General features: G+C 37.8%; 3 protein-coding genes across 3 annotated transcripts; 2 read left to right on the top strand and 1 right to left on the bottom strand.

Annotated features, from left to right (window-relative positions):
• Positions 1-39,726: 39,726 nt before the first annotated feature.
• On the bottom strand, positions 39,727-100,691 carry cwc27 (CWC27 spliceosome associated cyclophilin). The gene is made up of 14 exons (XM_048174684.1): positions 100,277-100,691; positions 99,561-99,657; positions 99,332-99,444; positions 99,019-99,162; positions 95,651-95,749; positions 95,456-95,556; positions 93,227-93,296; positions 93,050-93,129; positions 92,083-92,110; positions 91,854-91,996; positions 66,582-66,682; positions 47,688-47,797; positions 46,034-46,146; positions 39,727-40,270 (listed from the first exon to the last, which is right to left on the bottom strand). The coding sequence occupies exons 1-14, from the start codon at positions 100,316-100,318 to the stop codon at positions 40,108-40,110; spliced, it is 1,404 nt and encodes a 467-aa protein (XP_048030641.1). The 5' UTR covers positions 100,319-100,691; the 3' UTR covers positions 39,727-40,107.
• A 352-nt stretch (positions 100,692-101,043) lies between these two features.
• Positions 101,044-104,596, top strand: srek1ip1 (SREK1-interacting protein 1). Its single transcript, XM_048174696.1, has 5 exons — positions 101,044-101,202; positions 101,620-101,667; positions 102,073-102,228; positions 103,685-103,760; positions 104,189-104,596. Exons 1-5 carry the CDS (start codon positions 101,190-101,192, stop codon positions 104,370-104,372), a joined length of 477 nt encoding a protein of 158 aa, XP_048030653.1. The 5' UTR covers positions 101,044-101,189; the 3' UTR covers positions 104,373-104,596.
• A 4,360-nt stretch (positions 104,597-108,956) lies between these two features.
• LOC125257933 (placenta-specific gene 8 protein-like) lies at positions 108,957-110,641 on the top strand. The gene is made up of 4 exons (XM_048174660.1): positions 108,957-109,068; positions 109,557-109,644; positions 109,761-109,885; positions 109,983-110,641. The coding sequence occupies exons 1-4, from the start codon at positions 109,018-109,020 to the stop codon at positions 110,091-110,093; spliced, it is 375 nt and encodes a 124-aa protein (XP_048030617.1). The 5' UTR covers positions 108,957-109,017; the 3' UTR covers positions 110,094-110,641.
• The last annotated feature ends 8,353 nt before the right edge of the window (positions 110,642-118,994 follow it).

The raw sequence follows: 118,994 nt of genomic DNA, 5'->3' as shown, positions 1-118,994 counted from the left end.
TTACATTTCTTAACAGCATGTTAAATTATAAGTCATTTTTAAGGTATGACACATCAAGCCAACAAAGAACTAGCATTGACAAAAGTAGACTGTTGTTGCTTCGCATCGTCTGCATCTAAGTCAAAAAGTTACGCTTGAACACACCGCAAAAACTACAGCCAACGGCCAACTAGCATGTACATTATGTGCCTGAATGAGAGGAAATAGCAGCAGGTGCCAGTAGTTTGTATCTGCCATTCAAAAAGGGAAACCAGACCTAGTGCCAAAGATTCAGTATACACCACAGAAACTAGTCCGACAACAGCTAGACTACTGACTTCTTGTCAGCATGAAATGTATCTGTTTTCTAAATGCATCTTAATGATCTTATTCACTCAACAATCTATCAATGTATCTATTTTTTTTTTAATGTTTTGACCTCAATTTTTAATCAAAATGTCATAATTTGATCCTCCACTGAAACATGCAGGTTTTCTTAAATCAATTATTTTGCTTAAAACTCCACCCTCTCTTACAATTGACCATAGGCATGCATTCAGATTCAGTTTACAACAGATGCATAGAACCAAGACCTCACCTTACATATTTTATGTCACAATACAGAATTCACAATTCTCACAGTTCTCGCAATTTTAAAGCTGTAAACATTTGGACAAGTGAATTTATGTTGTAAAAGTCCCTTCTGTTCAGTTCCATTGTGCTCTATGTAGTTTTCCTTTTTAATGTTATTTTCCCCTTAGAAAGCAGCTGCTATGCTGGAAGAGTAGCGAAGGCAGCTCTCTGGGTTTTGGAACAAGGACATACATCACAAATCTGACTTCAGTTCTATGATTCTAGTGATTCAGCTTTGTCGCCTATTACAGGCAGAGAGAAAATATCAGCACAAGTGCTTTCCAAGAACAGGGGGCTTCACTGAGGTGGGAACTCATTAGCACATCAGAGGCAGTTTTGATAAAAAGGTGTGAAAGGGATGAGTACCAGAAAGTACCAACCCAATGAGGATTCTTCTTTAAATAGACAGTAACAGAAACTGTTAACATATTCATAATGGGATATAAAATGCCATAAAGTTATAAAGTTCACCCAAAAATGAAAACTGTCATCAACTAACCCTCATGTCGTTCCAAACCTGAATTATATATACAGTATAACATGAATTTCTTTCTTCTGTGGAACACAAAAGATCTTTTTTGTCCAAACCATTAATGAAAGTCAATAGGGTCGAAATGTGTTGTTTTGGACCCCACAGACTTTCATTGTTTAGACAAAAATAGTTGTAACAAATAACTTCAAAATAACTTTGTCATACAACATGAATCCCATGAGGGTAAATGATGTAAATGATGACAGAATTTTCATTTTTGGGTGAACTATCCCTTTAAGTTCTCCTGTTAATTTTACTTCAACTGGACAGATGCTATCGGCATCATGCCGGTGTCCCGGTGATGTCAATCTAGAAAGATACACAGAGCTGTAACTTCCAGAAATCCAGATCCACATGTGTGCACTTGTAAGCACTATGGCACACAGGAACATGTCTGGGACCCTTTTACAGAATTCATGATGTGCTTCAAAGAATTTTGGCTCTACTTGAACAACTGTTTTCCAGATAAATCACACAGGGCTGGTTTTGATCTGTGGCACCAAAAAGCCCAGAGCTCATGTACTCTGCTTCTGTAAAGAGATACAGGAGCAGATATGCTGACTATAGCTTAACAGACTACAGCTTCACGATCTACAAGGCTTCAGCTGTTAATGAATCAGATGTACTAGAAGCTGATATGATGAGGTGTGGGAAATAACAGCCAAATGAAAAACAGCTCTTCGCCAGGAACAAGAATCGCCACCCAGTTTTCCCAGACCCCTTGAGAGCTTCTCAAGTGTTCTGACAGACCTTGGTTTGACCAAACAAGCTTCCACCAACAGCCCAGATGGTGTTGCTGGAAACACTGCACCCACACTGGATGCATGTCATAGAGGAATGTTGCCCTGAGGTTGGAGGGTCATATCATCAGCAACTGCTATCTGCTGAGTGCCTTCCAGAGGCTCTCCCAGGTTCAGATCCCAGCTCTTTTCCCACAGCTGACTGCCATATTGCAACAGTTTAGAGAAGATCAAAGCCAAATGGCTACTGAGCCGACAAGCTGGACAGCATCAGACTTGCTTCAAATTAACAGAGCATGCTCTTACCTTGAGGAGGAGTGAGATGGTTAAGCTTTCTCAAAATACACTGGCAAACTCCATTTCATAAGTGGGACAAAAAAAAAAGTTCAGCAATCTAGTTAAAAAGATAGTTCACCTAAAAATGAAAATTCAGACATCATTTTACTCCTTTCATGCTGTTTCAAAGAACTATGAATAAAAATATGATTAAGAATTCATGGTTATGTCTGTTAAGCTCTAATACAACAAAATTAGTCCACGTGACTATATTCCAAGTCACAAAACGTAATTATTTAATGATAGGCCTTAACAGTCCCATGGTGCAATGGTGCAAAAGCATGCCCCTGTATGAGTGCTTGTATTTGTAACGACACACCAACATGGGAAATGCGAATTTTGAGTTTATTTAACAAAAAACAGAAGAAACATTATCAAGTAGCTTGAGGTGAGTACACAGGCATTAAAACAGTCTTTAGCCAACTTGAATAACATAGGCTTGGAACAATCTAATGATCGCTACTGAAATCCACAGGGAAGTATAATCCGGTAATCAAAGCCAGTTATAGATAACTACAGAACAGTCTTTTCAATAAGCAGGAAACAAAAACTTTAATCCATTCTTCAAACTTGAGACTTTCATAAACAGAAATGCAGGTATTTCCAGATAAACTCAAAATCCATATCCACAGGTAACCTTCAAATCAAACTCAGACAAACTCAGAACATTCCAAAAGCAGGTTAGCGGGCTATTTAGGTAATCACAGGTCACAGAAGAATCCAAGTAGGGCTCGCTGCAGCCTGCAGTGGACATCCAACCCTGCCCACATCCAAGTGTGATGTCAGAAGTCACGCCTGTGCTCAAGTCACCTCGTGAATCCCCACTAAACCACTTCACCAGAAATCCCATCCTCCAGGGAATTTCATTGGTTACAGTTTAGGGATCAGTGTTTGGTAGGCAATCAGTACTGTGATTGATATAACCAATAAAATCTTAAGAATCAGCTGCAGGGCTTCTGATGTCACACTTGGATGTGGGCTGGGTTGGATGTCCACTGCAGACTGCAGTGAGATGCTTCTCGAAGAATCACTTGAACATAGTGAGCAGATCATGGATAAACAGGTAAGTACATTTTCCTTTGAAGCAGAGCTCATAGTAAGTCCCAGAATGTTACAACAAGGTCAGCTGCTGACTGAAAGCGTGGGGTTTAAATGCAAGTCCAAGCCAGGTATTGATGAGTTGCAGGAGAGCAGGTGTTTGTGATTAGGGAGTGTACATGTGAAATAAAAAAAAAAAAATCAGTTGGTTCACTCCAAGCAGAATCAGTATTTTAACGTTTCCGTTCATGTGTTTCTTCTTTAACATTATCGTAAAAAATACCAGTTAATTATGTTGATTTTTTGTATTATTATTATTTTTTTTGGCCTATATTTTACCAGATCTTGAATTGAACTTTATACTAAGAGTTTGTGAATAAACCTCAGGCAACCTAAGGCAAAACCCCATACAGCTCCACTCGCACCTCAATTGTGAATGAAGTCCTGTGTAACCCACATTAAAATATGGTCTAAATGAGTAACTGAATACATAACTACATTGATTCATAATATAACAACAAAGATAATAAATATAATATTTCATGGTTCATAAATAACTGAGTCAAAAGTATACATTTCAATAAAGGGGTAGTTGATTATGATTTCACTTTTTTAACTTTAGTTAGTGTGTAATGTTGCTGTTAGTGCATAAATAACATCTGTAAAGTTACGTCGCTCAAAGTTCAAAGCAAAGGGAGATATTTTCTTTGAAAGAAATCGCTTTTTAAGGACTACAACAAACGATTGATAGGGACTACAACCAGCTTCTTCCCGGGTTAGTGACATCCCTAACCCTAAAATGTACATAAACCCTGCCCCCGAGAACACGCAACAGTCAAATCAAATTTTGACTGTTAAAGTTTTTTCAATTTGACCCAATTGAAAAATTTCACTAGCATTTTTTAAATTCATGATTAATATTGCATTGCATAATGTTTGCTTATACAAACTGACAACCACAAGTGAATGGCATTCAATTATTTAATATGGACTAAAATATTTTTTTTTGTTTGCAATTTGAAGTAGGTTAGGCTATATTTACATACTATGACTAACCTGACAGTCAAGTCGTTATACAGGTTTTGTAATGAAAACTAGTCTAAAATTAAGAAACCCTTAGAATACAGTAAAAACATTGAGTTTACATGTGATTCATTTAAAATATTTAACTTATTATTCCAATATCCAAATAATAATAATAAATCCCACAGAAAAAAAAGGGTTTCTATTTGTAGCGTACTGTCTTTTAATTTGATCATTGCACATTATAAACAAGACAAACATTCGCTGAATAAAGGTTAGCCAATACAAACATATTTATAGAAAACAGTTGACAATGAATAGAAAGGACCAATAAGAAAACATAAAACATATCGAGTATTCAAGAACATCAAGTAGAAGTTAGTCATATAACGAGGGGTTGTGTTAACTAAAGCGTCCGTCATTTAATGAATCTTAAAAACACGAATGGATATTTCAAAATGTTTTCTGACAGAAAAAATAGCACAAGCAAGAACAAATTTAAAACCAAGCACGGCAACTTTCATTTTACAATGATCTTCCCTCTCTCTGTGTGCGCATGCGTTTGTGTATGAGAGAGAGCTTGCGCAGCGCTGAGACAATGGTCATTTTAAATTCAATGGAGAGGATTCCAGAAGAGAATACAATGCTGAATAAAGTCGTAGTTTTTGTTATTTTTGGACCAAAATGTATTTTCGATGCTTCAACAAATTCTAACTGACCCTCTGATGTTACATGGACTACTTTGATGATGTTTTTATTACCTTTCTGGACATGGACAATCTACCGTACATACATTTTCAATGGAGGGACTGAAAGCTCTTGGACTAAATCTAAAATATCATAAACTGTGTTCCGAAGATGAACGGAGGTCTTACGGGTTTGGATCGACATGAGGGTGAGTCATTAATGACATAATTTTCATTTTTGGGTGAACTAACCCTTTAAGTAACTAATGTGTTAGTTTTCATACAAAATAAGTAGGCTATGTAACATAATTAGGTACTTTAGTTAGTATTAACACAATAACGCAACACATGTAGGCTATACGTTTCTTAACACTGAGAATAAATAAATAAACGCCTGTTTCTCGAGACTCGCGCTTGTCAGTCAGTCACACGTACACATCACAGCATTTTCATAATCACTAAGCCATATAGCGATTTCAGTTTTATTTAGATTTGTTGTTCAACATTACTTGAGCATTTTATACCCGTTTACCTTAAGGAGTTAAAAGTGTGTGAATGTACTGTCCTTGCATGAGAATTCACCCTGCATTCCATTCGGAAGGGCTCATCCCTATGCCCTAATCCCTTCAAAGAGTTTACCCTCCGGAGTGAGAGCTTCGAAGGGATGAAGGGTGTAGGGGTCAAAAAACTCTTCTTTTGGAATGCACTTCTGCGTCATCTTAACGCGACAATTAAGGAGGAGATTGTGCAAGCTGTGCCATTTGTTTAGCGTTAGTTTATTTATTTATTTATTTTAGGTTTATCGCATGTAGGCTATATTGTGTCTATGCATTTTAAACATTTGAATAGACTGATAAAGGGAGCTGTAAAGTATTTTTGTTGAAGTACAATGTCGTTTTGACCACAATAATGTACCAAATCTAACTCGTATAAATATTACAGTAGTATAGAAAAATACTATATATACATTTATAGGTAAAATCGAACTCCTATAACCTCCTGTACCCATTCCGTGAAGTCAAAGACTTCCCTGTGCAAAGGATCATGGGGTCCCGAAGTGTCCATCAGTTGTACCCTTTGAAATCCTTCATTCCAAAGGGCCCTTTGAAGTGGCCAGTTTTGAGCACTTCGATTTCGGTTTGGAACGACCCTTCAATATGGTGGCCATGATTATTTTCACTCCGAAGTGCCCTTCAGAGGGCGATATATCCCGTTTGGAACGCACCGCCAGTCACTGTCAGATGGCGGGAGTGGAAGGAGGGATTGAGAGGGATTTTGTGTTTGCTGTCGATTTGCAGTCTCTTTTTATTGATAGGCCATCCGCATTTGTCAATCATCCCCTCTTGCTATTTGGGGGGCGCTATGAACCCAGCGCTATGATTGGTCGAACTCTTTCTTTTGCTGGAATTGAGTATGTGTGCACAAAGCCAGGTTTTTGCGTAGTATAGGGTGACAAATCGTATCAGCGTACTTTGAGGTCAAAATGTGTACCCGCTACGCAAAATGCGTACATGTTGGTAGGTCTGCTGATGCATGCACTGGATTGTTGGTAAAGTCACTGTTGACCGATAGGAGTTTCTGGATTTATTTTGAACTAAACAGGACTTTACCCTTTAAAAAAAAAAAAAAAAAAATCTTCTTTCGGAACAATTTTTTTCCTTCAACTTTTCTTCCTTTTGGATGAACTGAATTACACTGCACAACAATTGAACTGAATATGCAACACATTTTTATTGTATTTTGTTTTATTTCATGTTCAGTGTCATGTATAACGTATGATTGTTTCACTTTGCTGATTTTTGGTTTGAACATTCTCTAAAAATAATGATCTCAGAAAAAACTTCTCACTTCATTAGAACTGGTCCAGTAGCATAATTGTTTTGTTGGAGAACGCAAGTGCTACAAATTTGGTGAGCCAGAAGTGGCAAAAACAAATATAGAGTTAGCAACCAAAGACCAGATAACAGCATTTCAGCTAATTCATAATGGAAGTAGTTCAAAAGTAAAGTGTGAAAATCCCTAACTCAGTTATAATTAATGGAATAACTGGCACAGAAGCTGAAGAAGAAATATATGACTTACTTAAGCAATATGATCTATTCATAGGATCATCCCAGAAGATTCCCCTGAGTCAGAGACAGTCAAAGAAGTTATCATAGAATGCACATATGGCACAGCTGTGCAATCCCTTTTACCCATGTTACCATACAAGCTTCACAGATTCCATGCTGAAACTCAAACTGACATTTAACAGACAACTCACATTAGATCCTTAGCCAGCATACACCTGTAGTCAGCAAATCAGTTACACAGACCTACCTCTCTGAGTTGAAAGAGGAAGTAAAACAGACTGGCAGAGATTTGGCGGCTGTCCTCAGAGAAGAACTCTCTGTCATCAGTGAAGCTGTTGACCTGGATAGCACAGAAACCCAAAATGGTGAAATCAGACCAAACACACTTAACAACCCAGAGCAACATGCTCCAGAAGGTTAGTCCTCCATCCAGTACAGTTCGCGAGCCATATGTTCAGCCAGAATGTAATGTCTCCACTACTTGCACCTTTTGAAAGAAAGACACTGCCTCCTTTTGAAACTTTCTGATGTCAATCCACCTGAAGTACAGAGAGTAATAGTTCAGCACATAGTAAGAAATGAAGATTCTGCTATGGAAGTACACACACCCCTGTGACTCCGACCATTCTCTGGGCATTGTCCTTGCCCCAGCAATAAAGTGGATGATGAGACATGGTGTGCCAATGTGGAATTGCTCCTCAAAAACACTATACAGCCAGATTTATACAAGTCTCACAAACATCCAAGTGAACACACACGTGGAGCAGTGGGCGGTCTATTTTTTGCTGCGGCGCCCAGGGAGCAGTTGGGGGTTCGGTGCCTTGTTCAAGGGTCTCACCTCAGTTGTGGTATTGAGGGACTCGAACCCGCAACCTCTGGGTTACAAAACTAGTTCCAGTAACGGTTGGAGAACCAACTGGGACTGAAACGCAAGCAAAATGTCTCAAGAAGAAGTGTCACTCCTCTTACGCACATTACCACACCAGAAAACAATCAGCCACCCTGTCAAAAGGATTGGTTTGGCTAAGTGCACTACACAAGTGTTTGTGTGTGAAAGACATAGTAGCTGTTTGTTAGATGCAGGCTCTCAAGTGACAACAATCCCCAATATTTTTATCAAGAGAACCTGTTCCATTTACCTATCCACTAATTGAACAACTTACCATATGGAAGTTCATTTCTTGTTGTCACTGACAGTAATGTGCTAACATACTTAACTCTACTAAGCTTGATGCAAGAAGCTACAGATGGTTGGCTACTCTGTCAACATTTGATTTCTAACTACAATACAGAGCCGGGAAACAAAATCAGGATGCAGATGGGCTGTCCAGATGGACACACAGCAGATTGACTGATGACACTGTCACGGAAAGAGGTGGAAAGAATACAACAGTTTACAAAGAGACATTTGGGATCCGTACATCAATATGAATGAAAACACTATTAAAGCCATCTGTGATAAGCACCTTCACCTAGTTGTCAATAAACCCAGAGACTTCGCCTAATGACACTTTTGTTGTGTCTCTTGGCCACCATCCAAAGGCTCTTCCAGAAAGAGAGAGTCAGACAAATAGAAGCAGGAGAAACTATTCCACCATCCACCATCCCTCCGTAAAGAACTCCCTGAATTAGGCCTCTTATTAAGCGAGTGGAACAGACTTGAAATCCTGAATGGTATTCTGTATCGAATGTGACAAGTAGGTATACGTTACCACCAACTTGTGCTGCCTGAAACCTTGAGACCCTTAGTTCTGAAAAGACTGCATGATGATATAGGGCACATAGGTGTGGAGCAAACCATAGACTTTGTTCTCAAACATTTTTATTGCATTTTCAATTGCAAATTAATTTTATTGTGTCAGCCGATGTGGAACGTAAGATCAAAACCTGTCACCAATGTGTACGGCGTCTTTGCCTGAGAAAGCTGCACCACTTGTCGATTTCACAGCTACAAGGACACTCAAACTCATATGCATGGATTTCCTCTTAATGGAGCCAGGTTCCAACAATATCAAAGATATTCTCGTCATTACCGGCCACTTAAACAACTATGCAGTGGCCGTCCCAAAAGGCTTGAATGGTAGCCTTGAGAATCAGAAGAGTCAATGGCGAGATCATGTCAAACCGTTAGTACACGCCTATAATTGTACTAAAAATTAAGTGACCGGTTTTACCCCTTAGGAGTTGATGTTCGAGCGACAACCAAGACTGCCTGTTGACTTAGCCTTTGGCTTTCCAGTCAGTCATCAGGCAGGCTCACATTCCCAGTATGTCAACAACCTGAGGTCCCAGTTACAAGAGAGCTACAGAGATTGCAAAGACAGCAGATTGCAACAAAGGAAGATTCGACAAGCATGTTATAAATTCCACCTTGAAGGAAGGTGATCGAGTCTTGGTCAGGAACGTCCGCCTCAGAAGCAAACATAAGTTAGCTGACTGGTGGGAGTCAGATGTGTATGATGTTGTGAAACAATCTGAAGGTGTTCCTGTGTATGTAGTGAGGCCAGAAACTGGAGAAGGCCCACAAAAACCCTTCATCGTGATCTTCTGTTGCTGTGCGGTTTCCTTCCCATGACACAAGTAGAAGATGAAACTGATATGACAAAGGTAGCTAGGCGGCAAAGAGCTTTAATGAAGCTGATGAGAACAATTCCCAATCTGACCTTGAGGAATATTGTTATGATGGTTCAAGAAGCCTGACAGTGGAAATCCTAGGTTCAACCCATACCTCCTCAGCAACTGTTGAGTACTTACCAGGAACCTCCCAAATTGTTGACCACCATTGGGCAAGACACTTCAGATGTAACTCTCTCTGAAAACGATAACTTACCTGATCCCGAAGATAACTTGCCTAATCCAGAGGAGAACAACTCAAATGCTAGGAGACCTGAGAGAGAATAGAACAGTGCCCATTGTCCTACTCAAACTACCCCAGAAAGGAATAGAAGCAGAGATGTCATGGACAAAACTGAACCTGAAATTGAAGATAGATATTTGAGAAGATCCACCAACAACACAGAAACAGAGTAACTAGACAGCTAACTTACCTTAAGTTAGGGAACCTGTTAGTTGCAGTAGTCCAGTCCCTGTTCCAGTCTGAGTGAAGCAGTTGCAGACTCCCTAGTATGATTCAGCTACCCAGAACTTTTATTAGAACCTAGAACTGGTTCGTAATTTTTATTTTGGAGAAAGCAAGTGCTACACCTGCACACATTTTGGAGACCGTCTCTGCTTGTTTGCAGTGCAAGGGAAATAAAAAACTGCTTCTTTGAATAAGTACAACATTTTCTTTATTCAAAACACAATGTAAAGGATAATTTTTCATGTATTTGAAGAGCGGAGAAGAGTGTTTTTGTCTGGTATTTGCTGTCTAGTCATAGCCAATAAAACCTGTGCATAAAACTTTGTCTTTTATAACGCAAGCTTTTGGCCAAATATAATAAACAACAGTAAAAAATGAGTGCCCAAATATAGCTAATACTCATTGGAACCTGTTGATAAAACTTGATGTAATGCACTTACTGCCTCAGATGTGGCCATTCTAATGACAGACAAAACACAAATCTCTGACATTTGCTGGTGAAATACCTCATAACTCCATTTGAGCTCGATTTTGGTGTAACGTCTGGGTGGATCCGTTCAGAGTCAATAAACTTTGGAGTTTTCAGAACGCTTTTAACCTGATGAGCTTTGTTTGTTAATCACTAACTCGGCTCCGGACGACTGTGACTTTCGGCAGGTTTGTGGACCTGTGAGGGTAAACAAAAAAACTGCAACTTCCTCACTTCGGTGACTTCAAAAGGAGCACCCCCCCCCCCCCCAGAGACTGACCAGATCCACATTCCAACACCCCACACACACAGGGACACACAAAAACACACACACAGACACATACAGAAACACACAATCATACATTTTTAACTGTATATGTGAACTACCACTATGCTGGAATATATACATGATATATTTTAGAGCCTATGCATGTTTCCTAGTGTTTAAATGAGTGTATTTGTGCTAGTGTGCATTTTAATAGGGGAATTCTGTCTGTAAACCATAACTTCTTGTCTATGCCTTTGTGATCTGTCGAGTTTGATCTCTCCGTAAAGCTCCGGACACGAGATATTCACTGAGATATGTCACACAGCTGACAAATGCATTTTTCTATGTGTTTGATGATACTGTGAAGAACGCACTCCATTTCGAAATCTGATCTGATAATCATAAATCATGCAGATTAAGTCGTGAGGCCAAACAAAGGGAAAGCTTTCCCGCCAACTTTGCACCCATGTTATTGGCTACCCCACCTCAAGGAGGTGTGTCGGCTTATCTGTCATAAAAGCAAAGACGCACAATTTCTGGTGTTCTCTCCCAATTGTCTCACGAGCATCTCGTGCACGTTTTTCCCGGACATCTCCGGTGACCACGCGCTGCCATCGCGCTCAGCTTCGGGACCACCATCTTCCAGCGAAACTCACTCTCAAGTCCTCAGTTCAAACCTTCCCGCGGAACGGAAGAAGCCAACGAACTGCACCAGCGCTAAACTGAAATTCGACACGCCCAACCAATGCAAGTATACTGCCGTTTCTCAATCTTAGATGATGAAACTGATTTCCGCGCTGGCCTCAAGGACTGTTTTGTAAGTTTGCTACTTGCCTTCTCTCTTTCCTTCTCTACTTCCACTCTTGTACATATGTGTGTATATTCTTGTATATATATTTAGACGTATAACCTCAGTATTCGTAGTTTGCATATATTAAACACTTAATTCATGCTCGATTGTTCTGTTCGTTCTTTCAACTGAAGACCAAGTCACTTTAACGTTTTTCGATCGCTTTATGCTAATAGCAAGTTATTTTCATGGCCAGAGAATAACTCCGTTTATAATATTCGGTAAGGGACTTAGTTTGCTGGACAAACGAACAGTTTCTCTAAATAATTATTAAACCAGAACTAATCATATATGTAATTGATTATAATTCGTTGTAATTGATTCACAATATATGTTTAATTCCCCGTTGGGTCGATATATGAATCATAATTTATTCATAACCTTATGAATTATTATATTCATATTTCATCCATAAATTGATTAATAACTGTACGAACCGCTACATCGTTAAATTTATTTGGTGGAGAATGCGGGCACGTTTTAAACTTGGTTTTCGGTAAAAGAGCAATGTAGAATAATTTTGTATGATTTAATGTGTAACGCGCGCTATTTCAGTGAGCTGACACGCCGTACTCACTCTACGCACCGTTAACAAGCTGCTGTTTGTGTCTAAAAACACTGCAGGCCTAGCCTTGGTTGACCGTGAAATACACTGCAGTCCATTGATATTTCAAGCTCGTATCTGTGAAGGACGACAATCTTTGCAGTAAGTTACAGTTTTGAATATTAATTTCCGCTTGAATAAACAAATTGAATCGTGTTCAGCGAGTTTAGAGGGTCGTGGCAAGATTCCTGCGATCACTCTTTCGAGGCCTCATTATATTTGCCACTATTAATCTGAATTAATTGTGTCGTCCAAATAATTCACAATAGTTGGCGCTCCTGGGTTACGTCGTCTGGCCTAGCTACCCAAACCACGTGATCCCCATTACAGATTTAATCGGAAAAGCAGTCCGTCTGATTTATCGATTGGTGTGTAAGAATTTGGAGCTCATATCAGCATTCTGATCCAATGTTGATTAGTAACAGCGGCGAAGCAATCCCGCAAAGGTTACATATTCGCGTGCATTAAAGTTTGCACCAAAGGGACTGATTCCCAGAGTTGTGTACGCATGAGTAAAACGGTACACATATATTTATGAAAGAATCCGCTGAGGTTCTATAGTTGTAATCGTGACTGTGCAGTTAAAACAGCGTAAGGGTCAGAACCCCACAAGCGCTCGTTTTTATATCACGAATTAAAGAAAGGGGATGCAGTAACTCTGACCAGACGCCAGAGGGCAGTCTGCTCAGGTGTGGCACCCCTTCCTACTTATTGGTTGTGTGGACTCATTGACGCCACCGCATGGACGTTCTGAGTTAAAGCCGCTCCATGCTTTGAACTGAAATTATCTCCAAATTATCTTGTTGCTTCTCTATACTGCGGGGAGTTGTAAAAGTAATTTGCTTTTGGTGGTTATGCTTTCCAATCGTTGTTGGAATGTGGTTTACTGATTTAAATTTAATTTAAAAACGTTTAAATTTTTAATTTAAATTAAGTTTCCCCTCCAACAAGAGAATTCACTTTCTGAGAGTGCGCCCCCTGGTGGACACTGCCAGATAAGTCAATTCTCTTTTCCTTGCATTCTTTTCCTTGCATTCTTTTCCTGTGTTCACAGATCTACTCTATTTTATTTTATTTTAGTTTATGTATTTTATTTTTATTCTACTTTGTTTTATTTCATCTATTCCCTTTTGTCTTTTCTCTCTCTTTCTCTCAAGTTATTTCTTTATTTTTACTTTGGAAATTCATTCCCTTTTATTACTTAATGTTTTATTTTATTCACTCTTAGTTCTGGGTCCTGTTTGTTATTGGCTGGCAATAACATTCACGCACACCCAAGCCTCCCTTATTTCATACACTTATTTTGAATTTAATTAAATAACATTTAATTGAATTTTAAAATTAAGTAGTGTCAATCAGTTGGCATCTTGCTCATCAACAAGCAATCCTCTTTAGGAAAAATCACGAATAGGGAAGGCTTTCTCCTTTCTTTTCCCCATTCTGTTATTCTATGCACTAATTTAAATTTGATTGGAAAAGATTTCATTCAAATTTGAATCAAGTGCTTTCTCTTTTCCCATTCTGCTATTCTGCGCACTCGTTTAACGCAAATTTGAATCAAGTGCATCTGAACTATTTTGTTTTTCTTTACCCCCATTTGCTCATTTCAGTTCTAGTTCAACTAGTTCATTCTGACTGTCATTTTAGGCTCATTTTCTTTCAGCATACACACTTAATTATTTAAATTTGGTTTAAACAAGATTTAAACTGAGATTTAAATTTACAATTAAGTTGTGTTTGTGTGACCACTTGTGTATTTGCAGATAAGGCCCTTTGCTGCCGGGTGGTGAGTTGACGGTCGCCCCAGTGAGTTCCAGTGAGTGGAGCTGCCTGGCCTGGCGGGTCTTACACTAACCGTGTGTGAATCGGGGACATTCTGACCTCGTATCACGGGCAACACGCAAGGACATCAGCGAGTTGTGTATCAGGTACAGGGAGGCAACGAGACCCGGGGTGACAACAAACGGCAATTTTGTTTAATTTCCCTGCTCAGGCTTCTGCACGACAGAACCGCCCGTTTGGAGTAACTGCCCGTAAAGGGGACAGACTCTGAGTTCAGGGAAAACTCAATTTTGACTGGTCACTCGGGCCGTTGGCGCAAATACCTTACCGAAGTGCGCAATTGTGCTGATGTTCCCTGTTTGAGAGGTTGCACCGTGTTACAAAGGGGACAGGTGGCCACGGACACCGCAGTCGAGTGTTTGAGCGTCGAGGAAAGGTTGCCTGCCATTGAGTTCTTGTCTGAGCACCCACAATTCACCCAGGCCTAAATTAGTGACATACAGTCACTTCACCTAATTGAAAGCCGCAGAATATTACATATTCTTCGATTATTCAGGTGCGGGCCAACCCTTATACTCTTGAGCCATACCATCCCTCTAGGTTTTATGACGCAACAGTGCACTCGCCTGGCCCCGTCATAAACCCAGCTGTGATAGGAAGTTTAAGTTCACTTCTCCCCTCTAGCCCTTCCGTTTTATTTTATTGTTTTATCCTCTCTATTTGTTTACCGGTCTATTTCATTTAACTGCATCCATCCGGTTCTGTTCTGTTCTGTTGTGCTTTTCTACTGTGTTTGTTTCTTTCAGTTCATGTAAAAGCAGAGCCTGTGAGAGCCATCACGGAAAACTGAGTAATAGATAGACGACCGAGCAGCGAGAGTCATCAAAGGACTCTTAGGGCTACCGCCTGTCAAATTCTTTGTTTAAATCCGGCACTCACCCACACAAATTGACCCGCGTGGTCCTTTTGGCTATTGACAATTAAGCGTCTAGCCTACATTCCACTAACTGTCTGCACCAGTTAACTGGAACCAAACCAAAGAATTATATAATCATGCATTATTATAAGTCGTTAGTTCTGCGCGTGCTTGCATTGGTTCTGTTTGTGCTGTCTTTCTCTCGCCAACAGCAAGCTAACGTGTTCAGAGCAGCCAGCCCCAGCACCCACGGGGACCGACTCAAGACCGGGTTGGGCTCCCTGACCAGCACGATCCTGCCCAACGACGCTGTGGATCCCCAGCACCTAAGCAACGAGCAGCTGGACGACAACCTGAAACGACTGATGGCCCACGATCCGACGCCGAGCTACAAAGAATGGGCGAAAGTCATCCGAGCCATCGCCCACAACCTCAAGCTCCAGGCGGAGGACGCCTGGAGGAATCAGGCCCAGATTCATCGTCACCACGATCAGCGACTCGTCGAGACCCAGGACCAGCGTTGGACAGCGGATGAATCCAAACCCGAGCTGCAGGAGGAGCTGCAAAGACTTCAAAAAGCCCTTGCAGAGCTCCACCTGGAGGTGGAGCGTAGAGAACTGACTGAAAAACTCCAACACAGCGAAGCTCCCCTAGCCAAAGCATAGACTAAGCCGAAAGACAGACACACTAAATCCCTGACCTGTGAAAATCATCGTAAACAGGCCCAGAAAGGAGTTATGGCTCCGAAACAACAAAGAGACTATGTGAATGAACTTGACACTGGTTACAGAGAGCTGAAAAGTGGCATGGGAGGGGAAACACACATCACCGGGTTTCCCCTAACTAGTCAAGAAGCCCTAATTCCAAATGGGGTTAAAAGTCCACTGCCCAAAACGTCCAGCGGCCAGGAAACTTTGCCAGCAGCTGTCACGTCCAACTGCCAGCACCTGCGACAGGCTCTGATCCAAAAGCTTTCTGACCCTGCATCAGATCAAGGGCTCCCTGCTGCCATGGACCTAAAACGGGGCAGATTGAAAGACCCAGACACTTGCTACAGCCGACTGCAAATGGCCTACGTCAGAGCACGTAACCAGCCAGCAATGGAGGAAGATTTCATCTTCAAAACTCTGTTTCTCCGAGAGCTGCACCCTGCGGTGAGTGATCACCTGGCAGCCTTGGCCTGCTCACGCAGTATGCCTACTCAGCAGCTGCAAAACTTGGTCGATGAAGCTCACTCCAAGCAGAACCCTGCTCCTGAAAAGACTGTAGAAAATCAAACCAGTTACACAGTCTCTGATCACTGCCCAGAAACCTGTCCTTACCTTGTTGAAAGACTGAGAAATGAAGCTGAAAGCCAAAATCAGACTCTCAAGTCACAAAGATGTGAGCTGAATGTGCAGTCGCACAGTCCTAATGAGGTCCACTTTGAACACACAGCTCCCATGTACCACCCCATTGGTCGAGTGAGCCTGGTACCTCCTGTGTGTGTAGCGCAAATGGACACGTTTCCCTGTTTCGTCCACAAAGACCTGCTAGACTGCTTTGAGCCCTTATTGAACGCCAGACCGCTGAAAGTCTGGGCTCAAGTGTGTGAACTTCTGCCTTCCCAGTCACCCAGACCACCTGAGCCAGACGGTCAGGTCACAGAGGTCGCGGGAAATCTCCCAGCTAACCGCGGGAACCCCGTCTCAGAGCACAGTTCAAGTTCGCTACCCGGCACACTTCAACTCACCAGAGACTGTAGCTCCCTCTGCTCCCAGGTCACGACAGACTCACAGCTGGATGATGTAACTACAACAGACATTATTCTCACACTGTGGGCAGACAACTCAGCCTTCAGCCACACGCTGTTAAGTGCTCTCATTGAAGGAACACCGGACCTCCCATTTGTCAACAAGCAAACACACTTTCCACTAGACTTTCGTCTGCCAACCATGATGACTGTCAAGTACATCTGCGTTTTGAACTTCAAATGGAACAACCGGCATTCAACCCATCACTTCCTGGTCCTTCCAGACCTCCTGATGCACTCTAATGCTCATACGGAAAATGCAAATGAGTTGTTGTGGGCCCCAATGACTGTACAGCTTCCTGTTGTTCCTGTCAACACTGCCAACTTCCTGTCAGGCCAGACCACCCAAGAGGTCTGCATCCTGATCCACATACAGGAAACTGTAGTACCACCTTACACCAAAGGGGGTGCTGTTTGGCTCCACACACAGGAAACGGTAGTACCACTTTACACCAAAGGGGGTGCTGTTTGGCTCAACAGGCAATGTGGTCAAACCCTAAGCCACATGCTAGGCTCCTTCACACTCTCACCTGAAGGCGTGGAACTTGGACTCACTCTAAAAGCCACACTGCTAACTGAAGTGTCACCCTACGTAGTTCACAGTTGGCTCAACGAATGCATGGTCACAGACATCAGCATTCCCAAAGCCCACCACCTAGAATGGATAATGGACCACGGCCCCTATGACTTTGAACTCAGGTTAACGGTCATTAACTTAATACCAGCTGCAATGGTCCCAGAAGGAAGCTCAGACAACGCAAGGTTCACAGCATCCATGAAGAGCATCTCCATCACTCCCATCAAACTGGTACCCACAACACAGGTGCGCAGAACGGAGCTGATGGAGGACAAACACCTTGCAGTACCCACAGTCTCTGACCAGCCTGCCTGTGAAACTCAAAAAGGCGCTGCACCTCTGACAGCCAACCTGACAGCTAACACCACAACGACAGAGCCATTCCCAAGGTTTGAGCCTAAAGGCCAACAGATCCAGAAAGAGGCAAGTGCCCTAAACAATGACGCAGACTGTCAAAGACTCAGAAACGTCTTGAACAAATTCAAAGTGACGTATGACAAAGACTTTGTAGGCTGTGGTCTCACTAAACTTCACACAGTGAATAGTGCAACACACCCAAATGCTCCTCCCACCTTCATCAAACAGTACAATGGTCCTATTGCCTCACATGAACCAGTGCAGGAAACTATTCGTTTCATGGAAGAAAAAGGTGTTAGCTGCCCATGCAACATCACCTATTCAGTCTCCAGCTGGTCCATTGTCAAACCAGACAGCAAGTGGCGACCCACCATCGACTTCAGGATGTCAAACCAGCAAGTGCCACTGCCACGACGTGCCAGAAAGCACAAGTCTGCACGGAGCGGAGACTCAGCTGCCTGCCAAAACTGCTATGACAGCCCACCAGCGTTGACACTTAAGGTAAAGGTACCCCAACAACAGCAACCAACCTGTCACAGGTACCTCAAAGAGAATGCGTGCCAAGAAATGCCCATGGCCTACGTCAATGGACGTTTCTACACCCATAAGGGCATCCCACAGGCAAATGCAGGGGTACGATGGTTAAGAAACCAACCATGCCAACCACAGAACAGCAGGTGGGGTCCCCAGTCATGTCAGTATGGTGAAGCAGCAGCTACCCTCAAAACCCTTCACGTCTCCTCAGCTCATAACATCAGAGAACTCATGTGCACAGACTCACACTATGCCAGACCTTGTTTCACATGCCATCCCCTGGGCTGGAAACAAACTGGTTTCAAGACTGAATGCAACAAGCAGGTGAAACGTCAACACATGTTCCAAACACGTGATGACATCACCCAAACACACGACACGGTCGCTTACGGGGAAAAGGTGAAAAGATGCTTAAAGCAACCAGGGCGTGACAAAGGCGTGAACGACCAAACTAATGCCCTTGCCAAGACTGGCACCCTGCATAACAAACTATGGCCACACCCACCCTTAGTGTGGCAACAACAACCCGCAGCCAGCGGACTGTTCCTGCAACATTTCCCACCTTACTGCCACTGCCACTGACAACCAAACTTGCCAACACTTCCATGCGAAATGCTTTGCACCACCACTCATACCCCTCCAACCTCCCGTTCACGGCATCTGGTCCCACGACGGCCCCTGGCCACAAACAACTACATGAGACCAACCACATGCTGCGTGTGGGAGTGAACTTTCTAAAATATGTCCCTGATGCCCTCACAGCGCCAAAGCTTGTACTGCCACAGGGCCAAAAGGGGGGTGAACGGATATACACCCACGACACACCATGTGCCAAACAACATGGCACCAGAACTATTTATGAGACTTTGAAACAAGTGGCGTACTGGCCCAGCATGCAGAAAGATGTGGCAGAGTATGTCAGAGAATGTCAGGTTTGCTGTCAAGTCCAAACTGCAAACCCAAATCACAGAGCTCCACTGCAACGCAGAGGAGTCACGTTTCCATGGTCAGTCAACCAAAAAGACTGGACTGTAAAACCTCCTCTGATGCTCATGGCCATCACAGACACCATACAGGAGTCAACTCAGGTGTTCCCCACGGAACTTCTGAGGGCACGGCAGGTGCCACTGCCGTTGCACCTGTACCAACCAGGAGACTCGAGTCTCATCACAGCCTGCTCCCCTCATCAGCATTGCAGCAAGCTCAGCCTACAACTGAAAGAACCACTCGCAACACAGAGCCAAACCCTGCAAACCATCTGCAAAACCTGGAAAGGTATTGTGGTGGTCCTCTGTACTCACAGTTTCCTGCTGATCCAAACGGCGAACTCAATGCAGCTGTTCACAGTCTTCCAAAATGACTTTGCCCAAAATCAGCCAGTCATAGCTCTGATGACAGACCTGCTGCGAGAAGTCCGCTTCTCAATGGACAGAGTGGCTATGAATAGGATCCCTCAGTATCCTACACAAACTGTGCTGGACTTTGCTACTGGCAGACCCACCAGGACTGTTCCAGCCCACCTCACTGACTCCCTGGGTGCTGCCATCCTACTGCACGTCGACCCTGAGCAGAATGAGTTGGCTGTCCTTCTCAATCTACCCAGCGATGAACGAGATAACATCTCCAGACCCAAAGACAAGGTCAATATCAGGTGGTGGCAATGTAACACCCATGCCAAGAAACACACCTCAGATGTGGTAGCCCACCACAACAGCAACCCACGGCTGTGCCTGGCTCCCCACTTTCGCAGGTGTGGTTTCACCAAAGACTTGCAGTACTTCTGCCCAAACCAGCTCTTCCTCAGAAACCACACTGAAGGAATGGGCTGGTTGCAGCTTATGACCAGCAACACACGCTGCCCTGCTGAGGCCAAGCCTCGCACCCCAGTCAGCAGAGCACAAGCCGAGATTGTGGGTGATCAACTGCTCATCCACACCCCCACTCATGCTGCCACCCTAACCTACAATCAGCACAGCACCGCCACTCGTGTCAACCTGCCCAATCCAAGTAAGTGGATCCAGGTACCCCTGGGTTCCATCCTTCATCGCAGCCATCTGGCAGTGTACTGTCTCTCAAGCAAAGAGGACCAGTCAGAACTGGAAATCCCATCCTCCTCCAGGAATCACCATCACACCTTAGATCCAGGACTGGAACTGAGGATTGACAAAGGGGGGTCCCAGCTAAGTGACAGTACTCCCATCGATGCAGCCCTCCAAGCACTGCCTGTCCTGACCAGCTCACCTAAAGCCCAAGCTTGGACTGCTGCCAACACAATCCGTTGCCTCTCCATGGCAATAAAGTACGCAGTCGCCCTGGGTCTGGCCTTCATCCTATCCAAAGGGACCAAAGGGATGCAAGAATCCATGGACAAGTGCCTATCTGCCCTTCCTCAAGGACCAGTAGGAACCACCTGCTGCGTGACCATCCGGATTCATGTGCCATCAAACTTGGTTAGCGTCCAACGAAGTCCGCACAGGAACTTTGTTGGCCGAAAGGGGGACTGTAACGTCTGGATGGATCCGTTCAGAGTCAATAAACTTTGGAGTTTTCAGAACGCTTTTAACCTGATGAACTTTGTTTGTTAATCACTAACTCGGCTCCGGACGACTGTGACTTTCGGCAGGTTTGTGGACCTGTGAGGGTAAACAGAAAAACTGCAACTTCCTCACTTCTGTGATTTCAAAAGGAGCACCCCCCCCCCAGAGACTGACCAGATCCACATTCCAACACCCCACACACACAGGGACACACAAAAACACACACACAGACACATACAGAAACACACAATCATACATTTTTAACTGTATATGTGAACTACCACTATGCTGGAATATATACATGATATATTTTAGAGCCTATGCATGTTTCCTAGTGTTTAAATGAGTGTATTTGTGCTAGTGTGCATTTTAATAGGGGAATTCTGTCTGTAAACCATAACTTCTTGTCTATGCCTTTCTGATCTGTCGAGTTTGATCTCTCCGTAAAGCTCCGGACACAAGCTATTCACTGAGATATGTCACACAGCTGACAAATGCATTTTTCTATGTGTTTGATGATACTGTGAAGAATGCACTCCATTTCGAAATCTGATCTGATAATCATAAATCATGCAGATTAAGTCGTGAGGCCAAACAAAGGGAAAGCTTTCCCGCCAACTTTGCACCCATGTTATTGGCTACCCCACCTCAAGGAGGTGTGTCGGCTTATCTGTCATAAAAGCAAAGACGCACAATTTCTGGTGTTCTCTCCCGATTGTCTCACGAGCATCTCGTGCACGTTTTTCCCGGACATCTCCGGTGACCACGCGCTGCCATCGCGCTCAGCTTCGGGACCACCATCTTCCAGCGAAACTCACTCTCAAGTCCTCAGTTCAAACCTTCCCGCGGAACGGAAGAAGCCAACGAACTGCACCAGCGCTAAACTGAAATTCGACACGCCCAACCAATGCAAGTATACTGCCGTTTCTCAATCTTAGATGATGAAACTGATTTCCGCGCTGGCCTCAAGGACTGTTTTGTAAGTTTGCTACTTGCCTTCTCTCTTTCCTTCTCTACTTCCACTCTTGTACATATGTGTGTATATTCTTGTATATATATTTAGACGTATAACCTCAGTATTCGTAGTTTGCATATATTAAACACTTAATTCATGCTCGATTGTTCTGTTCGTTCTTTCAACTGAAGACCAAGTCACTTTAACGTTTTTCGATCGCTTTATGCTAATAACAAGTTATTTTCATGGCCAGAGAATAACTCCGTTTATAATATTCGGTGAGGGACTGCTGGACAAACGAACAGTTTCTCTAAATAATTATTAAACCAGAACTAATCATATATGTAATTGATTATAATTCATTGTAATTGATTCACAATATATGTTTAATTCCCCGTTGGGTCGATATATGAATCATAATTTATTCATAACCTTATGAATTATTATATTCATATTTCATCCATAAATTGATTAATAACTGTACGAACCGCTACATCGTTACATTGGTAAAATGCTAATTATATTGACACATGCAAGTGTCTGACCATACATAAAGCCACAATACTTTGACAACAGGGTGTTTTATCATTTAAAAAGAATGATAACTGGGAACAATATTTATTCTAAGCACGCTGCAGTTTTGTCGTCTGCCAACTTTCATCTGCCAAATTCACAAGCTCTTTAAAGCAGGATGGATTCTGATTGGCTGTCAGTTTTTATTGTTCATCAGCTGGAAAAAAAAATTCTGAAAGTGATTCCAACTATATCATTTGTTTGTGCCATTATCATTTTAGTTGTGGTGTAGACTATGCTTTTTTATTAATATTTAGAAAGATTTTCAGAACTATATCTTTATCTTTATCATAATAGCTGTAGTTCTTGGTGTGAACAGGCCTTTTCAGTTTTTTTTTTTTTTACGTACAGCTTTAAGTGCAGCATATTTCAGAATTAGTAAATGAGTCATACAGATATTTTCATAATACAGTTTTTCTCCTTTAGGAGCTTGACATCTGTATTCACAATCCACTTTCATTGCATGGAAAAGATCAGCCTACACATTCTGCTAGCTAACTCCTTTTGTATTTATTTGTGAAATGGGGATGCATAAATAATGACAGAACTATTCAAAACATGGCGACATCCAAAAGTGAACACTTCTGCATTGGAACCATCAGCTGTACAAGCACGGTCACCTTGATGTCTCTCATTTTTGATGATTTGTTTTACTGACTTTGAGAAGAGTGCAGGTAAGTAGATTAACTGTACTGCAAATCAATAACCAATCACTTAGCCTGAAAGACAGCTGGTAAAAAAAGGACAGAAGAGGGTGAAGGACCCTAATGTCTCCCACTCTAAGCACATGCTGCTAATGGAACAGACGGGGACAGTATAAGATGAAGAGGACCTGCTGTCCCGCACCTTCTAAATGCCTTTGCACTATTACTCTAACTCTTCAAACATAGACCAGGGTTTTCTGAAAAACATTTAGGCAACACAATGCCATTCTGTATGTGTTATCACATATGTAGGGTTGATTTCAGGGGTCAGTAAAGAGGATAGAGATGCACCGGTCAACCAGCCATAAACCAGAACTGGACAGTTTTTGTTCCAAACACACAATCAGCAAATGGCCGGTTTTTAGTTTTTATTTTGGCCGATCTCTATTCCGGACTTGCACACAAACTGCATTGCAATAATTTTCCAAAAAGTCTGTAAACAGGACCTTAATACAGGCAGAGACAGAACATACTGAAGACGAAAGCAAAGAAGAAAACACAGATGCGCCAGCAAAGCAACTGCTGCTGTTCCATAAGCGCCACCTACTGACAGAGAGTGAATTTACATTTTCATTTAGTCTGCTGTTTTTGTTTTGTGCAGATGTGTCTTATGTAGCATAATTTCACAAATCTAAAGTCAGACCATTGTGTTTTTTGCGTTATCTTGAAGTTTATACAATCTAATTCAAATTAACTAAAGTATCTTTGTTTGGATCATGATTAAAATGTATCGGTTGCCTCTAATTTAAAATAGCTACAGATATTTTTTAAGGTCAGATTCCCTGTTATAGAACAAATAAGCAACAAATAAATTTGCTTAAAGGAGAAAAAACAGTTTCAGTAAAAATATCAGAATTGAATCGGCCATGAAAAATCATGATCGGTTTGTCACTAAAAGAGGAGAAAGTAAAACAGATCTGGCGTTCACAAACATGAGGCAACTGAAGCATTGAAAACAGTTGACTGAAATCGATGAACTGCTATGTAGCTAAAGCATGTTAACAGGTATGGAGTTCTCTCTTGACACTGTCTGCTCTTCCAATTTCCTTTCGATCTCATCTCATATCTCCTTTGTGGCTAGAAGTAACCTCTGTTCTGCAAAATTCTCGTGTGCGAGATTCATAGTCTTTATTTTCAAGACCCACTGTGGTGAAAATCAAGTTTTAATGTTGTTTACATGTCTAAATAAATGTCTTTAACATGTCTAAATAAATGTTTTTAAAAGGATTAGTTCACTTTCAAATGAAAAGCGCAAGCTTTACTCACCCTCAAGCCATCCAAGGTACTGTATATATGATTTTCTTCTTACTGACGAAGACAATCCTGATGCATCCGAGCTGTATAATGGCAGTATATGTTACCAAACGAGTATGGACTGAAGAAAGAGTCTCCATCCACATCCATCCATCAAAAACATAGTCCACATGGCTCCAGAGAGTTTGCTTCCTTTTGAAATGAAGCAATGCGTTTGTGTAAATAAATAACCACATTTAACAAGTTATGAAGTAAAATATGTAGCTTTCACCAGACCGCCTTCCGTATTCTTCAAAAAGCTTACGCTGTACGTCCTACGCCTTCCCTATTCAACTTACAGAACTTTTTCCGTAATTTGAAAATGGAAGGCGGTCTGGCGGAAGCTACATACTATATTTTACTGGATGTGGATGGAGACACTTTCTTCAGCTCATACTCGTTTGGTAACGTATACTTCCATTATAAAGCTTGGATGCACAAACAAAGGATAACGGTTCAGTTGTGAAGATTAAAATGATGAACAAAATGTGTAAGGATCATTAACGTTTGTTTTTAACAGAGCTTATTTTCTGTAATAAGCCAAAAGCTGAAAAATCCAATTGGGTTTTTGTCAAGGGAAATGTTCATGTCAACTTACAGGGGTGGCCTACAGAACATCATCATTACAGCACTCTATTATTCAGCTACAAACATATTGGCAGTTTTAACTATGCTTGAGAAAAAGAACTACACCACTACTGAATCTATAGTGAAGTCCATTTCCAGAGCAAATGACTCCACTCTTTTTGGTGAATAAGTCTTGAATCAGTGTCATTAGCTGCCTCAAGTCTGAACAAAAGGCTGTTTCTTACCTAACACATTTGACAAGCCACACTTGTTGAGTGTTAGTTTGCAAAACAAACTGATCTTCCATTGAGAGAAAAAGTCGCTGAGAAACCTGTGCTGTTGAGCAGTGGTGCTCATCCCTAGACTAAACAATGAGGATGGACCAGAGAAGACAGTTGAGAAGCACTGCAGGGGGCTGGATGTGCCTAAGTTAACATGAACAAAAATGTGTGGATAGAAGCTAGCAGTGTACAAATTAAGGCGTTTCCTTGACAGCCAATAGCAGATAAGCAGCCAGTTGTTTCCTGACCATCATCCTTTGACCTGGGACTCGGTCCACTGCATACGGGCCATCCAGGTTACATACCACTGAGGCTAATCTGCCAGAGAGAACTATGGGCCAAATGGTTCAAATAAGGGATTGAAACCTTTTGACGGAGATCCGTGCATGATAGTTTCAGAAGTCAAATCAAATTACATTTCTGTTGGAGTGATTTAGTATTTTTTTTTTAAATTACATTTAATAGCCCAATTCCAAGTACTCATAATCTTGAAGAGACATCCACCAATCACAGAAGTCACGTTTACCATGGAAATGTGTATGGCTGCAATAGAGCTCAATTTTGACTGCCCACTCAAGTGCCATATATTGAAAATTTTGCAATAAACTTGTAAAATATCACATTTTATATTTATTTAGCAACAAGGCTATTTTCATGGTGAAAACAGAATAAAGAACAAAATTCATAATTAACAAAAAACTATACAAGACATTTCAGAATAAAGAGTTAGTTCACCCAAAAATGAAAATAATGTCTTTTATTACTCACCCTCATGTCGTTCTACAGCCGTAAGACCTTTGTTCTTCGGAACACAAATTAAGATATTTTTGATGAAATCTGATGGCTCAGTGAATCCTGCATTGCCATCAATGACACTTCCTCTCTCAAGATCCATGTCCTAAAAACATATTTAAATCAGTTAATGTGAGTACAGTGGTTCAATATTAATATTATAAAGCAACGAGAATATTTTTTGTGTGCCAAAAAAACAAAATAACGACTTTTTAACAATAATAGTGATGGCCAATTTCAAAACACTGCTTTATGAAGCTTCGGAGCTTTATGAATCGAATCAGTGGTTCGGAGTGCCAAAGTCACGTGATTTCAGCAGTTTGGCGGTTTGACACGCGATCCGAATCACTGATTCGACAAAAAAAGAGATTTGTAACGCTCCAAAGCAGTGTTTTGAAATCGGCCATCACTAGATATGGTTAAAAAGTCGTTATTTGGGGTTTTTTTTGGTGCACAAAAAATATTCTCGTCGCTTTATAATATTAAGTTTGAACCAACATGTTTGAACCAACATTAAAGCTGGACACACATTTAACAACTAGCTAAAACATTCTAAGACTGTGCTCAACACAGCGATTGTTTCCTGCAAATGAAGCAGATTTAAATACTTACAGGATTTGAACACTGACTGTAATCGCCGACTGGACGCGTTTGAGCGCGATCAGTCATAAGTATCAATATACATTCATAATCGGCCTTACAATCATTAAGTGTGTTCTCCTCGGTTTCACATGAACTGATTTAAATGTTTTTAGTACCTTTATGGATCTTGCTGGCGATGCAGGCCTCACTGAGCCATTGGATTTCAACACAAATATCTTAATTTGTGTTCCGAAGATGAACGGAGGTCTTAGGGGTGTAGAACGACATGAGGGTGAGTAATAAATTACATTATTTTCATTTTTGGGTGAACTAACCCTTAAATACAAGATAGAAATTCTAAAATACATTCAGGTGGTACTTTTTTAAATACATCAGTTAAAAACATCTCTAAATAAAACTGTTGTCTATTTACATTAAAACATTTCAGTCCAGTAAAATGTGTTTAATAGTCATTGTAGTTTGACATGGAAGGCAGGATAGTGGTTCTTCACCTTTTAATAAATAACCATGTGTAAGTCTTGTATGACCTATATGGCATCTAGTAAAAAAAAATACTTGATCATACCTAAACTTGAAATTAGTAAAACAACATTCTTCTTATACCAGGACTTATTTTGTGTAAATTATTTCCTTTGCATGTATCCCATTCCATCTGCCACACATTATTAATATAGGAGTTTATTACTGGTCTGAGATCAGAGGGTGGAATTTGACTGAAATATTCAAGTTAAGAGCCTCCTTTGTCTGCTTTCTCATTACCAGATAAACCAATATGACCTGGAACCCAGCAAAAAAAATAGTGAAATTTTTCTTGGGTAAAAGATCTACTTTAGCTAATTTATTTATAATTATGAGATGATCAGTCTTTACAGATTCCAGGCAAGATTTTGAGTCCTTTCCATTTCCTATATTTTCCAGTAGTAAAGCACAAGCTTGAGCTGTAAATTTAAGAACTTTGTCCTGGGATTTTCATGCCATGACACTGATCTTCAATTATTGCTCCTGCCGATACACAATCTGTAAATACAGGTCTATAGAGAGGAAACGGCATCTTACTGTAAGTCCAAAAACTTCTGTTGATATTCATGATGATATGTTGATGCCTTTTTCTGTTGATTCAAAGTTACAATAACATTTGGCCTTTTCAGATCCCAAGAAGAAATAGAGCAAAATTTAGTCTGAGTTAAGATGTCCAAATTAATATCCAGGTTTTCTAAGTAAGGTTTTGTTCTTAAACCAAAAAGGTCTAATATACCCAGGTCTGGCTTCATATAAAAGAAAATATTCTGGAAAAAAGGCTGGTAAGAAGGCTGAATTACTTTTGTTTGCCTTTAGTTTGACAGCATATTATAAAGCCTGTTTCAGATGTCTGTTCTGGAGTGAGGTTCTCTGACTTCCGTGTAAAGACTCTGAACAGGAGAGGTCCTAAAAGCTCCCAAGGCCAGATGTGTCCCTTGATCACATTTTATCATCAGCAACTAATACCCATTAGTTTGCAAAATAATTTATCATTCACAATGCTTCATGAGATCATTTTTGTTATTGTTACTTAGCATATAGTCACATACATTTGCCTTTCTTTCAAATTTTCAAATACTTTTTTTCAAAATAAAGGTTGTAATGTTGTTATTTATCTCAGAGCCACTTAGTTTGGTTCAAGGGATTTTAAGTCTTAACTGAAGATATTTTTGAAATCCCTATGAAGAAAATTAATTTGGAAAAATTTTTATTTTAAAGGGTTAGTTCACCCAAAAATGAAAATTATGTCATTAATTACTCACTCTCATGCCGTTTCACGCTCGTAAGACCTTCGTTAATCTTCGGAACACAAATTAAGATATTTTAGTTGAAATCCGATAGCTTTGTGAGGCCTCCATAGGGAGCAATGGACACTTCCTCTCTCAAGATCCATAAAGATACTAAAACATATTTAAATCGGTTCATGTGAGTATAGTGGTTCAATATTAATATTATAAAGCAACGAGAATATTTTTGGAGTGCCAAAAAAACAAAATGATGACTTTTTCAAAACGACTGATTTCAAAACACTGCTTCAGGAAGATTCGGAGCACAAATGAATCAGTGTATCGAATCATGATTCAGATCGCATGTCAAACTGCCAACGGCTGAAATCACGTGACTTTGGCGCTCCGAACAGCAGATTCATACTGATTCATAATGCTCCGATGCTTCATGAAGCATTGTTTTGAAATCAGCCATCACTAAATAAGTCGTTATTTTGTTTTTTTGGCGCTCCAAAAATATTCTCGTCGCTTTATAATATTAATATTGAACCACTGTACTCACATGAACCGATTTAAATATGTTTTTAGTACCTTTATGGATCTTGAGAGAGGAAGTGTCCATTGCTCCCTATGGAGGCCTCACGGAGCTATCGGATTTCAACTTAAATATCTTAATTTGTGTTCTGAAGATTAACGAAGGTCTTACGAGTGTGAAACGACATGAGGGTGAGTAATTAATGACAGAATTTTCATTTTTGGGTGAACTAACCCTTTAATACACTGTTGCACTCTATATATAAATCTACAAAAATGACTTTCATAAAGTTTTTAAATGAATTTTGCCATTCTAAACTGCATATTCCAGCTGGCATGCCATGACAAAGGAAAACAATGATAGTCATTAAGGTGACACAATGTGAGAGAAGATAAAGGATCCACACCTTTCACCAGCCTCCAATCCAGACACAACATTAGCAGCTTTGAGTTTGTGTCCATGGTATCCCAGTCAAACATTTGTGTTGACCTCATCTCAACCTAATGACAATAACATGGCAAGAGAACAGCTGAAAAATAGCTCATGCATAGTATTACACAAAAGCAGTTCTCAATAAGCAAGCAATGTTTAATTGCTACCAAACTGCAGTACTGCGCTTATTGATAAACAAAAAAAAACAAAAAAACAAAAAAACTATAAGAGGTCTAGTTGTTTTTAATGATTGACTCCTAGTGCTCATTGGAAAGATGGTTTATGAAGACATCTACAGTCCAGTATTACAAGCAGCAGTCATGGTGCAGTTGTCCATCTGGAGCAACATTTTCAAGACAATGTCAATGTATGCCTTCCTGTCTTCAGCGGAACACAAAACAAGCTATTTTGAAGAACCGTTTCTGTGCAATGAAGGTCAATTGAGTCCAAAAGAACACCAGGTCACACTATGTACTTACAGTACATCAAAGAAAAAATTAACAATGTAATTACTGTGTTCATGTTGTATTGCAAAACACTTGTGCTGCTATTGAGCTGGGATACGGTTAAGTTTAGAGACAGGTTTGGTGGTATGGGTAGGTTTAAGGGTGGGTTAAGGTGTAAAGGACCTGACACACCAAGCCGTTGTTGACCGTCGGCCGGCTTAGTTTTTGCTGTGTGTTCCACACCGTTGGCACTAGTCAGACCTGGGGGGCTTTTTGGGAGAGAGAGAACTCTGATTGGATGTACAGCTTAGAGAACGAGTAGTGCACGAGAATAAAAGTGAAAGTGATGAAAGTGAGCAAAATCAAGACGGTTCAAAGAGAAGTCTGCTCTAATTTTACGTCATCTTACCTGTGCATTCCAATGCGCAAATATTTTTTGTAACAACATGAGCTGCCTGGAATGAAGAAAGTGATCAGCATGATCGATATTCAAAATGGTAAGCAACCGCTGCTTTGTTTACGGTTTGTACATTTGCAGTCCTAATTTCAGTTTCTCTATTTGAATGACAAATATAGACTATTGATACTTGCTGATGTAGACAGTTATTTCCTTACATGCAGGCGCAGAACGCAAGGGCTAGTTGACAGTCGCTTGTAATCATTTTGATGTTGAAGTGCAGCTTTTTGGCTGAAACGCAGCCGACGAGAAGCAACAACACAGCTTTTGTCGCCGCTAGTTCTTTTACGTTGCTTTGGTCACAGCCTTAAGGGAAAGGTTAACAGTGTAATTATAGATGTAATTACAGAAAATAAATATAGGTGTAATTGACTCTTCACAAAGTTACTGTTGCTTTGTCCAACAAGCCATGGTGAAAAATGCATTGCGGAGAAAAAAAGGACACTGACAACGTGCCGACAGACAAGATATGAAACAAAGCCCCAGATTTACTTTTTTTTTTTTTTCTTTTTTTTAAAGAAATTCAAACAATAAATACCATTTTGTGGCTCTTTAATGTGTCGTGACAGATCGCTGTAGCATCTCAGTTCTGAACCGATCATCTCTTCCTACTTGTAAAGAACATGAATTAACATTAGACGGTATGTTGTTTCAACCGCAGAAAGACATCAATATACAAGTCCTCCAACGTTAATTTATTAATTCTCCTGTCCAGTTTGTTGGAAAAAATGGCGGATTTAGCGTCATGATTGGTCAGATCGCCTGTCAATCAAACTCCCGGCGAAGGGTGAATTAGATGAAGGTATTTATTTTTTTTTTAATATAAATACACTGTAAAAATATGTATGTACACAATTAGTGCACTGTATCAAATGATTAATTTAAATGTTAAAGGGATAGTTCACCCAAAAATGAAAATTTGATGTTTATCTGCTTACCCCCAGAGCAGCCAAGATGTAGGTGTCTTTGTTTCTTCAGTAGAACACAACTGATGATTTTTAACTGCAACCGCTGCCGTCTGTCAGTGGTATAATGCAAGTCAGCGGGAACTTGGACTATAAGAGTAAATAAAACACGACAGACAAATCCAAATTAAACCCTGCGGCTCGTGACGACACATTGATGTTCTAAGACACGAAACGATCGGTTTATGCGAGAAACCGAACAGTATTTATATAATTTTTTTCTGACAATGGCAGTGATGTCTCGCGCATATACTGTACTTCAATGAGAGCAAGACATCACTGCCGTTGTCAGAGCGCGATCAGACCTCACGAATCAAGTGATGAATGCCATTGGACATAGTGGTGTATTAGAGGTAAAAAATGATATAAATACTGTTCGGTTTCTCGCACAAACTGATCGTTTCGTGTCTTAAGACATCAATGTGTCGTCACGAGCCGCAGGGTTTAATTTGGATTTGTCTGTCGTGTTTTATTTACTCTTATAGTCTAAGTTCCCGCTGACTTGCATTATACCACTGACAGATGGCAGCGGTTGCAATTAAAAATCATCATTTGTGTGCTACTGAAGAAACAAAGACACCTACATCTTTGATGCTCTGGGGGTAAGCAGATAAACATCAAATTTTCATTTTTGGGTGAACTATCCCTTTAAAGGTGCCCTAGATTCAAAATATGAATTTACCTCGGCATAGTTGAATAACAAGAGTTCAGTACATGGAAAAGACATACATTGAGTTTCAAACTCCATTGCTTTCTCTTTCTTATGTAAATCTCATTTGTTTAAAAGACATCCGGAAAACACGCGGATCTCAACATAACACCGACTGTTACGTAACAGTCGGGGTGTACGCCCCAATATTTGCATATGCCAGCCCATGTTCCCAACATTATGAAAGGCATTAGACAAGGGCAGCCAGTAACATCTGGATCTGCACAGGTGAATCAACAGACTAGGTAAGCAAGTACAACAGCGAAAATGGCAGATGGAGCAATAATAACTGACATGATCCATGATAGCATGATATTTTTAGTGATATTTGTAAATTGTCTATCTAAATGTTTCGTTAGCATGTTGCTAATGTACTGTTAAATGTGGTTAAAGTTACCATCGTTTCTTACTGAATTCACGGAGACAAAAGCCGTCGCTATTTTCATTTTTAAACATTTGCAATCTGTATAATTCATACTTCATTCTTTATAAATCTCTCCAACAGTGTAGCATTAGCCGTTAGCCACGGAGCACAGCCTCAAACTCATAGAGAATCAAATATAAACATCAAAATAAATACTTTACTCACATAATTCGAAGCATGCATACAGCATGCATGACGAACATCTTGTAAAGATCCATTTGAGGGTTATATTAGCTGTGTGAACTTTGTAAATGTGCTGTAATATAATCGAGAGCTCGTGTGGCAGGGAGCACGCAAATTAAAGGGGCGCGCTGAAAAAAAATCAATGCATAGTTAATGATGCCCCAAAATAGGCAGTTAAAAAAATTTATTAAAAAAAATCTATTGGGTATTTTGAGCTGAAACTTCACAGACACATTCAGGGGACACCTTAGACTTATATTACATCTTGTGAAAAAGCATTCTTGGGCACCTTTAATACATAGTAGTTGTGTTTCTGTTGAATTTCATTGTAAAATTCTAATTCAATTAAATAAAAAAACTTTTGTGTTCTGCAGAAGAAAGTTAGTCATACACATGTGAAATGACTTGAGGGTCAGCAAATGATTACATAATTTATTATGACACATTTTTTTAGGTGAACTATTTGTTTAAACTAATGTCTCCAGAATCCCTCACCAGGAACTGGACAATCAAACTAATTGTCTGATGGGTTTAGGTAAGAAAGTTGACACTGATGACACCTTTTCCCCAAGCAACACCATTTCTGTCTTTGGTGAAGCTATGAAGAAAATGTCAACGTTGAATATGTGAATTACTGTGACTGTACTTCAAACATCTCCTCCAAGGCAGCACACTGACATGTTTTTCAAAAAGGTATGAAAATAAGAAGCAGACTAGCCAGTTTCCTCCCCCGGCAGTCTTGCACGCCGCCTGAACGTGGCCTCTTGAATGGTCTCAGAAGTTAAGAGCTTTATCATTACTCCAGAATATCTAAAATTTAAGAGGTTTTCTAATAGAAACTAATGAATAATCCATGAAAGATGTTTATAATTGTGGGTCAAGTCAGATGATCCCAATATTCAACCCATGTTGAAGAGTTAAGATTGCTTCTTTGGTTAATAATTTGTCCAGGATTTTTCCTTGCCCCCAGGTTTCGCTGTATATCTCCCACAGTATACATTCAGGCAGGCCTTAAATGGAAATATTATTCCAGTCGCAGACTGCAAGGTTAGATAACAACCATCCAGGGTGTAATTCAATGCAAAATGTCGTTCAGTCCGAGGTAAAATATTTTTGAGGTTTCCTTTTTAGAGTTTAACCTTGGTCTTGGTTGAAGACTTGGGCGTAATTTATTGTTTTGACTGGTTCCTTTCTATGCTTTAAAATTTTCGGGAAATAATATTCATTCCAGATCGGTCTCGTCAAATTCCTCCAGTACCAAGGTCTTTATGCAGTAGGCCATGGATCCAAAAGTCGGCAAATATAGGAGGGAAAATGAATGTTTTTTTGTTGATGGTTCAGTCATTACACACTATCAGATTTCACAAAATCCTAGGTGGTTGGCACCACCACTGCTACTACTGACATATTTCATTCCATTGACAGATTCTTAATGAGATGCCCACTGGATGTTTTTACCAGTGGCCATCTGAGTGTTTCTCAACAGTTTTTGTCCATTCAATGAAAGTCAATATAGTATATATATGGACATGGAGGAAAAAAAAAAAAAAAAAAAAAACCTTTCAGAAGGTGTGGAATGAAATTATGGCAAAAACTATGCATTTAAAAGTCTTGAAATGGAGAATGGAGAAGAATTTGGATCTGGAATTTAGAGCCATCAACCAACCAACTTTGTCATGACGTCATTTTACTTTACCATTTCAGGGCTCGACAATAAGGACTGCTCGATGGCCCAGGGCCAGTGTGAAAGACTCTCCATCAGGCCAGTGCTGCATCTTCACGGAAGTTGATCATTTGCGCATTTATAAGCCTTGCCAATTTAAATATTCATGCACACATAGACATGAAATAACCCGCGTCTCCCAGTTTGGTACTCGCTGAAAGCCGCATCACACGGCGCGCAAATACTCCTTCACGTCTTTCTGAGCTTGCACGGACATATTTACACAAAATTATGTCAAATTGCCTATCTTGTCGAATATCGTCATTAACATAGTCGGTTATGTATTAAGTGACTGTAAACATGAGATAAGATGCATGTGCAATGGTATATTGGATCTGTGCAGCTCTTAAAGTGACAGCAGCCTAATATTTTCGGCTGCTGTCTGTTTTTATATTAATCAAACAAAAGACATACAAAAGACATACAAAAAAGATAACTGCTCTTGATTGAATAACTTTAATAAGGATTCATCTATATTTATACATTTGATTACTATTTCTAAACCTTAAAATCAAATTTAGACCTACATGAAAACCTGAAAAGAACTGTTTATTTCATTTGTATGTTTGTTCTGTTGTATTTATTTGTGCTATTTCTCGTAATTGATTATTTGTTCTTATTTTATTACTGTCTGTCTGAAACTACATATAATATTTATATGAGATAAGGTTATTACACCAAAAACTACTAGCCCATTTATTAAGGTTACATCAAAAACAACTAAAAGAATAACTAGGACTATTTTATTTTATTCATTTATTTATCACTTTTTTGTGGCAGGGCAGGTAAAAATTTGAACAACAGTAGAAAAAATCCTTAGTGTTGAGCCCTGCCATTTGTAGCTTGGGTTATGTAATGTGACATACAGTATAAAGAGATAAATTTTGCTGGTCAAGTCTACATATTAACAAGACATTTCTCATAATCTCGCATTCATCTATAACAGAATGTAGTCAGGTGGTGGGAGGGAAGTAGTTGAAAATGACATCTCTGTGATTTCAGCCAAAAAAGAAAGTTGTTTCAGAATAAGAGCAAGATATTACATTCTAAATAAGAGATAAGACAAAAATCAATGAATCATGCATAATAGCACCAGAAACCTATATTAAGAAAAAAGAAAAAAAAACAGGGTCTGACTTCATGTTGACTTTAAGCATTGAACAACAGTTCAGTTTGAAACTGTACATTGCTTTATGCTACAGACAGTGAATCTAAAAGGAACAAAACTATAAAAGAGGAGGAACTAAAAGTGAATTCAGCTAGAACAGCATACATTTAAATATGATAAATGTTAATGTGAATTGTGGACTGCAAACACGCTGGATTTGCCAAGATAGTGCTAAATAGTACATGACAGTTTACTTCACACACTGTCTGAAGTTCGGTCAGAAACGTAGGCCTCCTGACATCCACCTCTTGTGCTTGACAGATGAAATCATCTCTCTGAAGCCTCAGTCATGCTCTATAACACAATTAGCGGCCCCTCAGTTGATTGTTATCATACTATGTTGGATGAGAGACACAGACTAGACTGTAGTCCTGTTTAGATTAACATAATTACCGTCAGGAGCAAATGATTCATGGGTAATATCACTCAGGCTTCCACAAGTGAATCCATTCAGTGTCTGTTTTTCTTAGCGCGCTTTCTGCTTCGCGCGCTTTCTACTTCGCAATTTACAGAATTAGATCATTAGATCACCAATCACAGAATTGAAATATGGTTCAGGATGATTAAATGACGACATTTTATAATATACCTACTGTATAATATTTGAAACAGAAATTCTTAAAATCTCTATTATGCTAAAAAAAACTTACATTCCTTCTATCATCTGATTGATAGTTTTTTTTTTTTTTAACAAAATGCCTTTTAGTATCATTGTAAAAAAAAAAAAGTCCTCCTTCAGGATGTGATACATGTGACTTTTTCTGTGAAATCTTTAATGATTTTTATGAAGTAAATGTGAGTCTACTGTAATATTTCAACATCAACACTTACTGAACTGAAACAGTTTACCTGATTATCCATATATCGTATTTTAAACAAATAGTGTTAAAAAGCAAATATCAAATAAGATAAATCAGGTTTTTGAAGAACATTTATGTTCACATCTTTCAATCATAATTTATTTCACTGCATTAGATGTTTTGCCCCCACAAATATTCAGCTTTTAGCATAAAATTAAGCATTTAAATATCATCTTACTAAGACATATTATTGTGAAATATAGAGTGACAACTAATACATTTTAGGTATGTAGGTAGTCTGCTATATTCTTATAAAGATCTAATTGGTTTAAATCAAAAAAATTTATATTTTTGGCTATACAAATATCAGCAACTGCACCAAATTGCATATTTTTACTCTGTTTGGGACTGTGAATAAAACTGGGGTGTTTTTTCCTCTTCGAGTATGAGCTCCATGTTCTCCTATATCATAATATTTGAGCCATAAAAGCCTGATGTATCAAATATGATATAGTTTATATATAACTTTAATTTCATTAAAAAAAAAAAAAAAAAAAAAAAAAAAAATTCATATGTCAGACTTTACAGGGTAAATTGACAGCCCTAATATCAAGCCATGAATATGTGTAGTGATGGAAATCACGCAACATTTCCACCAGATTAGGCCAATGAAGTTGAACTAGGACACGCCCCGTTTTCCAAAACCCCACCGTGTGATCAGAGAGAAAATGACCAGACAATGTAAAATAAAGGACACATCATTGTAGTTAAAGTTTCAAATGAAACCCAACCTGTAATAAGGTCATCTGACAAGTCATTTTCCTGCAGCAGAGAAGCCAAAAAAAAAAATGGGAAAGTGGGAACAGAACGATCTTGGCTTCTCCAGGACTTAAAGGCAGTGAGGATTTCGTCTTGTTCTCGTACAGGGGAAAAAGGATTAAGTGATCTATTTATAGTGCTCATTCACAAGGGCAGAGGCAGATAGTGAGCAAGATAATGACATTACTAGTCCATTTAATCTCCCACAGTCATGTGACCAGCAGTAATGATGGGTATTTGGTATCTTGGCCAGCAACGAGTAAGAATGTTAAGTGTTGCTGCTCAAGAGTGACATTGTCTTGTCTTCTCTCACCTCAAAGTCCACTGTGAGAGCCAATATTCATGTTTCTTGCCAGAGTAAAGGTAAATGAAAAAGGTCAACTCAAACAGGGGCCACATTACAACAACAAAAAAACAAAAAAATTGCTCCTGGTGTGTATTCATCAGCCTCTTATACATCTGACAATTAGAAATACTGCATAAAATTCAAACTGGTGATGTCGATAATTCAGAAAGAATGTACTTGTATTTCTTTACTATAAAGCACACAGTATGTATTCATTTTAAATAACTAAGTATGTGTCATCATAGTAATTTCATCTATATTTATAAAAATTTATTTATGTAAAATATTAAATTACACAGTCTCGCTCAAGACATGCGGGGGTGGGGGTTGGTGGAACAACCACAAATTTAGAAATTGTTCACACAACTTAACTATTATCTTAATTATTGTGGACAAGATTTAATTAAATTAAGACTAGGGAACGAATTAATCAAGTGTGGTCACAATTTAATGATTTGAGTCATGGGAACAAATTCTAGGGATAGTTCAACCAAAAATTAAAATTCTGTCATCATTTACTCTCTCTCAAGCTGTTCCAAACCTGTACAACTTTCGTTCTTCTGTTGAACACAAAAGAAGACATTTTGAAGAATGTTGGTAACCAGACAATTGACGGTAGCCTTTTTTTTTTTATTTTTTTTTTAATGTAAATTAACTATTATATGAAGGATATCGCACTCCACCTACAGTATATAGACAGCAACTCCCAGTCCATACATCTAGCATAATTTATCAGATCAGTCCTTGTTATGTTTAGGAACAACCCTGAATGTGTCCATGGTGTAATGATGTGTTGAAATCGCAGACCCAGTGGTTTTATAAAAGTCTCCCAGTGACAAAAGCACAGTAGAGCGAGTCAGAGCGCTAGAAGCTGCGCTGGCTTTGGTGCGTCTCACCTGGTTTAAATTTGCAGCGGCTTTGGCCACGCGGCTCTTATGGTGTAACATTAACTCTCCTTCCTGTTCCATATGAAAATTTAAGCGTGATCCCAGAGGAGCAGTAAAAGGTTGCACGCTGGCCAAACCGTGCTGCTGGTCGCGCACACTCGTGGTAGATCATTTAGACCAAACCACAGTCAGCCGACATCATGAGGAACGCCAATGGACTCGGCTCTTTGGTAACAAAATACGAGACTGATAGGAACGACAGGAAAAACGATAGGAACTGTTTATTATCTTGCCACCGTTTTAAACAAATGGGAGGTTTTTGGTGGGAGAATCAAGCTATGATTCAGACTGTATTTTCTGGACGTATGGCTGCAGGACGAGACGAGCGTAACTCTGGTTTACTTCACTACGGTCATGTGTGTCTTGCATTACTCCTGTTATTTAATGGACAGGTTGAACTCTGAGGTTCGTACTTGCTCGATTTAGGGCAGATGTGGAGTGGATCTAGTTTTCGCAGGTTTTCACAGCTTCTGCAGAAGAGCTCCTCTTTTTTTTTACGATGGCAGTCATGGCCGGTGATATGAAGTAGAGATAAGAGACGCTGCTACAGCTTCATATGGCTGCATAAGGCTGGTCATTGAACCAATTAGATAAAAAAAAAAAACAGACATTTGTATATGTGTAATAGATTCGCATAGCGTGATATATACTGAAACAAAATATAAATGTATGTCATGCATTTAGGGGCAGAAACTACTAACTATTAAGGATATTCTTAAAATATATAAAAACATGATTATTATTATGGTCAGTTATAGGCAATGTAATCATAAATGATTATTAAATTACGTAATACATGCTAGGTGTAATAATACATCAATATGGATCAGTGCATCAATGAACTGACTAATGACGAAATGTGTATTTTTAACAAAAAATGTATATATGTCAGATTTAAGTTTTTGTAATGAATTATTATTTAACAAAAAACTATTGTATTTAAACTGTATTGTTAGATTCGTTATATTGTATCATGGCATGTTTTGAGGTATCGCAAATATTCTGGCTAAGGTATAATAATGTCGTAATATCATGATGGAACGTCCGATTTAAACCCCTAATGGATACATTGAATTTTTTCAATTCAATTTTTTCAAACCAATCACAGCCCAAAAATTATGTTTAACAAACTAGAACGGTCCCATTATTATCAGTGTAGACACTGTGTGAGAAATTGATTTTGCTTTGCTATAATGAGAGTCTAGAAATAAGTGTGAAAACGGGGTTATAAGTGTAGAATTTAAAATTTTAAATCAGCTAATGGTTACCTTACTCTCTCTGTATTTGCATCAGGTATGTGAATGATTGATTTCCAACCAGTTTTAGGATGAATTGGTCTATGTAGCTTGACAGAGAATTCAATCTACTTACAAACACGTTTTTTTTCCCCCAAATCAATTATGTGCAAGTGAATTCAATGTATTAGTTAGGTCACAAAGTGAACAACAATGCTTAAACATTAGAAATAATGAGTTTTATTGCCGTGATGAAAATGTACACTCATTTTAAAAGGATGACTAAACCTGTTCATGAAAAGTTTTTGAATGAAGATTCATAAAATGCACTATTAGCAGATGGTATTGTTTTTCCTCTATGGGTTAAAAACAATAAACACCTGCCATCTTCACAAGTCTCTCCAGTATAAGTAGGTATAAATGAATGTCTTTTTAATAAAGAGGCTGCAGATATGTCCCATTTACACTGACAGAACATCAGTTAATATGATTCCTCTCAGGAAGAAATGCTTTTGCCCCTTATGTTGGAGCAGGAATCATTCCAGAAGGGCTGTTTGAGGCAGCGGGTGAGAAGTGAACGAGGAGTGTAGCTGTAGTCTCACCTCCTGGCCTTCTTCTCTTTCATGAGTTTTTTGCTCTCCTCACGTCTCCTCTTGTTGACAGGGTTGCGTGGATCATAGATCTCGAATGTGTCTTCGTCCTGCATGTTGGCATCTTTTACCTTTCTGGTTTGTTCATCAAAGTGCAGAACATGGGCCATCCTAAATCACAAAGGGAAACAGAGTTCAGTTCAAAAGAACAGCAAAGCGCATCTCACAGGCAAATAAATCATCAAAATCAGAGAGGGAAGTTCCCGGTGGAACAGAACAGATCAGAGAGGACTTCCAAATCTGACGAGTCCACAAACAGCCTGTTTCACAGCATCTTTAAAAAGGAATAACTCATCCAAAAATGAAAATTCTGTCATTTGCTCCCATTGTGAGTGGTGTCTAGCAAATAAATAAATAAATAATAAATTAAAGGTACTCTAAGTGATCCTGGGTGGAGTAACTTTCTGTTGACGTTCGAAGTGTTGTCAAACAAAACAGAGGCTAGCTAGACCCTCCCTCCCTCCCTCCTCCTCCTCCTCCTCCTCCTCCTCCTCCTCCTCCTCCTCCTCCTCCTCCTCCTCCTCCTCCTCCTCCTCCTCCTCCTCCTCCTCCTCCTCCTCCCCCTTCACTCCGTGCTTCCTGAAACAGTCATGAATGCGCATTTAAAATCATTCTTGTCGTTTATTGGCTGGAGCACGTTTATTATGTTTTGTGGTCCAGGCTGCAACATATTGTTTTAATTGCCGTTTTCGGAGCTTGTGGCGACTACAGAGACTGCGTTTTTTTACGGTGTGTTCAGGGGACAGGCAGCTAGCGCATAGTGAGGAGATGTTTGCTGTATGTGACAAAAAATGTTTTGGCCTAAAAACGTGTGACATCGCTTAGAGCACCTTTAATAAGTATTATAAATATAAAAATATAACAGTTAATAATAAATAATACAAATAACAGCAATATCAAATCAGCTAAATCTGTTTTTCTGTAGTATAGCTAGAACCAACAAGACTGAGTATGCAGAAGCCAAAATTATCAGTCTTACTAAGACGTGTCTTCAACGCAGAAGAATTTGTTCATTTCCAGCCATCATATGTTTTTTTTCCCAAATCAATTAAGCGCAAACATTGCTGCATGGCCAATTCTAAAGATTTCGTTGATCATGTTAATTACACTGAAACAAATACTAACCCCTAATCCTACCATAAACTCTAAACTTAACCTTAGTTTTGCATTGGTGGCACATCCTTTGCTACAATCAGATCCACCCATGATATTTCTGGAACGTGATTGATCTTCAGCTTCTGCCTCTACAGCAACGCCCCTTGTAGGAGGACTCAATAATCCAGCAAAGATGCTCATCTACACTGCATTTCTTCAGTAATGCTCTTTCCCTCTCTCTTCACGTTTCGGCTGGAGAAGTGATTGGCAGGCAGACTAACATTCCACAGAGCATTCCTGAGTGCCAGCATTAGAAAGAAGAGCTCACATCTGGCTAAAGTCACTTCCTGAGGACTCCTGAAGACTGCAGCCCAATCCAAGACACAGTTTACACTAAGCCAACAGGTTTCTGAATACAGAACTTGCAGTTCTGTCATATCTGAGTGGTTCTGCTAACGGCTTCTAAGATTTCAGAAGTCCACGCTGAGATATTTAAAGGAATAGAAAATTCTGTCATCATTATCTCACTCCAAGTCCATAGGCTTTCTTTCTTGTTTGTCTTTACAATCAAAGTTAATGGGGTTCAATGTTGTTTTGGCACCAATTATCTTTCACTTTATGCACAAAAGCAGTTGAATCATTCTTCAAAATATAGAAATAAAGTCATACACTTTTAAAAATGAAGTGTTCTTTTTTGGCATCGATGATTCATGAAGATTTTTTAAATGTCCTTATTATATATATTATTTTTTTAAGAACAGTTCACTGAAAAGTTCTTTGGAGAACTAAAAATAGTTCTTGTATGGCATCACTGCAAAAACCCCCTTTTGGAACATTTATTTTTGAGTGTACAGGTTTGGAACGACATGAGGGTGAGCAGATGATGGCTGAACTTTCATTCTGTGTGAAGTCATATTTAGGGCATTGTTTTTGGAGTAAGGCTAGGATGAGGTGCAGATCCAGACATCTCACCCCTGCTCTGCTGACCTACACTTCATACTGAGATGATGGCTATTGAGGACCTGTCTGAATCAAGACATGGAGAGTACCTCAAAGAAATGTCAAGAAGGGTGAAACAGGTCATTGTTATACATCATGGACATGGCTGAATGGCTCTCTGGGGTCTCATCTTAAAAAAAAAAAAAAAAGATTCTCAAGGAACTGACATTCCACACCTGTTTGAGCTATTCTGGTGAAGGTCAGAATTTCTGGAAAGACTTTATCCTTCAAGAATCCAAATCTGTGGTGCAGGTATCGTAATGAACGCACTCGCCTCCAAAGCCCAGGGCTGGTTTGAAAGAACTTGATGTGACGGGACTTTCAATAATTCAACAACTGCCAGCTGTCATTCAATACGGTGCAACTTTTGGTGGTTTCACAGAAGTGTGTCAGGAAGTAACTGTAGAAGCTGAAGGAAGATTTTTAAATTGAGCTAGTTGTCCAAGTCAAGATGAATACATAAAGGAATGGAGAATGGAAGCGGCCTCCTCTCTAAAATTATGAGCCTTCTCATTGGTAAGTAATCCGCCATGCTTCTATTTTTGAGCAATTGCAGAACCCCTGAATTCGGCCAAAGAGATGCATAAAGAGTCTGCAAGTGAGCCCATTTTTAAGTGTTAAACCGAGTGTGTGCGTGCATGCATGCTTGCATCCATTTGAAGTCCGTAGGAGATGTGACAGCTCATCTAGAATGTCATGGCTATAGTCTGGCAGACCCACAGGACTCCCGTCGCGTAAGGCAGTCGGCACTGATAATTTGTCTAGCAGTCTCGGTGATGACAGCCCGTCGGACTCCTCGCCTAGAGTTATGGCTTGCACAAAAATCCCACCGTTTGATTGGGGCTCTTATCAGGGAGGGGCTCCCGCCATGATGCCGAGGCCCTCGGAAGCCTCTTCCTGAATTTATTTTTCTTTCGCTTTTGCAAAAGAGGGGGAAGCAAGAGAGGAGGCCTGGGCGAAAAGGGGTTTTTGTAGACGCAGACACAGATGGAATAGTTTACAATCTGGCCCAGACTTGACTTCCAGTGTCTGACCTGTTGTAACCCATGTTCCGTTCGTGGGGTGCACCAGGCATTCAGAAAGTGGTACAGACTTCCCATTGCTGTTTTTCTAGCACTGGGGGCCTCTCGTCCCTCCTCCGCCCCAGAATCAGACCTAAGACGTCCCAGCGTCATGGGGGTCCTTAGACAGTAATGACGGTCTATCCAGAGGACGAAGTAACTGATTGGAAACACATAGGAACTCAAGCTCAGACAGCGGCGCCCCTTTTGCACTCACATGTGGTATTTGTTGGAGCATTTGAGTGGATATATTTAGATAAAGACTCAAGGTCTTTGATGAAAAGCAAATACGAGTGAAAAACACACCGTGTCAATTCATTTCCCTGCGGTGGTTTGCAGCGTGAAGAGGGAGGACGACGGTCTGACAGATCTTCTCTTTATCCTCAGCACGTCACCGGTGCGGATGCGGCATGGACTCGCACACCATTAAGACCGATAATTAATCAAGCATAAAGCCATTACTCTGCAGAGGCATGCACTCGACCACATTCTTTACGTTTGATTATGATTTACGGTCTTCCTGCAAATGCGTGAAATATATGCAGTGGATGTCTACCAAACAGTTAAGCAAAGACGCGCCGCAACCAACCCGCAGAGTCACTTCAAACACTTTCGGTGGAAAACTACCCTGGGTATGCAATGAACTGTATCTATGGATTGGGCATACCCAAAAAAATAATACCCAAAAAAAAACAAACCACTGAAGCTATACGTTTTAACTGAGAGCGAAAAAGCAGAATGATTTACCAGTCTGTTTCCCGTAATCCTCAGGAAAACTAGAAGTGCCGTGTGACGCATTGGTCATGGCAGGGCTTCAGAAATAAAGCGCATCTATGAATCACAGTAATGTCCAATCATGTTGAGAGTTCATTAAATAGAAAAACACATCTTTCAAACTGAAAGCCATAAATGTGGATGAGCAAAATCAGTTTTTAAGTACCTACCGCCATCTCAGAGGCCGTACTTACAAACGCATGCATCTTCATCACATATGCTAGGAAGATTATGGAGAAAACAGAATCAAACCGAAACATTTCTAATTGATATTCTATTTGTGTATTTAAGCGCACAATCAGGGCCATAACTTTATGCCTCGCATACAGCATTAAGATTGATGCTCCCTGGAGCCTGATTCATTTTGCAGCATCATAAATGTTATCCTGGCCAAAGAACTCAGCTGTCAATAACACCCTCAGCCCAACATGGAAATGTTCCCATCAGATCAGGACAAAAAATAATAATCTAGAGGATGCCAAAAAGAAAAGCTACGCTGTGTTTAGTCTTCATATTTAAAGGAGTGCAAAAATAAAACCGAACAGACTTAATATTTGCACAGTGAGTGGTGTGTGATTTAGTGATCTAGCACCGATGTGACATGGTAATTATTTCATTTCTGTCTTCATAATCTCGTTGTATGCTGTTGGATTGGAATGTCTCCAGCGACATACAGACAGCTAAGGCAGTTGTTACAGCTCACAATACTGCCAGGAACAGTGCCTGGTTGCGAGTGACAGCATGAAAAAAAAAAATTAGGGGACAGCGGGGTAAGGGGTAAAAATATGAACATAAAATATGAACATTCCTAAGTACTATCGGTTTGCATATGATATGCATTTTCATAAACTGTCCAGAAAAGAAGGTTTAATATTCATGCAGCCACTGGCACAGGTCTGCTTTTGGAAGAATTTTAATAATTCATGGTTAAAAATGTTGCCCAAAAATTACGTGGTTTTAAACACTGGAAATTCACTAACAAACATCATTTATATTTTTTGACCTGGAAAAGTTTTTGCACCAACATAAAATTATAAAATTGGATGGATGGATGGATGGATGGATGGATGGATGGATGGATGGATGGATGGATGGATGGATGGATGGATGGATGGATGGATGGATGGATGGATGGATGGATGGATGGATGGATGGATGGCGAAAAACACCTGCAAAAATCCTGCATTTTCAGAGCTGGCGATCAGAGGACACATGGGCAGATGGTTAGTGCTGGCTTGGTGCTGGTGTAGATGAATCGTGTTGACCATCACAACTAAACCAAAATTGCTCTTGAAAGTGAAGCTAGTTGCCCAAGAAAGTCTTGCTGGTTATGTTGATTAAAAGCCTGGTGGGAACATCAGCATACCCATATCCAAAACATATGCTGGTGTTATGGAAAATTCCAACAATGGTTTATCGCCGAGCGCTCGTTCCGCTGGCGCCCGTAACGAGCGTCTGTTAAAAAGACAGCACGCGTCTCACTGCAGGTTGACGTGCCCTGTCTGGCGTACGGTGGGTGTGACACGTTCCATCTGGGCACTCCGTCTGCTGAAGCAGTTATTTACTCAGTTAAGTCAGCTGAGAAAACTACTTCTCCACAAGTGGCTATTGCAGCGCAGCAAAAACAAACACTGCATACTGTTCTAATGGTGTCAGTGCGCTTGAGAGCCAAACGCATTACTTGGCTGGAGAGCGAGGTGGTTCAGGCACACTTAAGGCAAGCAGCTGTGCCTGATGTGGAGAGAGGTATGAACGTTTTGCTATGTTAGTCCAAATAAATAGCTCTGCTACCTTAATGTGAAACAGTAGCTGTGCATTGGGACAACCAATGAGGCACGAGTTATTGAGAATGTATTTGATCACAGACAACTGCATGTGCATTAGAGCATTAAACCTTTGTAGGAATGGGGAACACAGCATACAGAACTGAGTAAAAGCCACTCACCAGCCCTTATCATCATCGTCGTCTAGTTCCTCGATGTTTTTCTCTGGAACACTAGGAGTCTCCGTGATCGCAGATGATAGTTTGGATTTGAAGCTTTCCAAAAGGGCAAGTGTCTTTAGAGGCAAGAGAAAGTATGTTATTTTGACTTATCAAATTGTATTTAAAAAAAAAAAAAGAAGAAAATTATGTAATCAACTTCATTTTGTTCTAAACCTGTAAGACTTACTTTCTTCTATAAAACAGAAATGTTGAGTAACCGAAATGTTGTGAATAAACAATTTTTGTGATGATGCAAGTCAGTAGAGTAGTGTGCAAGATTTATAATTTTCTAGTTTATATTGGACTTTTATCCTACACACCTAAGTATGATTCATGTGTATGAGGCACTATATTTTCTAAGGTTTCTAAGAAACACAAAAGAAGATGTTTTCAGTACGTCCAAACACAACATTGGACCCCATTGACTGTAACTGTATGGACAAAAACAGCTGGAACGGGCTGTCATTGTTATGACATCCTTAAATCAGACTCTGATATGGACCGCACAAACAACAAAACTTAAAATTTTTTTAATGATCAACCACAAGCAAAACATCTCTGTTTGCAGAAATGAAAGGAATAGTAGAATACAATATGGTGGATGTCTTAAATTGATTTAAATAGCGCTTGTTATTTATGACATGGACCTTTGATCATTTTACACTTCTGTGATTTTTTCTCCTTTAAAAACAAAGACTACATACATGCAGCCAAAGGTAACTTTATTTTAAGAAAAACACAAAAACACATTATTTATCATAGTTTGCATCTGCTGAAAGCATCTGTTACACATTTTTCTTTTGTGATAATGTCAATATTTATGACGTTTATGATTGTTCAACTTTTTGACACTTGATTCATCGATTTCACCATTTTCCAGGCCTCTACTCTTAAATTTATAGTGTTCATATCACAACTTGACATAAAAGCTTTTGCTTTGATGATAAAGATTAATGATAAGATTTAATCATCAGGTACATCAGCGAGCGAACCGACTCGCAACATTTTATTTGATGGACAGAATATCCATAGTAATCGTACAGTCAAAAAGTCAAACAGGTTTGGAAACTGAGTAAATGATGGCAGCATAGTCATTCTTAAAACTAACAGTTCTTTTAAGATGAAACTTGTCACTTAGTTCGAGCAGGAATGAGGCAGCTCTTCCTAAACCCTAAAATCCTTTATTTTTACCATTATAAGAGCAGAAGAATGTCTTAGGCCACATCCGAAATCACATACTTCCCTACTACAGTATATAGTAGAAGAAAAACAGTATGTGGCAAAAGAAATATGTCAGAATTTACAGTAATCATAAAAGAGTAGGTAAAAAGCACCTGGGTGACCTACTACTTCCAGCGAGATTCTGAACTGTGCATCCGATGGACACTTTACTAACCCATGAGGCCACGGGAAAGGAGTTGTGAATGGCACTGAAGTGACACAACTGATGCTGGTACAGTAGGTCACATGATAATGATTCATACCACACACATTCATACTATATAGAACATACTTTTTTAGTGGTCGCAAAGTAATTGCTTATTCAAAATAAGTACCTACATAAAAGAGTATGTGATTTCAGACGCAACCTTAGTGTCTTGAAGCACCGACCCACCTGAGCCTCTCTTCCAGAACCCTTCCTCAGTTTCTGCTTCCTCATTTCTTCATACTTCTTCCTGCTCTCCAGGTACTCTGTCACCGCCTCATTTGTTGGCTTACTGTCACCTTTGAGAGAAAAGAAGAAAGATCACAATCTAGATAAGAGAAATTAACTTACCCTCATCAATCTGTCTATTAGTTTAGATATATATATATATATATATATATATATATATATATATATATATATATATATATATATATATATATATATAGATAGATAGATAGATAGTAGTGTGACCAACTTGAAAGGATTTACATGAAAAGAAAAACAGCTGAATTCCAGAGCAGAACTTATTACTATCATATGGACATAACTATGAAATACATAAAGTTTATACTGCTATAAACTTAGATGAAGATGACAGCTCCTGTGGGCTGATTCCTTCCAAGAATAATCGTATAGCCAATGCCAAAATGTATGTCCTAAGACCCTCATCAGTGCAAAGGCCAAAATTTATGACTTTTGCAGTCCAAATGACTTTCTGTGCTATAAAGAGATGGATTTTATTCAAATTATAAGGAAACACATGTGATATACAGACATATATACTGAAAGGATTACACAAATGAAATGGGAAACATATCAAAATGTGTTTATATAAAGCTGAGGCTCTCCCATCTTTCAAAATAATCACAGCCAACACTACAAAATAAAAAAAGAGAAAAGACACAAAAGAAAAATAGCAAATGTAAGCATGTAAGTATCTAATAAATAAAAGTTTTGTCATTTCCTCCATATTATAACAAAATTTATAGTTCTTCAAAATTTATAATTTAATCAAAAATACAGTGATATTGTGAAATATTAATTACAATTTAAAATAATTGTTTTCTATAAAAAAAAAGCTGGATTTTCAGCATCATTACTCCAGTCTTCAGTGTCACATGATCCTTCAGAAATCATTCAATGATCAAGAAACATTTCTTATTATTATCAATGTTGAAACAGATGTGCTGCTTAACATTAACCTAATATTTGTGGAAATCAGGATTACTTTGATGAATAGAAAGTTCAATGAACAGCATTTATTTGCATTTATTTAATTTATGCATCACATTTATTAAAGCATATTAAATAGAAATCTTATGTAATATTACAAAATGTCTTCACTGTCACTTTTGATCAAATTAATGCAAAAAAGCTGCAAAAAAGAGAGTAAAGTTAATTAACTGATAAATGTTAATATACCAACCTATTGAAGTACTAAAATCTGTTTGTAACATTTATAATACACTGATTCATCATATGGTTCTCATTATCACCTTTGCTTATGTAGTTGTCAAAGATCATCACAAAACACCATCATGTCATAATGACTGACATAATGCCATAAACATTCATTTAACAACATAAGATGTAGCATTAAAACCTATTGTACATAACTGATAACAAAAAAATGAATAAGAAAAACAATTATTTAAATAAAAAGGGGGGGGGAAAACATTAAAGGGTCATGAAACCCCAAAACACTTTTTTTGAGATGTAAACAGATATGTATAGGCTCCACATCATTGAAAACACTAAAGGTACTCATTAAAGGGTTACTTCAGGATTTAGCATTAAGCTTTGTATTAGTAGAATACCACTAGTATTTTCGAATTACCGTGCTTTCCCCCTTCATATCAGCCCGAGATGAGAGATTTATGCATTTTTATTCTGTAAAAAAGCCTCCGATGGCGCAAAAATCGTCATTTTGCGTCATCGGAGGCTTTTTTGGCCAGAGGCTTAAAACTACGGCCAGTAATAGCAGGTAGTTCCGCATTTTTTCACCACGCCCATACATATGCGCGTTTGAGGTTACTCACGGACATAGATCAAAGATTTTATCAAAAGTGGGTGTCAATTATATTTTTAAGCTTACAGTAATTCACTTTATTTTGTCTGCACTACATCAGTGGTTCATCTCGCAAATGTATCGGTCTCTGCAGTCATCTCAACCAATACAGCAACAGGCTTTTGTGGTAACGTTAGCATAAATAGATAAATAAACTCAGTTTTACAGAACAGAGGCTTTACTTTGATAACGGTCAACTTATATGCAACTTATATGTAATTGTCTATCTAACGTTACTTTGCTAAGTTTGCAGTTTTACTGCTACCTACAACACTACATATAGGCTACTGTGTTATCAGTCTAGTATCAGCGAGTCTTACCTCTAGGCGAATACGCTTAGTACCAGATGCCCAGGCTGTTCGTCCTCTGGGAAAGTTAATATCGATGGTATCGCGGTGTCCTTCAGAATGGTTCTCTTCATTGCAAAGATATTTGGTTCGTAGTCCTCGTGCTTGAAATGGAGACGGCCCGCAGCCACTGTTTACATCGCTCCAAATCTTTAACTTAATCGGAAAATGATGGAAACTTACTTGTCCTTTCCTGGTTTTGGGTGTACATCCAGGTACAAAGCAATTTAGCACCATTTCGCTGTAAATGTATGAACTAACTCACGATTTATTTGTTTGAATTTTCCTGAATGCCGCCTGTAACCGATAGGCGTGGTTTGGGCGTGGCATTTTTCAGAGCGATTTCTGTCTTCCGGTTTGAAAAGCTGAGTCGGAGCAACGTCACAAAATCTGACGTCATCGTGTACTTTCGGCCCAAGTATGGGCATGGTCGAATATGCTGACATAGACCGTTTCGAGCGATTCTCGACATATATTCATGACATAAAGCTCATTTAATCCAATCACTGCGCTGTAGTATGCATAAGATTATAATTGCGGTATTATGCATGAGGAAGTATCACTTGTCATGTGTTTTCCTGCGATGCGACCAGAGCAGAGGTTTGTGTGCATGTGGATTGTTTTGCTGTGATCTACCAGCACAAATGAAAAATATGTTTGCATGAGATCGCATTACAGCAGAGAATTCAAATGACACAAAAATGCGGCTCATTCACCTCTGCCTGCTCTAGCTGTGTTCAAACGCGCAAGCCGTATAGGCTATGTTTCCTTCAGCACAGCAGCACGTGTTGTTTGTATTTTGCTCGCGATGTGGTCAGAACTGGAGTTTGAATACGAACACATGAAAAATACAATTTTTATGATATGCACGCGTGGAGCGCGCATATGATCGGTTTCAGTGCGGAGCTCCGCGATGAGTTTAACAACACTAGCCACGTGGCTCATAGCTCATACAGAATAAAGTATCCGTGTTTAAAGTTTTTATTTCACACATTCTCCTGCACCAAACATTAACCAGCATGGTGTAGTTATGCACACATATTTCATCAAGTCTTCTTCAAATTAATTATATGTGCAAACTGGACACTGATACAGTGGTGTAGCCTATCTGAACGCGACGACACGATTATTCTAAAAGACAAAAGACTGATTTTGAGACTGCAGTGCTCATAAACGTAATCAAAGTAGCCTATTATTAGCCCTATTAAATATTCTTTCGCATTTCTCCCTTGTGCTTGGGAGTTTGTTGTCATTTTCTCCGTGCTCATATATTAATATTCATTATTCTGTATAATGAGTGTGTTCTATGTCTGTGTTTCATTGGTTGTTCTCTCCCCTCATCTCCCCCCTCTACACTCCCACTTTTCCAGAGCTTTACACACCCATTTTTACAGACTTTTTGCAGCTCAGAGGTCTGAATAACCAGGCTAAAACAGGGCGGCTTCATGACCCTTTAAATGTGAAATGTTTGTCAATTTACATTGAACCCTGAACCCTACAAGAGCATAAAGACAATGTAATAGTTATTTAAAATTTAAAATGAATGGTTATTAAAAAAAAAATCTCCTAATCGTACCCACCAATTTGAGAACTGCCTAAAAATAAAGTATGTTCTATAAATTCCACGCTAGAATTGCAGGAATTGGAAAAGTCAATAACATCAAGGCTGGACTGTTGACACTGGTGTCTACAGGCATTAATGTGCCACTGCAATTTCCCCCGCTCAGACGGCTGGCACTGATGTCACAGATTGCCCGATGGGTACAGTGCTTCTTTCGACTACACCTGCCCTCATGGCAACTATGACTGAATGCTTCTCCACAACAAGCTCAAGGGGAACAAACTACTTCAGACGGAGCCTCCAACATTTGGGTGATTTATTTCATGTTAGCGCTGTCATGTAACGAAAAATCTTTTTCCCCTCACAAATGGAAAGCTTGTTTATTCTTCGTATTTATGGTGCAGTGAAAACCGCATTGGAGAGAGGCTGGAAATTTGTTTTTCAGCAACCAAGAGAGCGTGCCATGCGTTAGTCTGAGAGCCACTGACTGTGTTTGAAAATGTTTAGTCTGTGGCATGAGCTAATAGAAAACTAGAAAGACAGAAAGAAAGTAATGAGCCAAAGACTATTAAAACACATTAACTGTGTAGAAAACTGAACACTCTACCTCTTTTCAAATCTATAAAAAACAGAGCTGCCAATATGGGCTGAAAGGCATGTTTATCATGGCCGTAGTTTAAACAGTGAAAGATACAGCTTTGATAGGACTGAAATAAACAAGTATTAAAACAAAGTACAAGAACTTTGACATTTTTTGAGTAGTTTGTGTATGCTATGCATACAGGCCTATAAATCAGAAATATATATATATATATATATATATATATATATATATATATATATATATATATATATATATATATATATATATATATATATATATATATATATATATATTGCTGCAATAGTTTTAATGTTTCTTTGTAAGGACTGTTATATATTATATTATATTATATTATATTATATTATATTATATTATATTATATTATATTATATTATATATACACTATCTTTCAAATGTTTCCTGAAAAAAAAACACTTTTATTTAGCTAGGATGAATTAAATTAATCAAAAATCACAGTAAAGACATTAATGTTACAAAAGATTTCTATTTCAAATAAATGCTGTTCTTTTTAAATTTCTATTCATCAAAGACTCCTGAAAAAAGTATCATGATTTCCACAAATATTAAGCAGCACAACTTTTTTTCATCATTGATAATAATAATAAATGTTTCTTGAGCAACAACTCAGCATATTAGAATAATTTCTGAAGGATCATGTGACACTGAAGATGATACTGAAGATTCAGCTTTAACATCACAGGATTAAATGACATTTTACAATATATTCACATTGAAAACAGCCGTTTTAAACTGTAATAATATTTTATAATAATAGTGTTTTTACTATATTTTGATGCCTTGATGAACATAAGAGACTTCTTGATGTCAACAAGCACTTATTTTTTTTACTTTTCCCCTCCAATCAAAAAAAGATTAATACCTGTCCTGGATGGCAGTTACCCAGATATTCAAAGTGATTCAATGAATGTGATTCAGTAAATATACTACCTGATTCAGAAATAACATTTTGAAAGTAAAAGGGGTTGTGAATAGGACTGAAACCGAAACAGGGTTAAATAGGGCCAAATAGTCAACATTATCAAAAATAATAATAATAATAATCATAAAAAAGATATTGTTAGTGTGTTAATGTTTGTTGTTGTTTAATAGTCTTTTGATCTCACAAGATGTAACATGACATATTATTGCAGCCCGAGCAACTGTAGCCCAAGACCAACGTGTGACAGAAAAGAAAGATCAATCTGTCGTAATCTGACATTTTTTCTGTATGCATCAATTACTATAAGTTTAATTATTAATAAAATTGGTCATTTAAAAAGAATTATGGAGGTAACTGTCAATATCCAACCCAACGAAAAAGCCCAAACAAAAAAGGTGAGAGCAGGTAGGTCCATTAAATGTTAACTGAATTAAAATTTTGTACAAGTATTTTTTTTACCTGTGATTCAGTGACGGTAATTAATTGCTGTTTTTAAAAGCACAACTCTAATACTCTTAAATTAAGACAAAAGTGGAATTATTGTAGAGATCTTGAATAACTACAGCTTTAATCCCCAGAACAGTTGAATAATCATTGGAATATCTGTTAGATTCGTTGACTATTCAAAATTATCGTTAGTTGCGAGTGATGTTTCATTTGACTTTAGGCAAGACCCACTTTTTATCAGGAAGAAAGAACCTGATAAAAACCCCTCGACACACCTTGAATTGGATCCCCTATAAATATAAACATAACATCTCGTTCTTCAGCTGAAAACATTTCTGTACAGACTGGGGCACACTTACCTGAGGTGTAACGTTCAGGTAGAGTGGAACTTAATTGAGTAACTAAAGTTTGAGTGAAACAGGTTATTTGAATGGCTGTCATTAGCTACTCAAACCATGCAATTACTCATTTACAGAGGTATTCAACGCATGAATGCCACAAATTCAGAGCCGTGATCGAAATAACCTTTCTGAAAAGTCAGCGCCGGTAACAACCCTTTTCTTTTTGATTTATGTGAGCAAAAAGTGATGCCTTCCACTCGGCTTGCTCAATGCTCGCGCTTCGGCCCAGCTGCAGACCGCGACTTGCAGGATTGCTGAATGATGGCACCCTTAGGGCCTACAACAGCAGCACACTCCATCTACTCCAGCTGGTGTTGCTAAGTACTGTCTTTGAGTTTGACGGCTATTCTAACAACATTCCATCCCTCTCCTGTCACTCGGGCCAAAAAGAGCTACAAATCAAGCAACAGGCAACAGGGGGTTGATGGGGACGACAAACACCTCATCATTTGGGAGGTGGATTATTTCCCTTTTGCTGGTCAAGAACAAGGGGATGAATTCAAAGATTCTCGAAGCTAACTGTGGTCTATCAGTCAACGCCAGCATCTTCAGCAGCCCAGAAAGTGAGGATGTGAGTTTCTGCAGAGAATTACACTGTATAATTCAATGCTAAGGGTTTGAACTTAATCAGAAGAAACACACAAAATGGAATTAGTTAATCTAGTGAGCAAGACATCATTTGACACAATCATCATTTACAATTATTTTTTGTAGCCTTCATTTTATGAAGGCAGTGTTTCTCAACCAGCCTCTGTAAAAAAAAGTCAAAACTTGAAGGTCCCTCTAAACAGGTTGCAATATTCTGATTAAATAACAGTTTGCTTCTGATTAAATAACTTGTTGCTTTCTAAATTATTATTAATAGAAATTGTGCCACTCAATACACCCCTTTTCTATAAAAAAATGTTTGGGGATTATGATAAGGCACTTACGACAATTGGGCCAATTTTTGCAGCATTTAATATGTGAAACGTGAAGGTTAAAATTTTATAAAACCACTTCATTCATTCTTCTGCTGAAACTTTATTGGAACTGTGAAGTTTTTTCAATACTTTTTACATTTGTTTTAGGGTTTTAGTATTGCATTCTCATGGTAACATGTAAAACTGGATAGAACTTTACAATGAAAAGGTTAGCAAGTAATTTTTGCACACTATAATCAAGTTAACATACATTTAGTTTACGTCTTGTGGCTGTACTATTAAAACAGTCATTTATGCTTATGAAATGGTCCCCTTTATTTCCACTGTAAGTGCCTCACTGTAACCCAAATTTTTTGCTTTTTCTACAGAAAAGAAGAGATAAGTTGAAATGAATTTGTCGTAATTAACATTATGCCACAAATTCTGTTTATTGAGCTTAATTTGTAATGAAGTCTGAATATTATCTACCCTGATATTCTATAATCTACCCTGATATTCTATATCTTATATAGATAGATAATATTCTACCTGAATCTATTTGTACATATTATATATATATATATATATATATATATATATATATATATATATATATATATATATATATATATATATATATATATATATATATATATATATATATATATATATATACACACACACACACACACACACACACACACACACACACACACACACACAGTGGCATGAAAAAGTATGAGGGATAGTAAAAAATGGAAACACGATGCATTAAGAGCCGAGGGGTGAAAACTTTTGAATTCAAATATCAAGGTAAATTGTACTTAATTTTTCTGCCGGGAAACATGCAAGTATCTTCTGTTGGTTCAAAAGGGCAGTACTAAATGAAAAACAATGATATTTAAACAAAATAAGAAAAATTGTGACGTCTTCATCCTGTTCAAAAGTTTTCACACCCCGACTCTTAATGCATCGTGTTTCCTTCTGGAGCATCAGTGAATGTTTGAACCTTTTTTAATAGTTTGGTTTGAGTCCCTCAGTTGTCCTCAGTATGAAAACACAGATCTCAAAATCCTACAGTCACTGCTGGAAAGGGTTCAAATATGCAAAAATGCTTGAAAACTGATGAATCTGCAGGAGCTGGAGGAATTTTCTGAAGAACAGAGCTCAGTTTAACTGCTCAGGACAAACAAGAGACTCATGAACAACCATCACAAAACAAAAAAAACAGTCGTGGATCATCAGGTAACCACACACAGTATTGAGAATCAATGGTTCACATACTTATGAATGGGGTTATTTTAATAAATTCAGCTATTGTTTTGTCTTGTGAACTAAATGCAAACATCTTTTCAGTTCTGTACAGACTGTACATTTTCGGAGAGGCTAGCAATAGCGAGCTAGCTTTGAAAGCATAATATCCCACACTCCCTTCAGAGAGTTTCCAAAGCCACGCCTCCTTCAAAACACATGAACGCAAAAGCATCATGAGAGATACCATTAAATTACCTCACGTCTCAAAGCACATAACATTACAATAATGATGAACATAAACAACTTATATTATATATAGCTCTGACCTGTACCACTGCTGCAGATTCATAAATTCAAGTCACAAACCGCTCCTAGTATAACGTCATGGGTTGCCATCGCTTGGTGCTGACTCGACCGTCATAGTGACAACAGCCAATCACATTACTTTCCAGTTATGCATGAATGCAATTGGCTAGCGTCTGTGCTAGGGTATTTGCATAAGACGATCTGATTGGCTGACACTTGCGCTGGCACTTGAAAACTTCTGCCACGAGCAACACGAGTGAAGCGACCCACAATTCAGTTCGGCAATGCATGACGTCACCCATTCAAAGTAAATGAGAAGCGTTAGCGCCGACGCCCCGTGTGAATGCAGCGTAAAAGGCGGCTGCTGTTTCAATTGCAAAGCTCGTGACCGACTTCTGTCTTACTTTGCATAGCAAGGTCAGAAGCAGGTAAAGAAGATGCTTTTGTGCTCAATCAAACTTCCTTAAGGTAAAAGTATATAGTAAAAAATACTATCAGATATTAGTGTCTCTACAGGACAGAAGGTTAACGCAAATGGCTAGAACTTGTGAACTGACTTGCTAGCTAAAGCATGACGTGTGCCGTCTTATGATGCCCAGATCACAGTTACATCCACGGACGAGTTGGTCAAAAAATAAAAAAATAACATTGATTAATTGTGGGTGAAAACACAGTCAGTCCTGTCTTAAATTAATGTAACCATAAGTATATTCGGTCTGTGCGTTCGTTCTTAAAGTGAGAGAAGCCTAATAAACTTGCTGCTGTCTGTCATTAATGTTAATCAAGCAACTAAAGAAAAAGACAAAATCAATCACTGCTCCTGACTGAATAACTTCAGTATCTTTATAAGGATCATCAATATATATTTAATTGTTACAATGAGGACTGTGCAGTGTAATTTCTTACTTTAATGCTACCATTAAATAGTTGTTAGAGCTTTTTAAATGCTTTGGCTATACATACAACTGAGAACAACTCTCTCTTACGTGTATCTAACTCCACTGTTACTCACGCACTTCAAATGATTGCGTGTCAATTTTGTTTGTATTGTATTTTTAAATGACAAATTACTTGTATTTTAATTAAATACATTTTTTTACAGCAGTATTTTGTATTTTATTTAAATACATTTGATGATTAAGTATTTGTAACTAAATACTTTTTGATGTATTTGTGCTCATCTCTGACACTGCGCAGACTTCACACGGACGAACGCTTCAATCTATCGCTTAACGATTTCGTGGAGACTCTAATCGTTCCGGGGAAATCACAACAAAAAAAGCACATAAACGTGTCCCTGCTCTTGATATACAATCACTGATGAACAACTTTGGTTTCAATGACAAAAAAATAAAATATATTTTACGAGAGCGGATTAGAACCCAGAACTTCTGGCACGCTTAGCAAAAATTCTACCGCTAATCCATCCGGACAATCTAATATTAAGTGCGGATCCACGCATTTATTGACTAATGTAAATACTCTCGAGACTAACAATATAGTAGTATAGTAGATACAAGAATGAAACTATCATATTAAATGAGCCCTATGTCAATAAATTGTTAATTTTTTTTTGTTAATTACAATACACCCTCCCCCAACCACACACATTCCTCCTGTATATTATATACTCCATATATTATATACTGTATATATTATTCCACTGTATATTATATTATATATATATATATAATATATAGTCAACATTTGATCCACTTCAAATGTTGACTACTATATATATATATATATATATATATATATATATATATATATATATATATATATATATATATATATATATATATATATATATATATATATATATATATATATGCTGAATTTTCAGCATTATTACTCCAGTCTTCAGTGTCACAAGATCCTGCATCTAGTGCAAGGAAACAAATGCACTGAAATGCTTTGATAGAAAGTAATTTGCTAACGTGTCTCTTTATACGATTATGCTCTGACAATTTCTCTTACACATCAACATGTTTGACTGACAAGGCTCCATTGAAATAAAACACCCTGTGCACACATGCATAACCTGTATAAATAACTCAGAGTAGTAGAAAGAATGTTGCCACATCATTTAGGGTGGGTAGAAAACGGACAGTGTTTTTAGCATGTCTCTCTTATTTTTGGCTCTTACAAATGACAGCTATGCCAAGAAAGAGAAAACCAGACTAGACGAACATGCTATAATTTATGTCTTGAAAACTAAAGTGATGCCTGTCGAAAATAATAATTCAAAAAGGTACAAATGTCTTCTAGTTTGCTTGGTAAATTGCGGAGGAGACAATTGGTTTTTTCCTAAAATAAGATACCAGATGCCAAGTGAGCGGGTTGCTGTTATTAGAGAGAGAGGAGGAATGTGTTTGCTTTTGGGACTGAATACAAAGCTGGAAGTAGCCTCTGTGGACATATGAATACTAGAGAACAGGACTCAAACCCAAACATTGAGATTCGGTGGTGGGACCAGACAACTAGATGGTAAGAGAGGCAACTTCTGGATATTGACAGAGAAGGAAGCAGAACATCGGTGAAGCTAGTTTAAAATGCAATAATCGTTCAGTTTTAGACACGGCTTTGAATTTTTATTCTTGCATTTTTTTTTTTCTTTCCAGAATGAACAGAACAACCATGTTGCAGAAAACTGATGTAGGAAAAGCCTTAAAGGCCCACTGAAGTGTCTTGTAACACAGCATTATTCAATGTGTTGACGTAATTTCAACTGAAACTTGAAGACAGGGCAGGATATATTGAACAGCCCCGCCCCTTTCTTTTTTTAAAATAGCCAATAGCGTTTCGTTTATATATATCAGCTCGGCCAGAGCCGCTGAGCTCGGTAAAGCTTTGATTTCCTTCTAATCTCTAATCGTTTCTCCTCCTAATCTCCTCTATATCGCTTTAAAATAGCATTCTGTGCAGAATATAAATGGGTCCAATACGTTTTGTGGTCTGCGCCGACTCGTGCATATGATCCTCTCCGTGCTCTTGTGTCTCTGGACTGGAGCAGACTGTTTGCACTGCAACGGTCCATGTGACACTAAGGGCCCTATTTTAATTATCTAAGCGCATGGTCTAAAGTGCACAGCGCAGGTGCACTAATCCACTTTTGCTAGTTTAACAATGGAAATAATGGTCAGCGCGCCCGGCACATGGTCTAAAAGGGTTGGCCCTATTCTCTTAAAGGTGCCATCGAACGTTTTTTTTTTACAAGATGTAATATAAGTCTAAGGTGTCCCCTGAATGTATCTGTGAAGTTTCAGCTCAAAATACCCCATAGATTTTTTTTTATTAATTTTTTTTAACTGCCTACTTTGGGGCATCATTAAATATGAGCCGATTCATGCTGCGGCCCCTTTAAATCTAGCGCTCCCCCGCCCAGAGAGCTCACGCTTGCCTTTAACAGCATAAACAAAGTTCACACAGCTAATATAACCCTCAAATGGATCATTACAAGATGTTCATCATTCATGCTGCATGCATGTGTCGGATCATGTGAGTATTGTATTTATTTGGATGTTTACATTTGATTCTGAATGAGTTTGAGGCTGTCCTCCGTGGCTAACGGCTAATGCTACACTGTTGGAGAGATTTATAAAGAATGAAGTTGTGTTTATGAATTATACAGACAAGTGTTTAATAATGAAAATAACGATGGCTCTTGTCTCCGTGAACAGTAAGAAACGATGGTAACTTTAACCACATTTAACAGTACATTAGCAACATGCTAACGAAACATTTAGAAAGACAGTTTACAAATATCACTAAAAATATCATGTTATCATGGATCACGTCAGTTATTATTGCTCCATCTGCCATTTTTCGCTATTGTTCTTGCTTGCTTACCTAGTCTGATGATTCAGCTGTGCACAGATCCAGACGTTAATACTGCCTGCCCTTGTGTAATGCCTTGAACATGAGCTGGCATATGCAAATATTGGGGGCGTACATATTAATGAGCCCGACTGTTACATAACAGTCGGTGTTATGTTGAGATTCACCTGTTCTTCGGAGGTCTTTTAAACAAATGAGATTTATATAAGGAGGAGGAAACAATGGTGTTTGAGACTCACTGTATGTCATTTCCATTTACTGAACTCTTGTTATTCAACTATGCCAAGATAAATTCAATTTTTAATTCTAGGGCAGGGATGGACAACTTCAGTCCTGGAGGGTCACTGCCCAGCAGAGTTTAGCTCCAACCCTAATCAAACATACCTGAACCAGCTAATCAAGGTCTTTAGGATTAGTAGAAAGTTATAGGGAAGTGAGTTTTTATCAGGGATGGAGATAAACTCTGCAGGACACTGGCCCTCCAGGACCGGAGTTGCCCATCCCTGTTCTAGGGCACCTTTAATGAGTAATGAGTGTATTTTGGGTGTAACGTGCAATAAACCAATCAGAGTCTCATCTCCCATTCCCTATAAAAGCCAGTTGCGCTCGCTCCATGGCGGATTCGCTTTTTACAAGGCGGAATTGCAAGTGGAAATGCTGAACGCTTCTCTAGTGAAGAAACGGATATGCTCGTGTGTGAGGTTAAAGCACGCGAGCAGACCATCTACGGGAAAAGCCGGATTCCACCAAAGAATTTTTATGTTTATGCACACAATAATAATCTTTTACATTGTTTATTTTAAATATTTGGCATGTTTGTGTGCTGATGCGATTCCCTGTGTGTGTAATAAGCACAATGTACGCGTGTTGTGCACCCACACATAGGCGCATATTACTAACGTGCTCTTTAAATAATAAAACATATTGCGCCATTGACTTTAGACCAATTTTCAGTTGGTCAATGCGCAGTCTATTTCAGTTGCCTCAAAATAGTAACGCATTAACAATGTGCCTGAACACACCTTGTTTTCAGACCAGCATGACCATGGGTGTAGGGCGCACGTCAATGTGGCGCAGGATGTGAAAATGATAACTAGCAAAAAACACTTGTGTCGTACCTGGCGACAGGACCCTAACATGAACACGAAAATGGACTTCATTTGCGTCAATGGAAAGCATATTTACACTGTCTGAATCGTTCCCTATCCTCTATATAGTGCACTGTGTGCCATTCACCATATAGAAACTAGTAAATGTGTGAACAAATGACCGATTTCAACTGCAGCTTCAGCGTCTGTTTATAGTGTGGGAGGGGGCGGGCATTTGATTGGACATAAGATTTTATGAGAAGCTGAAGTGCGCGGTGATGTCATGAAAATCTGTGATCCATTTTGAGAGAATGTAAGTTTTGAATGCTTATATCTCCTAAATGCAAATTGTGTCATTGTTTTGGAACACACCAGCTTATTCATAACCTTAAAAGGTGCAATATGTAATATTTTTGCAGTAAAATATCTAAAAACCACTAGGCCAGTGTTATATATTTTGTTCACTTGAGTACTTAAAATATCCCAAATGTTTCCAACTATTTGTAAATCGTGAGAAAATTGCAATTTTAACCAAGGCTCCAGGACGTGTGAGGAGTCACCTGTCAATTGCGTCATACCCATGTTACCCTCCGTTTCCGGTTTTATTTTGTAGAAACCATGGAAACACCAAAGACGCTTTAAAATGTTACATGTTTTAATAGACAAGGGAACATCTGTTAAAATTAAAGTTAATAAATTAATGTTCAGACAAACAATTAAAAAAAAAGTTCATTATAGAAAGTGTGTGTGTGTGTGTGTGTGTGTGTGTGTGTAGAACAGAACTAAACTGCTTAAAATGCATTCACATGTATTTTTTTATTTGTTTTTTAATAGAGCAGTCAAATAAACGTTAAAATTAAATTACAATATTTAAAAAGTTTTATTATTATAGAAATAGAAGTTCAACATATAAGTAGTAAAAGTGTACTGAGTTAATATAATTTGAGATTATATATATATATATATATATATATATATATATATATATATATATATATATATATATATATATATATATATATATATATATATATATATATATATATATAGAGAGAGAGAGAGAGAGAGATTGATTTGATTTTATATATTTAGAAATAAATATATATAGTGCGCTAGGTGTTGTGCTTCTTTCTGTTGCACAGTCTAATGTGAACTGCCCTCAAACATACCTCTGACAGAGTGACAGATGGGTCGCCGTTAGCAGACATGCATGTCTGCCACTAATTTTCTTCTGGTAAAAAATAAAATCAATACATAAATATCTGCATATTTTTTCAAAAGTGACTTGGGAATTTCACGTGTCTATCACGTGTCTAACAGTTTATCAGTGAAATTTGTCTTTCACAGTCATTACGAAAGCCCTTCGAAATAAAACTGACAGTCTTAAAAATATAATATACCTCTGTCAGCATGATTTGTAACACTTACTTTTTCATTTATTTTTTTTTAATTCCATTGCATAAGCAAAGGCTGGTCACTCCACATTACCCACAAAAATGTGGATAATGTCAACACCATACTGGCACAAGTGACTGTTTAAGCGTTTTGTCAAGAAACTGTCATAGCGCCAAATGAAGAGCCAATGAGAGAATGTTTAAGTTCTTCTATTGTACATTTGCACGTGCAATAGAACAAACGAGATTTTTACACATGACAAGTTCTAAATCTAAGTATAAACGAATGGTTTTCTGGGTGTATATAGTTTTACTGGTGATTTGAAATTCATTCCTATTTCACTGGAACATCCTATTACACAAACTCTCCAAGACAGTTCTTTGTAATTCTTCTTATAATAAATACTGACCTGCTTGCTAAAGCAAGTATGCCTCAAACACAAACTGGCTGCTAAGTGTAAATAGCACATTCCAGACCAAACGTTAAAAGACACTGACAACGACAAGGGTGAGGGGACACACCTTTGCCCCCTGAGAACACACAATGTGAAGACAGTGATATACAACAGGGCGATTGCAAAGCTCTGCAGAGGTCAAAGGTTTGCCTGCGCAAATCTCAAGCATGCAGTAATCCTCACAGGAAGTACAGCGAAAAACCTAGAGCCAGAAGTGCTTTCTAGATCTGACATACAGAAAAAGGCTCCATTCCTTGTCTGCGTGAGCCCTGTGTGCACTTTGTGCGGTGAAATGAAATGAAATGTTCTTAGTCTTTTTACCAATGGATGTTAGATTGAATGGATCCTCTAAGAGAAAACAAGTTCACTCTTCTAATCAGATACATCTCCATCTCAAGTCCTGTGAGGATTACATCTTTGGTATTAAGAAACTTCAAATAACTCCTTTCTCTTGCCTGATTTGGCCAACATATCAATTTTGCAGACATTAAAGTGTTAGTTCACCCAAAAATGAAAATTCAGTTATTTATTACTCACCCTCATGTCGTTTCTCACCCATAAGACCTTCGTTCATCTTCAGAACACAAATTTATATTTTTGATAAAATCCGATGGCTCAGCGAGGCCTGCATTGCCAGCAAGATCATTTCCTTTTTCAATGCCCAAAGAATACTTTTTGTGTAGTAGCTTTATTTGCTTTCTGGGCACTGAAAAAGGAAATGATCTTGCTGTCAATGGAGGCCTCACTGAGCCATCGGATTTCATCAAAAATATCTTAAATTGTGTTCTGAAGATGAATGAAGGTCTTAAGGGTATGGAACAACATGAGGGTTAGTAATAAATTACATAATTTTCATTTTTGGAGATGGAGTCCCTTTAAGGAGATGGAGTTTAAAAGGCAGTTTTGGGGGTAGTAATGCAAGTTACATAATAAGCTTCAAGGGCTTTAAACGATACCAGATGAGTAATAAGGGTCTTATCTAGGGAATCGATCGGTCATTTTCGAAAAAAAATACAACCGTTTATGCTTTATAAACAAAATATCGCCTTGAACGTACTTTCCGCTACCGCATTCTTCATAACGCTTACGCTGTCCTACGCCTTCCCTATTCAAGTTACGGAAAAAAACGAAACTGGCGCCGCGCTCGTTCCATAAGTAGAATAGGGAAGGCGTAGGACATTCAGCGTAAGCGTTATGAAGAATGCGGAAGCGGAAAGTACGTTCAAGGCGATATTTTGTTTATAAAGCATAAACGGTTGTATTTTTTTGGAAAATGACCGATCGATTCGCTAGATAAGACCCTTATTACTCATCTGGTATCATTTAAAGCCCTTGAAGCTGCAATGAAACTGTAATTTTGACCTTCAATCTGTTGGAAGCCATTGAAATCCACTGTAAGGAGAAAAATCCTGGAATGTTTTCCTTAAAAACCTTCATTTCTTTTCGACTGACGAAAGAAAGACATGAACATCTTGGATGACATGGGGGTGAGTAAATTTATCAGGAAAAGTGTATTTAAAAGTGGACTAATCCTTTAACTCTCTCAGTTGCACAAAAGCACATCCAGTATTTCTCAACACTGTGAAAAGCAAACTCAGAATATTCTGCAAACTTGCAATAATTAAATGTTAAATTAATCAAATATACTTTTTGTATTTAAATCTCACTTTATTAACCTGTTAGCATTCCACTGCCCGCAGCACACATACCTTTCAAAAAGAGACCAAAACCATGCATATACTCCAAATGGTTCAAGAACAGCATGCAATTTACTTTGGGTATGCCTTTTTTTTTTTTTAGGCATTTTAGGCAAATTATACAGGAATGCTAAAGGGTTAACTAATGTATTTGCTGCTGAACTTAATTAGTTACTTTTTAGTTAGTAAAGCAATACTGTAATGAATCACTTTTAAAAGCAACTTTCCCCAACACTGGAAACAGGACAAAAATTAAAAAAAAAAAAATAGAGAGGCACATTTCTATGGTTATGATAAATATTAGAAAGGAATGTTGTCAGACCACAGAAAGACTTGACTTTGCAAACAAGAGAATATTAGAAACTAGACTTAACTAAAATGTATTGTAATAACTTGACCCAGAAATGTCTTAATAACTCACACTGTTCCTTCAAATGAACTTGAGAGTTCTATTACTTTTGCTACAATCATACCAGTAAATGAGTGAATCGCACAAAAATGTGTTCAGATCACATTTCACTGCAAAGAAAAGAGAAAATATATTTTGCATAATGAAAATAAAGCATTAATTTTAAACCATTATTTTTTGCATTGTGATTATTTATATTTTATTAGATTATTTATTTTAATATTAAGCAATTATTCATTCTTTCCACCACATTTTCATTATCACAAAGAATGTAAGTGACATTCTCAATAATCACTGATTCAATAAATGTAATCCAAATATCTTAATATTTTAAAGCACTATGAATTCATTAAATACTACCATGATGTATAAATACCTAAATGTATTATTAATTCATTAATTTATTGTAATTGTCTTTAAGCAAAATTTCTCTCTTTTGATTTTGGGGTGAAATATGACACGGTTATGTACATGTTTAGATTAAAAAAGGTTTTAAAATAAGAAAAGAAAATAAGAAAATATTACTTAAATGAATGATCATTTTGAAATTTTTAGTGAACAACTTAAATCTAGTCTGCTCCTCACACAAAGGTATTGTATGGCTTCAAAAAAAAAAAAAAATATAATGCACAAGTCATATGGACCATTTCATTGGGGCTTTTTCCATTTTTAGAGCTTGACAGCCCCCGGTCCCTGCTGCTTTCATTGGGGATATTTAAACTTGGTCATTTTGTGTGTTTTTACTAATCAAAAATAGCTATGGGAAACCCAAGTAAACAGCAGTCCAATCAACACTATGAAATGATGTAAATGGGCCCATTTTTAGAACATTCTGCAAAAACTCTCCTTTTGTAATCCAAACATTACACAGATTTGGAATGATATGGGGTTGAGTAAATGATTACCAAATGATGACTGAAAAAAAGTTTAATTTCTCACTTCAAAAATGCTCACAAAAGGTAAGCAATCAACTAGGCATGTCCCAAAAAAAAAAAAAAAAAAAAAAAAAAAATTGACTACATAACAGCTAGCAATGCCAAACGTTTAATGTTATCCACACACTCACTGACAGCCAACACTCAGGCTTTCAAAACACACATAAAAACAGCAGCTTCAGATATATAGATAAACTGAACAATTCAGTTGTTTGTTGGAACTCAGTACATGCTGACTTGATTTTGGGAGAGGTTGAAATGCTTTCATTACACCATGAGTGAGAAATAAATTACACTTTCACTGTTAAAACAGTACAAAACATGACATTTTAAAGAATAATTTTACAGAGCTTTTTTAAATTCTGTCAATAAAAAGACAAACAGCTGTGATTTTGTGGCACAGACACTCACCCTCAGTGACATTCTCTTCTTTCTTCACACTATCTTCTTTTCGCTGTTTGATTGCGAGTAATTCTTTCTTCAGCTGGCGAGCTTCTTTTCGCAATTCATCACTGTGGAAAGACATTCAACCGAGAGCTGGAATTAATTTCCAGTCTTGGAAGGAACACTTTCCCAATAAGTCTTGCAAAATGCAGAAGGGAAAAACATGTTACGGAAGGAAAAACATGTAGCACAATTTTTGTATGCATAGCAAATTGAAGATATTTTCCTGCTATCCGAGATAAATCATCCAAATAATAAATAAATGTTTTAACAAGTTGACGTGACATGGAAATGTACCAAATCTTAAATATACTCAAAAGACCTAATGTTCAAGAACAAATTGAAATTTAAAAATGCTTTGAATCTACGACAAAAAGCCATAGAATGTAGCAAACTCATCACAGACACAAAATGTTTTAAAAGTGAAATGTTTAAAATATGAGCAACTATTCATCTGGTGTGCACATTTAGCAAAAGAGCAACAATCTCATGAACTTCAATGAATTTTTTCTAATATTATTCAACTAATAATATTATATGTTTATTTCTTGGAAACGCACATCTGACAGCAAAGCACTGAGCTTGAGTTGAGATGCAGACAAAATTTACTTTTATTAACAACAGTAACATAAAAACCTAATTTTTATAGGGATTTTTTTTTTTGTCATCACATTAAAAATAACATTTAAATTGGATAATATTTAGAGCTTAAGTGCTGGAAAAAGTGTGAAGCATTTTAAAGTCCTTGAAAAAGTGTGTTTGAATTTCACTCTAAAAAGACTGCAAGAGCCCTGAAAAGAATAATGTAAAATCATTCAACTATTTCTGCCACAATACCATGGTTACAGTTAGGCCCAATCCCACTTCTATTTTATACCCCTTCGCCCTTCCCCTTGCCCCTTGAAACAGAGTGGCAAGGTGTAGGGGTGAAAATATTCCCCTTAGAAATGGGACACCACTACTACACCATTACACACGTCATCATACCTAGTTTCTTTTAGTGTCCTGTAACATTTATCCAGTATGAACAGCAATGAAGTGCGCATATCAACAGAAATCAGGCGCGAGCACGTTTAACAGATTACTCACTCCCAACGTTGTTTTGCGCTGTATTTTGGACGGTGCTCGGTTTTAGTTCGAAAACGTATGAGCCTTCGAGTTTCCCCAAGACTGGTGAAGCCGCTTTTCCATCGGGCCAAGCTGTTTGTTTAACCATTCCATTCCATGCCAAGCCGGCCGATACGGATATGGTTTCATTTTCTACTGTGGTGCTGTTCTTTGCAAAGTAATACAAACAAGTCAGTTGTTGCCTTGGTAACGCAAGAGTTTACATACGATACGAGAGGTAAATAGCAACTGCGCTATGAAGGATGACAGGACATTTCTTTTAACTGTATTACATATTTGTGTTCACATTCATATAGCGTGTTTAGCAAGCTACGGAGAAACTGGCAGCCGGGTAACACATAAGTGATCGATCCTGAGTGGAAATATCACTACCATGATCACTACACGCATTCTAGCAGCACAGTAGTCTGTGTATGCAGGGAAATTTCTCATACACCTTTGTTCGAAGTGTGGTCCCGAAAAATATTAGTTTGAGGGGCTATCTGTCCCTTCCCCTTACCCCAACCACTCCAGCCAAAAGAGAATTGAGACACCCCTACCCCTTCATGTGAATGCGCAGGGAAAGTGTAAGGGGTAAGGGGTAGAAATGGGATTGGGCCTTAGTGTTACTACATTAAATCCATGGTAAATATTGTTGATTTGTGGACTGAAAAGCCTTCTATAACTTGTTCATGACACAATGTTTCTCCTGGTTTCCACGTCAGCGCTATTTGATCTGATATCTATGGTTTATAACAGAATTCTGCGCTGAAGTTGAATGCTTCTCATTAGATCTCGCAGCGATGTTATTAATACTGCAGCGAATTCAAATGCTTTCTCACTGGATCTCACAGTGCTGTGTAGTAACGGTGTCACATGATCAAGATCGGTTAATAAACCTGTTCTTAGCTGGAGCTGCGCTGTCTAATATTGGTCCAAGCTGATAAACTGTCCACGCTGCGCATCTCAAACAAGAAGCGTGGTTTCTTTCCACTTTCTTTTTGTTTGCCATTTGATGTTTTTTATTTGTAACAGAAATGGTGGCTCTTGTCAGCTAGGCAACATGGTGGTCGCACCAGTGCAACCTCTAACAAAGTTTAGTCAAACTGGCAAGAAATAAAGTAACAAAATGCAACCATTTGGTTGTGGTTTAGAGCCCTGAAATGTGTGCAAAAACTTCCACAAGCTTTTCTTTAAGTTTTGAGTTGGCATGCTGTCACAAATACAATCAAGTTTCTGTATCCATGAGATTTTGTATCCAAGAGCGAATTTCAGAATTGTAACTATAGTCAAGAAGGAAAAAAAAAAAAGAATGTCTGCAGGGTGCTGGTCTTCATTCTTTTGAAATGGTTGATATGAAAATACAATCACCAGAACAGAATACAGGATATGAACATCTCCTTAGCTCTGGGGTTTCCAAATGATTAAGCTTCTCATTCCACAATTAACAAGGGGATTGTGTGTGTTCACATAAAACTAACAATTATCTTAGGCATAGTGTTCCAACATGTGTCAGAAACAAATATGTGCATTAGAAGTATAAAAATCTCTAATAAATCGTGTGGCGCCTTGTTAGATCAAGAGTTCAGCACGGTGTCCAGACAGTCCAGGGTTCTGGCACCTCAAGAAGGGATGTTGTGGCTGAACCGATACACCTCAACTCCAGAGAACTCCAACAGTGAGCTCTTATTATGGTCTTTAGCATGGCTGTGAACCTAATCTGTGCTCTCAATTTGACAACAGAGAGCTACGGCATTAAAGTAGCAAGTCCGCTTGAAAAATGGATATTCATTTTTGGGTGAACTAACCCTTTAAGAGATTATTTAAGATGATTTTTGAGAACATTAAGAACATTTTTAAGAAAAGCTTTGTTTTTAGAAAAAGAACATTCCGAAGACATGCTTTTGTAAACAAAATATTCTCAATGTTATTCTTAAGTTAGAAAATAAGAAGTTAATAGCAGTTAAGAAGTTTGTGAATCCAACGTGGTGGAACTGAACTATGGTTCAAAAGTTCAACCTCAAGACTGCACACGATGTGCTACTTTGAACAGGAGTAAGTGCTAATGAGATATGAAGTGGTGGGGAAGACAGTCAGTGAATGATGACTTTTTGATGTCACAGAATGAAACATCTTTTATGTTGAGTAACTTGAGTAGTTGATCAAACTATTTCTTTAAAAGATCTTGGCATACGTATTAAATATAAGGTGGCACACCACACAGGGGCAATCAATGAACTAAAATTTGTCATTGAGCAAATCACTATACCTCTAGTTGCTCCATGAGGATTGAAGGTTTGAATCCAAAATGGAGAAACTACTACTACTACATGACATCCTCTGCCTCATGCTCCATGGTAGCTTACATGAAAAAAAACAAAAACATTGTCACTACTGTCCAACCAAGCATGTGGTTATCAAATTTGCTTGAACTGGTCTGAACATCTGAGGTAATTTAACCCCCCAAAAAATGGTTCTTGCAGCCAGTGCTCTTGTTCAAACAATAGATGCAGATGTCACAGGACAGCTGATAAGGACAGGCCCAGGCAGACACACACTTCCAAGGTGTGAGGTCCTCGTAGATAAACTGCTAAGCTTGACTCAATGAGAGGAAGTTGCTTCCATGTACAAACACTGCCCCCACCCACAGCTGCCTTCTAGAGAACTGAATCTTCTGGCAGCTCCCAAGACAGCATCTTCTATTGGGGTATAATAATATTTTCATAGGACTTGACAGCTAAGTTTTGATGCCAGATTCTTACATGGCTACAAAGCACAGGTAAGCTGCAGAGCCTGGGCCTCCAGCCCAGAAACACGTGAGCCATTCAAACCCGTAACAATGACTGCCTTTGTTCCATCCATCTGCTCCTCTCAGCTGACAAACATTCTCTCTGGCAGCTCTCTTCTGTTACTTCTGTTGAACCTCAGGTCCCCAATCTCCAGGTTCCTAATTTCTAGGTTCTCAAAGAACAAGCACATGGCATTGTGGACGTTTTAAAGGTTGACTTTGTAGAGGACCTCTTCTAGTGTCTGGGAGTTCAGGTAAAAGGTAACCCCATAGACAGTGGTATTCTCTTTAGGTCCCCAATCCTGAAAAACCATACTATAGTATAGTGCTACTGTGGATTCACAAAGGCTGCAATTCAATTAAGTAAATATATGCCCTGCATGTTTAATATTTCTCAGAGCTGCTATATTTCTCAGCATCTCAGAGTGGCTCCATTCACAGTAAATGCTGCTCCACATGAGCTGTTATCATTTACATGATGGGAGCGTCTCAAACTCCATCTCTGAATATGTTGTGAGTTTTGGGTTTATAACGTTCATCTGGATCACAATATGTGCCATTTCATCAGACTTGTAAGGTAAATCATTTTTAACCTATGCCAATACAAGAGAATACATCAATATCTTTGAAATATGTGAAGTGTTCATCACGATTTCAAAATAAATGTTTAATCTCTGAGTTGAGTTTGCATGTTTTGATGTCCATATTCTTGTTCAAGAAATAACAGTGGCTGTAGCATTACCTGTAGCGGAGGCACTCAACAGCGTTCCACAGCTGGAGATCTTGATAGCCAGATTATTACAAAGCCCTCGGACTTGGTTAAAGCTGACATTCTCATTTCCTGCACATGTTTTGTTAGTTCATAGAAGGACCATTAAGGTGACAGAGAGTTAGAGTACAGGTCAGGTCATCTCAGTTGGATCAGGTGCTTAACAATTAACTGAAATCAAACCTGGCTAGGGTGGATTTTGGTCGCTCACACAAAGCTCTCATACGGCTTCACAAGATCTGGAATATAGTGCACAACTCTGATCACAATTATGGTGTTTTATGGTGGGTTTTTTTCCTTTTTGAAGCTCTGGTAACTTGCATGACTAGTCAATTAATTTTACCACATGTGCTGGTTATGTCCTGACTAGTCATGTATAGGTTTCAGAAACAGGACTAATAGTTGTCCTACTGCTCAAATGTGCTTTAATTGTACAGAAAGGAAAATTCACTTTAGCATTTCGGAAAGAAAAGATGTGAAGATTCAACAAGGGTAAAGAGTTATCTATTAGAGGTCTACATTGACCCTTGGTCGGAAATGAGCAAGCCTTGTGGGGAAACACCTCAAACTAAGTGATAATTTTGCTTGCCTGGACATGCTACCATTTACTAAACAAGAGAAGCATATCCTAGGCAACAGCAACACAATGGGCCCCTCAGCCAGATTGCCAGTGGAGAAAGCTGAGAAAAATGCAAAGAGAGTGGAACACCTGCTAATTTACTCCTCAGGGCTCAACAAATTCCTCAGAATATCTTTTTGTTCTGCAGGTGGAGTCCACATTCATTTAATAAGCAAAGTGACCATGTTTGTGATGATATCACATAAGATGTGTTATTATTCAGGTAGACATTAATTTTAACTGTCTCAGAAAGATTATTTTAAAACTGTAAGCTCTGCCATGATAGTAGAAAACAGTGTTGTGAAATTGAGCTTGCAAAGCTAAAAGCGTTTGCATTCATGTACTTGTGTAGAGTATGTTTTGAACCAAACTCACTAACTGAACGTATACTTAAGAAAACTAGCAGGCAAACAATGAAAATTCTTCTGTGCATCAAGTAAATGTCCTCAACCGACAAGTACAAAAAAAAGGAAAATCAAGTAGTGTCAATGTACTAAATCAAGTAAAAAGACACAAAACAAGCTGCAGAAAGCCATTTGTATAAACAAAGAAATTGTGATCCTGACATTTAGAAAATTAGGCAATTTGACTGAAATAGCGCAGCTATTAATAATAGCTGTGCTATTTCGCTGAAGTGTGATGGGCTGTTTAAAATAGCAGAGCTGTGAGATATGCCCTTGTTAGACAGCAGAGCAAGATAAAAAGGTATTTGTTAACTCAAGAAAAGAAAAGAACAGTGTGATAAAGTGTCCTTGTGATAAAAGGAGGAGGGGATGAGAGTTTATTAACGAGTGAGCTCTTTGAAGAGGAGCCAAAGTGTGCCCACTGTCTTGCAGCCTCATCAGCCAGAGGGCACAGACATCCCCCCTCAGCCAGCACAATGACAGCCATTCACCAAACCCTCTCAGCCCGCCAGCAGGGAAGAGACCGTCATTTCACAAATCAGACGGGAGAGAGGGTTTGGTGATGAAGTGCTGGACGAGACTTGACGCACACATTTAAAGTCTGAGGAGTGGAGGAAAGACTTTGTCGTCACTCACGGCTCTCCAGACCAGCCAGCGATTGTCGCTCATTCAGACAATTCAAATAAGCGAAACCCGGGGAGCTCTGGATGATTTACTTTTCATAAAGAAAGCACACAAAGTGACTGGCCACCGACCAATCTTTCTCATGAATCGAGACTTCAACATTTAACCCTCGCCCCTCCACCAGTTTGCCGTCGCAGTCCAAAAACTTCTTGTGAGAGGGTCGTTTTTGATCTGTTTTTCTAAAACGGATGCAGAGAGGCTCCTCACGCTTTGCAGGAGTGGAAATACTGTTCCTCGAGCTCCACTCTCTACTGACTTTGACTTTTACGCACGGATCAGAGTTTTATAATCAAGCAGTATAATCTCAGTGTTGCGAAGAGAGGGCAAACGTTTTCAAGGTCTTGAAGCAGATTGTTAAAGCAGAGGGGGTGTATAATAATCATACGATATCACATTTCAAGGAGGATATTTAAGAATATTAGTTTTCCAGGTCTCCCTCTGACTCAAATGTAAAGTCTACCTACGGTTTTAGAAAGGAGACTGAATAATTGAAGAACCGAGTTCCATAATAAATATTAATGATGGAGTTGATGAGTCAAGTGGTGGCCAAACACATGACATAAGCGGCAGAGTGCAGAAATTGTAACCATAACACAGAGACTGCGTATATACTGCATCCTACCACCACTAGTTTGCTCACAAATTAACAAATTTTACCACAACTAATGCCGAGTTCAGACTGCACGATTTTCAATGTAGTCGGGTCACTGTTCTTTTCACACTGCATGACTATCTTGGCCAGCATTCAGTCACTGCTGTGTTCATACTGCACGATGGATCGGCGACAGAAGGTTTCACACTGCATGACTTTACAATAGGAAGAATCGCCGACAACTCTGTCTGGCACGCAAACTACATTTCACAACCAAACACACACGAGACATGACAAGTAAACAACGCGATATCACGCGTTCAAGACCGGAGTTCTCACGTGAGACTGATCCTGCGTCTCAATCAGCTCCCTAGCTCCCTAGGTCGTGAATCAGTATATAATGAAAGTGAATGAGGCTAATACCCTGATCAGTGCCCTGATTACTGAACTAGGGAGCTGATTGAGACACACGGTGGGATTATTATTTAAAATAGTAGCCCGCAAGAAGCTTGAAATACGAATTGCCTGTGTGCTGATTTGCAGCGAAAACAACATAAAGAAAAGAATATGGAGGAGGAAATGTTTGGGGAGACGCGAAGAACAAGGATTGTGTGTTCTGCAACGAGAGCTGGAGCTAAATACATAACTTTTCAATGTGCTGCTGTTGCAGATGTTCAAGCAAATGTTTGTGCTTTGGTTCTGTTTGATAGACTTGTAATGTTTATGTGTACGAAGCCATGCTTGCTGATATTGTGATATATCCTCCCCGAACTCCCCGCTGCTCTGTATCTTGCTCTCTCATTGGCTGTCGGTCATCGCCGATGTATTTTTCAGTCAGAACACTTTTCACACAGCAGGATTTTGAATCGCCGACAGGTCCAGATATTTAGCATGCCAAATATCTCACGGGCGTCGGCGACTCGTCGGCGATTCTCTCAGATCACGTCTTTGCTCATTCACACTGCGTGATTGTCACTCGCGTGAACGAGCACCGATTTGCCTGTGATTTCGGGCATTTGTCGGCGATTTCTCAAAACCTGTCGGCGAGCCAAAATCGGGGCTAAAATCGTGCAGTCTGAACTCAGCTTAAAGCTCCAAACTGCAACAATGTGTGTATCATCACAAGTAAAGCTAGCAAACGTTGAGTACTTGCTGGAAGTGAAATTATAGTTCAATAGTAAGCATTTGGGATTCTAAAACACACTCAATTAATGGAGAAAAGACAGAACTCTATGGCCGGTTTCACAGACAGGGTTTAGCCTAAACCAGGATTAGGCCTTAGTTCAATTAGGGCATTTAAATCCTTTTTATAAACATTCACAAGAAAAATACATTACCGGTGTGCATATTGAAACAAAATAATGGCAGTGACATTTTACGATATGTTTGTGCAAGTTACTTTCAGTTAAAACGGCTCAAACACGCATTTTAGTCTAGGACTAGCTTAAGACTTGTCTATGAAACAGGGGGAATATTCTATATTCTCCTACTGGACATATACTTTCTAATAAAATGTCTCTAAATGTCATAAGATGTTAAAACAAACAAACAAACAAAAAAATCTATTTTTTCAGGTGCAACATTTTTTCTAACCCAAAGCGTAGGCAAACAGAAAATTATTAAAACATTCTACTTAAACATTGTAAATGTGTCACTCTAAGTGTTAAGATCAGACTGAAATAATCAGAAAAAATGTTAAAATATTGCAGATTCCTTGGGATTCTTCAAAAGGAACTGCAAAGCGGCAGATACTACACACTAAAATTGTACGAGATCTGGTTAACTTTCCAACGTATTTTTCCTGCTCGTTACCTCAGCATATCTAGCCAAAATTTCTGAGCTAACTGATGCGTAAATATGTACGGTAATGTGTTCATATATTTGTATTATTGTAATTGTGGAAGTCCAGAACGAGTCATTTTTGAAGCTTAGTTTCAATAAATGCTATTACACATAATTCCCATAGCATATTGAGATATTTTAAACTCAAAATGTCAAGGAAAAAATTAGTTTCATGAGCCTTTAAAAAAAAGACTGTGATTGTGTCATATGAAGGAAAAACTTTTACAAAACTTGATTAAGTAATAAACAAAACATGGTTATTTCTGGTTCGTTAATTTACAATGGTGAACAAATACAGAGATGCTCCGTCACTTCTTAGCTCTGCTCTGCTGAACATCAATAGAGCCTCACATGCTGAAGTCTGGAGCCGTTCTGTCAGACTGCCCTTAAACAGGGCACACATGCTCAGCGGGCTGGAGATCCATGAACCTGCAGATCCGCGGCACAGCTGCCAAGAATTAGATGATCCCTTTTGGCCTACACACAATAAGGGCCAGTGCTTTACTGATCCGGGTGACCTTTTACTGAGAGGCTGATAGAGCATCGGATTACGATGGATGACAACTGACAGGTGTCACTTCAAACAAAAGTCATCATCTTTGGTGCATAATTGTGGTTCGGACTCTCTTGACAGAGATTTTTCGATTGTGTAGACGTTTAACCTCAACAAACCCAGTAAAATCTTGTTTGCTTGAAAGGCAGATAATGACATGAGTCCACATAATATTATCCAGTGGTTTGGAGGATTCATATCATAATTATTATTATTATTATCATTTTTTTTATACATACAGTATTATATATATAATAGTGTAGGTACGGAAAGTATTCAGACCCCCTTAAATTTTTCACTCTTTGTTATATTGCAGCCATTTGCTAAAATCATTTAAGTTCATTTTTTTTCTCATTAATGTACACACAGCACCTCATATTGACAGAAAAACACAGAATTGTTGACATTTTTGCAGATTTATTAAAAAAGAAAAACTGAAATATCACATGGTCCTAAGTATTCAGACCCTTTGCTGTGACACTCATATATTTAACTCAGGTGCTGTCCATTTCTTCTGATCATCCTTGAGATGGTTCTGCACCTTCATTTGAGTCCAGCTGTGTTTGATTATACTGACTGGACTTGATTAGGAAAGCCACACACCTGTCTATATAAGACCTTATAGCTCACAGTGCATGTCAGAGCAAATGAGAATCATGAGGTCAAATGAACTGCCTGAAGAGCTCAGAGACAGAATTGTGGCAAGGCACAGATCTGGCCAAGGTTACAAAAAAAATTCTGCTGCACTTAAGGTTCCTAAGAGCACAGTGGCCTCCATAATCCTTAAATGGAAGACGTTTGGAATGACCAGAACCCTTCCTAGAGCTGGCCGTCCGGCCAAACTGAGCTATCGGGAGAAGAGCCTTGGTGAGAGAGGTAAAGAAGAACCCAAAGATCACTGTGGCTGAGCTCCAGAGATGCAGTCGGGAGATGGGAGAAAGTTGTATAAAGTCAACCATCACTGCAGCCCTCCACCAGTCGGGGCTTTATGGCAGAGTGGCCCGACGGAAGCCTCTCATCGGTGCAAGACACATGAAAGCCCGCATGGAGTTTGCTAAAAAAAAAAAAAACACCTGAAGGACTCCAAGATGGTGAGTAATAAGATTCTCCGGTCTTGATGAGACCAAGATAGAACATTTTTGGCCTTAATTCTAAGCGGTATCTGTGGAGAAAACCAGGCACTGCTCATCACCTGTCCAATACAGTCCCAACAGTGAAGCATGGTGGTGACAGCATCATGCTGTGGGGGTGTTTTTCAGCTGCATGGACAGGATGACTGGTTGCAATTGAGGGAAAGATGAATGCGGCCAAGTACAGGGATATCCTGGACGAAAACCTTCTCCAGAGTGCTCAGGACCTCAGACTGGGCCGAAGGTTTACCTTCCAACAAGACAATGACCCTAAGTACACAGCTAAAATAACGAAGGAGTGGCTTCACAACAACTCTGTGACTGTTCTTGAATGGCCCAGCCAGAGCCCTGACTTAAACCCAATTGAGCATCTCTGGACAGACCTAAAAATGGCTGTCCACCAACGTTTACTATCCAACCTGACAAACTGGAGAGGATCTGCAAGGAGGAATGGCAGAGGATCGCCAAATCCAGATGTGAAAAACTTGTTGCATCTTTCCAAAAAGACTCATGGCTGTATTAGATCAAAAGGGTGATTCTACTAAATACTGAGCAAAGTGTCTGAATACTTAGGACCATGTGATATTTCAGTTTTTCTTTTTTAATAAATCTGCAAAAATGTCAACAATTCTGAGTTTTTCTGTCAATATGGGGTGCTGTGTGTACATTAATGAGGAAAAAAAAAAATAAATAAATAAAATAAAATAATATATATATATATATATATATATATATATATATATATATATATATATATATATATATATATATATATATATATATATATATATATACACACACACACACATACATTTAATAAATGCATACAAAATGTTAGCTAGATAACTTTGTAAAAAAAAGTCTGTAACTTGTTTGCTTATTATTTTGCCCAAGGTTTCATAGTTTTCTCTCTTGAATTGTGGCTGTGGTATATCACTCGGGTTTAAATGAAAATATGAAGGGTGTATGGCTATATCCAATGGAAGCCATATGGAAGCACTTTTTTTTGTCCTTAGTTATGCCTTGTCGGGTTTAGTGCAAGTGGTGGCTACCATATGTCGTGATGTCGGGACTCCCATAAGCATAACCAGAAGTTTTATTCATCAATGCTACTTTAAGCCAATGATATGGACAGTGGTAAGTGTTTACATTTTTTTCTTTCTAAATGTAATAAATATCAGAGAAAAAAAATGGTTTGATTGTAGCACCCCAAAAAAATATTACGATTTTCATTAGCAAGAATACCAGAAGCGTTCTTTTAAACCATGCTGAAGCAAGCCAAAAAACACAGATAGCCAACCAGGAAATGAAATACTATCTAAAGCAGTATACATGGATCCAGAGGAGCTAGATTTCAGCTCGAGCCTCATAGACTTATTCCAACCAACATCAGATCCTTCCTACAGCCTGTGCTTCCTTCCAGGTGACTGGCAACCAAAGCTTCTCTCTTCACCTAAAAGCTCCTGTAAGCCTGAGTGGGAAAGAGCTCTGGGCTGCAACAATGCTCCCTTTGTCTTGCACCAACACTCTACCTACCAGCCAACTCTTTGATTGCAAGCCAAGACAAACCACTGTGTTGGGTTACAGTTCTTGTAGCCAAACACCACGCTTGTGTTTAATATACTACAGTCTTTCTGCATTTTGCTTCCTGTCAATCAAAACTGTGAGACTCGGTGGGTTTGGCCATTACTTCATTATGTAGAAAAAGAAAAGAGCATGTTTATTATGATCGGAAAATTATCCAGACACATAACGACCGATGGTGAGATAAGGCAGGTGTGCTTCCAGAAAAGAGGGCGTGCGGGGAAGGGTTCTCCATCTTTTGCGCCTCAGTCAGTGAGGTTATGAATCCTTTAATCCCCCATTTTCAAAGGTCACACGCTGATTTCAAGGATCACATGAAAGAGATGCAACTGTGACAATGGGTCTGGTGTGAGAGGCTTTGAAAAATGGGTTTTAAAGACAAAAATGAGATAAAGATCTTTCTTCAAATAGGTTTTGCACCTTCTAATTTGACACTATAAGCTCCCACAAAACTAAGGCATTTCTGAGAGTTTCAGCAGCATTATAATATATTAACTTTTGGTCAAGCTCTGGGATTCAATCCAAACTCCTTGCCTAAAATAGTAAACTTTGCCACGTAACTTGTCCTGCACAGGGACAAGTATTAGCTCTATTACTTACTGAGATCATAATTATACTCAATTTTCAACAAATGCATTTTACATAGCAATTTACAACATAACTGTACCATACTGATTAGTGGCAAGATCTCAGATTTAAACTGTGTCAGAAAACAAATTAATATGAATTATGTCAGATAACACTTAAGCAAAACATGGTCAGGTCAAAGTGTCTGAATAATTTTTGGTGCCAAATTTGTATCAATTTTACTGGTAGTCCACTGTCCACTGTATGAAGAATTTTTGGGTATAATATGTCACAGTTTACTTTATTTTGCTATCCTCACTTACATAAATGAACTATAGTGTCCAGCACACACTAGTAAAAAAAAATATAAAAAATGATATCTAGTGTCTGAATAATTTTTGGTTTGACTGTATCTTAAAATGTTATTTATTTCTGTGATGCAAGGCTAAATTTTCAGCATCATTACTCCAGTCTTCACTGTAGTGTTAATTTTGTCAGCTATTTTTTTTTTATTTAGTCTTATTCTTAAAGGGGTACTTCACCCCTGGAAAGATGAATGTGTATTTAAAATTGGTCATTTATGTAGTAGAAATGTGAAATTATTTTTGAATTTGGAGCTTTCTAGACTGAGAAAAGGCAGAAAATGTATTTTTGACTAATGTGGATGAAAGACAACAACTCCCAGAATGCACTTGTTTTGCTGCCCTTGCGAGGCCACGCCCAAACCACGCCTATCGGTTACAGGCGGCATTCAGGAAAATTCAAACAAATAAATCGTGAGTTTTACAGCGAAATGGTGCTAAATTGCTTTGTACCTGGATGTACACCCAAAACCAGGAAAGGACAAGTAAGTTTCCATCATTTTCCGATTAAGTTAAAGATTTGGAGCGATGTAAACAGTGGCTGCGGGCCGTCTCCATTTCAAGCACGAGGACTACGAACCAAATATCTTTGCAATGAAGAGAACCATTCTGAAGGACACCGCGATACCATCGATATTAACTTTCCCAGAGGACGAACAGCCTGGGCATCTGGTACTAAGCGTATTCGCCTAGAGGTAAGACTCGCTGATACTAGACTGATAACACAGTAGCCTATATGTAGTGTTGTAGGTAGCAGTAAAACTGCAAACTTAGCAAAGTAACGTTAGATAGACAATTACATATAAGTTGCATATAAGTTGACCGTTATCAAAGTAAAGCCTCTGTTCTGTAAAACTGAGTTTATTTATCTATTTATGCTAACGTTACCACAAAAGCCTGTTGCTGTATTGGTTGAGATGACTGCAGAGACCGATACATTTGCGAGATGAACCACTGATGTAGTGCAGACAAAATAAAGTGAATTACTGTAAGCTTAAAAATATAATTGACACCCACTTTTGATAAAATCTTTGATCTATGTCCGTGAGTAACCTCAAACGCGCATATGTATGGGCGTGGTGAAAAAATGCGGAACTACCTGCTATTACTGGCTGTAGTTTTAAGCCTCTGGCCAAAAAAGCCTCCGATGACGCAAAATGACGATTTTTGCGCCATCGGAGGCTTTTTTACAGAATAAAAATGCATAAATCTCTCATCTCGGGCTGATATGTAGGGGGAAAGCACGGTAATTCGAAAATACTAGTGGTATTCTACTAATACAAAGCTTAATGCTAAATCCTGAAGTAACCCTTTAAGTTCTGTGTCAAATGTACTTTTTAGTTTTATTTTATTTAGTCAACCTTGTCCTGTTTTTGTTTGGTCAAGATTTAGTCAACAAAATGTCTGGGAATTTTAGTCTAGTTTTAGTCAATAAAAACGTCATAATGCTCCACAATGGCTAAATTGATAATCATAATTATTTTGCTTAAAATTAAACAACGATTGTTGTCATTCGACAAATGTATTTTTACATTTCAGAGTTATTGCACTTTCACCTTAAAGCACTATCAATTCTCCGATCGATCGTCCAATCACATTCTATGACTCAATCGGGAGTCACTAAAATAGGCAGATCTCACCAACCGCTCACAAATTGATGACGTCAGACTTTAGCGCTGCAGTCGTCATCACCAGTGTGGAGTTATTATGCAGTTTCAAGAAACAATGTGTTTTTAAGCCTTGCTTTGAAACTGCTCATGAGCAGCAAGCAGCGAAACAGTGCTCATTCGATACGTGCGAGAGACAGTCTGAGAGACGGATTCTGAGCGCAGTCAGTGCAAACACCTGGAATACACGCACATAAAGCTGCTGCTCATACAGCGCCTGAGTACTTATCTTACTGGGCCTGAACGGTCAAATACACACACTTATGTGTCAAAATGCCTGTCTTTGCGAGTATCTTCGTAAACACAGTCGTTTATGTCTAAAAGGTGCAATATGACATTATCGGAGAGGATAGCAATAGACATATGATGTCTGCATGAACAGGGTGTGCGAGGGTATGGAAAAACACGTTGACAGGCAGTTAAGACATTGTATTATTTCATTCAGACCGAATATAATGATTGGATGAACATTTTATGACCCTACACCTTCCACAAATGATATATATTTATAAAAATACATTAGGCCATGTAACATAGTGATTGCTATCAGGATATGAGGAGACTTTCAACCAGTACAACAAAAAAGGTTTCTGTAGAGAATCACCTATTGCACCTTTAAGAATGAACAATGCATTCAGTGTTAAACGGAAAGCAGGCTAATAAAGCTGCTGCTGTCCTTGCCATTCATGTTAATCAAAGTCTTTCTTTGCTCTTAACTAAATCACTTTTGTGAAGATTATGCACTGTTTTCGTATATTTGATTACTTTATACTCTTTTTTTTATTTCTATTTTTAGTGCTTAAAATTTAGCACTCGAGTGTTGATGGTGAGCGACTATTCAGTACAGCCGCATATGTTTTGGATGAAAAGAGGAAAAGACTCCCCAAAATGCAGAAAAGCTCAAATTTATAAGGAAAATCCTGCTTTACCTACTAAAGTAGGATGTAAGAAGGAAGGACACAAATACTCAGCACTTGCTGAATAATATTCCTGATCATTTTTGTATCAGACTGCTCATTTTGTTCATTTAGGAATTGCATTGTTTATTTGTTTTTGTCCTCAGTCACATATTGGACAATGTTTAATTACACCTTACGGGCTGTAATTATGTTCAGTTTGACATCAAGTCTTGTAGGCTCTTTAATATGCCAGAGTATCCTATTATGGACAGTGTTCTGCATAGGCCCTGTTTTTAAAAGGCTTTATTAAAGTCGTGAAGGTAATTTATTACAGTTCATTTAAAGGTAATTTATTACAGTTCATCACTGAGAAGTTTTACCTGATTTAGACGCAGCAAACAACACAAGCGGCTCCAGACAGAACGCAGACTGAATGAATCATTTAAGCAGAATATCTCAAATGGAGATTGCAGAACTCTAGCTTGGTAGCCAGATGGTAAATATTAAATAACTGTATCTTTGTAAATGTATCTTTAAAGGTCCCGTTCTTCGTGATCCCATGTTTCAAACTTTAGTTAGTGTGTAATGTTGTTGTTAGAGTACAAATAAAATCTGTAAAATTTTAAAGCTCAAGGTTCAATGCCAAGCGAGATATTTTATTTAACAGAAGTCGCCTACATCGAACGGCCAGTTTGGACTACATCCCTCTACTTCCTTCTTTAATGACGTCACTAAAACAGTTTTTTGACTAACCTCCGCCCACAGGAATACACAAGAGTTGCGTTTGTAGAGTGTGTTTGTCGCCATGTCGTCGAAACGCTGTTATTTTCATCCCGCAGTCCAATCACCGGGTCTGATTCCGGCTCATATTGATAGGGTAAAATTAAAGACATGTTTACAATAACACTGAGCTCGTGCATCTCCACGTTATGGTAAGAGGCGTGACCTTTCCGGGCAAGATGCGCTAAACTGCTGTCGAATCACAACACAGGAACCGCTGGCACAATCAGAACTCGTTACGTATTTCTGAAGGAGGGACTTCATAGAACAAGGAAGTCATCAGCCCGTTTTTATGACAGTGGAAACAGCGGTATACAGATAAGTAAATTATGTGAAAAATACTGTTTTTTTTACACGCGAAACATGAACACATGTTATATTGCACACTATAAACACAATCAAAGCTTCAAAAAAAAAAACACGAAAAACGGGACCTTTAATAGAAAAGCTCTGATTGGGGGATTTAAAATCTTGACATCTGGCAACCAAAAGTATAAAAGCATGTAGAGCATGCAACGTCAACTGGCGGCCCGCGGGCCAAATCCGGCCCGCCAGAGATTTCCATCCGGCCCCCAGAATAATACTGAATTCAGGAATAGCCTTGTAAGAGGAAAAAAGTTTAGGGCTGGTCCGAATACCATTTTTTGAGCTTCGAAGCTTCGGTAGTAATGAACATCGACTCTTCGGAGAGAGGGGCTGAACATATTTTTCTCTCTAATAAAGGCAGGAATCTGTGTCTGTATGTCCGTTTGCATTTTTATTATTTCGAGAACCGTTCATCCAATCGACTTCACAAGGCAGTGCAGTGTCGCATTTGGTGCAATATAGATGGACACGCGAGACGCGACACATTCAGAATTAATAAACTTTTAGTAAACTACAGTCAGAACAGCGCGAGCGGGAAGCGGCGCACCTCATGCGGGCAGGGCTTATGCTCCGAGAACGGACACTGCACTAGTGATATAAAACGCACACACACAGGTCTGTTAAATTAAGCAATACTTTTAAGGTAGTCTAATATTTTTCTGACTAACAAATTGGCACAGTAAGGGTAGATTTAAATAAAGAAAAACGAAATTTAAATAAAGAAAAAACGAAATTTAAATAAAGAAAAAACGAAATTTGTATAAACAAAAACGAAATTTAAATAAAGAAAAAACGAAATTTAAATAAAGAAAAATGAAATTTAAATAAAGAAAAACGAAATTAAGTTAAATTAAAAACGAGATTAATTTAGATTGATAATAACGGGTAAAAATGCTAATACATTTTGTTTCTATTATTGTATTTTCCACAATGTCAAAGCAACAAAACAAGCTGAGACATGCACTTCGGTCCATACAAACTCCGCTGTTCTGAACACTCCCGTTGCTGGAACACGCGTCGGTTCTATTTCTAGCATGCATGCGTTTTCCGCGTGGCTCGAGCGCGCCTGAGACGCGTGTCTCAGTGTGCAAACTCCAACCTGTTAAATATGGGAGCCGAAATAAAAACGGACACGCCACGCAGCTGAGACGCTCACGCAGCCAGTGTGTCGCCGGCCTTATTCAAGGGGGAATGAGAATCGTTTCGCGGGGGATCCCAGGTGTGCAAAAAATAAAAATAAAAAAATATTCGAATGTCAAATTTTCAAATCGAATACCAACCCACCGAACGAATATTTGAATATTCGGGTCCGTTCCATATTTATTTATTTTTAAATCTAACGAAAAAAAAAAACCCTTCTGAAAAGTAGCTTGTGCCATAGCCTGCCTTCAGTCAAGAATGACGATAAACGCGTTCTCTCATTGAACATCTTTTATTGTTTCACGTGCTCATTTTTTCACAAATGTCAAAATTTTCCTTGCCTGGGATTAGCGCACAATTGCGTGACAGTGATGGACAGCTTGACAGCCTCACAAATATGAAGCCTAAAATATCGCTATCGCCCCCTGGTGGCTTGCTGCAGTACAGGTAATATGTAAAAAATAAAATAAATTTGGAATTAGAATTAGTATATCAAATAATAACATATTAGGATACAATTCGAATTTTATTTTATATTACGAGTATCTGGCCCTTACAGTGTCTGCAGAGAAAAATTCTGGCCCTTGGACAAATATAGTTGATGACCCCTGATGTAGAGGCTTATACAGTAGTCTGTAACGTTTTGTATCCTCTTTTTATTCGACAAAAACAGAGTGATTTTGGTAAAGTTTTTTTTTTTAACTAGATTTTAGTCTCAGCTTTTTTGTCTATGATATTCCCTGCTGATTTAGTCACAGTTATTGTTTAATGATGTCAGCGTCGTCTCGTCTTCGTCTAAATAGTCTTAGTAAAAGGCCGCCGACAGACATTTTTCGTCATAGATTTCGTTAACGAAATTAACACTACTTTAGTGTCATATGATCCTTCAGAAATGATTCTTATATGCTGATTTGCTGCTCAAGAAACTTCTGTGATTATCATCAATGTTGAAAACAGTTACACTGCTTCATATTTTTGTGGATGTTTTCTAGATTCTTTGATGAATAGAAAGTTCAGCATTTATTTCAAATAGAAATCTTTTGTTACATTATAACTGTTAATTTTGATAAATTTAATGCATCCTTGCTGAAAAAATATTTTGCTTACCCCAGACTTTTGGCAGAGTACATGCTCATACCTATTTTTACATTTTATTTACATTTGCTGTGATCTAACGCACACATAAAATTAATATAACACTGTTAAACAATCTTTTGCAAAACTCAAAATAAATAATTACATTATAATATTGTGATGCATGACTTTTAGCTTTTTTTTTTTTTTTTTTTTTTTTTTTTTAGATAAAATAGTATAGAATTTAAGGTACTGTTTACATGACACAGTTTTCGAAAACTGAAAACTTTTTATGCGTTTTGGCCGTTCATTTACATGACAACAGCATTTTGGGGGCCTGAAAACGCAAACACTTTGACAATGTTGTAGTCTGTTCATAAACGAAAAGAAAAAACTTTTACATTTTTAGTGCATTGTTGTCGTGTAAATGTCCACTGAAATAAAGATGATTTGTCGGTTATCAGCCACAAGATGAAAATTAATTATTAGCTTAACAAGCACGTCAAATGGGGACTTGGAGGTGGACTTTTTTTTTTATATATATATATATATATATATATATATAAGTAACAACATAGCAACTACCCAGAATACCCTAGTAACTTCATACCAACGTCCTAACAATGATGCACAACACCCTAAACACAGGGGTGTCCAATCCTGCTCCTGGAGGGCCACTGTCCTGCAGAGTTTAGCTCCAACCCCAATTAAACACACCTGAACCAGCTAATCAAGGTTTTTAGGCATACAGGAAAGGTTGTGGTAAGCTGGAGCTAAGCTCTGCAGGACAGTGGCCCTCCAGGACCGAGTTTGGACACCCCTGCCCTAACATCATTGCAGCCAGTTTTGAACAGGCAAACAATAATCTCAGCCAGTTCTACTTTGCACATTATTAAATTTGAAAAAAGAACTGGCCCTTCACAGAATTAGACAGCTTAAACCTTTAAGCTATTATTTGTGGTACCATAGAAATATGCTACTCTTTTTCAGGGATTCATCAACCTCATTTGCTTCAGAATTTTCCAACCAACCCTGAGCAGGGTCTCTGTTTTTGTAATTGAGCAAAATAAATGCAAGGATGAAATGAAGCATCTTTGGGCAGAGAGCAAAGTCAACAACAGCTCTCTAAGGAAGTGCTGCATCGACAGAGACGTTCAAACAATTTTCAAATTAAAAAAAAAAATATTCCAGAAGCATGTTTACAATTCATTTCTCTAATGTAAGAGAGAAAATGACACGGTCTCAGGAGTAGCAGTGCCGGGGTTGCCAGGTTGGCAAGAGGGAGCCTTTTTCCCCTGCTGTGGCAGAGTCATTTGATTTGTGAGTCAGAAATCTCCTTCACCTTGAGGGACCTGGCTGTGTCCACTGAAGCGGATCCACTGAGGATGAGGAGCAACTGTGCCACGGTTCTGGTTGACTGCAGGTGTCACTAGTCTTTAGCACCTTAGGAATCAGACGTCTGGTCAACCAGCAACACGCTGAGATCACAAAGAGCTGACTGACAAAAAAAAACCTCAGTGTATTCAACTATTATTGTCGGCTGAGGCACCTGTGGTTTTTAGCCGAAATTTAGCGGCAAAAATAAATTTGTAGTTACCAGTACTCGTTATAGCCATTTAGAAAGCTAAAACATGCTGCAAGAAGTTTCACTCCCTTTAAAACACTAAAACATTTTCTGTTGCATTTACTAAACCGCCTTCAATAACAAATTAAGAAAACTACGATAGTTTTGTGCAATAAAAGGTCATTTTGCCCGTTTATTTACTGAATATATATCTGTGAAAATACTGCTCATTCTTGGATTCAGTCTTCACAAATTTATTTTAAATGATGCTTATGTATAAATGCAGACAGGTGTCTGTATAAAAAAAAAAAAAAAAAAAAAAAAAAAAAAAAAAAAAATCTGCAAAAAGATCTTCTTACAAATGTGAAGCAAAGATGTTTTTAGTAAGAGGAGTCAGTTTATTATTTTGTGCTAACTGAATAAGAATACACTAAACATGTTTCCTACAAAAGTTGTTTTGTTCGATTCTGGCCACGATTTGGCCATCTGAGATGAATTTTGTGAATCCTAAAAGATTCCTCTGATCAGGGTTCTTACACATTTTCCATTTCAAAATTCCATACTTTTCCACTCTGTAGTCTTTTCAGATCATATTTAAAGTCCCTGTAAAGTCATTTTAAAGTATGTGTTTTGAGTTTGTCACACCACAGAAAAATGTGTTATTAACCACCCAGCCAAATTTGAATGATTAAAAAAATCTGCAAGTAAATAAAATAAGTTATCAAAATCTCGAAAAAATAGGCAGCGCTCTCTGCTCTCAAACGCTGGGGGCGTGTCCGCTGTCGGCGCTGAAACCACACCCACTCGCGAGAGCTGCAGCCTCAACTTACTTGTCTAATGAGTCAAACATACTGATGCATATAAACAAAAGAATCACGTTAGAGGGTTGCACATTTTAGTAGAGTTACTGTGGACTACACTCATTGGTGGGCACGAACTGCCGAACTGTTGTCGAGTCGACAAATGACGGTGCCACGAGACGGGAGGATGAAGGCCGGGACGGGAGAGACTCTGTCCGGCCCCATATATCATCGGTTATCGTCGGGACGGTAAGAAGGCCGAGGCGGGAGGGGGGCCGAGGTCTGTTCAGTCACATTCACCAAAAACAGCGGATTATCTGTGAATCCCAGCTGTCTGATGAAAGTTTTTAAATAGGGAGACCGAGCATATTGTATATTTTAACAACCATGTAATATGCATTTGCGTGACGAAGGCATTACTAGCTAAATGTGCAAAGGGCTGTATGACTGTAATGACACTCGAGATTGAGCGAGTGAACCGCTGTAGAGTTAGAGGCGGCGCCACACTCGGTGCGTCATCGACAGTTATATAGTGTTAGGGGAGGGGCTATGCTCGGGGGACGATGTGCGTCATTAGACCCCCGTTTTAGCTCCGCCCAAAAAATCCTGAGCAGAGACTTGGTGAAAAACTGTTTAACGCTCTAACTTCACAATTAAGCATTACACAATTCACAGTCTTTGTAATGTGTTTCAGCAATACATTTGTAACATTTATAAAGTGTTTAGAAAGAATTCTCAGAATTGACTTTACAGGGACTTTAACATAAATGGTTCTTACATTATTATTTTCAGTGTTATTTTTGGAATATAATATGGTCATCTCTAAATATTTTATTTCCTGTTTTTTTTTTTAATTTATTTTTTTTTTTTTATATAGGTTCTCTCCAAAGTGATAACATGCTTAAATGTTAAGAAACCTTAAACGCTTTAAAACCTGAGTATAGTCATCTCTGACACATCGGTATGATGCTGTAGTCATGGATCGGGCCCGGGTTTCTTTTGAGGTCTGGTACAAATATGACTAACAAAAATACATAGGCTTATAGGCTCATTTGTACGCACGAATAATCGTTAAAAGATCACAATCTCGATTCAAACAAACACACTATCTTATTACTATATGACAATGATTCTGCTATTTCTATTAAACTTTTGAAATTACGATCACACCAGAATATTTAAACCTGTTTTCGCTCTGAGGCTGATCAGCAGCAGCAATCGTGTAGGCTTCATGTTTGAAACAGCTGCACTAACAGTATTTTCAACAACACAGCAGTCTATATTTCTGTGTTGCAAATATTAAATAATAACTAAAGTATTGGGATAAATGTTACAGTCTGGATATAAACTCTGATGTTGCGCCAGCTATGATCAAAATGAGCAACTGACCTTTGAAACTAATGTTACGCTTCAAATAAAGATTGTATGTTAGATTCTGCCAGTAGGTGGCGAACAGTGACTGTTAAAATGTATTTGATGAGATTCGATCAAAAACAATGGACGAAACAATTAATTTCAAATGATTTTTTACATAATTCATTAAGTTAATAAAAAATTTCAATCCTGCAGGTAATGCAGCTCACCGTCACTGAACATGATGATGTAAAACTCCGGACGATTCTTCTTGCGTGTATCCGTATCTAATGAGTCTTGACTGCCGTATACAGTCTGACGTTAATGACAACTGAGATATTACATTGTAACATGGCTTACAACGGGGATGATGTTCATACAGTCTGACAAGCAACAATCATAAAGGACTAATTTAAATCCAAGAGTGTGCACCCAGCTTTAGTTAGATACAAGTATTTGTTCAAAACATGTCCAAAGGTTGTCTCAACCTTACCTGAACAAACAATTTTACATGGCACAATGTTGTGTAAATTTCTAGCATGCATTGCAGCTTAAAAAATATGGTAATATTATTAAAAAACATATTTTTTTTATACTGCTGCAGCTGTCGCTGTTAGTTAGCTGTCATGTGGTTCAGAGTTCATATTTTTACTAAACTAACAATTGTTGATCATCACCACTTTTGAGATTTCTGTGGTGAAGTATGTGCATCTATCTCACTGAAACTGTTGGATTTGATATATCTGCCAACCAGGGTAATATGTTTGCCTCCAGTTTTACAAAATTTTTATTTTTTAAAATAGATAGACTGCTTGTTACTAATTAAATTAACATTTTAACATTTAACAAGTTGTTTTTAAGTTGTTTTTTTAGTTTAATTTAACAAATTGATATTACTTAAGGTTAATACCTTTTTTTAAAGTTAGGTCAACTTTTTTAACAGCATTGATCATGTCTCTATTTATTCTCGCAGGAGCTTTTAGTTCTTAAGACGATGTGTTAAAATAGTTAAACTTTTAGAAGAGTGACTCAAGACTCCGAATCTGCACTTCCTTAAAACTTGTCGACAAACCGTTCAGATGTTCAAACGTTCTAATCAATTCTGTAAATAAAAAAGTCATTTTGCACATAAGTTGTTTTGGTAAAAAGGCATTTAAAATCATTATACTAGAGTCATTTGTAATACAACTAAAGTATCAACTCTTTCTCACTTTTCTTGCAATTAACTGTCCATTTTAAGTTCAAAAGTCTCTTTCAGGTTGCCAGACACAATGCTGACTGGAAATAGACTATGCATTTCAAAGAAGGGATTGATAATGAGAGTTTAAAAAAAAAATCTGTATCAACCAATCAATATCTTATTTACTGGCCATGTTGAAACTTATAAAATATCAATAAGGGTTCAATTCATAAAAAATAAGTAGAAATATTAAAGTGTTAGATAACTTTAATAGATAATAGATAACTAAAGTTGTCATCTTATCCTGGAATAGGAAAAACTATTAAAAAAAGACAGAGGTACAGGGCTGCAGCCCAGTTTAGAAGAACACAAAGAACACATAAAGCATTTTGTGACACTAATTACAAAGGAACTCATCCACATCCCTGGAGAGAATGTGCGTCTGATCTTTACAGACCAACAGTGCCTTCTGCTGGACACACTTTAAATGCTCTATCCACAGTACGTTCAGCAGCACTGACCAATCCTGCTGCTGGAGGATCAAAATCCTGCAGAGTTTAGCTCAAACACAACTTCCTGATAGTTTTTATTGATCCTGAAGACCTTGGCTGCTTCCAGGAGCTTAAAAATGCTGCCTTCGGAGGATGCATTCCAAGATAGGAAGGCATCAAGGTACATCCGAATCCAATGTTAGCTTTACTTCCTGTCTCCTGAGATACCTTCATCGATTTTTGAAGGTAGCATAAATATCTCTTTTGGTGCCTTTGATATCCCACAATCCTGTGCTTTCCACTCCGTGACAGTTGAGCTAAAAACTAAAGGTGGCATCTGAAAATGCAGCACCTCTCTTCCCAGTCTGTCAGTAACGCTCTTTTTAGTTTCTGTCTCTATAAATCACCTCCTTCTGAAAAGAACACTGTGCTCTGATTGGTCAGCTGGACCAGTGTGTTGTGATTGGACAACCACTTCGAGCACATTTCAGAAATGCCCCTTACAATAAAAGCGAGTTTCAACCAGGCCCCGCCCTTTATTTTGTGTACGCCTTGGGCAGGAATTATTTAAATGAGGAATATTGTGACGTTCGTTCCTGGAAGAAAACTCAAGACTACAATGGAGGCTTTTTAAGCAGTTCAGAAACAGTGCTTAATGATATAGAGAATAACTTTTTCATGCTCAGACAGCAACATTACACACTAAAGAAACATAATAACATAACATAATAACTTCTATTTGTAATCACCACATGACATTTCTCATTTGCTGTCAACCTGACTCACCAACTCTCACTGGAAACAAATGATTCCAGTTGTGTGAATGTCGTTTCAGAAGCACAATACATAAGCATTATTAAATACTGAATGTCAATTGTGTAATAAAAGGAAATGACACCATTAGAGGAGAAGCGAATGGCATACCTGCGAGAGGTCTTTTTCACCACGTCTTGATTGGTCTTCTCCTCATCAGTCTTGTCTTTCTTCAGTTTCTTTGCAATGTTCTCTCGGACCTTCTCTCTCTCCGATTCACGATCGCTGTCGTCCTCCACATCATCGTCTGCATCCTGTAGTGGATAACGGACACGCACTTACACCACAGTATGACATCATCAGAAATCACTGAATGGAAAACAAATCAAACATTACGTACCTCAAAATCATCCCCAGCACTTTGGTTCCTTTACAAACAAAAAACAACAAAACAAAAATAGCATTTACACCAGGGTTATTATTAGCTAAAGCTAAAACTATTTTAAAAAATATGTTAAATGAAATAACGCTGAAATAAAATTAAATATTAGCTGAAAAACTTAAAGCGGAACTCAGTAAGATTTGCGAAGCTCCCCCTACAGGTTCCTTCAGTGAATCACGCTGTCGTAAATACTCCAAGTGCAGCTCTGGACTACAAGGACTACAACGCTCACCAGTGCAATAGTTTTGCAAATACAGTACAAGAAATCTCGATGGAGGTGGGTAATTTTCGAAATTGTCTTATAAAGTCATAATATATACATTGTTTTTAAATTACCGTAAAGCATTTTGTCACTCTCGCGTGAATGTAAACATGAGGCAAGATTGTGTCGGGTCGGCGCAGCTCAACTTGCAAGTGCCATTTTCTGGTGTAGACGTGCCAGAGGGGGTTAGTGCTCGCCTCAAACACACCACAAGTCAATTAACCATCGTAAGGACTTAGAAAACTATTTATGAAGGTAAAAAAAGTTACTTAGTTCTGCTTTAAACTAAATGAAAATTAGAAATGTTGCCTTGGTAATAAACTGAAAAAGCACTAAAATTATTAAATGGAAATAAATAAAAACCTATACTAACTAAAACTGAAATAAAAATAAATTAAACCCAAATATTAATGTAAAAAAAAAAAAAAAAAAAACTTTAAAAATGACAAAAACATAACGAAATGACAAAATTAAACTAAAAATATAAAAATAAAATGTAATTCAATATATTAAATAATAAAACAATTTAATGAAACTTTTTTGCATAAATATGGAATTATGGATTACATCTGCATGCTTAAGCTATTGTATCATCAATATATCATGACATTACAATAGAAATAGGAACTATTCATGTGAAGACGGAAAGATTTTTTTCCTGACCTGTCAATGACTGGAACAGAGCTTAACTTGGGATCATCCTTCAGCAGGTCATGACTGCTTTTGCTTTTCCCTTTCATGGTCTGCAAGAAAAGACATGTTGAAAGCACCTACTGCTCGTTTTCCCAAACATGAATAATCACCTCCTTAGACGAATATTGTAATTGGACACAAAGCTACCTGGCTGACTTGATTGACCATCTCCTCCTCTTCCTCAGCCTCCTCTCCAAACGACAACAAACTGAAGTTCCTATAATAAAACTTCCCTGGTTAACACTAAATTGTGGAAACATCTTTGTACAGCATCAAAATACAAGATTAAACAAAAACAAATCTGATCACAAGTTTAAAAATTTAAAAATAATAATAATATAAAGATAAACCCTTTATTTTCTGCAATATTGGATTTTTTAACATCCTTAAAGGTGCTAAAGAGGATGTTTTGTTTTATACATTTTTGCAATATTACTTGAAACTGTCTTTACTAACTGATAAAAGACTATTTATTAGGTGCACTGAAAGGAATAATATTAATATACATCATCTGTGCACGAGGTAGGGCCTCAAAAACATCAGCCAATCGTTTACGCGATCATCGCGTAAACGATTGGCCCGCTGGCTTGTCAATCACTGCCATGACGTTCCTTGTGCAAGATGTGCGTGGCTGCGCGCTCCAGTAACTTTCCACACTCTACAGGCGCCGCATGCAATGTTTTTGTCAGGAGACAGGAGTAACAACTGCAGATTATGAGTTACCTGCGGATGAGTCCGACATAATGAATCCACTAACACAACACAGGGAATGCCGGTGGTAAACACTCATGTTCCAATACTCGTGCACGAGTTTTGGGAGGCGTTCCCTCGAAATGAGCTGTGAAGGAGGGGGGTTATTCTTACGCATGCACTCATTTCAAAAACTCACTAACAGTCTTTGGTTTCTCAGTCGACGAAAAGATCATCTTTAGCACCTTTAAGTTTGACTGCTTTTGATAAGATTGGCAATCTACATGATTTGATGTATTATTCATGTCTGCGGTCCAAAGTGCAGAATGATTTCCAGAAGTTTAATGTTTAGAGTATGAGCAATAGTTATAGGGGTGCTTGCAAGAATCATAACGTCACAGCTGACTTTCCACAATCCAATCAATGCTAATGGATAAAATCAAATATCAACATTATTTTTAGTTATATTCATCTGAGATTACATCAGCGGTTCTCAACAAGGTGAGATAGGAAGCCTCAGGAAACTTCCAAGGGCACTGCAGGATGACTTAAAAGGTTTTTTTTTTTCCCTCTGCATTTAAACAAAAAAAAACATTTTATTCTAGCTCCATGCATTCTTTTTTATCAACTCAACACTTGAATGTGGGTAAGTTTCATAAAAAAGCAACATTTTAAACAAAAAGCTTTTTTTTTTACCCACAAAGACTACAATGTGCAAAAGCAATGCTTTTTATCACTTGTTTTTGCTCCGTTTTTGCCTGTGTTTTGATCCGGAGATTCTGTACTCTTTCAGAAGATGTGTAATTGCACCCCCCACCGTAAAACAATGAAAACATGGATTGCCTGAAAATTCCATTACTGGCGGGGAAAGAGTTAATATATCTCAAAATAATCTAACTCTAACCTAAATTAAAATGCTAAAAATCTAAAATTATTATTATTATTTTTTTATTTTTTTTTATTTGAAATAAGCTTAAATAAAATAGAATGTATATTAAAAAAAAATTAAGAAATATATTAAAAACCTTAAATGAAAACTAGAAATGTTGCCATTGCATCTAATGGAAATAAACTAAGTTGAAGCACTAAAGTTACTAAAACTGAAATAAAAATAAACTAAAGCTATATGGAAACATTAAAAAAATTATAAAAATTACAAACGCACATGAAAAAATGACTACAACAAACTTAAAAATCACTGAAAATATAAAAATAAAAGCAAATTTAAAATTTTGAATAAATTATATAATTCTATATAAATAATAATAAAATAACACTGGATGTAATATGGATTGCATATTTCCATTTTCCCCCTCCCAATAGCTACTGGTTTTATTGAGGGCATACAGTTCTTGAAACCTCTGGAATCATAAAAAATGAATCATGGCTAATTAATTTATAATTTATTTACATATCAAAGTTTTTGTTAATAAAAAAAAAAAGTATAAACACACAGCTTTTGTCATAATTACCACAGAAATGCTGAAAATATATATGAAAATATGAGAGGGCCTTCAATTATTGCTTTGGACAACAGAGGGAATTGGAGTCAAAAAGGTTGAGAACCGCTGGAATACATCACTTGATAGATGTTAAATGCATTGTGAATGCTTATATGTCATGTTGTCTTTGATGCTGGTATCTAAATACATGAAAGAAAGAAAGAAAAGTTTAAGTGTGGCATACTTGGTTGCTTTGGACTGTGATTTCTTCCCTTCTTCTTTGTTTTTTACTTTTTTCACTTTAATTTCACGCGGAATGATGTCATCAAAGGCAGAATGTAGGACCTGCGTAAGAATGTATGACCAGTCAATGACTGCATATGAAAACAAAGGTCAATAAAATTAAAATGCTAAAACCAATTCAGGGGACTGAACAAACCTCTGTGGATCGAATTTTGTGGGGGTTGAGTGGCCGTTCATCACTGTCACACTCCACATCTGCTAACCTGAGCATGTTGTAGACAGTATCTCCTGTGACCTGCAGCAAAAAACAAAAATTGACAATGACACATGTGACAAAATAAGAAATTTGAAGAAGGCATTTAAAAAAACATTGACCAATATTAAGTGATAAATGTTTAAGACTTAAAGGAATAGTTCACCCAAAAATGAAATTTCTTTTACTGTACACTACTGTTCAAAAGTTTGGGGTCAGTAAGATTTTGTAATGTTTTTGAAAGAAGCCTCTTCTCTTCACCAAGGGTCGTTCACACAGAACGAGTTTTTCCATTCCACTGTGCTACTTTTCCATCGTTTTTCAATGTAAACACGTGATAGATGGACATCTTTAACCATTGCACTCACATCTTTTGCAGAATCTCACGAATGAAACAGTGTTCTAAAAACACAGAAGTTCAACTTAAAAAAAACAATTAAATAACATATCTCTAGACCTTGTGCTGTTTTTTCATTCCACTGACCTTGTGTCTCGCGTTTTTGCTGTGCAGGCACATTGTTTCTCCTACGATTGCTATGCTAATGACACAGCTTTAAGTCAAGTCACCTTTATTTATATAGCGCTTTATACATTACAGATTGTTTCAAAGCAGCTTTAAAGTGATAACAGGAAAATGATTCAATGATGCAAACCGTTAATTTCGGGTGTAGTTCATTTCAACAGTTAATTTCAGCTCAGTTCACTTCTCATCCAATAGTGTCAGTGCAGTCAAATCAATAATGTTGTTGAATATTAAGTGTTCCCAACTGAGCAAGCCAGAGGCGAAGGAACCCAAACTCCATCAGGTGACAGAAAGTCAGAAATTTACTTTTCACTTCAACCAGAAGATCCCACAGTAGCTGGACAGATCTTAGACTACCTGGTGGACATCTCGGCATGGATGAAAGAACATCACCTGTAACTCAACAGAGCTTCTCGTCTTTACAGCCTCTCCATCAGTACAGCACAATTTCACCGTACAGCTAGGTTCAGCAACAATAATCCCAACAAGATCAGACAGAAATCTTGGGGTAATCTTGGATGAGCAGCTGATCTTCAAAGACACATTGAAATGGCAGCACCGTCATGCAGGTTTACATGTTTCCAACATGTGCAATCAAACCTTCCGACATGTACAATCGAAGATTGGTCTTCAACAAACCCAAAAGAGCCCATGTCACACCTCTCTTTATCTCTCTGCACTGGCTACCGGTTACAGCTCGCACCGATTTCAAGACATTGATGCTTGCATACAGAACAGCTAAGAGCTACGCACCCTCCTATCTCCTCTCTCTCTCTTATGAGTCTAAGCGCCCTCCAGAAGCCTGAGGTCGGTAAGGGAGCGAACACCTCGTGGTACCATCACAGAGAGGCACAAAATCACTCAAGAACATTTCGTTCACTGTTTCTTACTGCTGGATTGATCTTCCCAACCCTATCCAGACAACAAAATATCTGACAATTTTCAAGAAACAGCTGAAAAATCATCTCTTCCGCAAGCACTTAACAACATTCTGCTGAAAACCAAATTCTGTGTCTATGCTTTCACTATTTCTTAGTGCCTCTCTATTCTAGCTTGTACTATTCTGAATGACTAGCATTGCTAGCATTTCTCATGTTTATTTTCTCCTGAAGATGAATCACTTGTTGCATTGCTCATTTGTAAGTCGCTTTGGATAAATGTTTCTGATAAATAAATATGTAATAATGCATAAAAAATATTAGAATTTAAAGGGGACCTATTATGCCTCATTTTACAAGATGTAAAATAAGTCTCTGATGTCCCCAAAGTGTGTATGTGAAGTATAGCTCAAAATACCCCACAGATAATTTAGCGCATGTTAAAATTGCCACTTTTTGTGGTTGAGCAAAAACGCGCCGTTTCAGTGTGTGCCCTTTAAATGCAAATGAGCTGCTGTGCTCGGCCTAAGAGGGCAGAGCTTCAAAGAGCTGATTCTCCGGTGTCAGGAGTCAGTCAGGACGCACTATAATGTCAGAAACTGCGAATATATGCTGCATGGAGATAGAACAGGTATAGTTTAGTTCAATTACGGTTATAACTTATATTGTCTTCTTGTTTTTATCCACTGTATTAGTACAAGCCTGTTGTACCGTCTGAATGATGGCCAAAACTATACAGATGAGTTTTATGACGTTTAATGTACTTCACACAAAAGATGAAGCGTCCGTTTTCACTCTAGAAAATCTCTGTAAGAGCTTAATAAAACACAGTGCAAGTGTGTATTAAAATATTATCCATAAACTCTTTCTCCATTGCACTTTCATCAACATACATAGCGCATTACACAGAAACACTCGTTACAACTAACAGTAAACAAATATATAAAGACCTTATGCCTTTTCGGTTGGTGCTTAATAAACTGGTTAGCTTTATATCCGTAAATCAACTCCGATGAACTGTAATAAAGTGCTCTCACCTTCATTACTGCCATACCCAGTATCACTCTGGAGACTGTAATTACAGCTTAAGCTGGATCATGAACAGTTTGTACTGTTTTGTATTGTCCCTTTGTATAGACATTCGTTCACAAAGCAGTCCAGTGTACAATGATTCGCGCAGACATAAACAAATTTCGCTAGAATTGAGGAAGGATTTTCTTGGAAATTAAAATTAATCTACCTTGTTTTCAGTGGCTCAGATTTGGATTAATCCATCCAGCTACAGAACACCTAAAACGCTTGGGAGAGATTCTCATCAGTGCAGCAATGGGGGACTGTGTACAACTGGCTGTGAACTCGCTCAGGGTGGTTCTATGTTAAAACGGCAGTGTCTGTCAACATTTGTGGGCGGGGCCTGTGGCTAATGTGACGTCACACTGCCAGGGCTTGTTCTGAGACACTGCTTATGATTTATTGGGATTAAAAAAAGGAGTGGTTGGATTTTTATCACTATAGTGTGGTTGTTTACACACACTGCCAACACACATTTATGTCCAAACACCATGCAAAAGTGAATTTTGCATAACAGGTCTCCTTTAAAATAACTGTTTTCTATGTAAATATATTTATTTCTGTGATGCAAAGCTGAATTTTCAGCATCATTACTCCAGTCTTCAATGTCACATGATCCTTTAGAAATCATTCTATGCTGATTTGCTGCACCAAAAACTTTTGTAATTATTATCAATTTCCTTAAAAAAAAAAATAAATCATACTGACCCCAACTTTTGAACAGTAGTGTATTTTTGCAGTCCTGGCCTATTTTGATTTTTGGGTGAATTGTCCCTTTAAATGGGTCATAAAGGCATACACTTGCAAGCAGATTTCTTGAACACTTTGCAAAACATCACCTTTCCAAAAATGGTGTGTTTGTTGTTAAGTTCATCAGCCCGTCCAAGAGTAAAGAAGAACTGGCTCCCATTATCATGAGGTCCTGCGTTTGCCATAGCAACCAAACCTCTCCGATTGAAGCGTAATCTGGAGTGAAATTCATCCTGCATTGAAAAAGATAAACTGTTAAAAAAAAACATTATCATTTACAATGCTTTCCTGAACATTCTTATAAAAACATATGTGCTTAATTATATTATGAAAAATAATGATTGCAGATCATCAATTCAATCTTGAAAAACCCCAACTCTAATCAACAAAATCAAGATCAACCTTGAAAGGGCGACCGTAGATGGACTCCCCGCCTGTTCCAGTGCCTGTCGGATCACCTCCTTGAACAATGAATTCTGGCACCACACGATGAAAGACTGTGCCATCATAGTAACCTGCAAAACAAAAGCAATGTTTATGAAGAACAGTGCAGGTATTTGATTAAAAAACTGAAACCACAGCAAATACCTTTCATTTTATATCTGCAAATTTTACCAATGATGTCACCTACCCTCCATACAGAGCTGCGTGAAGTTTCTACATGCCTTGGGCGCTTCCTTAGACCAGAGCTCTATATCAATATCACCTGCAGTGGTCTTCAGCAACACCTATGAGATATATCAGTTCAATTCAATTGCTTTATTGTGACTGTACAAGACACAACGTTTTTTGGGCTTCAAGAAGTTTGCTTCATATAGAGAGAGAGCAAAAATAGTTAAAATTAACCAGATAAATCCAATGGCATCATATTTGATACATGGATTTTTAAGGTAAATTATCATCAACATGTTCAAAACTTTACTAGAATACCTGTTATGCACAATCTGTCATCTGATTGATATTTTGCAGTGAAATCTAGTTAGTAATATTTCAAGATGAACATTAACTGGACTGAAGCAACTTAGGTATACCACCCCCCTAAGTACCAATAAGAGCTTCATATTCACTCATATTCACATACTGATCATGTATCAAGCCTGATGTATCAAATGAGATTCAAAACATAAAATATATGCAAATAATAATAAAATAAGTGAATAAATAAATGTAAAAAAAGCACTGCTTTCTTTCTATGCAATAATGATTCGTTGCATGATAACTATTAACTTACATGAACAAATAAAGCTAGACACAGAATAAAAGTTAGACACAGAACGTAACAGTGCATTCATTATTTTATATATTCACTATCCATGAATATGAGTTTGAGATGTTGTTGAAACTCACCTTTCCATTAGTGGGTGGCTCTTGAATATATATGTTGCTCATCTTTAACGCGTATTATTTTGGTATAAAAACTCAAAACTGTTTCATTGGTTGATAGCAAAAGTACAAAATATTCACAGATATCACAAGAACGCAGTAAGCACGTCTAATATATATGAACTATTCTCTTATGTGATGTTTACAAGCGTACCATGTCATGCCGCCAGACTTGCTTCTGCGCCGTTTGTTCGGCCTTATCGCCCCCTATCGTAACGGAGTAAATATGAATTTATCATGTCAAAGACTAGAAATCACTCGAATGATAGTAAACGCTGTCACAACTTCTGTGTGCATTTTCATATGTATATAAAAGCTGGGTATACAAGAGTAAATTCTTGACCAGACGGCTTCTGAACTGAGGCAGTCGTTGATGGTGTTGTCAGGTCAGGTGGTACATGTTACTTTTCTCCGCGCTGTCAAGATGGACCAATCACATCTGATTGTGATTACCAAGTAAATATATTTTCTTTAATCCCTTTGATTTCTTTGCATATCATTTATAAATGATTGGAATCAATATGTTTTAGTGTGTAAATGTCAGCAATTAGACAAAACAAGTCCTCAGCGTCTCAAGGCAGGATAGGAGCACCTCTTAAAAGTAATTATCTACTAATCTTGTACCATTGTGTTCTTTTATGGTTATCTATATTTCTCCGGTGCTTACATTTTTAATGTATTAATATTTGTCAAATACATAACAGGGAAATCGATTAACGGTCTGTAAGTGGAAGCACAGTGTACCGGTGTTTCCAGCCGGAGTCTTTTACCAGACGGACTGATTTCAGGCTTTGAAAAGCGGCGGAACCAAAACAACGATTTTTTTATTTTTATTTTGCTGTGTTATAATTTAGACCAATAAACAGCCCCGTAGATAATGGCTGTCCCAGGTAACTTATGCTTCTGCAGATATTAATGGATTGTCCATTAGTTTTAGTCATTGTTGTCGATATGCTTCCTCTCTGGATTGTTCTAGAAAGTATCACTCCACTTCATGAGTATCTTCACTTGAGCTGTCGATTCACATCAAGCGCATATGCTTGCATGTCAGACTTCATACTTTACACATGTTACTGTTAACTGACGATTTGTAACAATTAATGAAAGCAGTGTTTTGATATAATGTGCGCTGCTCGGTATTTTATAAATGGTGAGTCAGATCAGTTCTGGCATATCTTTAAATTAGGACGCCTTTATTAAATATCCTACGAAAGCCCGTTTTCTTACAGCTTAGGTTGGTTTCGTAATATGTGGTCATGAATTGAAGTCTTAAAGCGATATAAGCTCATTGAATGCCCTGCCAACAGGTCCAAACAAGGACAACATCAGAGCTGGCTGTAAAAGATGTGGATATCGTGAGTATATCGAGATGATCGCCAAACGAGCCGTAATTGTGCACTGTCTATATATCTACACATAAAACATACATATTATACATACAGTTTAGTTTGAATTGTGTTTTGTCTGTCTATCTGTCTGTTTTACTATCTATCTATCTGTCTGTCATACAGAACAAAAGATGTATCTCTGTCTCTCTCTGTTGTTTGTTTGTCTATCTGTCTGTTGTTTGTCTATCTGTTGGTATCTGTCTGTCTAAGTTTAGTTGGATTTGTGTTTTGTCTATGTCTGTCTGTCGTCTACACATAAAAACATGCATATAATTTTCAGTTTAGTTTAAATTGTTTATTGTCTTGTGTATATCTGTCTGTCTCACTATATTTATACTTTATTTCTTTTGTATCATCCCATGTTTTCATCAGCCGGACATCTTACTTTTGAATGCCGTAATTTTGTTCGTGTGGATCCGAGGAAGGACATCGTTTTGGATGTGAGCAGCACTAGCAGTGAGGAGAGTGACGAGGAGGAACAGGAAACTCCCAGTAAAGAAAAGATCTTCGGCAGCAGCCAATCAAAAGGTTCCTTCACTGTTTAGACTTGAAAAGCTTTACAGTCAAACCAAAAATTATTCAGATATTTTTTATATTTTTTTACTAGAGGGTGCAGGACACGTTAGTTCATTTATGTCAGTGAGGAAAGTAAAATAAAGTAAACTGACATTTTATACCCAAAAATTATTCAGACACTTTGACCCTCACTTTGACCTTTTGCTTAAGTGTTATCTGACATAATTAAGATAATTTTTTTTCTGACAGTTAAACTCTGAGATCTTGTCATATTTTATTACCATTTAATAATGTAATAATGTAATAATGAATTAAATGTTCAAGGTGTCTGATTAATTTTTTTTTTTTTTTAACCTTTATTTAACCAGGAAAGACTCACTGAGATTAAAAATCTCTTTCACAGGAGTGACCTGGCCAAAATTAGCAGCAATACAATTAGTTTCAACACAGATTTACACCATACACACAGAATTAAAAACAATTACATTTCACTGCATCATCTTCCATTTGCCGGATGACTATTTTAAATTGATCTAAAGACAGCAAATTTTTTAAGTTCAATTTCGATTGAAGGTAATTCCAATCAAACGGGGCTGCATACACAAAAGCTTTCTTACCAAGTTCAGATTTAGCAAATGGAACAAAAAGATTAAAACATTTTTGTGAACGTAGAAAATAATTCTTAACAGTTTTCTGTTGAATAAGACAGGAAAGATACGAGGGCAACATCCCCAAGATGGCTTTATAGATGATTAAGTACCAGTGTGTTTTTCTCCTACTAGACAGAGAAGGCCAACCCACTCTACTGTACAAGGTACAATGATGAGTTGAAGATTTACAATTAGATATAAATCTAAGAGCACCATGATAAACAGCATCTAAAGAAGAGAGAAGATATAATGGAGCAAACTGATACACTACATCGCCATAATCAAGTACAGATAAAAAAGTGGCAGAAACGAATTGCTTTCTTGCATCAAATGACATACAAAACTTGTTCCTAAAATAGAACACAAGCTTAATTTTCAGTTTTTTCTTCATCTGAGTGATATGAGGACCAAAAGATAAAGCATCATCAACAATGATTCCAAGATATTTGTACACTTTTACTAATTCAATCATGGTACCTTGCAGGGTCTGTACAGAAATTAAATTACCTTCAAGTTTTTTTGAACCTGAAAATACCATGTACTTGGTTTTATCACTATTCAGAACAAGTTTTAAACTGGAAAGCCGTGACTGGATGACAACAAAAGCAGACTGAAGCTTATTTTATTAAATTTAGGGTTGACTGTACATTTCCACTCTGATCTTGGGTCTTTTTTAAAATGTATTAAGAATTTCAGTGACACATTTACCTGTCTACTGAGATTACTGTTGGTTCTCATGATTTAGCAGTGATCGTTTGTCACTGAATGATTTAGTGATTGTTTGGAAACTTTTTTTTGAATACATAATTTGTACACAGGTTCTCATGAAGACTCTAAAAAAGAAAAGCATAAAAAGAAAAGCAAGGACAGATCCCATCGAAAGGCCAAAAAGAGGTACATATTTGATAAATCACAGCACTTTTTAACTTGCTTGGCATTGTAAATGTCTTTCAAAAAATTAAAAATTATTCATCAACATATTGTTTATGATTATAAACTACCTTTTAAACAAGAATTAAAACTGTGGGGTTTTTTAGTATTTGCTTTGTTTGTTTGTTTTTCAAATTGATAATGATAGGTTTGATGTCTGTGTACTTGTTTTTCCATATAGAAAAATCCGATAAAGAAATTAAAAAATAAATTGATGTGGCACTCCTAGTCCTTTATAAATATGTACCTACATATATTTCTTTTTAACTAAAACACTTTAAAAATATGTTTTTGTTTTTTTTCATCTTTAGAATAGTAATATCACATTTTTATATATTTAATAAGTCAATATTGCCCTGTTTGATCATATGTTTATGCTTTCATACCCTCAGGTCTTATTCATCAAGTGACGAGGAGGAGGAAGTGAGCAAGAAGAAGAAAAAGCACAAGAGCCACAAGAAGAAAGGGAAAAAGGAGAAAAGGGAGAAAGAAAAGAAACACAAGAAAAAACAGAAAAAGAAAGACACAGAGTCGTCCTCATCTGACAGTTCTACTGAATCTTCAAACACGGATTGAAGCTGAATCAGTTCACTTATTTGAACCAGTTACAGGACCACACAATCACAGCGAAGCAAAAAAAAAAACTATCTTGTGAACCTATAAAATACCTTCTGCCAGAGCCATTTGTACATAATCCTGTAACATACACCTCTGATTGATGGTCTTTTTTGTGATGTTTCTGTATTTTGTATATAAATGAAATGAAAACAACCCAAAATCCTTTTGGGCGAATACTTCTACCTATCTTGTGTTTTTATAACGCTTCACTAAAACCGCCGAAAATATGACAATTTATACCACAATAAAGGGTCATGGGCAATTGGTTTTACTTTAAAAAAAAAAAAAAAAAATAGACAAACCAGAAAAAAATAATGTGTCAGAGCAATGACTGGCAGCTATATTAGACAGTTTAGCAGTTATTCTACAAAATATTTCACGACAGAATGCCACGGATGACCAATCAGGATCAAGTATTCCAGAAAGCCAATGAATAAAAAATGTGACGTCACATTTTCCTCTGGTTATCTTGTTAACTCTTTCTGCTCATTTCCAGAAATGATGTAAATAACCCTAATGGGAGATTTAGCTGATCTAAATTGCTCACATTCATATTTTCCTATGCTTTAAAGGCTTTATTGTCCTTCTGATTTTGATATGTATAGTTGCGCAAGATTTGAGTCCAGCCTCTTAGACTTTGTCTGGAAAGGGAATGGGGAATGGAATGACCCATGTACACAGATGACAAAACTCTTTCCGATACTGACTCTGATTTTGTAGCAGATTGGGGGGGGGATCAAATCAAATTCTTTTATGCCTATAGTGTATATTTTTTTATAAAGATAAAAATATAATATAACATACGATATGTAAACTGCTCCAGTATCATGGAGTAATCTGTTTTTATTTATTTATTTAAAAAGCAGTACAGCAGGTATATTTTAAAATATTATTTGAAAAACTTTTCCTCTGAATCAAAGTAATTTTGATATATTTTACATTATTATAAAAATACCTTGAAAAAGTTTTTTTTTAATGTGAGTGTATGGTATAAGGAAAATAATTTTTATTTTAAAGTTAATTTTAAAATGCTGATTTAAAAAAAATATGTAAACAAAAATAATCCAATTTCTCAGAACTTGACAGATGGATTCTACAGTTTTTATAGGATTTTTCCTTATTATCATTGGTATAAATCAGTGTCATTTTAGTTTTTATTTTCGTTTTATTATATTTTGAATTAGCTTTTAATTTGATGTTTTTAGTTTTAATATTAATTTTTAGTCATTTTGTTATGTGCTTCTGCATTTTAATCATTTTTTTCATTGCAAATTTATTTTTATTTCAGTTTTTATTTATTTCCAGTTAATAGGCAGCATTTCAACTATAATTTATCATTTTATTTCAGCATATTTTAATTAACACAGTAGCACTTTACAATAAGGTTCATTAGTTCAACATTAGTTAACTACATTAGTTAACATGAACTAATAATGAACTGCACCTCTACAGCATTTATTAATCTTTGTTAATGTTCATTTCAACATTTACTAATACATTATTAAAATCTTGACATTACATTTGTTAGTTAATACATTAACTAATGTTTAACTAATGAACCTTGTTGTAAAGTATTAACATTAATACAAATGTTTTTAATAGCTGTAGTTAACAATAGTCAAGTCAAGTCACCTTTATTCATATAGCGCTTTTTACAATGCAGATTGTGTCAAAGCAGCTTTACATTGATAACTGGTATATAATTTTGGCTGCGCAGCAGCTCTTAAAGAATAGTGTCAATGCAGGCAGATCAAAGCACTGTTGAATATGAAATGTCAAGTCAAATGTCAAGTGTCCCCAACTAAGCAAGCCATAAGCGACAGCGGCAAGGAAACCAAACTCCAACAGGTGACATCAGGTGGCAAATAGGTGTTAAAATGGAGAGAGAAAAAAAACCTTGGGAGAAACCAGGCTTAGTCGGGGGGCCAGTTCTCCTCTGGCGAACAGTGCTTTGTTACGAATCAGGTTGCTATCATAAGTCTGATAAGATCGCAACAATCAAAGTATTTATTTCAGTTCCATCCAGTTGAGGATCGTATTCATCACGCCGGTATGGACGGTTTGTTGAGGAGCTGCGCAACTGGCTGTCGTGTCGATGAGGCCTTCACAGTGGATGATCTAGTTGACTCGATCTCTGCCGACGCTTCAGGGCTGCGTTGTGGTCGTGTCAAGGCGCAGGTCCTCAATCTCACCTGGATACGGCCCGGATCCGGTTGACTACAGTAAACCTCAGGATAAACAGAAAGACTAATATTAGCGTAGATGCCATTCTTCTTCTGATGTAACGAGTACATCTGGTGTTATAGGAAGTGTTCCCGGTTCCGGCTGACCTAATTTATGCAGCCTAATAATCCTTTAACGGATTTGAAAATATAAATTGATAATGTGTTATGAGTATGCCAGGTTAAAGAGATGCGTTTTTAGTCTAGATTTAAACTTTGATTGTTCCAGAGTTTAGGTGCCGAATATAAGGATCTACCGCCTGCGGTTGATTTTGATATTCTAAGTATTATCAGTTGGCCTGAATTCTGAGATCGCAATAAACATGAAGGACTATAATGCTTTAAGAGCTCGCTCAGGTACTGGGGAGCTAAACCATTAAGTGCTTTGTAAGTAATTAGCAAGATTTTAAAATCTATACGATGTTTAACAGGAAGCCAATGCAGTGTTGACAGAACTGGGCTATATGGTCATACTTCCTAGTTCTAGTAAGAACTCTAGCTGCTGCATTTTGTACGAGCTGTAGTTTATTTATCAAGCGAGCAGAACAACCACCCAGTAAAGCGTTACAGTAATCTAGCCTTGAGGTCATGAATGCATGAACTAACTGTTCTGCATTTGTCATTGAGAGCATATGTCGTAGTTTAGATATATTTTTAAGATGGAAGAATGCGGTTTTACAGATGCTAGTAACATGGCCTTCAAATGAAAGATTTGTATCAAAGAGCACACCCAGGTTCCTAACTGACGACGAAGACTTAACAATGCAGCCATCAAGTGTTAGATAGTATTCTAGGTTATTATGTGAAGAAGTTTTTGGTCCAAAGATTAGAATCTCTGTTTTTTCTGAATTTAGTTGTAGGAAATTACTGGTCATCCAGTTTTTTATATCAGCTATACATTCCGTTAATTTTGTGAAATTGGTAAGTTTCGTCAGGGCGCAAACAAATATAGAGCTGAGTATCATCAGCGTAACAATGAAAACTAACGCCATGCTTCCTAATGATATCTCCCAAGGGTAGCATGTACAGACTGAAAAGCAACGATCCTAGTACTGAGCCTTGCGGTACTCCATATTGAACTTGTGATCGATATGACATCTCTTCGTTTACTACTACAAACTGATAACGGTCAGATAAGTATGATTTGAACCATGACAATGCGATTCCACTAATGCCAACATAGTTTTCGAGTCTATTTAAAAGAATATTGTGATCAATAGTGTCAAATGCAGCACTAAGATCCAGTAACACTAATAGAGAGATACAACCACAATCTGATGATAAGAGCAAATCATTAGTAACTCTAATGAGAGCAGTCTCAGTACTATGGTACGGTCTAAATCCTGACTGGAAATCCTCACAGATACTATTTCTTTCTAAAAAAGGAACATAGTTGTGATGATACTGCGTTTTCTAGTATTTTTGACAGAAAAGTGAGATTTGAGATCGGCCTGTAATTGAATAATTCTCTAGGATCAAGTTGTGGTTTTTTAATAAGAGGTTTAATAATAGCCAGCTTAAAAGTTTTTGGTACGTATCCTAGTGATAAAGATGAATTAACAATATTAAGAAGACGATCTATGACCGCTGGAAGCATCTTTTTCAATAGCTTAGTCGGTATATCTAATATAGATGTTGTTGATTTTGATGATTTAACAAGTTTAGACAATTCTTCCTCTCCTAAAGCAGTAAATGAATTGAATTTTTCCTCAGGGACACTACAATGCACTGTCTGACGTGATACTGTAGTAGACGGTTGCATGGTTATAATTTTCTCTCTAATATTGTCAATCTTGCAAGTAAAGAAGTTCATAAAGTCATTACTACTGTGCTCTTTGGAAACATCAGAAGTTGAAGCTTTATTTCTTGTTAATTTAGTCACTGCATCAAATAAATACCTAGGTTTGTGTTTATTTTCTTCTAAAAGTTTTGAAAAATAGACAGATCTAGCAGTTTTTAAGGCCTTACAGTATTAAATCTAAATTTAATATGACAATATTAGATCTAAAATATGATTATGACAATGAGTGGGTCCTGACACGTGTTGTCTAACTCCAATAGAGTTTAGAATGTCTATAAATGCCAATCCCAATGCGTCTTTTTCATTATCTACATGGATATTAAAATCAACAACAACAAGGACTTTATCTGCAGCTAGCATTAACTTTGATAGCAAATTCTTTGATAAAGTCTATATGGTGTCCTTGTGTCCAATATTAACCCTAGTACTTAACCCTAGTGTACTCTGAATCTTTAAAGTCATAAAAAATTGTATGGGCAATTAATGTTTTGACAATAAAGACCTTTTTCCATGCGTATCTAAAGGTGGGACTGAACATGTGACATTTCAAACCATTATATAACAGGCTTATTGTAGCTACATGTTTCAGTGCATAGAGGAATATCCTGACTTAACTGCAAAGAAAAATCAGGTAAAGCTACTATTAAATTATCTACATTTTGGTAAACTTTTTATATAAGTAAATATGAAAAATGGGAAAACTCATGTATGGCCATTTTACACACATATTGCATAAAAGTAAAATGGTATATCAATTCATTCCATTCTATCTTTCATAACAAAATTTAGTTAAAAAAAAAAAATCCTAAAACCTAAAAATTGATTGGTGAATAAAAAAAAATTATTGTTTTTGCCTATACATGTGATTTCATGTCATTTTATTTTTTTAAACAACTTAGTCCTGGTGTCCACTACAGAGGACATAGCATAAAATATAATTTTTCAAAAATTTAATTTTTCCATTTTTTTATTCTTATGCTCTAAACAATGTAGTGATGTGGGGGAAAAAAATACTAAATTCAAAAACTTTTTTTTCTAGGTCTCAGAAGGATATAGGTTTGAAAAATGCTTCTTCTTTTTTCTTTTTTTTTATGCCCTAAATATCTTTATCTGTCCTAGATCATGGAGGTCACATCTCAACCTGCTGCATTTGAACCCCAAGATTTTCAAACAAGCTTATATGCCTGCTGTGACGACATGGCCATATGTAAGTGATTCCAATGGCACTGAACACAAATATATTGTAGTAAATTAAGTAAATTGTGAAGTTATACATCTATCCTGCTGATGTAATTTACTTTTGAATCAATATATTTTTATTAGGCTGTTGTGGCCTCTTCTGCCTCCCTTGTTTGGGCTGTTCCATTGCTATCGACATGAAAGAGTGCTGCTTATGCGGTTTAGGCATGCCAATCCGAAGTGTTTACCGCACTAAATACAACATACAAGTTAGTGTCTATCTATCTATCTATCTATCTATCTATGAATACATATAGGGCCTATTGTTTACAGTTTTGTTTGAATTGGATTTGGTTTTGTCTCCAGGGTTCCCTGTTTAAAGACTGGTTAGTCTCGTACTGCTGCTTTACTTGTTCAGCCTGTCAGCTGAAGAGAGACCTCACCATAAGGATTCATAATGGAACACTGAAACCATGAGAAATGAAAGAGTTTCAGAGCACTGCTCTCTAGATGACTGTCTACACTACCAGCGAGTCCTTGTGTATTGCTCTTGGAAACTAAAGATAAAGGAAAATTAAAAGAGTTAATTATTTATAATGAAAATGTCTTAAAAATAAAAGTTCCAAAAAGGCGTTTTTTACAGCAATGCAGTATATGATACAGTTTTGGTTCCCCAAAGAAGCTTTCCGTGAACAGTTTTAACCCCTTAGCATTCAAAAAGAGACCTTAGAAATGCTAATGGGTTAAAAGAACAAATTTTTTCTTTGTGTGAAGAACATTTTAATAACGTAAAGAACCTTTTTGACTTCATATTTAGTATGCTAATATGTACTATGGCTTGTTTAACAGCTTGTTGTAATTCAGTGATGTAATAAAAATGATGTATGAATTTGAGTAAATTGAATCATGTCATGAAACCACATAAAATTACTTTGAAACTACTTAACTTGATGATGTTGAATTTACTTGAACAAATTATGTTTGTGAATATAACTGATTCATGTGGAACTGATGTATATGATTAAATAATATAAATCCAAGGTTTGACCCAAACCATAAATATAATTTAAGAAGAACTAATACATTTGCCTAATACATTTCTAACAAATTAGAGATTTTGTTGTTGTTGTTGTTGTTGTTGTTGATCCAAGTATTTTTTTTTCAATGCATGTGAAGGTAAAAACTTTAAAAAAGTAGGACAATTCAGTAGGACCAGTTTGATCTACACCAATATTTTCCTCTACCACCTTCACAAGGCTACGTTTTATTAGTCAAACATAAATACCATACCACAATACAGAAGGAAAGAACAGATTCAATAAATTGTTTGTAAAACAAAATCATCATAGGACAGACTCTAAATGATTTAATTTCCTCAGAAATAACAATCATTGTTGAAGACTTTTACTAGAGATCTCCAAACTCGGTCCTGGAGGGCCGCTGTCCTGCAGGGTTTAGGTCCAACTAGCTCCAACACACCTGCTTGAAAGTCTCTTATGCCTTGTGAGACCTTGGATCAGGTGTGTTGAATTGGGGTTGGAGCTAAACTTTGCAGGACAGCGGCCCTCAATCACAGAGTCTAGAGACCTCTGCCTTTTACAAACAGCCAAAATATTGAGTTGAAAACTCAACGTATAGTCAGTCACCATGTCCAAGTATTTAAGATATCTAAAATTGAGGATATGTTCACTCAGTCTAACATCAAAGAATAAATAATTTATAAAATTGATTATAAGGTCCAAACTCAAACCATGTGGCAGCAACAAACAGGAAGTGACAGTTCAGAATAGATCCACATCTCTAATCTTTACCATAAAATGTTACACATTAAATGTTTTCATTCATCCAATTTAAAAAAAATTAGGGTAATGGTTCACATCTATATAACTTGAGCCAATGAAAAATAAATAACTTGCCCTAAACAATATTTTCTTTGTCTATGAAAGCTATTTTATAAAACCTGGGACAAAGTATAATTTTCTTGTTGAAGAAAGTCAATTCTTTAAAATTCTATTTTCAATCTAAACAAAAAGATATAGTTTTATTAAATAACAAAAATTCTTTTTTAAGTAATAATATGTAGAATTTAAATTAATTGACTTTCTTCAACAAGAAAATATACTTTGTGCCAGGTTTTATAAAATAGTTTTCATAGACATACACTGAAAAAAAAAGATTTTTTGATGCTGTTCAGTTTATTTAAACAACTTATTTTGATTCAACACCATTGTATCAGGTTTCTGGTTTAAATGTGATTGATTCATGTTAAATTGGCTTGAAACGATTACTCTTTGACTTAACTTGATGTTTTCATATTGGAATAACATGTTTCAATCAAGTAAACCCAACCAGGACTCAATCAAACAGGATTTTCACTTCCCATCATGCTTTGCAAAGGAGCTGAACTAGGAGTGTAAATGTTGACATAAAGTGTTATTTTAAGCATTTTTTAGGAAGATGAGAAAATGGAAAGACTTTTTAATGTTTACTGTTCTATTATGTTGGTATTTAAAAGTTTCTGTTAATTAATAGTTTTAGGGTTACCATTGTGGTGAATTTGCACTTGTGCTTGGGTTGAGGACCCGCTAACAAACTTTCATATTACTTTAATAAGAAAATAATCACTGTCGTAGCGCTCTGGGTTACATTTCCCAAAAGCATTGTAAGCCTATGTTGATTGTAAAACCATTGCCACCAATGGACATATGATCAATTTAGGCTTTACAGTGCTTTTGGTTAAGGCAATTTAGGTTGAATCCAGTATCACATCTAGATTTCTATCACAGAACATCACATAAGTTATGTAAATCAGAAAATTAAACAAGAAGAATTAATTGTAAAAATCAATGTATATGAAAACATTTTATTTTTTATTTATTTATTTATTGCTTTTTATTTATTTTATTTTAAATGAACACAATCGATTCTAGTTAATTTAACATGGTTGATTCTATTGGATTTTACTTGTCTCAATCATGTGGAACCACTGTCCATGATTGAATTGAGTTGGACATAACTATTTTACATAGATTCTTCCTTAGTCAGTTGTTTTGTCACAACTCAATGATTTTGCATAGAGTAAAAATAAACCTTTAATGTTAATAAAAAATAAGTTGGTTGTACATTAAGTAAGTAAGTACATTAAATTACATTAAGTACATTAAATTGGAATAACAGAATTGCATAATGCTGAAATAAAGCTTAATCATGTGGAAATCCTTTCCATGAATTTTTTATGTTTGTTCAAAGAGTTATTTTTTTGAGTCTAGAAAATATTGATTAGGGCAAGTTATTTATTTTTCATTTGCTCAAGTAATGAAATATAGATGTGAACCATTAACCTGCATTTGTTTAATTGGATGAATGAAAAAAAAAAATTGTGTATGTCATTGACCCTTTGTCCTCTCTATTTATGGCTTCTTCATTACTGCTCTCATCTGTTTCCATGTGGGTGGCACGTAACTTCTAGGAAGGTGTGCATGTGTGTGTGTGTGTGTGTGTGTGTGTGTGTGTGAGTGAGTCTTTTTTTACACTCCTGATGATGTAGATTTTAACCCTTTCATTGCTGTATGCTTTTGTCTGCATTAAAGGATAAGAAACCTCTTAGGATCTTCTCTATCATTTTGAATAACAAAATAAAGGCATAGAACTAGTTCATTTGTAGAGCACTGACAACATAGTTTTATATAATTGTTTTAATATAATTTTTATATAAAAGCCATCGAGGTGGTGGTGGCGCCAGCTTGGGCCCGTCATCACTGCTTGCAGCTATATTAAAGAGACAAAAAATGATTTTATAAATAATAATGTTATTGTGGAAATGATCATTGTAATCCATGTATAACTTAATATATATAATATATATATTATATATATTATTATATAGATCATTGTAATCCATGTATAACTTAATATATATATAACTTAATATCAAAACCTTTCATCTAAGTTGTCCCTAAAACCTTCTTCTTAGGACAAGTTTGATTAACTTATTTTGATCCATTTCAAATGTTGACTACTATATATATATAGGTTATATATAACTTATATATATATATAAGTTTCCAGACTCAAAAGTAAAGGTACGTTTAAATATTACCTAATTTTTGATAAACTTTGGAGAACAAACTCGATGGATAAATTAATGCTTTACTTAGATGTCATATGAACTGTTTGCTTTTTAAAAATTTTAGTGTTCTTGATGCCTCACATTTCTTTATCTGTCCTAGATCATGGAGGTCACATCTCAGCCTGCTGCATTCGCACTCAGAGAATTTATCTATCTATCTATCTATCTATCTATCTATCTATCTATCTATCTATCTATCTATCTATCTATCTATCTATCTATCTATCTATCTATCTATCTATCTATCTATCTATCTATCTATCTATCCGTTTGTCCGTCCGTCTATCTATCCATCCATCCATATCTATCTATCTATCTATCTATCTATCTATCTATCTATCTATCTATCTATCTATCTATCTATCTATCTATCTATCTATCTATCTATCTATCTATCTATCTATCTATCACAAATTAATTTTGTTTTTGCTCTCCAGGGATCCATGTGTAATGACTTTTGTGTCGGTTACTACTGCATGCCTTGTGCCGCCTGCCAGTGTAATCTCCCTGAAAAAGGGGGAACATAGATATATTAAAGAGCAGACACGATACACACAAACACTTGTTGCGTTTCCCTCGATCTCTGTATTAAGAGTGGGGGAAGGGAACCCACGGGCCTGTTAATAACACTCTATGCTCGCCCCACCCTCTGCTGGAGTCTTTTGGTACTGCATCATAACAGACTACAGGAACCAACAACATTTTAACCATGAAATAACAATGGTACTACTAATATTCTCTCTTAATAGTTACACCCATTACATTACTCCCCCCCCCAAGATTAGATGTTGTCCTCAACATCAATCCCGCAGTAAAGTGTACTATTGTCTCGAGCATACTCAGTATAATGGTTACAGACTGGAACTCTTTTGATACATTCAACTTTTTCTCCTCTGTGCAATTTCACATATAAAGCATATGGGTTACAGACTGGAACTCTTTTGATACATTCAGTTTTGTTTTCTCAGTGCAATTCAACATATAATGCATATGGGTAACAGACTGGAACTCTTTTGATACATTCAGTTTTTGTTTTCTCAGTGCAATTCAACATATAAAGCATATGGGTTACAGACTGGAACTCTTTTGATACATTCAGTTTTGTTTTCTCAGTGCAATTCAACATATAATGCATATGGGTAACAGACTGGAACTCTTTTGATACATTCAGTTTTTGTTTTCTCAGTGCAATTCAACATATAAAGCATATGGGTTACAGACTGGAACTCTTTTGATACATTCAGTTTTTGTTTTCCTCGTCCCAACATCAATATATATACAAGTTTCCGTATGTCTGGCTCATCCAGTAATTAGTTAATTTAGTCTCGAACTAGACAGTACGTTGGATGTCAGCAACACCCATTACCCTTTTGAGTCCCAGACTGTGAGGTGCGTATCAAATGTTCATGTACCCCCACTACATTTGAGTCTCTGAGGAAAAGTCCTGTTACTTGACTCAGTCTGACTTCAAGTCCTGAAATGTAGTTCATGTACTGGTGAATATACTCAGTTTTGTCCCAAGTCATTGAGGGTCCATTCAACTATGAAGAGAATATTGAACTCACATTCCAAAAGAGTACACAGGCGGATGATAGTAAGGTTGTAATGGATATGTCCACGCTTGACCAATGGTATGTACTACGGGTGGGACAGAATATCGATATGGCGATATATCGTCATCCTTCTCTGTGCGATACGAGAATCGTATCGCGGCGCCAAATATCGATATTTTAATTTAAAAAAAAATAAAGCGCTATATATAGATTTCTTTGCTCAAAGCGTCCTACTTCAAGGCGGCGCTCGACACATGAATGAGGGAAACGTGAACTTAAGTTAACTAGCATAAGAAAAAGAGGTTATTAACAGGATGGCGGACAGCAGTGTGAGTAAAATAGATGCCCCAGCCACGTTTAAGTTCAAAGTCTTGACGCACTTTTATACCATTGATGTGACAGTCGTAGACATCTTTGACGTTCTTCACCGAGCACTTAGATATACACGGGAGCATTTGAAAGCATATATTAGGGATCCTCTGATAGACGCCTGCTTTCGAACGCTCCCGTGTATATCTAAGCGCTTGAAGAACGTCAAAGGGTCTGTTTGCACCTGGTGACTTCATGCATTTTCTCTGATCGGATAGCTATCCGATCGTGAAAAGACCAGGTCTAAATGCCTAAATACGCATTTGAGACGGATTTAAATCCGATCGCTCAAACCACTTCAGGAGATGGTCTGGGACGCATTCCAGTCAAAACTGTCTATGCTCAGTCTAAATGCATCTGGTTGTTGAAACTACATATGTAAATTTTACTTCTCCCAAAAATACTAAAACTGAAACATGTGAGAGTCAGATATGACAACGCTACTGCATCACACATCGCCGCAGATCTCTTCAGCAAGCTGACGCGCAAACGGCCGCATATGAAAGTGAAAGTAAGTCGCAGACGCATAACACACAATTATCTTCATTAAAAGTAATGAGACCTTATACCAGTGCTGTTGCCGCTCTCTCCTATTGCAGTCTTTGATTTTGAAATTAACTGATGGTCAATAAAATGCACCTCATATTTCTTGCTTTCGGTGACGTGAACTCTATTAAATGTACATATAAGATCGGATTTATCCGTTAACCTGCACTTAACCTTTTCACGTGCATTTTGTTTTCATATTAAGACCAATATCGTGATGTATCATTATAGGATTGTCTAGCGATATATCGATTATCGCAGAATCGCTGACTCGCGATATTATCGTTATCGTGAGCCATTTATCGTGATCGTATCGTATCGTGAGGTACCCTCCGATTCCCACCCCTAGTATGTACTGGCAGAGCAGTAAGGCCATAACATGAGGGGGACCCAATTTTATCATATCTAAAGATGTTTGGTGGTCTACGTTCCCTCTGTGGTCGCTTAGGCATAGGCTCTGTTTCACTTCCATTACTGCTTCCAGAGAACTGCGGTCCTTCCCCAGCCATTTCAGTTTCAACTGAATCCTCCCCTACCCCAGATGAGTCACTGGTTGGTGTATCCTGACTAAGACAATCATCATTCCTTTCGAGCTCTGTTGTTTCTACTGCATACCTTTCAAATTGAGGTGTATCTTCATGTTCAGCCACTGCCTGTGGTAGCTGGATGTCCATGAAATAATAGTCATCTTCATCATCGTCCTCTACCTCTCCATTCAACTCTCGCTTGACTCTGGCTGGTCTGGCATTCTTTTTCTTTGGTTCTACAGATGGGACCCCCTCGGTTTCGAAAGGTAAGTGATCACATGGTAATAAGAGATTTCTGTGTATAACCCTCGATCTCCCTTTTCCATGTTCAGGTCTTAATTCATAAATAGGAACATCCTTTCCCACTTGTTTGACAACAACATGAATTGAGTCCTCCCAATGATTTCTTAATTTTCCAGGTCCTCCTCGTGGAGTCAAATTCCGGACCAACACACGGTCACCAGGACTCAGAACTGTGCTTACTTTACCATCATAGGTTCTCTTGTTCCTCTGGGTTGTTTTGTGAGCATTCTCCTTTGCAATAGTGTATGCTTCTTGCATTCCACGTCTCCATTGTTCCATATAACTCTGGTGACTACCCCCATCCGCATCACCCAGAAGGTTGAACAACATGTCAACAGGTAATCTAGGGGAGCGGCCATACAAGAGGTAGAATGGGGAAAACCCAGTCACTTCGGTGCGTGTGCAGTTATAAGCAAATATAAGTTTGTTCAGAGAGTTCTTCCAATTGGTCTTATCTTTGTCCGTGAGGGTCTTAAGCATTTGTAGCAGGGTACGATTAAAACGCTCTACCTGGCCATTCCCCTGTGGGTGGTACGGGGTTGTTCTCGAGCCAGCCACACTGCAGTACTTGCTGAGTTGTGAAAAGAGTTGATTTTCGAACTCACCTCCTTGATCGTGGTGAATGCGCATTGGAAAGCCAAATTTGAGGGCATAATCATTAAATATTTTGTCTACTACTACTTTGCCTGACTTCGATGTGGTTGGATACGCCTCTCAGTTATCGCCCATTTCAGAGCAAGAAATTCCAATTTACCTGAGTGGAGGTAATAGTTTTTCTCAGATTTTGACAACGCTCATGATCCATATGCAATAACACAGAGCTTCTCGTCTTCTTGTTGATATAATACAGCTCCAAGTCCCTTGTTAGAGGCATCTGTGTGTAACACGAATGGCTTAGAAAAGTCTGGGAATGCAAGAACTGAGGGTTGAACCAGGCAGTCTACCAGTTTCTCAAGAATCTGTTGATGGGTATCCGTCCATTCAATGTGTGTATGCGATGGCACTACACTTGTATTTTTTCTTCTATTGAATATCCTCCCCCCTGGGTGTAATTTTTGGGCACCTTTCTCTTCTGTTGCCACAGAAGACCCTTTAGTTAAATCATACATCCATTTTGTTTCCTTCAGCAGATACTATCCTTCCAAGGTAACGAATCTCAGGTCTAAATAGCTCACATTTGCTGGGTTTTAACTTGATTCCGTACTGCCTCAGTCTCTGTAGCACTTTTTGGACAGCTTCGACATGACTCTCAAACGTTTTACTAAATACAAGAGTGTCGTCTAAATATGGAACACAGATCTTGTCACGGAGGCGCTCTAGGCACTCCTCCATACAGAGCTGAAAAGCGGCTGGTCCATTCATAAGCCCAAAGGGTATCCGAGCTCACTCATACAATCCCCAGGTTGTCACGAATGCTGTCAAATGCTTACTGTCCTTTGCCACGAACCCCTGATGATAGGCTTTTCCTTGGTCTAATAATGAGAACATTGTGTTGTACCTTCAAGGCCATCCGTCATATCCTGGACTCTAGGGATTGGCTGCCTGTCAGGGTGGGTCTTGCGATTTAACTCCCTATAATCAATACATAAGCGAAGAGAGCCACATTTTTTTCTGACACATACTACCGGGGAAGCATATGCAGAATGGGATTTTTCAATCCACCCTTGTGCTATTAAGTCAAGCAAGTAATCTTTCATTTCCTCATATAGAGGCTCATATAGACTGAAATGTAGGTCCGTGCCACTGGTTCTTGGTCTTTCAAGGAAATATTGAGCTGCAACTTTTCAATACAGCCTATATCACTTTCACTACGTGAAAAACAGCCTGACTCTTCTCGCAGCACCTCACAAATTATCTTTCTCTTGTCTTTTTCTAGGTGGCTGAGATCAATCGGGGGGTCCCAGAGGTTTGTATCTGCTTCCTGGTCTTTATTATGTTCACCCTTGATACT

The sequence above is a fragment of the Megalobrama amblycephala genome, linkage group LG2 (assembly GCF_018812025.1).
Source record: "Megalobrama amblycephala isolate DHTTF-2021 linkage group LG2, ASM1881202v1, whole genome shotgun sequence".
Taxonomy (NCBI): Eukaryota; Metazoa; Chordata; class Actinopteri; order Cypriniformes; family Xenocyprididae; genus Megalobrama; species Megalobrama amblycephala.
Note: the sequence above shows the minus strand (reverse complement) of the source record. Positions and strands in the feature narration are given on the sequence as shown.

Excerpts from the sequence above, each read along its gene's own strand:
- LOC125257933 (XM_048174660.1), top strand. The coding sequence starts at position 109,018 with ATGTTTCAGTGCATAGAGGAATATCCTGACTTAACTGCAAAGAAAAAT. Across the intron at positions 109,069-109,556 it reads TAACTGCAAAGAAAAATCAG|ATCATGGAGGTCACATCTCA; the intron begins GTAAAGCTACTA and ends TATCTGTCCTAG. Across the intron at positions 109,886-109,982 it reads GCACTAAATACAACATACAA|GGTTCCCTGTTTAAAGACTG; the intron begins GTTAGTGTCTAT and ends TTTTGTCTCCAG.
- cwc27 (XM_048174684.1), bottom strand. The coding sequence starts at position 100,318 with ATGAGCAACATATATATTCAAGAGCCACCCACTAATGGAAAG. Across the intron at positions 99,445-99,560 it reads CACGCAGCTCTGTATGGAGG|GTTACTATGATGGCACAGTC; the intron begins GTAGGTGACATC and ends TTTGTTTTGCAG. Across the intron at positions 93,297-95,455 it reads TCACAGTCCAAAGCAACCAA|GAACTTCAGTTTGTTGTCGT; the intron begins GTATGCCACACT and ends GTTTTATTATAG.
- srek1ip1 (XM_048174696.1), top strand. Across the intron at positions 101,668-102,072 it reads CTGTAAAAGATGTGGATATC|CCGGACATCTTACTTTTGAA; the intron begins GTGAGTATATCG and ends TGTTTTCATCAG. Across the intron at positions 103,761-104,188 it reads CATCGAAAGGCCAAAAAGAG|GTCTTATTCATCAAGTGACG; the intron begins GTACATATTTGA and ends TCATACCCTCAG.